At 37.9% G+C, this 138620-nt stretch overlaps 22 protein-coding genes and 1 pseudogene across 36 annotated transcripts; 12 read left to right on the top strand and 11 right to left on the bottom strand.

The window, feature by feature from the left end:
- Nucleotides 1-1969: 1969 nt before the first annotated feature.
- LOC116212617 (galactinol synthase 1-like) lies at nt 1970-3931 on the top strand. The gene is made up of 2 exons (XM_031547237.1): nt 1970-2410; nt 2898-3931. Exons 1-2 carry the CDS (start codon nt 2087-2089, stop codon nt 3582-3584), a joined length of 1011 nt encoding a protein of 336 aa, XP_031403097.1. The 5' UTR covers nt 1970-2086; the 3' UTR covers nt 3585-3931.
- Nucleotides 3932-5163: 1232 nt separating this feature from the next.
- LOC116215575 (ADP-ribosylation factor-like) lies at nt 5164-7845 on the bottom strand. The gene is made up of 7 exons (XM_031551333.1): nt 7685-7845; nt 7044-7199; nt 6785-6855; nt 6075-6194; nt 5818-5936; nt 5607-5688; nt 5164-5517 (listed from the first exon to the last, which is right to left on the bottom strand). Exons 2-7 carry the CDS (start codon nt 7189-7191, stop codon nt 5512-5514), a joined length of 546 nt encoding a protein of 181 aa, XP_031407193.1. The 5' UTR covers nt 7192-7199; nt 7685-7845; the 3' UTR covers nt 5164-5511.
- Nucleotides 7846-12969: 5124 nt separating this feature from the next.
- LOC116212732 (nitrogen regulatory protein P-II homolog) lies at nt 12970-15658 on the bottom strand. 2 transcript variants are annotated; one of them, XM_031547395.1, is made up of 8 exons: nt 15314-15658; nt 15179-15224; nt 15046-15073; nt 14513-14642; nt 14274-14341; nt 13740-13809; nt 13298-13333; nt 12970-13213 (listed from the first exon to the last, which is right to left on the bottom strand). In XM_031547395.1, exons 1-8 carry the CDS (start codon nt 15513-15515, stop codon nt 13149-13151), a joined length of 645 nt encoding a protein of 214 aa, XP_031403255.1. In that variant the 5' UTR covers nt 15516-15658; the 3' UTR covers nt 12970-13148. The 2 variants fall into 2 exon arrangements, with proteins under 2 accessions (XP_031403255.1, XP_031403256.1); XM_031547396.1 differs by having other exon boundaries at nt 14513-14600; nt 15314-15655.
- A 1230-nt stretch (nt 15659-16888) lies between these two features.
- Nucleotides 16889-18450, top strand: LOC116212689. Of its 2 annotated transcripts, XR_004157896.1 has the most exons (3): nt 16910-17200; nt 17364-17737; nt 17996-18450. XR_004157896.1 is itself a non-coding variant. In XM_031547333.1 (2 exons), the coding sequence occupies exons 1-2, from the start codon at nt 16919-16921 to the stop codon at nt 18155-18157; spliced, it is 444 nt and encodes a 147-aa protein (XP_031403193.1). In that variant the 5' UTR covers nt 16889-16918; the 3' UTR covers nt 18158-18418. The 2 variants fall into 2 exon arrangements, 1 of the variants encoding a protein (XP_031403193.1); XM_031547333.1 differs by lacking the exon at nt 17364-17737 and having other exon boundaries at nt 16889-17200; nt 17996-18418.
- Nucleotides 18451-32783: 14333 nt separating this feature from the next.
- LOC116215456 (boron transporter 1-like) lies at nt 32784-37034 on the top strand. Of its 2 annotated transcripts, none has more exons than XM_031551167.1 (12): nt 32784-33264; nt 33407-33489; nt 33604-33796; nt 34020-34158; nt 34279-34444; nt 34554-34720; nt 34803-34976; nt 35067-35162; nt 35262-35399; nt 35689-36011; nt 36168-36435; nt 36536-37034. In XM_031551167.1, exons 1-12 carry the CDS (start codon nt 33161-33163, stop codon nt 36830-36832), a joined length of 2148 nt encoding a protein of 715 aa, XP_031407027.1. In that variant the 5' UTR covers nt 32784-33160; the 3' UTR covers nt 36833-37034. The 2 variants fall into 2 exon arrangements, with proteins under 2 accessions (XP_031407027.1, XP_031407028.1); XM_031551168.1 differs by having other exon boundaries at nt 32785-33264; nt 35692-36011.
- A 5928-nt stretch (nt 37035-42962) lies between these two features.
- LOC116215476 lies at nt 42963-46582 on the bottom strand. Of its 4 annotated transcripts, XR_004158468.1 has the most exons (9): nt 46208-46582; nt 45871-45970; nt 45509-45604; nt 45329-45381; nt 45130-45178; nt 44897-44944; nt 44549-44623; nt 43461-43643; nt 42963-43229 (listed from the first exon to the last, which is right to left on the bottom strand). XR_004158468.1 is itself a non-coding variant. In XM_031551196.1 (8 exons), the coding sequence occupies exons 1-8, from the start codon at nt 46462-46464 to the stop codon at nt 43602-43604; spliced, it is 720 nt and encodes a 239-aa protein (XP_031407056.1). In that variant the 5' UTR covers nt 46465-46582; the 3' UTR covers nt 42963-43601. The 4 variants fall into 4 exon arrangements, 3 of the variants coding, with proteins under 3 accessions (XP_031407056.1, XP_031407057.1, XP_031407058.1); XM_031551196.1 differs by having other exon boundaries at nt 42963-43643; XM_031551197.1 differs by lacking the exons at nt 42963-43229; nt 43461-43643 and adding an exon at nt 44313-44455 and having other exon boundaries at nt 46208-46581.
- Nucleotides 46583-48637: 2055 nt separating this feature from the next.
- LOC116213717 lies at nt 48638-49051 on the top strand. The gene has a single exon (XM_031548755.1). It carries the CDS (start codon nt 48638-48640, stop codon nt 49049-49051), a length of 414 nt encoding a protein of 137 aa, XP_031404615.1.
- Nucleotides 49052-50184: 1133 nt separating this feature from the next.
- On the bottom strand, nt 50185-52986 carry LOC116215083. Of its 2 annotated transcripts, none has more exons than XM_031550652.1 (7): nt 52627-52980; nt 52280-52379; nt 51932-52027; nt 51752-51804; nt 51569-51617; nt 51340-51387; nt 50185-51066 (listed from the first exon to the last, which is right to left on the bottom strand). In XM_031550652.1, the coding sequence occupies exons 1-7, from the start codon at nt 52881-52883 to the stop codon at nt 50983-50985; spliced, it is 687 nt and encodes a 228-aa protein (XP_031406512.1). In that variant the 5' UTR covers nt 52884-52980; the 3' UTR covers nt 50185-50982. The 2 variants fall into 2 exon arrangements, with proteins under 2 accessions (XP_031406512.1, XP_031406513.1); XM_031550653.1 differs by having other exon boundaries at nt 50925-51066; nt 51299-51387; nt 52627-52986.
- LOC116215084 (short-chain dehydrogenase reductase 3b-like) lies at nt 50329-50961 on the top strand. Its single transcript, XM_031550654.1, has one exon. It carries the CDS (start codon nt 50557-50559, stop codon nt 50959-50961), a length of 405 nt encoding a protein of 134 aa, XP_031406514.1. The 5' UTR covers nt 50329-50556.
- Nucleotides 52987-57343: 4357 nt separating the features above from the next.
- On the top strand, nt 57344-57814 carry LOC116213716. Its single transcript, XM_031548752.1, has one exon. The coding sequence runs from the start codon at nt 57344-57346 to the stop codon at nt 57812-57814; it is 471 nt and encodes a 156-aa protein (XP_031404612.1).
- A 1010-nt stretch (nt 57815-58824) lies between these two features.
- Nucleotides 58825-59865, top strand: LOC116213715 (annotated as a pseudogene).
- A 7680-nt stretch (nt 59866-67545) lies between these two features.
- LOC116214062 lies at nt 67546-70518 on the top strand. The gene is made up of 8 exons (XM_031549305.1): nt 67546-67974; nt 69022-69055; nt 69172-69408; nt 69519-69608; nt 69721-69786; nt 69906-69997; nt 70098-70145; nt 70230-70518. Exons 1-8 carry the CDS (start codon nt 67634-67636, stop codon nt 70345-70347), a joined length of 1026 nt encoding a protein of 341 aa, XP_031405165.1. The 5' UTR covers nt 67546-67633; the 3' UTR covers nt 70348-70518.
- Nucleotides 70519-71285: 767 nt separating this feature from the next.
- Nucleotides 71286-72119, bottom strand: LOC116214063 (ubiquitin-40S ribosomal protein S27a). The gene has a single exon (XM_031549306.1). It carries the CDS (start codon nt 71986-71988, stop codon nt 71518-71520), a length of 471 nt encoding a protein of 156 aa, XP_031405166.1. The 5' UTR covers nt 71989-72119; the 3' UTR covers nt 71286-71517.
- A 2024-nt stretch (nt 72120-74143) lies between these two features.
- On the bottom strand, nt 74144-75481 carry LOC116215349 (peroxidase 5-like). Its single transcript, XM_031551030.1, has 2 exons — nt 75232-75481; nt 74144-75126 (listed from the first exon to the last, which is right to left on the bottom strand). Exons 1-2 carry the CDS (start codon nt 75458-75460, stop codon nt 74372-74374), a joined length of 984 nt encoding a protein of 327 aa, XP_031406890.1. The 5' UTR covers nt 75461-75481; the 3' UTR covers nt 74144-74371.
- A 3912-nt stretch (nt 75482-79393) lies between these two features.
- LOC116214834 (peroxidase 5-like) lies at nt 79394-80910 on the bottom strand. Its single transcript, XM_031550313.1, has 2 exons — nt 80587-80910; nt 79394-80460 (listed from the first exon to the last, which is right to left on the bottom strand). Exons 1-2 carry the CDS (start codon nt 80809-80811, stop codon nt 79702-79704), a joined length of 984 nt encoding a protein of 327 aa, XP_031406173.1. The 5' UTR covers nt 80812-80910; the 3' UTR covers nt 79394-79701.
- Nucleotides 80911-87201: 6291 nt separating this feature from the next.
- LOC116213816 (tRNA:m(4)X modification enzyme TRM13 homolog) lies at nt 87202-90494 on the top strand. Its single transcript, XM_031548895.1, has 9 exons — nt 87202-87364; nt 87492-87557; nt 87709-88068; nt 88159-88378; nt 88502-88559; nt 89112-89198; nt 89331-89453; nt 89557-89695; nt 89782-90494. Exons 1-9 carry the CDS (start codon nt 87282-87284, stop codon nt 89996-89998), a joined length of 1353 nt encoding a protein of 450 aa, XP_031404755.1. The 5' UTR covers nt 87202-87281; the 3' UTR covers nt 89999-90494.
- A 569-nt stretch (nt 90495-91063) lies between these two features.
- On the top strand, nt 91064-93252 carry LOC116213815. The gene has a single exon (XM_031548894.1). The coding sequence runs from the start codon at nt 91131-91133 to the stop codon at nt 93078-93080; it is 1950 nt and encodes a 649-aa protein (XP_031404754.1). The 5' UTR covers nt 91064-91130; the 3' UTR covers nt 93081-93252.
- A 2991-nt stretch (nt 93253-96243) lies between these two features.
- LOC116212852 lies at nt 96244-97296 on the top strand. The gene has a single exon (XM_031547569.1). It carries the CDS (start codon nt 96285-96287, stop codon nt 96942-96944), a length of 660 nt encoding a protein of 219 aa, XP_031403429.1. The 5' UTR covers nt 96244-96284; the 3' UTR covers nt 96945-97296.
- Nucleotides 97297-102810: 5514 nt separating this feature from the next.
- LOC116215041 (putative protein FAR1-RELATED SEQUENCE 10) lies at nt 102811-107187 on the bottom strand. 4 transcript variants are annotated; one of them, XM_031550600.1, is made up of 7 exons: nt 106922-107183; nt 105304-106229; nt 105131-105210; nt 104394-104837; nt 103445-104067; nt 103202-103352; nt 102820-103092 (listed from the first exon to the last, which is right to left on the bottom strand). In XM_031550600.1, exons 2-6 carry the CDS (start codon nt 106211-106213, stop codon nt 103253-103255), a joined length of 2157 nt encoding a protein of 718 aa, XP_031406460.1. In that variant the 5' UTR covers nt 106214-106229; nt 106922-107183; the 3' UTR covers nt 102820-103092; nt 103202-103252. The 4 variants fall into 4 exon arrangements, with proteins under 4 accessions (XP_031406461.1, XP_031406460.1, XP_031406458.1 ...); XM_031550601.1 differs by having other exon boundaries at nt 102811-103092; nt 103445-103938; nt 105131-106229; nt 106922-107187; XM_031550598.1 differs by having other exon boundaries at nt 102821-103092; nt 105131-106229; nt 106922-107182.
- A 2988-nt stretch (nt 107188-110175) lies between these two features.
- Nucleotides 110176-113710, bottom strand: LOC116213688 (putative pentatricopeptide repeat-containing protein At5g09950). The gene has a single exon (XM_031548718.1). The coding sequence runs from the start codon at nt 113555-113557 to the stop codon at nt 110285-110287; it is 3273 nt and encodes a 1090-aa protein (XP_031404578.1). The 5' UTR covers nt 113558-113710; the 3' UTR covers nt 110176-110284.
- Nucleotides 113711-114991: 1281 nt separating this feature from the next.
- LOC116213689 (alpha-1,6-mannosyl-glycoprotein 2-beta-N-acetylglucosaminyltransferase) lies at nt 114992-117070 on the bottom strand. Its single transcript, XM_031548720.1, has one exon. The coding sequence runs from the start codon at nt 116536-116538 to the stop codon at nt 115255-115257; it is 1284 nt and encodes a 427-aa protein (XP_031404580.1). The 5' UTR covers nt 116539-117070; the 3' UTR covers nt 114992-115254.
- Nucleotides 117071-120141: 3071 nt separating this feature from the next.
- On the top strand, nt 120142-121077 carry LOC116215413. Its single transcript, XM_031551119.1, has 3 exons — nt 120142-120404; nt 120519-120591; nt 120733-121077. The coding sequence occupies exons 1-3, from the start codon at nt 120245-120247 to the stop codon at nt 120875-120877; spliced, it is 378 nt and encodes a 125-aa protein (XP_031406979.1). The 5' UTR covers nt 120142-120244; the 3' UTR covers nt 120878-121077.
- Nucleotides 121078-121227: 150 nt separating this feature from the next.
- On the bottom strand, nt 121228-123570 carry LOC116215412 (SNF1-related protein kinase regulatory subunit beta-2-like). 5 transcript variants are annotated; one of them, XM_031551115.1, is made up of 6 exons: nt 123417-123570; nt 123258-123322; nt 122704-122891; nt 122355-122467; nt 122078-122240; nt 121228-121711 (listed from the first exon to the last, which is right to left on the bottom strand). In XM_031551115.1, the coding sequence occupies exons 2-6, from the start codon at nt 123259-123261 to the stop codon at nt 121382-121384; spliced, it is 798 nt and encodes a 265-aa protein (XP_031406975.1). In that variant the 5' UTR covers nt 123262-123322; nt 123417-123570; the 3' UTR covers nt 121228-121381. The 5 variants fall into 5 exon arrangements, with proteins under 5 accessions (XP_031406975.1, XP_031406977.1, XP_031406974.1 ...); XM_031551117.1 differs by having other exon boundaries at nt 122704-122968; nt 123417-123566; XM_031551114.1 differs by having other exon boundaries at nt 123258-123570.
- Nucleotides 123571-138620: the final 15050 nt, after the last annotated feature.

Raw genomic sequence — 138620 nt, 5'->3', positions numbered from 1 at the left:
AGCAATTATCCAAGCGGGGGTAAGGATGAGATGACTTTGGGAAGAGCCAAATTATGGAGCGAGAAGGCCCGATGAAGGCAGCATTGCTGGTTCTGAGGCGAGATAGAGGCAATGCAGAGGAATTGAGAGTAATGGAGATGGAGGAGGTGGCGGAAACATTGGCACTGGGACAAGTAGATGGATGATGGCGGCAACGCCGATGTTGGGGCGAGGAGGTGGAATCAGTCGGAACCAAAATTAAGATTTGTCTGAGAACGATCTTTTTTTTTAATTAGTTTCTGGGAATAAAACCTAAATACAAAAATGAAAGGCCAACTATTTAGATGCTCCGAAAACTTTGAAAGTGTTGATATGGTATATTCTGATACAACAAATCGAGGCACCCTATTGCATGAAATCGAGAAGCCTAACTTAAATACCTATAAATATAATAGATATCATTCAGTTGTCATGAGACTCATGACCATATATACGGTTTAGCATAGAAGACCAAGATCTATCTTTCTCGTGTATAATTAAGAAAGTTCATGCACCTATTCCTGAATATAGAAATAAGGTGAGAGAATGCTAATTATTATAATATATAAAACCACATAGCACGACGGAGACGTTCGATCTAAACTCAATTTTGGAACCCATAGCTCCACAATGGGGGTCCTTAGAGTTCCATTCGACATATTTTGCCACATTTTTTAAATTGTATCGAGTTCAATGAATTAATTAGCCTATATCATTATTTCTTAAACAATGAAAAATTAATCCGAAAATTGAAAGGGGTACTTCGATATACGAAAAGTTTTTTAGAATCATTTATTTCTCTATAATTAAATTATGTTGAGTAACAATGCGTATTTTAAATAGATATATTACTTTTAACTTAAATTTGTCATTTTCAATTAAAAAGTAAAATAATATATTATCTTTATAATTTTTAATCTTATTAATATTAATATTTTATAATTTATGAAAATAAACTTAGCTCAGTATTCCATCAATTTTTTCGTGGAACACGCGGATTTGCATCTATTGACAATCATATACAGACCTTACTGATTTCAGGTAAAAAATGAATGCATATAAAAATAAGGACCTCTTCTCATAATCTTGTATTGTACTATATGTTAATAAGAGCCTCTTCTCATTGATGAGAAGCGAAGCTCGTGCATGAAAGAAAAATGAACAGGACACGATAATTTATGTGAGAATCTATAAAAGAAAAATGAAGACAGAGAAGCATGTATAACTTATATATATATATATATATATATATACATATCCACGAACATTGAAATGAAGGAACCGATTGAGGAATTAGCCCCGCCATCATGTCGGACACAATAAAATGAAAGACGCCTTTAGCAGCCCGTGAAAGCAACTCATAAGATTAAATCTATATATATAGTAAAATTAACTCCACTTTGTGAATTTTCTCTAATTACAAGACGCACCCCTAAAGATTTATCCAATGATAACAAACACCGACTAACCTAAAACTAATCCACGTTAGCAAAAAACTAATTTCAATTTATCGTCAGATTAGTTTGGGTAGTCTCTTTTAATTTGTCAGCTAAGAAATATTCCAATTTTATATAATAAAAAAAAATTATAGCCGCTTACGCCAACAAGAAATTTTCTGCACCGAGTCACAGCCATTCGGACCCCACAAGCCATCCTGGCCAAATAAAATGCCCAAATTAACCCTCTCGCTCGCCATTGATGAGGTGCTCTTCCATCTTCTAGTGCATTCCATGCCCCAGATTTACGGGACACCCCGTTCAAGAACCTTCCCATCACTCAAATCCCACCGTCTGATCTCCCCCACCTCCACGTGTACAGCTCACATTCCCCCATTGCTCGAACCAGAGAAACAAAGTAACTATCCCAAATTTACAGAATTACCATTTTAAGGATGTTCAGACCATTTCGGTCTGTCCCTCCTCTCGCTTATATAAACACCCCACTCGCCCATCCATCCCTCTTCACAAACAAAAGAATCCAATTAATTAGAGAAGAAGTTCATTAACAAACACGCCCCTTGTAAATCCCTTTCCTCGATAGTGATATTCGATAGCGCCTACAGTGATCGATGGCACCCGAGCTCATCCCGACTGCTGTGAAGCCAGCCATGCTGCCCACTAGGCCCGTGGGACGAGCATACGTGACATTCTTGGCGGGGAACGGTGACTACGTGAAGGGTGTGGTGGGGCTCAGTAAGGGGCTGAGGAAGGTCGGGTCAGTGTACCCGCTCGTGGTGGCGGTGCTCCCCGACGTGCCCGAGGAGCACCGGAGGGAGCTCGAGGGGCAGGGGTGCATCGTCCGGGAGATCGAGCCGGTGTACCCGCCCGAGAACCAGACCCAGTTTGCCATGGCTTACTACGTCATCAACTACTCGAAGCTTCGTATTTGGGAGGTGAGATTTATTTTGAAAATTTTCACATTATAATCGTGGATCGGTGCTTTCATTTGCATGAAATCCACGTAGGACTTTACGATCTCTGAGCACCTTCCACGTGGCGCATTTTGCCGATTGCGGGTGCCGACGAATTGGCACTAATTTTGAGGCAAGTTTTCTGTGATTCCTAAAATGCCGTTGGTTGTCTTATAGTAACGCTTTGGAGTGTTGGCGTAAGGGTGGGCATTTTGGTCATATTTGGCGGCTCATGGTTTTTGTCTTATTTGTGTTTTGACCTCTCGGGGGTTATTATTTCTCAGGCGCTATATGATAACGATTAATATTTTTTTTAAATAGACATATTTGGTTTATTGTCAGTAAATTATGAAAACGATCGACTGTTGTTGAGGTGAATGCGTCTTCAGTCCTCACAATCTAACCCGACTATGAGTTCAAGTGATTCGAGTATTAATAATTATGGTTATGTTCTGAATTCTTGTCGCAGTTTGTGGAGTATAGCAAGATGATATACCTCGATGGAGACATCCAAGTGTACGACAACATCGACCACCTATTCGACCTGCCGGACGGTCACTTCTATGCCACGATGGACTGCTTCTGCGAGAAGACGTGGTCCCACACCCCTCAGTACAAGATCGGGTATTGCCAGCAGTGCCCCGACAAGGTCCGGTGGCCCGAGGTGCTGGGAACCCAGCCAGCTCTGTACTTCAATGCTGGGATGTTCGTGTTCGAACCAAGCCTTGAGACCTATGAGGACCTGCTCAGGACCCTCAAGGTCACTCCGCCAACCCCATTTGCCGAGCAGGAATTCCTCAACATGTACTTCAGGGACATATACAAGCCCATCCAGCTGGTGTATAACCTTGTCCTAGCGATGCTGTGGCGCCACCCTGAGAATGTCGAGCTCGACAAGGTTAAGGTTGTTCACTACTGTGCGGCAGGCTCGAAGCCGTGGAGGTACACAGGTAAGGAGGAGAATATGCAGAGGGAGGACATCAAGATGCTGGTGAAGAAGTGGTGGGATATCTACAACGATGAGTCGTTGGACTACAAGAACAAGACACTCATGGCTACCGAGGCCGAGGCGGAGCCGGTGAACACACAGCCCTTGGTAGTGGCGCTCTCTGAAGCCGGAAAGGTCCAGTACGTGATGGCCCCTTCAGCAGCCTAATCCTTGGAGGGTTGATCGATCACTTGCAGCTTGTGCCGCTAAGATGATTAGGAGATATGAGATATGAATAGCGAAACGTAGAAAAGGAAAGTGTATATCCTTGATCGATTAGATCGACGTCATCTATGGGCTCGGGTCCTCCAAGAGAGGGAGCCTTCTTTTTATTTTGTATTTGCTCTTCTTTGGAAGCTTGATGTAATTTTGGTAATCTTATTTTGAGCAATTTCCTCTATGCTAATTAATGTGTCATTGATAAAGGGGTAGTGTAGTGACTAACATTCTCACCTGGTAACCTAGAGGTTCCAGATTCGATTCTCATCAATGGAACTACTTGTGCCTCTTTATTTAGATTTCCTTTTCATTTCCTCGAACTAGGCCATGAGCCTCCTATTGTAATCGAAAAAAATTAATGTGTCATTGAGAGAGGGGTGCAGTGCATTGGCTAAAACACTCATCTGGTAATCTAGAGATTCCAGGTTCGATTTTTATCAGTGGGACTACTTGTGTCCCTTTATATAGATTTTTTTTTTATTTTTTTATATTAGGCTATGAGCCTCCTATTGTAACCGGAAAAAAATTAATGTGTCATTGCATTCATGGATGTTGTTCATGAAAATTCTCAAGAGAGTCCTCATCAATTCAGTCTCACTAGAGATAATGAAAGTTTCTTCACGCACATCTGAAAGCCGGGAAGTTTCTAACAGATCTGTAAATTCGATTCGTATGGGGTGCGATCAAAGATCAAAACCAAATTTGAATTACTTTGCCTTGATTTGAGTGGTGAAAGTGTGATTGAGCGGGTTAGTGCAAGGGTGTTGATTAATTATCGTAATTATTATTAAATTATAGATAATATTTCAATTAGCTTTTTCACAGTGGGTCCATTCTGAGGGAGGAATATTATAAATTTCTCTTCTTTGCGAAAGTCATCCGCATAATGATAGAAATGAGAGAGGATTCTGCCACATTCATTGGCAGGCCGTGTTGTATATCAGAAAATTATCCGTCGGCGAAAGGTCCAAATGCATCGAAGGAAAGGAGCATGACGGGTGAAATTCTTTTGGATTCTAAAAACATATTCGAGTAGACGTACGAGTAGCTCTAGATCCAAATATTTATCTCCTTCGAGAAGATAATTGAGACGGTAATCAAAAAGATCATCTGTCTTTCACATATTCTAATCTCCACTTCTTGTTGGGCTTCGAGAACTTAGATAAACCGCAGTTGCAGGTTTATGCAGTTGAACAGTCAGTAAATTCTATTATATTCAAGTTTGATCTAGATTTCCAGTTGATTGATGTGATCTACACGTTGAGTACGCTGTGATCCCGTAACGAGTTATTTCACACTTAAAAGCACAAGTATCACGAATCATTTGATCATCGACAATACTGACTCCAATATGGAATGAATGCCATTGAGCCTTGTGATAGTGTAAGTTCCATTAGCTTTCTTTAAAGAACGAACATGAGACTCGAATAGTTTTGATAACGACCAATATAACAGATTTCTGGAACTGTGAAGCACGCGCCATTCATAGATAGCAATCGGAATTCATTTGCAAAGTGACTCAACCAGATTTCCGTGGGATTTGAATTGTAGAGTTACAAATTCAGCCAAGAATGCAAGCAATCCATGAGACGACTAATTCTAAGTTGCTGCATACAATTGAACAAAGCAGGTGAAATCTGAAGCCTACAATACATGATATGACCAGATCTCATATTCATGACACATCTGTTTTTTGGATAGAATGTATTAATATTCATAACATAAATGAGTTCTGCAAAACAAGTAACAAATTTTACAGTCGCAAAACAGACAAAGTAAACCGGTAAACCTAAAACAAGGCCAAGCGTAACCAAAACAATGTCCATAAATCTTTGCCCAGAACAGCCCCCCGACTAGAAGAATTCCACAGAGTCCTCTATGCCTGCAATTAATAGCAGGTGCGACTTTTTAGATTTATATCTTTCTCATGAGTGCCTATATAATCAAAGTAGGTACCTTTTCGGGACTCACCTTGCTTGCAATGTTGTTTGAGAGCCAGTCCAGCCCCTCGTACAGACCCTCACCAGAAGTGGCACATGTGCTCTGAATATACCTGTGAGAATGAAATTCAGTTTTGGTTAATTGAACGTCACAGAAAATAGTCCTCTTCGGGGAAGAAGTTGGATTACTGTTTCTTGACAAATAAAAAAGAGAAAATGTTACAAGGAAAGAAGAGTCATACCAGTGGCGCTGCCTGAGGGAGTGAAGACCGAGCTTATCAGTTATTTCCGCAGCATTCATTGCATTCGGCAGATCTTGCTTGTTGGCGAATACCAGCAGCACAGCCTCGCGCAACTCATCCTGCCAAAATCAGAGATTACATTTCACTCATTAACTGGGCCTCATATAATTCCAGAATTATTTGGTATTAATGCCTCTATAGTAGATCTCGTCAAACTGGTTAAATGTATCATTAAGTTTGGGTAAATCCAGCATTACCTCATTCAGCATCCTGTGTAGCTCATCCCTCGCTTCAACAACACGGTCCCGATCATTGCTATCAACCACAAAGATCAGACCTTGGGTGTTTTGGAAGTAATGCCTCCACAGAGGGCGGATCTGAAGAACAGATAAGTTTCCAGTCACTCTCAAAGCATGTAACTTAGCCCAAGCCAAGTCAGGATGTCTACTCTTTGTTTGAGGATTGTTGGGGACTTAAATTTTTAACCCTGACTTACGAATCCCTTACAAATGGTGTCAACAACAAAATCACAATATAATTAGTAATATCATATAACCATCTATTTTGGTATTATGCACTGTCGGACCATATTCAAATAGAATTATATTCATTAAGCATCTACAGCATATGTACAAGGGCAAGTGATAGTCTATTTGATTGGCTTTGGTCCAGATAGTTCTTATAAAGAAAAATGTAGCATACGGACACTAAAACCGCATATGCCCCAACAAATTACAAGACACAGAAAAAATACAATGCGTGCCAGCTTATCATATTTCAAGTGTGACATGATTTCCTATCCGAATATTACCCACGAAACTATTCACAGAATCAAGAAATACTGTTGATTAAACTGTCATTTCCATCAGTTGAAAGATCATTTGATCTATAATATTTATGAATGAATAGAGAAATGAAGTCACCCTGAGGGCCAATCATGGTAATCATCAAAGAGAGTAAAATGTACCTTGTCCTGGCCACCAACATCCCAGACAGTGAAGCTGATGTTCTTGTACTCAACAGTTTCCACATTGAATCCTGTCAAAAAATAGAAATATATCAGAAGAAAAGTTAACAATGATCTGTACTCAGAAATTTCACGTATAGTGATAAAAGGATCGCCTTTTCACAAGGAAAATAGTAGCATAAGGAAACAGGAAATAAATCAGATAATGGACCGATAAAAGCAATTCTAGATTTGCTAGACATCAAGAAGTCAAACTTACCGATAGTGGGAATGGTGGTAACGATCTCTCCCAGCTTGAGCTTGTAGAGGATGGTGGTCTTACCAGCAGCATCGAGACCCACCATAAGAATGCGCATCTCTTTCTTGGCGAAGAGCCGGCTGAAAAGCTTCGTGAACGAAAGCCCCATTTTCGAATCTGCCCCCACCAAGTAATCCAAAATCATTCAATAATCCCATTACCCCGACACAAGTTTCAATCAATCCTCAAAATGACACAATTCAATCCACAGAAAGCCAAATCAAACATCACCCTTCCAATTACAAAGCAATACGAATTGATGACATCTGTATATCAGAAGACGAGTTATGATCACGGGAGGCCGCAACAATGAACAAAGATTCATCAGAAACAATCGATCCAAGAACCCCAAGATCGAAATGGATCGATCCAAGAACCAAGCTTTAACCCGGCAATGAACATTTCGCCCAGAAAATGGGACCAGGGACTGTCGGATCGAACAGTTACAGAACTGGATTTCGCTCAGAATGTTCAGATCGACCGTAATCATTCCGGTCACAGATGAATTGAGGCATCGACAGATTCAAGAAGGTTCAGAGAATTCAGCGATTAGATGGAGAGAGAGAGAGAGAGAGAGAGAGAGAGAGAGAGAGATGGCGTACCTCGAGAGAACCTCCGATCTCGAATACGATCAGAGAGGGAGAGAGAGATGGTGTAGGAGGAGGAGGAGGAAATGGGAGCGGGTAAGGTGGGGAAGAGATCTTAAAAAGAGAGAGAAGGAGAGGGAGAGGAAGAAGCGGAGGACGAAGATCGAGCTGTCTGTCACGATTCAACGACGATGTTTCTATTCCTATTTATTTATTTATTATTTTTAAATTTTACCCGGATTGAGGATTTTCTTAAATTTTTTTTATATTTTTCTTTTATTGAGTATTTTTAATTTGCAATATTTGACAAAAAAAAATCTAATTCTATTTTATTGTTCCATTATTCCAGAGCTCCAAGTTTTATTTTGAGCTATATATAATTTGCAGAATTTCAATGTTTCAATTATTTTGGTAAAATCGAGATTTGAACTCATAGTCATAGATCTATGTTTTTTTTGAATAAATTGTACTGTTAGTCCAAAAAGTTATACAAATATTTCCTATAGTATAAAAAGTTTTTTTTTACTATTTAATGGTACAAAATGTTTCAAAGTTGTTCTAGTATGGTACAAACTGTCATCTTGCCATTGACACTATCAAGCCGAAGCTGATGGTGCAAAATCGATTTTTATGAGACGTTACATGATTGTGCAAAATATTTTGAAGTTGTAACTTAATAATACAAAATGTTTTACGTAAGTTACATGATGGTGCAAAATTTACATATCTTGTAAATGACGGCTTAACGGCATCAATAACAAAATGACGGTTTGTACTATACTGAAACAACTTTGAAACATTTTGTACCATCAAGTAGCAAAAATAAATATTTTGTACTATATTGAAATATTTATAAAAATTTTTGGACTACCGGTGCAATTTACCTTCTTTTTTTTTTCCTTTTATAAAACAACTTCATGTTAGAGGTCATATTTTTATATGTATGGGCAAAATCAAAATGGGAGCTTCCATATCCTACCTTATATATATGTGTATATATATATATATATATATATTGAGTTAAACTAATTGTTTTGAGGGAATAACTAATTGTTTTGAGCGAATGCTACTGTTGGGGAAAAAGAAGTTCTTAATTTTCTTTTTTCTACCATGAGAAATGCGTAATCAATTATTACTAGTATTTGATTAGGTTAAAAAAGGGAAAAGGGTTCATGCTTTTATTGGCAAATATATTTTGCAGTTACAAATGATTCAAATTTGTTACCTTCTTTACGTGTATCAAGAGAACAAAGAAGGAAAATATGTCAATTGGTTTCTATGACCAAATATCTAATGATGAGGTATCTCAAGTTATAAATAGGACTTTTGCCGAAGAAGAAAAAAAAAATATTAGTAGGAAGATTAGGAAAAGTAAATAGTTCAGTCCATTTATATTTTATACTCTCAAATTAGAATTAAGAGATTTTCGATATATTTATTTTTCTGGTTCTTTTATTTCTCAATTCTTTTGCTATGAGTCTCTTTTGAATTAAAAGAATAATAGAAATTCTCCGTTCGATTTGAGATTAGTACTATCATTTCGCTCATCATTTTTCAAAGTTTTTTTCCATTTTATAAATACTGGATGATGACCCTTGCAATGCACAGGATTTGTAAAAAAAATTATAATATTCTAGTATATATCTATAAAAATTGTATTTTTGAATTAGGTAGAGAAAATAATACTCAAACACAAATAAGAATAATAATAATTAATATCGAGTAGATATTCTCTTTATAGTTAAAATTAAAAAACATAATATACATATTAATCATCACCTAACAAAAGTACAATCAACAGAAGAGTTACAATGAAAAAATAAATATACTAATAAGACAATCATATAGCTTATCTCCGATTTTGATTTTTCGAACACTGAATTGTTCCTCAAATAATATAATTTAACTACGCAAATTTAAATTCTATTCAACTATTTTTATATATAAACATGCTATTACACATCAAAATTAAAGGAAAAATAGCGTGTAAACAAAAACTTGGCAATATTAGAGTATTAAGGGAGAGAAGAACTTAAAGAGAGAGCTTGGAGGCATAACAAAAAAAACATGTAGTTTGTAATTATATCTCACACAATTAATAGGATTTTATACTATGAGAGCATTTGTTTGGATGTAGTGTTCGAACTTTACACAGTATTTTATAGCATTTGTTTGTAGAGGTTGTAAAAGTTATCCATTATAATCATTTGCTCAAGTTGGAACTTTACATCCGTGGTCGGTAAAAACTTTGCATTCAAAATATGTGCAATTATTAGATTATAACGAAAATTACGGCCGCAGGACCCACAATCATCTTAATAAAAATAAATCAAATATTATATTATCACTCACATTCTTTGCAATCCAATATAGTTTACCAAACACAACAATATCATATTACAACTTTTAATCCAAGAAAAAAATTTACATAGTTAAATTTTCCCTCTAATCTTCACATTCCATGTAATCTAACAATACTCGAACCAAACGCGCCTATGAATAAAGAAAACATAGGAAATACCATATATGAATTATTTCATTCTTAACCTCAAAATAATAAATAATATTTTCAAGATGAGAGATATATATATATATATGTAAATTATTTCATTAATAATTAATAAAAATATTTCTTTTCTTTTTATTAAAATACTATAATATAATAATTATATATACACACAATAAAATGACATCTATTTTTCGGTTATAAAAATGCACCAATTTAATTAGAATATTATATTATATATTTCACTATGCGTTCACTTTTCCTTATGAATAGTAAATACGAAAACATTATTAATATAAAGGAAAATCTATATGAGAATTTTCTTCAAAAAATAAATAAATAAAGCTACTGAATTCGAAGTTCATGGTGGATTCTTTTGGGTGAACTCCCACATACCACAATTAAATGGCATAATACTTGCAAGAAAAATTATATTAAAGATTAGTACATACACGAAAGCAAAAGGCTAGATTTCCCAATTTTTGAGTTCAAATTAAAGCACATAAAATCAGCTGACAGTAATTGGACAACCATTGTTGCAATTGGAATAATCAAATGAGGCATTCATCTGTTGAAGTATATACTAGTAAATGAAAATTTGGATGTAGTGTAAAGTTATTTAATATGCTTTGAATCTATGAAAGTTTAAGGAATACAAAAGAGTTTGTTAAAGTAGTAATTGCTTACCACTTTTTTTTTATTTATCTCCAAGCAAAGTTAATTGGAAGAAAATTTCATACTTATCTATGCTCACGTTACACTTCAGATTATTGTTCTTCTCTAAAAATCAACACACTATAACTTAGATTACTCACCCATGCCATTCGTGCTATATATATACACCCACGTTGAATTATCATTGACACTATTATTGGGGATATATTGATTGTTATTAAATATGGAAACAGTATATATGCACGCATTGATATAAGTGTACATGTTATATTAATTTTGGACAAATTGTATTGGTGGTCCAAAAAGTTTTACAAATATTTTAATATAGTACAAAATGTTTTTTTTTGCTACTTGATAATACAAAATGTTTCAAAATTGTTTCAGTATAGTGTAAATCATCGTCTCGCCATTGACGCCTTCAAGTTGTCATTTACAAGATCTGTAAATTTTATACCATCATGTAACTTACATAAAACATTTTGTACTATTAAATTACAACTTCAAAATATTTTGCACCATCATATAACTTCCCACAAAAATCGGTTTTGCACCATCAACGTCGACTTAACAGCATCAATGGCGAGATGACGATTTGTACTATACTCAAACAATTTTGAAATATTTTGTACCATCAAGTAGCAAAAAAAACCTTTTGTACCATATTGAAATATTTGTAAAACTTCTTGGACCACCAGTGCAATTTACCCATTAATTTTATATTTAAGTTTAATAACCTATATATTGCACATTGTATATATAATGCAGTGCACTGTATATTTTGTTCCCTTATATATATTTTGTTGGGTTATATGCATATAATCTAATATATTTTACTGCATAATTATTGGTAAAAGAATATAAATTTTTTTTCTTAATACATAAGTAATGACGTGGCAAAGCAAGAGTTTCATTTTTTATTTTTGATTATGTGACAGCATGAGAATTCAACTTCCGCTTGGTTTATATATATATATATATATATATATATTAGTCGATATTTATCTCCTTTATCTTTCTTAATATTGAAAGAATTTGCATTACAGTTAAGAAAAATAATCAAATTTAAAAGAAGGAATTTGTCAGATAAATTAGATATTTATTGAAGTATGTCAAACTAATTACCGAATGAGAAAACTAACAAAATGCTCATTGAAATATTTTAAAACTAACAAATTACAAATCAAAAGATTTTTTAGAACAATTTAATCCTCCAAAGATCATTATCCATAACATTTTGATCCCACCATCAAATTTCCGCAAGTGCTGTTACAAAAAAATGACATGAATGCTTATGTAGCTTATAGTAGGCTAACGACCCCCATTAATGTTGAGGTTGCAGAAGAAAGTTGAACGAGCTATCTCCTTCAAGATAAGTTCGCATTCCCATCGCTCACACTCCCATTGCTGCAAATGCCACGGTGAGTATGATAATTTCCCTACGAATCCTGATCAAGCCTCAACAACCTCCAATTACAGCTGTTCGAGCATGAACAGAGGCCTATCAGACCTTCTACAACCTGCAATACTGAAGAACAGGGGCTGGAAATCCCTTTCAACGGGGGGAAGATGATGGTGACGATGTTGTTTGATAGGAGGGGAAGATGATGGTTACGACGTCGTTCGGTAGGGGGAGGGGAGAGGAGTGATGACGTCGTTCAATTGGGAAGGGGAGAGGAGCGACGACGACGTCGTTTTTGTCCAGAAAACTTTTTTTTTTTTGTGAAAGCTATGACATCGTTTTCGGGAGGACAAAAATAACGTCGTTCGCGAAGAAGCTCAACGTTAATGGGAGCCGCTAGTCTACTGATGCTCCATAAGCGTCCATTTCATTTTTTCGTAACAACACTTACGGAAATTTGACGGTAGGACCAAAATGTTATGGATAATGATCTTTGGAGGATTAAGTTATTTGAAAAAATCTTTCGAGTTGTAATTTATTGATTTTAAAATTTTCCAATGAGCATTTTGTTAGTTTTCTCTACCTTTAAACACTTGAGATTTATCGAATCATGGCAAACTAGTCGTTATTGTCTGATTAACTACTGGAAGGAATTGCTTCAGATTCTTGGTATTTTATTCTTCGAGCAGTCAAATTTATTGAGTGAGTGAAGCAGAAATATCTCTGAAGAGCCTCTAAACATTATTAAGAAACCATAAATATTGACATTAGTTTCAATCTAAAGTTCTTACAGCAAGACTCTATAAGGTCTTCTCGATGGTCTCGTTTTATTTCTCAACGGCACAGACATCAGAATGGAAGAAGGGAGATGCTACATCCTATGCTGCCATGCACAAACGTCACGAAGCCGAACTCATGTCAGATCGACCTCCGCTCATCCTCTCGGCATTCTCTCCGCGTTCACCTGAAAGATTCATTCAGAGAATCAGTGACGTGCATCTGAGCTGGGATAGATAACAAATGGTGGAATCACCAGTTAGTCAATTACCTGTCCGAACTCTGATGACGTCTGCAACGGGCACCACTGCAAAACCGGAACAGATCTCACTAAATTTGACTAACAAAAGGCACTACAAATGGAGTTTTGAATTCAATAATTTTCGTGATGAAATAAGTAGAAGTTATATCCCTGAACTATCATTAATCAAGTCGTTTGATTTGTCCAGCTTCACAGTGACAGTAAGTGCAGTTATATCCCCGAACAATCATTAAACAAGTCTTTGAATTACAGAAACGAGCCAACCAAAAGAAAGGTCACTTGGCGGACTGCAATTTCCAGAGCCTCAGATATCATGCGAAAAGCAACTGTCCTAAAAGCTTTAAGCTTACAGAAAAAGGTGGATTAAGAATGCATACGGAGCCAAGTTTAACAGTGCCATCACCCATTTAAGAGAATAACAAGATAAAGGGATCTCAGGGACCAGTCGTACCGAAGATTTTGCCATCACCTATTTCTCCTGTTCTCGCCTCCTCAATAATCTTGCCAATTACTGCTTCAACCTAAGGAAAATATGAATCGGCAGCTCTCAAGGTTTAATCCGCAGTCACGTATATAGACATAGTATGTTATGTTCTATACTATTACATAGCTTTATTTATTTATGGGGAATTTACCTAAAATGATCCATGATTTACCCGTTTTGTCAAATCTAACCTACGCTTTTTTTTTGTCAAATCTTTCTCATGGTTTACTTTTTGCATCAAATATATCCCGCGTTATCTTTTCCGTCGACATCTAACGGCCGTGCTGACGTGACGCCCACGTGGCAAGTGTGACCCACTATCTCTCCACGTGCCACGTCAGTAGGCCGTTAGATGTTGACGGAAAAGATAACGCCGTGTTATATTTGATGCAAAAAGTAAACCGTGAGATAGATTTGATAAAAAAAAGCATAAGATAAATTTGACAAAACGGATAAACCATAGACCATTTTAGGTAAAAACCTCAATTTATTGATAGAAACCTGGTCTTTGTTCACGACAATCTCCATCTTAACTTTAGCAAGAAACTTGTCCTCCGAGAATTCAGAACCTGCAAAGTGCGGGGAATAGAGTTAATGATCAATGAAGATTCTCAATGTTACAAGCCATGAAGAAGTGCATGAAAACAACACCAAATGATCAGTTACATTAGTTTGAAAGCATAAATCGAGTCGAGTTACTCTATTGGAGCCAAATCAGCTCTAAGGTCTGACTTCCTCACCTCCCTGTCTTTCTGTTGAACCACCCTGAGCACCGAAGCCCCGAACATCAGAAACTGTCACTCCACGAATCCCCATCTCAAGCAGAGCCTTGAAAACCCAGATAAGAAGACAGAAAATGAGAACTTTGGGCTGGGGAGTCGCCAAGCGAAGAGCAGACACATGCAATGTAAGTATAAGCCTCGTATAAATCCTCACATCTTCTTCAGGAGTCAATCTCTACTACTTTAAACTCTAAATTCCTCAAAGTTAGCACCCGAAGTGCCCATGATTGATCAAAAGTTTGTAATGAGAATCAGCAACAATCAGCTAGCTACCTTCTGATTTAGCTAAGCAAGATCAAATCACTCAATGCATCAATCACCTAAACCTGATAGCTCGACTCGGAAGCTAGAAGCTTTTTTCTCGAGTAAAATCAGTACCAGCAGGAGCCAATATGTTGAGACAACACTTAAAAACAGCAATGAGGTACGAATGAGTGAATGCTTTCCGGAATGTCCATCATTACTGCAACCGAATATTCTTTAGAACTTACAGATGAAACCTGAGACACCCGCCATGGCCTGTTCATCAAGAATCCACCAATTAGCATTAACAAACACAAACAAAAATCTCCTCCGAGATGGAAATTTGACAATCATAAGCATCAAATCAAGAGCTGCAATAACCTCAGTATCGCTTCAACTTTGTAGAATCTTGCGTCCGGGAGATAATCTAGGATCAAAAACACGACAAAGGAACCCATTAATCCTCGGACGAAATTGATGGGTTTTGCAAAACACAATTTGGCACGTGTACCATACCGGGGGACCTCTGGGCTCTGATTACGGGGAGAACGGGGGAATGTCTCCGGTTCCGGCATCTTAGGATTGCCCCGGACCGGCGAGAGAGCTGGGGATTGAAGAGGACTGAGGCGGCGGAGTCCACGAGGGGGAGCTCCCGGGAGGGCAAGTGGAAAGGGCGGAGAGTGCCGGGGCTCGCTGCCATTGCGCTCGAAGCGGCCATGGAGCTTGAAAGTCCGAGTTTTGATTGAGGAGGCTTTCTGCTCTTCTGGCCGGTTTCGAATCTCGACGACGGCGACAAGCTCTGTCCGTATGTCGGAGGTTGGGTTGAGTTGAGACAAGTAAGTGTGAGTGAGCCTCGTGGTGAACGCCGCGGTTAACTAATTAGGAAGATTACATAATAATAATAATAATAATTAGGATGGCAAGAACTGTAAAATTTAAAGTGCGTTTGAATTCAGAGTTAAAATAATTTTGATTTTGATTGTGAAAAATGACAAATAAGTTGGGATTATAAATTTGACTTGGGAAACGTGTGTTTTTGTTGCGTAGTGCATTGAGTTAAAGTTAAAGTTAAAATTTTTGACTTGAGAAATGTGTATTTTTCTTGTATAGTGTGTTAAGTTAAAATTAAAGTTAAAATCAAAGTGATTTTAACTCTCAAAACAAACAGGCCCGATCTTTTTTACCTTTTTTGGCTGATTAATTAATATTATTTTTTGAAAAAGTTCAATGCCGTAGCCAAAACGTAAATTTTTAGTAGCCTTAAAAGCGTAAAAACGATTGACAAAAAAGAAAGAAAAAAATAGAAAATGTAAAAATTAATTTTACTTTTTAGATTATATATTTTTTATGGAACTTATTGATCACCATGCAAAAACGTACATCATTGTCCCACTATCGTCTTTCTCTTCGATTGAATTAAATTAAACCATAGAAAATAAGGAAAATATCAACATTCAAAAAGTTACGTATTTTGGTATACCTTTTCATTCGTCACTCAGAGAAAATTCTCCTTAGCTTAAATCATTTTCTTTAGATAATTTAACTTATGTGAAGTATATGATATTTTTTATTGTTCGCCAAAAAGAAATGATATCTTCTACATGTTTTGCTAATATGTGTCTTTTTCTTCTTCTTCTTCTTTTTCCATTTTCAAAAAGAGAAAAATGAAATGAATTGAACAATGATACATGGAATATCTTTACATGTGAATTAGTAATAAAGCAAAATTCCCTAAAAAGCTAGATATTTCATTTCTTCTAACATAACTGTGACATTTATAGCACAAGTAAAAGTGCTTGTATCTCAAGTAAACAAAAATCGCATATATCATCGGATCACATTTTGTTTACGTTACGTCTGATTGTAATGTATGTTTAAGTCGAAATAGCTTTTTGAGTATTTTCTGAGAGCGAGATAAACTAAAGATTGAACCATATGAAATTCCCGCAATTTATATTTCATCTAGAAAAAAAATGTCATTTTATCGAGAATTGTTTTTTTTTTCTTTTTTTACCTGAAGAAATTACAAAGTCCAGAAAGTCAAAATTGACAGATTCTCTCGACAATCGGCAAAACGACATTACAATTTCCACTATATGGCTGTCGTTTTAAGCCGCAGCCATGTGTACGTATGGGATGCCGTTGTGGCGGAGAGGTGAAGCCTGGTGGGAGGACCGAGGAACGATGGCGGCGGAGGAGGGACAAGAGGAGTACGTGTATAGAATCGGCACAGCGGAAGAGTGGGAGCAGATGCAGAAGGAAGGCTTCGCTTACGGCGGCGACCTCGACAAGTCCACCGGTTGTTTCCACCTGAGCAAGCTCTCTCAGGTTCAATCCACTCTTCAGAACTTCTTCCTCAACTTCAAGGGCGACCTCTACCTTCTCCAGGTCGACGCCAAGAAGGTAAACCATCTCCTCCTTTCTTTTGCAGAATTGATATCCGAACGAGGTCATAAATTGCTGTAAAATCCTGTTCCGGTCGGCATTACCTGATTCGATTCCATTCTGTTCGATCGGATCCAGCTGAGCTGAGGTTAGTGATAGATTTGATTTGGTAATTGGTTAGGTCATAGAGATGCAAGCGTTCGTTTATTCCGTCGAAGATGTTCTAGGCCTCGATAAGATTTTCGAGCGGCGTTCTTTCATAGCAACTAGCGAGTGTTTTCCAGAATCTTGTGTAATATGGATTAGAAAAGTGAGGAAGAAACTAGTTGTTTCGCGCTGATTCCCGGGACTTAACTCGAAGCTGCAAAATGATGTTTGGGCTAACAAGAAGTCGGCATTGTTATCGAGCAATCAAGTCGAACATTTGCAGCAGTTCTCGAAATTCAGTTTGAAGGATGTTGCTGTTCTGTTGGAACAAGATAGCATATGGACTTTCTTACGTTTGATTCGGGGAAGCACGCAGGCAGTGCCTACAAAATTTTGATGCACCTCAACGTAAGTGGATCTTAGATATCTTCAATCGGTGAACAGCATTCTTCTGCAAAAATCATCGCAAGCTTAGGCATTAGACCTTTAACTGTGGACTGCATTCTGTTATTGCGTGCCTGATTATGTGCTTTCTGATACTATTATTGCATATCGCCCTTTACATTCTCTTCAGATTCAGTATGAGCTCTATGGATGTACAGGGAATGTAATTCTAGTTCATCCTATGGCTCTGGCAGTTCCTTGACATTAGTGTTTCCTATGCAGCTCGGAGACGGATTGGTGTATGAAGTTGTCGATGGCGTCAATAGCTTCCCTCACTATTATGGGCCATCCCGAAGCTTCAGTCCGCTCCCCTTGGAAGCTGTCACGAAGGCGGAGAAGCTGACTCTGTCAGACGGTCGATTCTCCTGCAGTTTTCTCAGTTAATACCAATACACAAGCTGCTGTTATTCCAGTACAGAAACTCGAGAAACTGAAACATGTAGTTAATAAATCCATATGAGTATGGTTGGAGTGACATTTTAGTACTCGTGAAATGGGATGCGGGTCCTGTGGTGTCATGTTTTGGTCGGCAGCCCTCCCTGGTCGGGCTGACGTGTTTGTGATTGATCAGCAGTAGAAATGCCGTAAATATGTTATTGCAAACGGATTTTTCCCATTGACAAGTACAGCTTTCCTTTAGCTTAACTACTATACGCATTATAAGCTTTGATCGGCGATTTGTATATGCCCATAATGTGGTCGATAGTCAAGTTGCTAGTGAACTGCTTGAGCTTTGATTGCTTAACTAGTTATATTCGGATCGAATTTTTCCAATTCAAGTTGAGCTCAAGCTAAGCTTAAGAACCGAGTTACTCGAGCTTAAGCTCAACATTCGCGTGAGTCGGAGTTGAGCTCAGCCATCCTCAGCTCATGGAGCACAATGTGCCTGTGGGGTCAACGTTGATTGTAGTGTAAAAGGCCTGGGATTAAAGCCCAGTCTTTGCCACACTAGCTTGGGTTTGACCAGTCGAGCTGAGTTCTTTTTAGCAAGTTCAAGCAGATTTCGTCTAACTTGAACCATTCTTAATGCAAGGTCGTTTGAGCATATCGATGGAGCTTTTCAAGCCTTCTCTGAAGCCAAACGGGAGCCTAAACTCTAGGCTTGATTAAGTCGATGAGCGGAAGCAGAGCCAGATAAGATAGTACTGATACTTCGATGGAACATATGCTACACAGTCTCGAGCTTCTCCCCGCCGAGAATTTATATGCAAAATTGGTTGGGATGCAATGCGGTGCTATAGTTCATACGTTCGGACATGTTTTCTCGAATATAAGGAAACACAACTTCATTAAACAAAATTGGAGATGAGATTTCCCCCTTCATTCTGGAAAGATAGCTTCTGATGGACTTTAAAATAATTTACCAAAGATCATTTTAGATCACATATTGAAATGGGGAATGATTTTCTTATATGTGAAGCAAAGTGATGAAAATCGAATAAACAAATCACGTATCAATTCCCGATCTCTCCTAGCACACTGTGTCAAAAGATAAAAATAAGATACATTTACAAATACAGAATCACATTACATCAATTGAATAGAAAAAAAAAATTATTTATTAATTTTTCTTTAAATATCCTTTGAATCTTGGATATCAATCAATCGACGGTGGGCTCTTTTCAAATAAATACAGCTGTCCTAAGCTTTGAGGGACATTGATGGGGTTGTGGATGTTAATTATATACATTTTATATTTTGAAAGGCCTCTGAACAGAAATTCACACATATTTTTAATCTTGGCCCGACAAGGTAATGGTGTAACGTAATTAACCAACTGAGTTAAATGATTCCATCATTATGGTTGACCAAATATCCCATCATTTTACTTTATTATCTCTGTCTATTTCGCCTTTTTTTTTCTAAAGAGTTATACGTATATCCTATGTTTAATTTTTCTTTTTTTATAAATATTCATTCATCCATACATAATTTCTTATGGTATCTTTCTTCAGAAATTATGCTAAGTAAATATATACGTTTTGAATTACAAGTAGTACTTTTTCTTCATTTATCCATATAAGAAGACCTGAGGATGAAAATTAATTTCACTGTTAATGTATTTTCATATATTAATAAATTACGAGCAAATTCATATTCTTAAAGTTCATCATGTCTTCCTTTACTTAATATTATTTTCAAATTTTATCAATACCTATTTCTTTTAAGAGCAAAGCTATAAGTACATCCAGAATCAACGCATTCAAGCATTCAAAATACACTCCATAAAATAAAAAGAAAAATTATATCATATATGATAAAATTATATCGTCTTTTGAAAAAAAAATAGATTATTTACCATTAATAAGGAGTTCATACTTTTTATAAATAAGTAGTTTCATTATTAATTTTAATTATACTCTATATTGCTTATCATACAGACTGTTACGATGAATTAAAAATTGAAAAAAACTTTTCAACCCGCGGCATCACGCGGGTTCGCCCCCAGTGGCAAATGACAGCGTGATTTCTTTATATTTCTTAATGTACATTTTAGATATCCGTCCATCCTCAAGCCTAATCTTACTTGCTGATTGGGTCGAATTAGATAGCAATGACTCAAAAAGAATATACCTCATCCCCATGAATTTTACTATATTGTGTTCTTGGCATGTAGGACCTACCACTGATTAGTCGAAAGGGCATATTTATTTTTTCTTTCTCTTCTTTCTTTCTATTAGTATAGTGAGCAGCATGATCGACCTTGAAATTGATACCCATCTCTCTGTCTCTCTTTATATAAAGACGGCTCTGTCTTCACCTCACATTTTATTTTAATCATTTTGGGTTTTCCTATTTATTTTCAGTAATAAAGTCGAAGTGCCAGACAAAATCATTTGAATGCAACTTCCCCTGATCAGACGGTGGAGTTTCTTTCTTCACAAAATGGACAAAAGAAGGGCAATTTTAAGCAAAATATGTTTATCTCATTTGCACTTTCGTAAAAGTATTGCACCCAAGTTTTATACATTCTTAATATGGTTGCATTTTAGATTTCTAAAGCATTAGCATTTTGATCTATTGGTGCGATGCCTTATCGAGAGAGGAAATTTTTGTTATTATTTGGTCCGTTCTTTTACAAAAGAGAAATAAGTGATTGATTGGACGGAACCCTCGAGTTCTTAGATATCCTAGTCATCACTAATGGAATAAACAAAAAATGAAATCGAATGAAATATCTGTATATAAAATATTTTATGTCATTTCGTATAATTATTAATTTCATTCATTCGACTATTATCCGCTGTTGTACATGCACATGTAATTGAATTTACTTGGACACGGAAAATATCCTCGTAAGGTAGTTAAATAAAAGTGATTTCGTATCTCATGTTATTAGTGGCTGCGTTTCTATGGACTTCCATTGGTTCTTCTGCTGGGAAACCTTTCTTATCACGATCATCAAAAAGAGATCATGTCACTTACCCAATGTAAGCTAGCTGATACTATTTTTGCTTTAGTGATAAAAGAAAGCTTATTCAATTCTATGAGCAAAAAGGAAGAGGAAAAAGAGAAAAGGAATGTTCACTAATAAAAGGGTTTTTATAGGATGCCAATGTGTGAAGGCCTGAAGGGAGAAAACTATGGTAATTAATTAAACCGCACTTTATATTGTATATATATAGAGGAGACCTACTTCCTAGAACATTATTGAATATACTATTTGCTTTGCACAGAAAAAAAATCAATTATTTTAAATTTTAGAGCGCTCTTATATTCTCCCAATAACCAATTTAAAACTCTTTTCAATTAAAAAATCTAAAAATGTTATAAGGATGTACGTAACATCCAATAACTATTTACTTTCAAGATACGTGAGTGTTAAGAGGACTATGAGGCACACCTTTTAGGAGGATTTGGCATTTCTGATTATTTAATATGTTCATAATTCAATCTCACCTACTAGCAATAATCAAATTAAAGGTCCAGTTTGGTCCACATATATAAACTTGTATGACGCATTCGAGCTAGCCATAAAATACAAATTTACAAATAAATATACATACAACTTTAATTTTTAAAAATCCTCATATTAATTATCCTTGCCTTCTCTCCGTCCTTCTATGCGCATGGCATGGATGTAATCATTGATATATCTCACGTCAGAGATACAAGAAGGCCTCGTCCTAGCTTGTAGTTAAGAGCAAAAGACCGCTCTCATGTGGGTCACGTCCAAAACAGACAATACTTCTTCTACTTAATTTTGTTTTAGCTTAAGAGAATAATCACCATAAAAGAATGGCAGATTTTGGAGGGATTATTTTTTGGAGATTTCCGAGTGAGGAGACCCTTGGAAATCCTTTGACAAATTTCTGAATCCACCTACCAACACCCCAATTTGTCGAGAAATCTATACTTAAGTTTATCCCTTTCTCATGAAAATGCAAGAAAATGCATGTAAACTCATACAGTCATCGACAAAGTGACATAATGCATGACTCTTATCATTTATACACTCATTAAAAATTGTAATATGTTTTTAATCATATGATAATGCGATATTTTCTATGTTGAATTGAATACTTTACTCTTAACCGTCCTGTTCTAAGGTTTAGATTGTAACTTACTCCTTCAAATTACACCGTGATTTGAAGAGAATATATTGAGGTCCTATATATACGCTAAATTTGTCCATTGATTTCTATCGTGATGAATGTCTCTCCACTAAATCAACCTGTTATTGTTGGCTTGTCTTAATTAGTACCAACGATATGGTGGCAAAGGAATGCTTTGTAAAGTCCAAAGACTCGCACAAGCTCACCCAATTATTAATTCTTCCCATTCGAATTTTGTACCCCTTGGCCCTAATTAATATTCATACTTTTGAAGGAAATTAAAATTTCTACCCAAACGAAAGGCTTAATCTAAATTCCATATTTGTTGCATTAATGTCTTCATGGATTAAATGAGGGTAACCCAGGAGGAGTTCGTACCTGCAGGAGGATGGATGCATGCCGAGTGAAAGTCTAATATATTGTGCGGTCAATGTTAGGACCGATTTGCATAAATGTTTATATTTTTAAAATAGGTGTGGATGGGCATGCATGATGAGCGTTTAATTTCACTTTTTTGGAAAAGCATACTCGTTTAATGAGGAATCATCTTTTACGATCGACAATTGAGCCCCGAAGGTTCATGCTGTTGGAATTTATATTTCACTATGAAGTAGGCTACCACTAATTGTGTATTTGCAATTTATAAAAACATGCAGATCAGATTCAGTTGGTCAAGAGACCTGCGGATAACACAATTTTGTAAATAATATTTTAGTGAACATCACTCCTTAATTGGTGCACCTGGTGAATAGGTAGCAGTGTGTGCTTATTACTTCAATAAGCCTGCAGCGAGAAAGTCCATTCAAGTTATAATAAATTGTGAGCTAAGTATCCTCTCCTACTCTAATCAGTTTTTACAGTCCCATTGATGCCATCTAATTTGGAGGGTTAAGAGAAGAGAAAGCATCTAGTGAGATTGATCAATCGGTCAGGATACATGTAAGCCTCAATCTACAGTTTAGCATCAAGTTTGATTACCGACATGATGGTTAGGTATGTTATCAGTAATTATATAATTTTGGTCTATTTATGGTATTCCCTTGGAGTTAAAATCTTATTAGGATTTCTATCATGTAATATCAAAGACATCATTTGACAGATATGGTTCTCTTAATTTCGTTAATCCCGAATTAGGGTTCTGTCAAATTCAAAGAATTACCACCAGGTGCCTGCCTTAATATTTTACATCGATTCCAATTGACTGATTTCATTGCCAACGATATTGCCTTACCAATTTTATTTGTTGCTTCGATATTCTTGGTGAATTGAAATTATCCCTGATTGGAAGACTTCTAACGTTATTTGATCGCATGGTCACTGTGACGGCAGAATGGTGTTGACCTACATTTGATTTGACAAGAAATAGCCAAATTCTTGTCCTTTTTTCTTAACAAGAATGGTATATTGCATTTAAATTTTAAAGTTTGTTGGACGTACTAGCTCACGGAGTTGATTATTCCCATAGTGTTTCTGGTCACAGTATAACGATAATTCTCGGGACAAAAAATGTCACAGACATGTATTGCAATGAGTTATTTTGCGTGTTTAGCTCCCTCCTTTTGCATTCAGTGTTCATTACTGTGATAAATGAGGAGAGCTAATTTGATCTTTTTGAGTGAATCGGTATACAATATTATTGCCACCTAATTGGATGAGAATATTTCTCGATTTTCCTTCGCCAACTAAAACCAATATACAATGTCCAAATTTTATACAATCTTGAAATTTAAGGATGACTTTAGGATGCATTAGGAATTGCACTCGAATAGTTATCTATACATGAAGTGATCTGAGAGACATTGAAACCTCAAGTCTCTTCAAGTCAGATAACATATATGCAGAAACATATTAGCGCATTTATTTTTGTGTGAGAGACCGTTTCATGAGTTGATGTGAGTTGTAGCCGCCAAAGTGGCCGTTCACTACCAATAAAATTGTTGGCTGAGTGGTGAGCAACTCACCCCCATAAAGAAGAGAACACAAGTTCAAACTCCGGGAAGCGCATTTGTTCGTAGTCAGACCCCATAGAGCTTCTGGATACCAGCGTACACACCGAAAAAGTGTCCGTTCGCTAAATTCATAAATTTCGATCTCACATACCATTATTTAGAATGTCTTTGATCATTGTACATGATCATCTGCCCAAAGGTGATCGGTTTTCAAAGTTGAGAAATTTCTTGGGACCGCCTCATGTAAAGTGTTCTAATTACATGTCATGTCTTCTACCCAAAGGTTATCATATGATGATGTACATGAACACTCAATTTTAAATACTCATTTATAATTTTGGAGTATAAAATAATTTGTCCATCGAGCGCTAATGTTGCATAATTTCATTTGGACAATCTCCATACTAACAATGTTGATTCCACATCATACTTTTAAGATCTGACATGTTCAAATTTCAATATTTTTGTGAAGTTCGAGACATTTGATTTTGGCCTGGTTTTGACTCATAAAAAGATTATTGTGCTACTGCTATTGTAGTGGAAAGTGTGGTATAATTGGTGGGAGGCATCTATTCATATAAAATCCACTAACCAAAAAGATATTGTTGTTTGAGTTTACAATAAAGTTCATATGCATGAAAGAATTTTCTCTTTTGGGATTTATGCATAAGCTATTGCATAATATAGAATTAAATTCCAATGTACGGCATTTATCTAAAAATTGAAAGTATGACTATGTGAAAGTGTTAGGGAAGTATTCCTTTTTGAAGAAAGTCCACATCTAGTTGAAGCTAAAATTTTGTGTTTACATTCTTTTATTGTATTTTGAGTGTAGTCAAAGCGGTTTTGTTTGGTTATACTAATTAATTATGCTTTTCTAACCCAAAAAAAGAAAAGAAAAGGAAAGAGATATCAGAAAAACCCTATTAGGATCTCAGTTGAAACCTTATGTTCAAAAAGTTAGAAAATATTTTCTTTTATGCCACTGAAGGATTTAAGAAATAAGTCAGATTGATTTCGTTAGAATTGTATTGAGAAACTTGATTGCAAATTCAATATGCTTGTATTTTCGTTAAATTACGCTGGGATTTTATTTGGTCTAATTTAAATGGTCTTTTTTTACTTGTGACTTTAGAAATATCCTAATTTTATTTATTGCCCACCTTATTCATCACTCAAACTTTGACGTGGCCATGACTACTTAATGAATTTCAAACTCCTACACTGCAAGTTAAATTCATCAACTTGAAATTAGTAGAACCATTAATTAATTAATTTTAATATTTTTTTAGTAATTTCTTTATTTACGTATAAATAACCTATTTCAATTAGTCATCAATTAAAATAGTTTCTTTTTGTTTGTGACACTAAAAATGTCGTAACTTTTTTCAGTGATACGCAAGGGTACACTTCACTATTGATTAAGACTAATTCATGCTTGGGTTTTGACTTGCCCATGATCACGAGATACTCGTAATGAACATCGAACCTCGACACTGCAAGTATAGTTCGTCCACTTAAAACCACTGTTATCAGAACCGGACCGGACCGGTCGGGGCTTTGACCGGTCCGGTTCTACCAGTGGACCCAAAGTGTATGAAATTATGAATGAACCCATGAACCCAAAAAATCGAGCAATTCTTCAAGGAAACTCATGTGAACCAACTTGTTCTATGGGTTTTCTTTATTTTTAAAAATTGTCAAAATAGTTATGATTGGAGAAGAAATTGAACTTTAGACCTCCAAGCTATTACTTCACCCACTTATCCCTGAGCATATCAACTTTTTGTTGTGTCCCTTTTTACCATTCCTTTATAATTTACCTCGGTGACCTTTCTAAATGTCTATTCATAACCGTATTTTAATTGTTGTTCTTAGTAATATTGTAATTATTGCATATTTATCAAATTATAATTATTTTCATTGGTAATATTATTATTTATTTAGTTTACAATCAAACGTGCAGTCCAATCCATCAAACCCCCGGACCGGTCGGGGCTTTGACCGGTCCGGTTCTACCAGTGGACCCAAAGTGTATGAAATTATGAATGAACCCATGAACCCAAAAAATCGAGCAATTCTTTAAGGAAACTCATGTGAACCAACTTGTTCTATGGGTTTTCTTTATTTTTAAAAATGGTCAAAATAGTTATGATTGGAGAAGAAATTGAACTTTAGACCTCCAAGCTATTACTTCACCCACTTATCCCTGAGCATATCAACTTTTTGTTGTGCCCCTTTTTACCATTCCTTTATAATTTACCTCGGTGACCTTTCTAAATGTCTATTCATAACCGTATTTTAATTGTTGTTCTTAGTAATATTGTAATTATTGCATATTTATCAAATTATAATTATTTTCATTGGTAATATTATTATTTATTTAGTTTACAATCAAACGTGCAGTCCAATCCATCAAACCCCCGGTTGATCTTATAAACCCATGAACCCACACCTCGATTGGTTTGATATCCGGTCCGGTTCTGATAACACTGCTTAAAACTACTACTTATTATTGCAATCATGGCTTTCTAATTATAAATATTAATATTATTCTTGGACCCGCAGCTAAGCGCGGGTAGAAATAGCTATTTTATATTAAAAATATATTCGGTCCTATACTTTTCCATATCCCTTTTCAAAATTAACCTCTTTTCTCATTTTTGGCATATCAATCTTACATTTTCCTTTGCGAAAGTTACCCACTAAAGTTTTAATTTTGGCAACCGTCACATGCCCGTGCAATGCATGGGAACCTTTTCTTTTGAACCATTTCCCTGATTTTGCTTTCAATAGTGTTGAAGCCTTTAACATTATGGCATCACCCAACTATCATAAAGTATAAAAGATTTAAGTGTGTCTAATTTGTAAATATATGGATGAATTATTGCATATTATTAAGGTTTTTAAATTCACATTTTCTTGAATAAGATTGGAAATTAACATACGTTATATAAGACTGAATCCTATATGATCCTGAAAAATCCAATAATTAATTATTATTCCTTAGCTCAACCTGTTTTACTAGCAGCCAATTCGAATATATAATGATAATACTTTTTTTGGAGACTTTCCTTTGGAATAGCGATTGAAAAGTAGCAAATTTTAGGGCTATCAAAGTACAAAATGTAAATTTTTGTCTTCGTCAAGCTCACCGGGGAAGAGCTAAAGATAAGTTATTACATACACTTTTCTACTGGAATACCTTATCACGTGAAGTCAATGCGTCCAATAATTTGAGCTTGTGTAAACTCGTTAATTTTTAATTTTATTTTTCCGAATTTCTTTGTAGCTAGTTCTGCTGTATCATTATTTATTAATCTAATTATTACTTTTTTTCGGTATGAATTTTATTATTAGAGGTGGTTTTAATATATACTTTTTGCTTAAATTTTTTTTTACAAAGGTCGAGATAATTAAGATTACAGAAGTATAAAGTGAGAGAGGAAGAAGAAATTGTCTCCTATGTGAAGTAATAAGCATTTACATTTTGTGACATTATATATATATATATATATATATATCATCCTTTTAGGTTTGCATGTTAATGGAGAAAATCTACGCAAGTAGACATTTACCTCTTAGTGGACCGACCATACTCGATTGGAATGATTGGGGCCTAATTGAACTTCCGAATATCAAGATATACACCGAAAAAATGGTTGTCTCATTCCGGTCACGTGCTTATCGAGTGGATTAAAAAAGAGCGCTACTAATGCCTTCAATGAAATTTGTTGCATAATAAAAAATTTCTTCAAAAATAAATTTGTTGCATAATATATCATAAATACTATTTACCAATAACAGTAAGAGAAAATTATACCATGTGGCACGGTTTCACCTTATTGTCATGAGACAACACAATTTAATTTAATATCATCTGTTATCATGATTTTTTTTTCGCAAATCTAACTAGCACAATGTCATCTTTATGTAAAAAAATGTGATGGAAATTTGATGTGGCAGCACTATTTGGACACCCTTGCACAGGCGTAAAGAGAAACTTCATGGGAGATTTGGTACAGAGAAAAAGAAAGTTTATGATAGATGATGTCGATTTTACATAAACAAGCAAAAATGTTAAAAATTGTGCTACCTGGTGTGATACAGATAGATATATGGCATCAGCAGTTGCCACTTCCCACACGCATGGGGTGCCATGTCAACTTCTGGTTATATTTTTTTATGGAGAGATGACGTTGTATTGGATTTGAGGAAAAAAATTCATACTAATTGGTAATATTAAACTAAACTATATACAATCTCACGCAAATAACGTAAAAATTGAGCTATATAATATTTTTTTAATAATAGATAAGATAATTAATCAAAATATAAAAGAAATGAATAGTTAAGTGTTTAAGAGACGGTTTTACTTTACCCGCCGTCGCCTTGCAATGTACAAAAGTAAAAGAAAGGTCAAACATTTGACCGATAATATATATACACACACTACGTGCAACAATTGAAAATTAGGGAAAATTAAAATCAAATGAAAGGTGCCTATTAATTTAACTGGTGTCATATTTGAGGGGGCGTGTATTGTGTAAGGAAGGACTATGCTAGACTAGTAGTTGGTCGAGCCAAGCATCCCATAAATAAGAGGAAATCGATGATATATATCCTTTCGATGAGTAGTTAGGAAAGACTAATAAGCATATGTATAATTGAGTAAAGTATATCATGCTGTATCACCGGCTTCTTGTCGAATTATTCTTTATTTGTTATAATTCCTTTTTTTTGGTAAGTTTTTCTGTTAACTTTTTTATATGTTATGATTTTACTAGCACTTCTATCTTAGACTGGGTGACGCGATAGACTAAGTTAAAGATCGTTCGTAAGTTATACATTCCGTGTTAGGTTGCTTTTATTTTTCGGTGAACTCCATGTTAGGTTCCTTTGAAAGCAAAGTGACGAATTTAACTTTGCATTTATTATTGGTGGGAAATTACGGAATCATACTAAGAATCCCTTTTTATAATAATTGACGCTGTCGTAACCAATAAAGAAAAATTATGGGCGAAAATGAGTTGTTAAACATAAAAGTGCCACATACATGAACCTTCGTAGCTAGTGCCTTCCTCCGATCGAGCTGAATTATTCATTGGTCAATGGCAGTAGCACATATACCTACGTAACCAAGAAAATATATATATATATATATATATATATATATTTAATTTGTCTACTAAGTTAATTAATGAGCCCATTAAAAGTTAATTAATTTGAAAATAATAACAAAAAAATCTGTTATTAACTAAATAAGTAATTAATGACCCAAATAAATGTTAATATTACTATTAAACTTTAAATATAAAAGTATGTATATTTAATTTGATAAATATAATTTCTTATTAAAAAGTTCGCTAATTACAAATATAAGACTAATATCAATCCATGACAAGCTTCTAATTTTATGAAAATATGATAATGTAAGAAGATCAAAATTAAGTATCTAAAATGAGGTCACAAAAATATTATCTAAAAAATTATAAATCGAGTTTGAATGAGAAATCTCTAAGCTAGATATATATCATAGATTTGTTCAACAAAAAAAAGATATATATCATAGATTCGTTTGACACATAGACCTTTAAATAAATAACAATGCATCATGATAGAGCCTTTAGTTTCAAAATGATTACTAAACTATTCAAAATTATTCTAATTTTTAATATTATTGTTTAAAATCAGAATTAATTATTTAATTTTTTTCGGTTACAAGGGAGGCCCATACCCGAGTACATTGAAATAGAAATCCTAATACATAGATTATTTAAAATTTCAATATATGACATGTTTGAAAATGAATACATACAACACAACTAATAGAAACACTAAAGGAACAATTAACGGACATGCATATAATTTCCAAATATATCACCACAAAATACTAATTTCTTACTTTACGGCCATATAAAAGAAAAATCTTTTCACTAAGAACTTATGGTCATGGTATATAAAAGAAAAGGCATTTGTAAGTAAGCATGTCATAATTAAAAAAATGTGAAAAAGAAATATAAAAATTGATGTTCCAACTAAATATATGTGATAAATATGCATTAACATTTAAATTAATTATATTATGCATATTAAACAAGACAATCATTTCCAGAAGTATAATTTAATCATTTAAACTAATTCTAAATAGCCAAATATGTTAAATAATTTATTTACATGATGAGGGAATTATTAATCCAATTGCTTCCTTTATTCCAAATGACTCTGTTTTTTTTTATAAATAAATATTCCAAATGACTCTGTTGGTGTGCACTAATGAGATTTTTGGTATGGTGTCCATCTTTGTCAAAGCACAATTTCTTTTAGGCATTATTTGTTTCGTACAATAATTCTGGAGTAGAATATTACAAAGGATTTTTTCTCTCTCTAAAATTACTTGGACCTAAAGGGGAAGGATTTTAATTTAAAATAATAATCATAATAGTAATAATTCATAAAGTCAAACAAATGTTTAATAAAAGACATCGCGTGGCATGGCCGTCCCTCAAATCATCACCCGCGCGACTATTAAAATATTCATCTCTGAAACTAAAAAAAATACTAAAAATGGGAAATTCTCTAAAAATAATTCAACAAGTTCTCCGCATTCAATTGGCAAAAGAGAACCAACGTGAATTAGTTCAAACGATTCGGCAATTATTCTTTTTAAGTAAGATTTCGGGTTTGAATCTTATAAATAGAGAAAATCCATACTCGAAGAGTTTTACCCTTTAGTTGGTCGATTCAACTCGACTGAATTAGTTGGGAGCCCATTGGCCTTCTAAATACCATGATACTTAATAAAAAAATTGCCAAAAGAGAAAATAATGATAATTTCGCATAGCCATCTTGATGCATGTGCACGTTTTTATTATAAAAGAAAATTATCTTTCACCAAATTCTTTAAAAATAAAAGAGATGGTATAACTAATAAGATATATTGTTTTTTTCAGTTGTTGGTAATTAATTATTGGGAAAAGGTTCTAAAATGGCAGAATGATGGGAGAAGATTGGTGATGCCGAGAATAAGTCAAACTAGTCATGTAATTCATGTGTTGTACGGCCATTTGCTGTTTTCATTTTTTGTTGATATTATTTTTTATGGTAAGGTTGATATTGTGTGATAACTAGAATTTTACAATTACAAATAATATGAAATAAAATAATATCTTTGAAAACATCCAATAAATTAGTACATTATGGAAATTTTTTAAAAATTAATTATGAAAATTTGAAAAACAATTAGGCATATATTTATGGAGAGACTCGAAAGGTGATCAAACTACAAATTAAAGGTTTATGCAAAATGGTTATATATGGGATGCTCTCTTCAATGAATGGGAGGATTGGGGGAGAGTAGTTCAAACTAATATATATAAACTTTGCCTCGTTTGATAGCACCTCATTATGTCTTTTACATAAGAGAAAAAAATACATATTGTTAGTAGTAATATCAAAATTTAAGCACATTTTGCGGAAGAGATAAACTTATGTTTGGTACTTCCTTAAAAGGAGAATTTTACTGAGGCCAATCAGAGACTGCCATGTCGCCAGTCATTGAATGATTGCTGGTGATTAAATAATAAGAAATTTTGTTAAATAGCAATACACTTATTATTTAATAAGAAATTTATTGTTTTTGAATATAACAAAATATTTATTAAATAATAAGAAATTTATTATTTTAAATGTAACAAGATTCTTGTTAAATGGCAAGTTACTTTGCTAAATAGCAAGAAATTTACTTTTTTGGAAGCCTCCATTAAAAGTGCACTTTTAATGGAGCTCCATATCTTAGTTGTAAGAAGCTCCCTTTTATAGAAAGCATGAGAGTCCACTAGCAGTGGGCACTCACCCTTAGTTGTAATAAAAAATTCTAGTTTGATTCATTCTTATTAACGAAAATTTCCACACCCATTTATTCCCACTACTTTTATATTTTTTCTAATATCACTTTTTTTTTATCCATTATTTGGCTCATGTTCCTTCTAATTATAATCATATGGTTAGTCTCTAGTAAGATAAATGCGAAACTCGTTGACAATGCATCGATTCTACATCAAAACCATGGACGTCAAACTGACCCCTAAATTGCAGTAGTCTTATACACGATCTGTAACATATAGTTGAACCAGCCACCAAGAGGTGGTTGGGTCATGTCATTTGCATCCTAAATAAGTCTGACCAGACCCATGTCTCGCAAAACAACATCGATCATATATATATATATATATATATAATTTCATTTTAAGTTGTTTTCATATGATGTGTGACTGAATAAGAATGCTCTAAGAGCATCAAATAAGTTCAGTAATGGAAGATCTTTGATTATAGCCATCATTATTCCCTGCACCCAATCCTACCTCCTCCATTGTTTTCATTCTATTTATTTTTATTTTCATATTTATTTTTAAGAATTTATTATTATCTTTCTTTTTTCCTCATGCACAAAATACTTTTTGGAGCTTATAAAATTGGAGCAGCTACTTACCCTCTTCTCTGCACAAGTGGAGTTGAAGTACCAAACAAAAAAGGCTAAGGTCATCACTGTCATGTCGCTCAATGTTTTAAATATTAAACTCCGACTCTTATCGTCTGATTCATCAAAAGAAACACACAAACACCTCTGAATCTGAATATCATGCATTGCATGCTGTTGGGCCTATAAAACAATTACCCCATTCCTTTGCCTTAGTCAACTTGCTCTCTCCATTCTTTGCTTAGGAAGGGAAAAGAAAACCAATGGAGATGGGCATGGCTTGTTCCGTGCCCAGTAGTTTCATTGGATTGTCCTGACAGTCCCGAACTGCTGCCCGAACACCGCCCCTTAGGTCGTTGGCGTCCTCTTATATCGTACTCCATATTGAAGAGAAGAATCAACAATGGAGGAGACTTTTGTTCCCCTTCAGGGGATAAAGAATGACCTTAGGGGAAGGTTGATGTGTTACAAGCAAGATTGGACCGGTGGCTTCCGAGCAGGATTCAGGTATGTTACGAAAGTAACGAAATGTTGTGGAATGAAACCAGTTGTGCTTAAACGGCCATCCATTTTCTCTATGGCCATTATTCCATTCCAAGACTCGATTGAGTTTGCATGACATGAACTTGTTTTGGGTATTTTCCTGCAGGATTCTTGCTCCCACAACGTACATTTTCTTTGCCTCAGCGATCCCCGTGATATCATTTGGAGAGCAGCTGGAGAGAAGCACAGGTACCGTAATCTGACTAGATGGCCTTGCCATGATCTTCCATCAGATCTTCTGGAAAACGAGAATCTCACATTGGTATTTTCTCTTTTTCAATTTCCGGATGGGATTTGGTGCAGAGGGAGTGTTGACGGCAGTTCAAACCTTAGCATCAACAGCGGTGTGCGGGATCATCCACTCGATCATGGGAGGACAACCTCTGCTGATCCTAGGAGTTGCAGAGCCCACTGTGATCATGTACACTTTCATGTTCGACTTTGCTAAGGAAAGACCAGATCTGGGCAGGAACCTCTTCCTCGCATGGACAGCTTGGTAATTGCATTCTTTTTTAACTTTCTTAAATTTATATTAGATGAGAAAGATAACTGAGAAAAAGCCTTAAAATGCACTTTACAAGACCGTGCTGTCAGTATCGGAGATTTATTTTCTTGTTTTTGCAAACCAGACGGATCGAGTTTCTGGACATTTTTTCGTTATCTTATATTTTGTCTGACTTGATTGTCTTTGTACCAATGAATGATTCTATGTATTGTAGGGTATGTGTATGGACTGCAGCCTTGCTGTTCCTAATGGCCATACTTGGAGCTTGCTCGATAATAAACCGGTTCACCCGTGTGGCCGGAGAATTGTTTGGTCTGCTTATAGCAATGCTCTTTATGCAGCAAGCCATCAAAGTAATTAATTTGACCTCTAATCAGTCATTGTTTAGTCTAATTACACTCAGCACGATGATCAGATCAATCTGGAAGGAGTTCGATTAATTTCTCTTGCCTCGTTCTGTTTTGGTCGCTCAGGGACTAGTCGAAGAGTTCCGCATCCCTAAGCAAGAGGACCTGAACCAGACAGAGTACATACCTTCATGGAGGTTTGCCAATGGGATGTTCGCTCTGGTCCTTTCGTTCGGGCTCCTCCTCACAGCTATGAGAAGCCGTAAAGCAAGATCCTGGCGTTATGGAACAGGTAAGCAACCCACGTGATGAGTTAAAAAAACCCGACACCTTGGTTAGGTGCTCTAACTCAAAACGAATATGGACTTATATCCTTGGGCTAACTCCCCTGAATATGACAGGCTGGCTTCGAAGCTTTATTGCGGACTATGGAGTGCCGCTTATGGTTCTCGTGTGGACAGCAGTTTCTTACATTCCATCACACACTGTTCCCGACAGAATCCCGAGACGGCTCTTCAGCCCCAACCCATGGTCCCCTGGTGCCTATGGGAATTGGACTGTCGTCAAGGTATGGAATGACTGATTAGCTCCAGTTTCCAACCCAAAATCTGTAATCATTTTATGGACTGACTCGAGCTCTCAACCGACAGGACATGCTGAATGTCCCGATCTTCTACATCATTGGGGCCTTCATTCCCGCAACCATGATTGCTGTTCTATACTACTTTGACCACAGTGTGGCATCCCAACTTTCTCAGCAGAAAGAGTTCAACCTGAGGAAGCCTCCTTCGTACCACTATGACCTGCTTCTCTTGGGCTTCTTGGTATGTGAATTCTGCCTCGAGATTACGTTTTTCCCCCCTTCTTTTTTAACAATAATCTAATAAATGTTCGACGGTTTTTTGGTCGCCCAGACCTTAATGTGCGGTCTGATCGGAATCCCTCCATCAAATGGGGTCATCCCACAGTCTCCGATGCATACAAAGAGTCTTGCTACGCTCAAACACCAGGTAATTAATCTTCCTAAGCTGACGACACTAGCTAGAAATTATTATCAGTTATGGATTTTGCAACTCATGCTTTAAATTTTTTGCTCGGGAATTATGCAGTTGCTCAGGAACCGGCTAGTGGCAACTGCTCGGAAAAGTATCAAGAAGAACACGACCTTGGGTCAGCTGTATGGGAATATGCAGGAAGCTTATCGACAGATGCAGACTCCTCTCATCTACCAGCAATCCACTGTTCTGGTAGTTGTCCCTTCCTTTACTTTTCCACATTGAAATAGCATACTGATGTAAACCTTTTTCTCTGCTTTCAATTGCACATCGAGATTGCAGTATACTGAACGTTAAAAGCTCGTGAGTATAATCCAAGTAGGAATGGTGAAAATTCCAAACAGTGAACTACAAAAAAGTACAAATATGATCTACTTTTATTCCGATTCCGTTTCTCCACGGTTATGTGCATTTCAAAGACAGGATTGCACGATCTCTGAGAAATGCCGATACAGCACAATCTTACTAAAAACTCGTAAAGCAGGGACTGAAGGAACTGAAGGAGACGACCATACAAACCGCTGCTAGCACTGGGCAACTCGATGCCCCAGTGGATGAGACACTTTTCGATGTGGAGAAGGAGATTGACGATCTTCTACCCGTGGAGGTTAAGGAACAACGGTTAAGTAACCTCCTGCAATCAATGATGGTTGGAGGCTGCGTTGCAGCGATGCCTTTCCTCAAGATGATTCCAACATCAGTCCTCTGGGGATACTTTGCATTCATGGCCATCGAGAGTTTACCGGGAAACCAATTCTGGGAAAGGATTCTGTTACTCTTCACTGCTCCAAGCAGAAGATACAAGTAAATCCTCCGGCCCTTTTAACTCGGTCAAAATCTACCACTATCATCTGACAGTTAATTGCTAGAATTCAGCTTGAATGACCTCAATTAAACTGCAACGAACTGAAATGGATCCCATCTGAGTTTTCAATGACTCAATTTACTATTATTGTGCAGGGTTCTTGAGGAGTATCACACAACATTTGTCGAGACCGTGCCATTCAAGGCGATTGTGACATTCACACTGTTTCAGACGGCTTACCTGCTCGTGTGTTTCGGGCTGACTTGGGTCCCTATCGCGGGAGTAATGTTCCCTCTGATGATCATGCTTCTGGTCCCAGTTAGACAGTACATCCTGCCAAAATTTTTCAAGGGGGCCCACCTCCAGGACCTCGATGCAGCCGAATACGAGGAGGCACCGGCATTGCCCTTCAATATGGCTGCGGTAGGACACATCTTTTCCGACAACATCGGAGAGAACAAAACTTCTCTTGTTTTTAACCGCCAGGAATTTCTCAACTTTCCCGTGTATTATGTGTAACCAGGAATCAGAGCTTGGAACGGGAGCTTCTTGTGCAGGGGATGGGGAGATTCTCGACGAGGTTATCACAAGGAGCCGCGGTGAGTTCAGGCATGTGAGCAGCCCAAAAATCACGAGTTCCACCACAACACCTGCCCGTGATGTCATAACGAATCTGCAGAGCCCAAGGGCAGTGTTCAGCCCTCGGATGAGCGAGCTGAGAGCGGAGAGAAGCCCCGACACCAGACCATACAGCCCCAGTAGCAGAGAAAAGAAGTCCACTCTTGGGAAGAGTCCGAGCAGTAATGCTGACTCAAAGTAGTAGTCGTAATTTTCAGCCACAGAGGCTCATCCTGTGCCTAATTTCTAAAATCAGCGTGTCCTATGAAAGCGTTTGTTGTAAAATCTTAATCTTCGGCATTGATCTTTTTCGCTGGATTGTATGTCGTGTAACAATAGCATAGCAATATGTATCTGTTTGATCAATCAGAATAGAGGAATATTACTGCTCCTTATTTTCCCTGCTTTCAATCTCCAGAAAGAACTCTACAACAGTTTTTTCTAAATTTATCTCTTATGGAATTTCATCCGATGATCTTTTCATATGGACATTCACGTAAAATCAACTTGATATTGACGAACAATATTCTGACACGACTAGTATAGAATAACACGTCGTCAAAATCGAGCCTTCACATCATCTCGACCTTTCACTCAAGCAAATCGTGGTGGGTTTAGTCATCAGTGAGTGCAGCTTCATCTGAACTGAACAAAAAACATGTAGAGATCCGAAAACACAGCCAAAACTTTTCATATTCTTGCAACTGCACCAACTGAAATGGAACAGAATGGATGAGGGATCTTTTCCAAGAACACAAATCTAAATCGTATCGCTGCCCCGAATAAGCAACTCCACAGCAATTGAACAGTTAAATCCATGCATCAGGGTCAACTATCCCATTGACATCATAGATAAAAGTGATGGCCGAGAATCGATGATTAAAACGACATCTGGAAAGGATCTTTTGAAGCGTACGACGAGAAGAAAAGACGCGGCGGAGAATTCTTGTGATTGAGGCGCTCGAGTGGCATGGCAGGCATGGGGGTCCTACAAGCTTGATTGCGATGAGGAAGGAATGAATTCAATGCAATGTGGCGAATCAAATATATTGAAACTTTTGTGTAGGCTTTTGATTGAACTCACCATTGGGAGCTTAAAGGTTCACTGCTCATATACCTCATTAGAAGAAAGAGTTCATGTACTTCTCTAGAGATTTCATAAACTGAAGGGGTTCGGCTCTTTTTTTTTTTTTTGGGTCTATTGTTTTTGGGTGTTCGTTAAATGAAACTAAAAGACTGTCCAACATCATGCTATGATATTGATCCCACCCTCGATGTATCAAACCAAAAGACATGACATGAAAGTTGACCTTAACATTGGGAAAACAAAAAAAAAAAAAAAGGAAACCAACTTAAGGATAATTGACATGAAATCTTCCAAAAGAAGGTCATTGCAATTTGCACATCAGTTGCAAGGCTGCTACTGAAATGATGCATACAGCTGCAAGTATGGGTGTAACTGAGCTGAGCCGAGTCAAGTATTGGGAATCTGAAGCTTGGCTCCTCGTGAAAAAAGGTCAGGCTCGAGTTGCTTAGGAGCTCAATGGAATACGAAATAATATATTTTACATATTCATCTTCGCAATCCCATCACTTATATTGTATAAAAAAGTTAAACTAGAAAATCGAGAATATAGGAGCAGTCAGAATTATCAGATTAAATTAGCTAAAAATCAATAGAAGGAAAATAAAAAGAATATGTGATATTAGTGCTAACTCATGAGCCTGGTTTGCTCAGTTAAGAGTAGTATATTTTTAGTTATTATAAGTAAGCTCATCTAAGCTTGTATGTCAATCGAGCCGAGCAATAATAAGCCCATCACTCATCAAAATAGGATGTAACGCAGTGACGTACACCCTCATCTAAAGAGGCGGAGCCAAGATTTTCATCCAGTGGGAATAAAAATATTACTTGATATAAATAATATATAAATATATATATATATATAGCAGAGAGAAAATACTAATTTTACATGAAAAAACTCATAAAATAAATATACTTTTGGGGGAAAAAAATCAAAGTTCAGGGGGCACTTGCGCCCCCCCCCCCCCCCCCAGGGGCATGTGGCTCCACTCCTGTTCACCTGTTGACCTAGAAGTCGTCGGTTCGATACCTAATGGGACTAACTGTAATTCTTTATTAGTTATTTAAGATTTCTCTTTCATTGTATTAGGCATTGAGCCTTCTTTGTAACCGGAAAAAAAAAAAAAAAACCCATCTCGAGCATTTATTGAGCTGAGTCTTAGTAGCTTGCAAGTATCTTAGCTCCGGTTACACGCCTAGCTATGTAAAGGCCTTAGCTGGGAGATATACCAAGTTACAGTATTAATAACACAGTCGGAAAGCGTCTGATCAACGTGAAATCCTTTAGAAAGGGGTGATCGTTATGAGATAACTATTACTATGTCAGTTTGTTTAGCTCATCTTATATCAATTCAGCGTAATGGTCTATCCAGACATGTACTCCTATTATGATGCACATATTTTGTGTTTCATCTACCTGGGCAAGTTTGCTCTGCATTTTTTCGGCTGAAATACAGTTGGAGCATGAACATACAAAAGCATTAAAAGATTTCCTTAAGGCATAAGACAGTTCCAGAAGGATTATATATATTCTTTTTCCTCTTCGGTTATTTTAAGGAAGGCCCAGAACCCTACTAAAGGAGTAGAAAAGGCAAAACAAATGTACAACGAGAATTCTACTATTAGAGAGTCAAATTTGAGACTTTTTAGTTTCAGAGTTAATGATTTGTGCTATCGCACTAATCTCCCATTATTGAACGCGGTATATATTATTTTCCGGCAAGAGAGGCGAAGGTGGTTAAGAGGTGAACAGAATATATCCTAAATATGAGGAGTATTAGTCTAGCCAATACAGATCATAAAAACAAAAATATAAAGGTAATCAAAAGAGAGTGGAGCGCAATGGCACACGTTCTTGTCTGATGACTAGGAGGTTCCAAGTATGGTACTCAATGGATCCATACCATTTTACTAGTTATTATGATTCCTATTTCATTATATTAGACTTGCGAGCCTCTCTTGTAACAGAAAAAATATATATATATATATATATATATATAAAAAGGTAATCATAAGGATATGAACTAATGTCAAATTAGTTTATTATAAAATAATATTACCTACTTTTTATTACTTTAAAACTCATTAAAAGTATTTCATGATTATAACCAAATGAAGGCCTGAATGATGTTAGTCTCAGGAATCCCATGTTTTTAGCAAGAAAAAAATATAGGTAAATGTATGATTGTAAACTTTCATTAGAAAAATATATAATTATAAACTCGTATGTTAAACGTGTGATTATTTCATTACAAGCATTAGGTTTTCTCACTCTCAATTTTATCCTTCCTCTGAGGCCAAGCACACTCAAATGAAAATGATTCTCAAACACATCGTAGTCATAGTGAAAAGAATAAAAATAAAAATCCAAAATATAGAAAACTCTTCTGTTAAATTTGTAACTTTGTAAGTGTTCCATTAAGAATAGATTTCTCTCACTCTCGGTTCCATCAACCCTCTGCTAGAATTGCCTCATAATTCACCTTTCTTTTTCTCCTTTTTATCATGAAATTACATGTTATTTCTCATTTGGATGATAAAAGTGTTAGAATTGCCTCATAATTCACCTTTCCTTTTCTCCTTTTTATCAAGAAATTACATGTTATTTCTCATTTGGATGATAAAAGCGTTAGAATTGCCTCATAATTTACCTTTCTTTTTCTCATTTTTATCAAGAAATTACATGTTATTTCTCATTTGGATGATAAAATTGTTAATTTTTTCTTTAATTTGCTCGTTTCTTTGATATCAAGCTTATTTATGAATTCAAGCCAATTGGATGCATGCATTCTATTCGAGCACGGATATTTGTCTAGTAAAATTGTGAAACCTGGTTTTTTTTACCCATTTTATACCATTATATAAACAAACATAAAAATGGTTCCTGACGCTTGATTATATATATAAATATATGTATCTGTATAATATAATATAATGTGTATGTCTATATAGTAGAAAATAGAAAAGGATCAGATAAATGGGATGTTTAACTTGTTTACAATAGAGTTGCCCACTCCCTATCACCCTTCCCATTCTTTTTCCACCGCCTCAGCCTGTCATTTATCATTTTTCCATTATATTTCTGTTCTTTCGATTTGGGTTCCGGCTAGATCTATAAGAAAGAAATAGAGATAGGGCTAGAGAGAGAGAGAGAGAGGAAGTTTGCGCATCTTATTTTGAAAAGTTATATTTTTATTTTGACATCAGATTGTAGTATTTCAATATGAACTCACTTGTGTCCCTAGGACATACGATGAATACGTGTATCAATTTGAAAATGAAATGAATAATTGCACTTAATAATTGGTATAGATTTGTGGCGAGAAAAAAAAATACATAAAATATGCAGTCTTGCCAACCTCTTCCAAATCCTACGACTACCAACCCACATAAGCTAAAGGAAATGAAAAATAAGTGCAAGCACTGATCCCATCAATATAGCACAATCAAAGACTTAATATAGTTTACAGAAGTTGGCGGTTCCCAAAGTTCAAGTCAAAACGCACACAATTAGCAAATGTTTTTGACAAATACACTAGAGGGAATTTGAATTTGAGACCTTTGAATTATTAAATTTGAATTTGAGACCTTTGAATTATTAAATTACGTGATAGCAGGATTGTTAACCATTAGATTCCTACCTTTGACGGTCATCCGAACAGATTTTGAATTCTAAAAGAGTACTTGCTAATTTTTGTGATACCAGTAATCGTATCTCAGCGTATAAAATACCTTTTTCCGTAGAAAACGACATATGATTGACTATACTTCATAGTGTAATTGAAAGAAAACATCTTACTTATCCCCATACACGAGTGATTTTACCCCCCTTCTTTTCTTTTTCTTTTTCTTTTGAGGATTCATCATGTACTCCACCGGAAAGAAAAAGTGATTAACCCACACGTAATCCCCTCCGAACGCAAGATTTGTACGTATGACGTCTGACTGTTCGAGGTTATGCACAGTACTCAGCCTATGGTTGCTCCAGAAACTCGCCCTTTTGGTCCCGCTAATGTCTCGGTGGTGGTCGCTTCCGTGAAATAAATTGCACGTAAAGAATGTGACTGTCCATCAATCCAAATCATCATTTTCTTTATTATATATATATAATAAAAAAAAAGGCAATCCCATCTAATAAAGAACAGAATTTCTCGGCGACTAGAAATGGGAAGCTTATCCGGTTGAGGACCGGAACAGGTCGAGGATAATATAATTGACTATAAAATAAACATAATTGATTTGAATAAAGAGCAATTGACTATGTTATATTTTCAGTCGACTATGTTACCCTAAATCGGTTTCGCCTCGGAACCGTATAAATTTCCCGAGAAATATGTAAAAGGCCGTGAAGGTCCAAAGTCTGTTCTTTTCTTGCATAAATCAACTTTGACTTAATGTGGAGATTCATCCGTTCTACCCCTTTTCCTGTTTTTGGCATTATTTTCGACTCTTTATACACATATTGCCGTCAGCGAAAATCAGAATTTAGGAGGGTTGGGGGTCAAAGGATGATATCAATATGGCCCCCTTCTCCTCCCTCGTTCCATCTTTTATCAGTCCAAAAAATCGAGCATGCACATCTATTATGTCCTTGACCCCATTGAAATATATGGGAGCCGGCTCGATATATCTCCATCCTGTATTTTTCATACGTGGTGGACTTCCTTCCTAGAAAAACATCGTTTTAGTCTATGACAACCTCATCTTCTGATGACCTCGTAGTTCATGATGAACATGTTGATCTTCGCCGTACTATATATTCTGTCTCTCCATGATAAAGTACATTCCTATTGATCGATTGAGGGCAACTGCAAAGAACACAAGAGATGCACATGGTGAAGGTAGGACCGGGAGCAAAGCCATGGAATTGCACAAGGATTTAAACGGTCTAATAGATAATTTGTCGCCTAATTCAAAGAGGTCTAGGCTTTTGATCTAACCTAATATCTTCTTAGACTGGTCCGGGCGACTCTTCTGCGTCATGAGGATTTCTTCCCACAACTAGTTCTGAACTTAAATTGAGCTCAAGGTTTATCATCGAGCAAATTGTTAATTTTCAAAGCACAATTTTTAAGAAAAATGAAGCCTTGAGGTTGAGAAAGGGACTGTGATACTTGGCACATGTTTTTACCTAAAAGCAAGAGATTTCATATTCGATTATTATCGGTGAAACTTTTGATATCCCCTTTCTCAGTAGAAGAGGGACCACAACCAAACTAAAATTTAAAAATATATGCAAAGGCGGGGGTAGAAACTTGGGCAAGGTCTCTGTAATAACATATGACTGAAACCTTTAGGTATGGAATTAAAAACATGAACACGTAAAAGGAAAATAGATCACTCATTTCACGAGGCAATTTGCACAGAACTTTCCTACGCGGGAGGTACGTTCTTTTGCACCCTAACCTTCCGATATTCTCTGCTGAAGAGTGTCCTAAATTCTCCTGGGAAGTCCTCGAAGTATCGGAGAACACTGTCCATCTCCAGAAATGAGCTGGTGAGCTATCTCAAGAGCCTAAGCAAGTTCGACCGAGACAAAACGCCTTAGAGTTCAGCAGTAATAGATAAGGCGAACCCGATATTATGCACAAAGGTGCAGACTTAATCACCATTCGCATCCCTATGATCCCCCTCGCACCACCCTTTTCCCTTTATTTGACGTTTCCGTTTCCCTATACTAGACCCATTGACCTCGAGAGAGAAAAAAATAATAATAATGATAATAACAAGAAACCTTCAACTCCACCTTGTTATGTAGGGTGTCTTGGGCCAGGATGTGAGACCTAAAGTGAAAGATTGGCCCAAATGCGAGCCTGTCCATGTTTTGCTCAATCGGCCCTTCACAATTTCCTTGGTAATTAAGAATATTTTTTCTTTTCTTCTGCTGCTAATCGATTTTCCATGATCCTTGGTCCCTTGCAGTGTTTTTCTGCCCATTACACATCGAGGGATTAGCAATTGGAATAACTAAAAAGTATTGAGTGGTCGAGAAGCATCATTCTTATATCTGATTAATAGCAAGTTAGTTCAATTATCTCTTGTAATCTGTGTACCTTTATTTATTGTCATAAGAGACATTTAAATGCATACATCATACGTGAGTGTTCTCCTAATAATTAATTTAAAAATTCTTCTAATTTAAAATCACGTATAATTGAATGTATTCACTTGACCCATTGACTTGACCTCACTTGCATCATCGAGGAGTAATTATTTCTCAATATTCTCTCTAGACAATGGCAAGTGGATCTGGTCGAAATATTATGTTTCATAATGCTAATACTATTTTTATGATAGTTTTGGCTCCTCTTTCACAACTCTCGTCTAGCAGAGATCTTCAATATAAGCATTTTTTTTTCCCTCCATGAATTCAATATAAGAAATCAGAGCTTCAAGTTTATTAGCCACAAGCATTTAGCTTCGCACCGAACATATATTTGAGCTACTCATAGACATACCACTCGCATCAAGCACTATGAGCCACGATGTCGAGTTCTAGATTTCAGGAGAAACTCGGCCTTATTTATGTTGCTAAGATTGTAAAAACCTCGTCAAAGAGAAGTTGAAACCTATGCAGAACATCCCAGAGTGCAACCTATTGAGAAGATATAACTTTCACGTATCTTGATGAATGAGATGTTGAGAAAGATGTACTCAACGAAAAAGGTTCAACAACTTTACAGGTTAAAGATGCATTATTTGAATTGATTCTTACAAACGGTAGAGCTTAGCTGCATCTATCTGGAAAAGATGTAAAAATGAAAAGTATTCAAGCATCAATTGCTAACGAATTCCAAAGACTGACGAATAAGATGGTCAGGTTGTTTAGCTTGCCTTATGGCTTTTAGCAAATCTTGCAAATCGCTCGAGACCACGTTCGAGTAAGCTTGCCAGAAAAGGTTTCAGTGCCTGCAAAATATTCATAAAGCTAAATGTCAGCAGATGAAAAGTTCATTACCCTTCTTCTTGCAAACTTCTGAAGCCTCTAATAATGAAAAAGAATGTCAGATTTAAGATTTTGAGAAGCGGCAATCCCTTCTCAACGTGTTCTGTAACAATGCTCGGCGGGAGAAGAAGATGATCCAACTACTATTAGGCTTTGATTAATTAAATGGGAAATGCTGTTTCAAAAGTTTCAAACCTGAGTGCAAAATGGATATAAACTGGGGCAAGAATGCTTACAGATGCCACAGGGAATAGAAGTTGAGGAACTTCATACGAAACAGTTAGCTGAAACAGAAAAATGTCCTCTGTAACTAAATCTTTGCATAAACTTGAGGTATTGAATTGAGAAAATCAAAGACCACATGTTAGTTTCTCTCTATGCCATTTCCTTGTGTCTGATCAATATTGGCATTCTGTAGCACGAATTGACAAAACAAGGCATAAGAACAATTCAAAGAGTGCAGGCTCACTTCTACTAAACATGAAGAGGGACCTTTGGGATAAAACCGAACAGCTCCTCTGTGACACGAGAAATAAATCTGTCAAGGTTCTGAAACCAGCCACGGCGATAAAAACCCATTCTATTTGTTTGTCTATCACGATGGAGCTCTCAAATGCATTAGCAACAACATGGATTGCAAATTTGGTGGTCCCAGGCATGAATATTACCTGTTAGGAAGACCTTCTAGCGACCGCCAATGGATCTTCTGATTTGGGATTGGCTGCACAAATTATGGAAGAAGGATATAACTCCACTTGCAGATCTATCAGAAGATATTGCAAACGTGACTGCAAGAAGGGAGAAAGAAAACTAGCAGTTCAGTTGGAGTCTCGTGCCATGATGTTTACCTGCATATTCCGAGCAAGCCAAGAGTACTCGAGGTCTTGACCAAAGGCTTTATACTTTAGGGACCATCTTGATAAATCGGGTTGGTCTTCCAATATCTGCCATTTTCATCAACCCATAAGATTCTCCAGTACGAAGCCAACTTCAGAATGTTTCTACCTGCTTCCCTAATAATTCCACATCTAATGCTACTAAGTTTTTCCAATAACAAAAAGCCAAGAAGGATTCATGGTGTAATCAAACACATGGGAGGCAATATTTATCCACATCTTTGGCCATAGAATTCACAAAGCACAGTATGCGAATCTTATTCGAGAAACAATCATCACTGCCTATAACAAAAAGGAAGTGCCCAATGCCCGACCTTTACAGTCGAAATAAAAGGCATCCATTGGGGAATTGCTTCACGATCGGAGTAGCACTTATAGGCAACCGAAGTCGGCACATCAATCTCCATCTTAACCCTGCAATCGCCATGCGATATCAGAACATTCGATCTAAGCACAAAGCAGAATGTCAAAAAAATTGCACTGACGTAGCATAATCAGCGCCAGCCAAGCATAGAGAATGACTCAATCGGGAACAATGCGATCACGGAATCGAAGATTATCAACAAAACCAGAATATTGAATAACAAATTTCAATCTTCACACGATGCAATCAGTTCAGGAACAGAGATATGAAGCTGGGGAAGAGATTACGTGCATTCCTGCCACTCCATGACAGGGGAGAAGGGCCGGAAGAAGGAGCGGCCGCCATGAGGGGGCTGCTTCCTTACAGAAGCGATCTGCTTCTGGCCAAAAATGGAGGAGCTGGAAGAAGGTGGAGAAGGGGAGGAGTGAGTTCTAGAGATGGGAATGGAGCTGAAGGAGAGGATGGAGGATCTTAAGCCTTGTCGATGTAGTCTACGGAGCAAGTGGGAGGAACAGGGGAGTGAAGCCGTCGTGGTCGCAGACATGACTGCCCGGTGGCCCGACGGAGGCGGAGAAGGCGACCAGATAGTCTACCGTTCTCTCTCTCTCTCTCTCTCTCTCTCTCTCCCTGAATAGCACACTGTCGTTCACCACACCAAATCATGTTTGACACCTGGCAGCATTTCATAATTTCTCAACTTTTTTTTATTTTCCTTAACCAGATTATCTAAATAGAAACCCAACATGTTATCCTGCCGAGTAGGATACTTCATATAACCGACTTTTCAATTTTACATCAAACGTTCACCAAGAAAAAAACATGCCACCATATAGATGGATGATGTTTGATGTCACATGGGTGTAATCCATCTTATATATGTTAAGTTCATATCAATCGAAGTACTTTAGTTCTCGCATGATTAGTTAATTAGGAAAGAAATATAGTTTTTGACTGAAAAAGAAAAATAGCTGAGTTAACTTTTCTTCTCGGGTTAATAACAAAAAAAATTAAAATTTTCACATTTTAACGATTTTAAAACGAATTTTTTCTTTCAGCTAATTAAATCACAAACTACGATTTGATAACAATGTTAACACACTGTCAATATCTCCATTAATTTTAATCGAAATTGCTTACATGCAAATGACGGTGTCACATAGCACACGGTGATTGGCCGAGTGGATCCTATATTTTTTTAAAAAAATAAAAAATATTCTGAAATTTAAAAAAATAACAAAAAAGGAAAAAAAAACCGCAAAGTGAGGAGGATGGGAGGTAGCCAACGATAGAGGTCTCGACGTCGATCCCTACCCCCTTCCCTTCTCCTAATTGGGTCCGCTAGAGACAGCAAAGGTCGTCGATGACCCTAACTGGGGGGGGGGGGGGGGGGGGGGGGGGGGGGGGGGCTGACGTCGAGGCTCCTACCGATCGGAATCGAAAGATGCCAAGACAACAAAGGTCGTTGACGACCCCAATTTGGGGGGTGGGGGTCGGCATTGAGGCTCCCACCACTAGCCACCTTTCTTCTTCTTCACATTCTTTATTTATTTATCTATATATTAAGCTACATGAGAGCTCTAACGAGAATTTTTTCCATAGAAATTTTATAGTAAAATATTCAAAAATATTTTAAAACTCATCTCTCTTTCTTTGTTCACAACTAAAAAGAAAACACTTTTTTTCAAATGGTTAGATAGTATGGTACATAAGTGTGTATATATATATATTTAACTAAAAATATATTATTTTTATTTATGTTTATACAAGGCCAAATATTATTTATATGAAAAGATATTAATCTTTCTAATTTTATTTTCATTTGATTCTTTATTTTCAATTTTCTAAACGTCACCATCCTCTATAAAAATTTCTTTTATATGGAATATCTTTTACTCTATCATATATAAAATTTTAATTCGATATATTAATTTGTCTTTATATCCTCATTGATCAATCGAAATTCAGCTAGAAATAACTATATCATTGAATTTATACACGTAGTTTATGATTATGATTATAAGTCAGTGTAATTTTTGACAGCGTAACATTAATAATAATAAATAAAATCTACAAATTATTGATTAAAAACTTTAATCCTATGATTACAAGTCTGAGTCCCATACCATTTCATGTCATAATCCTACTTCTCCAAAGATAACCATCTTCTCCTCAGTGATATTTTACCCCCAAGAAAGAACGGCTATTTAGGACGCGGCCCAGCACAGTGACAAACTACAAAATCCCCAATGCTATATCCGACTTCACCGAAGAGAGGCATTGCCCCGAAGTGGAAATAAAAATCACCTGCAGCTATTTAGGCCACCAGAAACCTCGGACGGTCGCCGGCGACGGCCCAAGCCCCCCACTTCCTCTTCCTGTCACCGGAAGCACCGGCTATAGAAGGGTATTGCACAAACAGACAAGATTGAAGATACCCGTGATCATATCGAATCAACCTTTAGGTCCCTAAAGTGCAAATAAATAGTTCATAGCCGAAGTTATTGACCCAAGAAATGGTTGACTCGACTTTTCATCCCATCGCAATGCCTTGCTCCTCAAGAACTATAACCAGTCAACAAACTCCTTGACTCTTAAAGAATTTTCCTCCATCCCAGCTTCCGAGTTTCTAACAATTGTACCTCCCTGTCTATATAAGGAGTTTTTTTCTTCAGTTCATCATATAACCTTCCATTTCAGCCCACAATTGTCCAAGAAGGATGAAGGGACAGGGGCGGCAACAGGGGACGGTCCGAACCTGCTTGGTCCTGCCCGTGCCGTCTAGCCCTCTGGAGGGATCCCAACCTGCCCACAGATTGGATTCGCTCCCAGCTGTCGGCTCATATGCCAAAGTGCGGTCGAAGCCCGTCAACCACTCCAAATTCACGGGCAAGTGTGGCAAGGCCCAGTGCACCGAGTGCCAAATGGGTCCTGTCCAGAAATCCAAGGACAAGACCAAGGGGTCACGGAAATTGGAGCTGAACAACGCCGTCTCCAGTCATCGGTTGATCACTTGGCAGGTTGTCCATGGCAGAACCGGTTCGAATTTTGTCGGCCTTTCTGCCTCGGGGCTGCTAGATCACTTAGCTCATGAGTCCGATGACAGTGATGAGAGCTATGATTCACGAATATGATGCTTCAGATGATGATGATGTGCCTGATGGAGATCCATGGGCTGGAAGTTCATGGTGACGGGTCAACGTTTTCATATCGGTGGAGATGACCATTGGTGAAGAATTGAGAGCCTCGCGGTGGCTCCTGTGGTGGCTTCGCCATCTAAGTGGGGGCGGTGATGGTTTCCGATGAGGATGATAACCAGGTTCGAGCGAAAATGATTGAGGCTAGAAATTGGAAACCTGGAGCGGAAAAGATCCCGTTGAATAGAAAAGCCCGAGTATTTATAGCTCCATGGAAGACGGGGTCGATGGACCATGTGACATACTATAACTCGACATTCGTAAGCCCAAGCTAGCTAGGCCAGAAACCGACTTGCATAAGGTTTGATCCCTCAGTCAAGTTGGGTCCCGGTGAACTTTCATCACCATGCTGCTAGTAATTGTGTATTTTCAATTATGAGGGCCACGAGATATCTCCTTCAATTTCGGGCTGAGATTCAATTAATCATACTTAAATTTTTTCGTAAGGGATCGGTTGTCTTTTCTATGGAGTCCATCACGGGCTGCTACGTACCCATTTAATTTGTCTATACGAAACATTACCAGACTCATTAAGTCCAAGTGCCCTCGATAATTAAATAGAACTGAAAGGCAGACGAAACAATTGCGATGGATGAAATTGACTGGCCATATATAATAAGATTGTCTTTCTTACTCTATGTAATATTAAGAGTATTAATTTGTACTAAGATCATCGCATATGTTTGGTTCATCTCCTATGGTACTGTCAATAGTAATGGTTATGCTCTCTCAATCAGGACGACTTGCATGTATTTGTCCTACATATATGCCTTGTTCATAACGTTTCAGAATTATTTTAAAAAATAATAAAGTAAATAGAAATATTAAAAATTGAACCTCGCCCAGGTAGATTTTTAACTATATATAAGCAGATGCCCCCGGGTCCTATATGAACACATTGGAAGTTCGACAAGATTCAACTCTCAGTAGCATTCCCAGAAACAATTTCTGTTCACGAATAGATCCCCAACCTCTCCGCCGACTGGACAAGATGTCAAAACAAAGGTGAACAAAGTTGGTCTGTGTTTCAAAATTGATCGTCAAGACTTGGATTGATCTCGTTTCATGGATGATATGTACGTATAATCATTACGATTGATGATTAGGATATACATACGGTCATAACTTTGTACATTCATATTGTTGATCTACGCGCATACCATTATATTACAATATCATGGTGTTAGGCACTCGTGGGTTCTTGGGAAAAGTTGGCGATAATAACCGGTGCAGCCAGCGGGACCGGCGAGGCCACTGCACGGCTGTTTGCAGAGCATGGTGCATATGTCATCATTGCTGACATCCAAGATGAAGTCGGTCACCAAGTTGCAAGTTCAGTTGGCTTTGACCGGGCTAGTTACAGGCAATGTGATGTCTGAGATGAGAAGCAGGTCAAGGAGACGGTGGCATATGCAGTGGAGAAGTACGGAGCCTTGCACGTCATGTACAGCACCGCCGGAATCATGGGACCACTGGCCAGCATCACGGACATGGACATAGACGTGTACAACTGCACCCTAGCTGTAAACCTGCGGGGGTCGGCTCTGGCAATCAAGCATGCAGCGAGGGCCATGGTGGCTAGTAAAACCCGCAGCTCGATTGTTTGCACAGGCAGTGTCTTGTCTATTCCAGCCGGCATGAGGCACAACCCCTACACTGTGTCGAAGCATGGGCTGCTTGGCCTAGTCCGGTCAGCAGCAAGTGAGCTCGGTGCCTTTGGGATCAGGGCCAACTGCATCTCTCCATACAGGCTAGCCGCTCCCATGGCATGCGGGCTGATGAATCTGGAGCCAGCTGTCGTGGAGGCCATGAGCGACTTGAAGGGCATAACATTGAAGGTTGACTGACGAATGAGATGGTCAGGTTGTTTAGCTTGCCTCGTGGCTTTTAGCAAATCTTGCAAATCGCTCGAGACCACGTTCGAGTAAGCTTGCCATAAAAGGTTTCAGTGCCTACAAAATATTCATAAAGCTAAAAGTCAGCAGATGAAAAGTTCATTACCCTTCTTCTTGCAAACTTCTGAAGACTCCAATAATGAAAAAGAATATCAGATTTAAGATTTTGAGAAGCGGCAATCCCTTCTCGACATGTTTAGTAACAATGCTCGGCAGGAGAAGAAGATGATCCAACTACTATTAGGCTTTAATTTATTAAATGGGAAATGCTGTTTAAAAAGTTTCAAACCTGAGTGCAAAATGGAAATAGACTGGGGCAAGAATGCTTACAGATGCCACAGGAACTAGAAGTTGAGGCACTTCGTACGAAACAGTTAGCTGAAACAGAAAAAATCTCCTCTGTAACTAAATCTTTGCATAAACTTGGGTATTGAATTGAGAAAATCAAAGACCACATGTTAGTTTCTCCCTATGCCATTTCCTTGTGTCTGATCAATATTGGCATTCTGTAGCACAAACTGAACTAGGCATAAGAACAATTCAGAGAGTGCAGGCTCACTTCTACTAAACATGAAGAGGGACCTTTGGGATAAAACCGAACAGCTCCTCTGTGACACGAGAAATAAATCCGTCAAGGCCACAGTGATAAAACCCATTCTATTTGTTTGTCTATCACAATGGAGCTCTCAAATGCATTAGCAACATGGAATGCAAATTTGGTGGTTCCAGGCATGAATATTACCTGTTAGGAACACCTTCTAGCGACCGCCAATGCATCTTCTGATTTGGGATTGGCTGCACAAATTATGGAAGAAGGATATAACTCCACTTGCAGATCTATCAGAAGATATTGCAAACGTGACTGCAAGAGGGGAGAAAGGTAACTAGCAGTTCAGTTGGAGTCTCGTTCCATGATGTTTACCTGCATAAACCGAGCAAGCCAAGAGTACTCGAAGTCTTGACCAAAGGCTTTATACTTTAGGGACCATCTTGATAAATCGGGTTGGTCTTCCAATATCTGCCATTTTCATCAACCCATAAGATTCTCCAGTACGAAGCCGACTTAAGAATGTTTCTACCTGCTTCCCTAATAATTCCATATCTAATGCTACAAAGTTTTTCCAATAACAAAAAACCAAGAAGGATTCATGGTGTAATCAAACACATGGGAGGCAATATCTATCCACATCATTGGCCATAGAATTCACTAAGCATAGTATGCGAATCTTATTCACTGCCTCTAACAAAAAGGAAATGCCCAATGCCCGACCTTTACAGTCGAAATAATAGGCATCCATTGGGGAATTGCTTCAAGATCGGAGTAGCACTTATAGGCAACTGAAGTCGGCACATCAATCTCCACCTTAACCCTGGAATCGGCCCGCATTATCAGAACATCCGATCGAAGCACAAAGCAGGATCCACCACAATGTCAAAAAAATTGCACTGACGTAGCATAATCAGCACCGGCCAAGCATAGAGAATGACTCAATCGCAAACAATGCGATCACGGAATCGAAGATTATCAACAAAACCAAAATATTGGATAACAAATTTCAATCTTCACACAATGCAATCAGTTCAGGAACAGAGATATGAAGCTGGGGAAGAGATTACGTGCATTCCTGCCACTCCATGACAGGGGAGAAGGGCCGGAAGAAGGAGCGGCCGCCATGAGGGGGCTGCTTCCTTACAGAAGCGATCTGCTTCTGGCCAAAAATGGAGGAGCTGGAAGAAGGGGGAGAAGGGGAGGAGTGAGTTCTAGAGATGGGAGTGGAGCTGAAGGAGAGGATGGAGGATCTTAAGCCTTGTCGACGTAGTCTACGGAGCAAGTGGGAGGAACAGGGGAGTGAAGCCGTCGTGGTCGCAGGCATGACTGCCCGGTGGCCTGACGGAGGCGGAGAAGGCGACCCGATAGTCTACCGGTTCACTCTCTCTCTCTCTGTGAATCGCACTCTGTCGTTCACCTCACCAAATCATGTTTTGACACCTGGCAGCATTTTTCATAGTTTCTCAATTTTTTCGTTTTATTTTCCTTAACCAAATTATCTAAATAGAAACCCAACGGGTTATCCGGCCGAGTAGGATACTTATTCATATTTTTCAATTTTACATCAAATATTCACCAAGAAAAAAAACATGCCACCATATAGATGTCAAATGGTTGTAATCCATCTTATATATATTAAGTTCACATTAATCGAAGTACTGTAGTTCTCGCATGAATAGTTAATTAGGAAAGAAAGATAGTTTTGATAGAAAAAGAAAAATAATTGAGTTAACTTTTGTTCTCGAGTTAATGACTAAAAGGAAAAAAAAATCGGCAAGAGAGGAGAAGGGGAGGTGGCCAGTAGTGTGGGCCTCGACGCCGGCCACCACCCCCTATATAGGGGTCGCTGGAGACAACAAAGGTCGCTAGCGATCCCAATTGGGGGGTGGAGGTCGGCGTGAAGGACTCCACCGATCAAAATCGAAAAACCCCCAAGACAGCAAAGGTCATTGACGGTCCAAATTGGGGGATGGGGGCTGGAGTCGAGGCTCCCATCGCCGACCGCCTCTCCTCTTCACAATCGGCCCTACGACCTTTTTTTTCTTTTCTTTAATTATATGAATAATTTTATTTTTAAAAAAGTGGGCCCCACTCGGCAAATTACATATGCCACGTGGCATCATCAAGTATATGTCAGCAATTTCGGTTCAAATTAACGGAGAAATTGACGGTATGCTAATATTGTTATTAAATCGACAGTTTGTGATTTAATTGGCTAAAGAAAAAGTTCGTGCCAAAATCGTAAAAATGTGAAAACTTTAAATTTTTATTATTATTAACCCTTACTTCTCCCAAAAATATTAATAAAAAATAATCTATAATTTATCTATCTATACATTAAGCTAATGAGAGTTTTGAGAAGAAACTATAATTGAGTCATGTTTGATCCATAGAATTTTACAGGAAAATATTTTAAAACTCATTTCTCTTTCTTTCTTCACAATTAAAAAAAAACAATTTTTCAAATGATTAAGCAGTATGGTACAAAAGTATATATATATATTCAACTAACAAAATATTATTTTTATTTACGTTTATACAAGGCCAAATATTACTTATATAAAATGATATTAATCTTTCTAATTTTATTTTCATTTGATTCTTTATTTTCAATTTTCCAAACTTCACCACCCTCTATAAAAATTTCTTTTATATAGAATTATCTTTTACTTTATCATATATAAAATTTTAATTTCATATATTAATTTATCTTTATATTCACATTGATTTATTGAAATTCAGCTAAGAATAGCTCTATCATTGAATTTATACATGTAGTTTATGATTATGATTATAAGTCAGTGTAATTGTTGACAATGTAACATTAATAGTAACAAATAAAATCTACAAATTATTGATTAAAAACGTTATACTTTTACGATAATGTAGTCTACTTATTATTATTATTATTATTATTACTACTACTACTACTACTATTATTACTATCAATTGTTATTATTATAATTATTGTTATTTTTTATTTTATTTTATTTTATTTTACTAAAGGAGATCGCAAAAAACTCTCTTTAACTTGCCACATGTCAACATGTGAAATTAAAGAAAACAATATTTTTATTTTCATCTGTACTAGGGCACAATATCCCACGTGTTGTCATCGGTCAGAATATTATATCCACGCTGAGAGAGCTTCATTTTTTAGTGAGTCGATCCGACTCGATTGGATTAGTCGAAACATAATTAGGCTTCTAGATACCAAGGTTTACATCGAGAATATTATATCAAAGAATTCACTATAAAATTATGAAAAAAATAAATCGATAAAAATAATATTATTACCATTCTTCTGACTATATAAATTAAAATAGTCAATTAATCATGTTTATAGAAGATGCAGGAGACCAATTTGGTAACTAATAACCTCACATGGAGTTGTGACTATCATCCATGAGGCACCCATCTCCGTGACAAATTTTAGAAGTGCTTGTTTGGAATATCGATGTTAAGGGTAGGTGCCTCACCACCAACTATATCCATGCTCTAGATTACCAAAGGCCTCAATAATCTCTGTCGACATTGAACAAAGCAAGTTCAATTGAGGTGAAATTGAAAAGCAACTAAAGATTGAGAATCAAAATAGTTTTTTCTTAGATTAACATGATTTGCGGAGTGGAGTAACTATTTTTGTTAAGCATGAGATTTTGGTTGGCATGGAAAGCTCTTAATTAGTTTTTCTATAAGATTAACACGATCAGTTGGTGATTATTTTTTGTCAGAAATGAGTGTACTCCTATTTAATATCCTAAGGGAGGAATACAATTTACTTTATAAGAAAATATAATTGCAAATAATGCAAAGAATTACAAGGACATAAATGTTAAAATAGAAGAAGTTTATGGGGAAATTTGAAATTAAAAAAATATAATAATAAAATGAAAAGGTTGGGACTGTGGCATGCTCACATGCCCAGTGAGGGTGCAGAAGAGAACGCTCTACCACTGGAGCTAACACAAATTTTTTTTGGCAAAATTAGTGATACATGCATGAGAGTAGGAAAACCGAGCGTGCTCGCCCTATGCAACAGACAAACGAGTTTTTACTTTTTTACTAGTGTGTAAACCCGCACTTCGTTGCGGGAAAATGTGGAGCATTGACAGAAAACACGGGAATATAGAGTACAAAATGACGTTAAGTGGAAACAAAGACCATACATGTTAATATTATGTGTGAACTTTACGTATTTGTAGGCTATGGCAAGAAAGAAAATATGAATTGTATATATTCCTAATTAGAGCATGAACCATAGAGGAGAAATCATAACACTAATTTTTTATAATCTCAAAAATCATGAAAAGTATGAATACAAATACAGAAACTTGTTAATGTATATCTATTTTCACCATTTTAGAGTTTCTTTTAAGCCTCTTTTATTTTAATTTCTCATTACTTTTTTATTTTTTTTCAATTAAATAATAAATTCTCTCACATACTTTTTCTTAATTATTATTACAATTAAATTTTTATGCTGATTGATATAGAAATTGTCCACGACCACAGTCCCTCCATCCAAGGTTGCCGTTGACGACCCCCATCCACTGAAATTAGTCGACATCTCAAATATGAGATATCCACTGATCTTGGAGAGATTCTTCCCAATGAAACAAGTAAGTTTGACAGCAAGACGTGGTTCCCTGAGTCGTTTGGCTCAAGCTCAAGGAGTTTCCTCGCAGCTATCTACCTGAGATGGGGCATCCGCGGCGGTCACTGGTCACCACCCCTGATGAGGCCATCGGAAACCTAGAACGGTTGCCGGCGGCTGCCTTAGCCCCTCACTTCCTCTTCCTCTTCCTCTTCCTCTTGGTGGGGTTCGGCCACATGTGGGGGATTGTAGTGACGTTTGGATGGGCCCCCACAAAACAAATATTAATTTAAACTCAGCAACCGAGCACCGGCTAGAAGGGTAATGCACAAACAGACAACATTGTGATGTCATATTAAACTCTCCATGGATTGAAGATACCGGTTATTAGGGGTGTGCATGGATATTGGGTATATCGGAAAACCTACCCATTAGGATACGGTCCGGGTAACTCGTATTGAAAATTGGATGGAGTCCGGGTATTAAAATAAGGAACCGGTAAAAATCGATTTCGATTTCGACTCTTGCTGAGTTTAAATTCAGAATCGAAACCGAAACCGAAATCGTTATCCGGATTATAATTTTACCCATGATATATATATAGTTATATTCAAATATTCCTATATTTAAGAAATATAATCACTAATTTAAAATAAATCTAAATCCACGTTGACATTATATTTTACGTTATTACTGATTATAGATGAGATATTTTTTATTTTATTTAGTGAGATAAAAAAATTTACATGTTTCAACACGATATTCGGACCTAGTGATATAATATAAGTTATGAGTAAGTTCTTATTTAAGGACTTAACATAGTAAAGTCTGATTCTAAAATCTTGAAACATATCATTATAAAATAGGATCTGAAATATCATGAAAAAAAAAATCCAGACTCGTAAGCCCCTACCCGTGATCATATCGAATCAACCCCCTTTTGGTCCGTAAAGTGCAAAATAGTTCTTAGCTGGAGTTATTGACCCAAGAAATGGTTGACTCGACTTCTCATCCTATCGCAATACCTTGCTCCTCAAGAACTATAACCAGTCAAAACAAACTCCTTGACTCTTAAAGAATTTTCCTCCATCCCAGCTTCCGAGTTTCTACCTCTCTGTCTATATAAGGAGTTCTCACTTCAATTCATCATATAACTTTCCATTTCAGCCCACAATTGTACAAGAAGGATGAAGGGACAGGGGCTGCAAGAGGGGACGGTCCGAACCTACTGGGTCCTGCCCGTGCCGTCTAGCCCCTTGGAGGGATCCCAACCTGCTCACAGATTGGATTCGCCCCCAACTGCCCGCTTATATGCCAAAGTGCGGTTGAAGCCCATCAACCACTCCAAGTTCACCGGCAAGTGTGGCAAGGCCCAGTGCATCGAGTGCCAAATGGGTCCTGTCCAGAAATCCAAGGACAAGACCAAGGGGTCACGGAAATTGGAGCCGAACAATGCTGTCTCTAGTCATCGGTTGATCACTTGGCAGGTTGTCCATGGCAGAACCGGTTCGAATTTTGTTGCCCTTTCTGCCTCGGGGCTGCTAGATCACTTAGCTCATGAGTCCAATGACAGTGATGAGAGCTATGATCACGAATATGATGCTTCAGATGATGATGATGTGTCTGATGGAGATCCATGGACTGGAAATTCATGGTGACGGATCAAGGTTATCGTATCGGTGGAGATGATCATTGGTGAAGAATTGAGAGCCTCATGGTGGTTCTTGTGGCGGCTTCGCCATCTAAGTGGGGGTGGTGATGGTTTCGGATGAGGATGATAACCAGGTTCGAGTGACAATGATTGAGGCTAGAAATTGGAAACCTGGAGCGGAAAAGATCCCGTTGAATAGAAAAGCCCGAGTATTTATAGCTCCATGGAAGGCGGGGTCGATGGACCATGTGACATATTATAACTCGACATTGGTAAGACATTTGTAAGCCCAAGCTAGCTAGGCCAGAAACCGACTTGCATGAGGTTTGATCCCTTGGTCAAGTCGGATCTCGGTGAACTTTCATCACCATGCTTCTAATAATTGTGTATTTTCAATTATGAGGGCCACGGGATATCTCCTTCAATTTCGGGCTGAGATTCAATTAATCATACTTAAATTTTTTCGTAAGGGATCGGTTGTCTTTTCCACGGAGTTCATCACAGGCTGCTACGTACCCATTTAATTTGTCTATACGAAACATTACCAGACTCATTGAGGCCAAGTGCCCTCGATAATTAAATAGAACCGAAAGGCAGACAAAACAATTGCGATGGATGAAATCAACCGGCCATATGTAATAAGATTGTCTTTCTTACTCTATGTAATATTAAGTGTATTAATTTGTACTAAGATTATGGAATATGTTTTGCTCATCTCCTATGGTACTGTCAATAATAATGGCTATGCTCTCTCAATCAGGGCGACTTACATGTGTTTGTCCTACATATATGCCTTGTTCATAACGTTCATTCAGAATTATTTTTAAAAAAATAAAGTAAATGAAAATATTAAAAATTGAGACTCGCCCAGGTAGATTTTGAACTATATATAAGCAGAAGCCTCCGGGTCCTATGTGAACGCATTGGATGTTTGACGAAATTCAACTCTCAGTAGCATTCCCAGAAACAATTTCTGTTCACGAAAAGATCCCCAACCTCTCCGCCGACTGCTCAACGATGTCGAAACAAAGGTGAGTAAAGTTGGTCTGTATTTGAAAATTAATGGCTAAGACTTGGATTGATCGCGTTGCATGGATGATATGTACGTATAATCATTACGATTGATGATTAGGATATACATACGGTCACAACTTTGTACATTCATATTGCTGATCTACGTGCATACCATTATATTACAATATCATGGTGTTGGGCACTGGTAGGTTAGAGGGAAAAGTCACGATAATAACCGGTGCAGCCAGTGTGATCTGTGAGGCCACCACATGGCTGTTTGCGGAGCATGGTGCATATGTCATCATTGCTGACATCCAAGATGAACTCGGTCACCAAGTTGCAAGTTCAACTGGCTTCGACCAGGCTAGTTACTGGCATTGTGATGTCTGGGATGAGACGCAGGTCAAGGAGACGGTGGCATATGCAGTGGAGAAGTACGGAGCCTTGCACGTCATGTACAGCAACGCTGGAATCATGGGACCACTGCCAGCATCATGGAAATGGACACAGACGTGTACGATTTCACCCCTAGCTGTAAACGTGCTGGGGGTCGGCTCTGGCAATCAAGGATGCAGCGAGGGCCATGGTGGCTGGTAAAACCCACGGCTCGATTATTTGAATAGGCAGTGTCTCGTCTACTCTAGCTGGCATGAAGCACCACCCCTACCCTGTGTCGAAGCATGGGCTGCTGGGCCTAGTCTGATCAGCAGCAAGTGAGCTCTGTGCCTTTGGGATCAGCGCCAACTGCGTCTCTCCATAAGGCTAGCCGCTCCCATGGCATGCGGGCTGATGAATCTTGAGCCGGCTGTCGTGCAGGCCATGAGCAATGCAATGGCGAACTTGAAGGAAGGCTAGGCACATCGCCAACGCGGCCCTATTCCTTGCCTCGGACGAGTTGGCCTATGTGAGTGGACACAATCTGGCTGTCGATGGGGGTGTGAATGTGGTTAGTGTGGTGGCATCAAGAAACCAGGCATCTAAAATTCTTCCCATGAGGTCAACAGGCGCACAATTCTCGTATCAAACATAATCGCTGTGATTTTTCTACAACCATCGGTGTCTATTTTTCTCTTTCGGTTATAAGGGAGGACTTATGCACCTAGTAAGGAAAAGAAAAATAAAAAAGTTAAATAACATAGTACAAATAATTTTACTAATGAAATTAAATCTAACCAATCTTGATTTCTAAGCAAAAGCACGTACTACTACATCAAAACTATCAATCTATATTATGCATAATGTCTTATTTTGTCTCTGTGGAGATCTCACGAAACTGGAATGTCTTATTTTCTTTTGACGAAATTGGCTGGCATTCATGGAATTGAAAACTCAAATTAATATCGTTGATTTTGGCGGCTCGACTGGATTAGGCAGGAATTATTGGGCTTTTCTGATACTATGATACGCATTGAAAACTCAAATGGATTCATGAAAGAGAATTTGGCGTAGAGGTTCCATCAATTTAGAATTTAGAAATCGGATTCGATTCTTAGTGATGGCTAAGGCGAAAAAAAAAAAAAAAACCTACCAATAGTACTCTCTGTGCCCGATATATCAATCTCCTCCTAAATCCGCAAGTCTTATTAATAACTAAAATCTAATTGGACTTGATATCTGGGACGGTTTCCAATTTGAAATGTTACTTCTACCTTAAAAAGCAATCAGTGATTAATGTAACTTAACTGCAAATTAAGTTATCAAGGAATGGATTTTTATATGTAGTAAAGTGGATCTTTATCTCACTAGAAGTATTTCATGACCACAATCATGCTGATGTCAAAATGTGATTAGTTTTAACTAATAGGCTGAGAATAATTAATACTCGTGATTTAATCTAAAAAGAAATAAGTAATAGACAAATACCATAAAACTAAGAGGGGTGAATATGGCGGCACACGGCTTCATTTGAAACCAAAAAGTTACCGTTTCGAATTTTTATTATGAGACTTTTGTATTCTTAATTGCCATTAATCTATCTGTTTATTAGGCTAATAAATTTCTCTTATAGCTGAAACATACGATAGGACCATTACTTAGGAAATACTTCAACTACTCAACTTGAGCTTACGAACCAAAAAGGGAATTCCTGGCTAGGGCTAATACAATGCGTAAAAATGCCCAAAAAAGATTAGCACAATAATTTGTAATATTCGGGCCAAAACCTATGTGATGACCAGGATGAATAGGACCCTATCTGACGATTAGCTTGATGAAGTTGTCATTTTTAGGCACGAATGGGACCCTTGCTTTAGAATATTCGTAGAATAATATATAGTCCCAAGGTCCAGAATTTATTAATTTTGGTGAGAAGGAAAGTCATGTTTATCTACCCCTAGTAGATTGGGTTTACCCATCCGTTGTTCCCTAGATGTTGATATATAGTGAGTACTAGTTGACTTAGATGCCGCATCGGCCTCCTCTTAGTCATTAGTCACAATGTCAAGCGCATCGTGCTAGAGCTAACCCGATCAGAGAAGGAAATAAAACACGTAATTTCGAAGAACTCTTAGTTCCTGTTTGAGTGGCGATCAATTGATCAAATCCTAGCAAACTTCTGACTTATTAAGTTTGCGAAAATTCTAACATGACAAAGACAAGTAGAGGATTTACGAAAAATCATTAGGTGGTTTCGAGTAATCCATTGGTCGTGGGTGGACGAGTTAGTTTTTAAGATTCAAAGCATAATTCGAGTCTTCAATGGTTTATATTTTTTAATTGCGAAATAGAATCTTATCAAGTGACACTCGTGAGGAATCTGTTGGAAATTATGGCTAATGGGTGAATGAGAAAATTGCTCACGAGCTAATGACTCTTGATTTTCTTGGTGGTTACAAGAAATGAATGAATTGCATTCATGAATAATCAAATACCATTAACACATATATTGAATATATGTGAGTTATTCCCCATAAAAGGAGAATAGGAAGAGTCATATAACGGATGGAACCCGTAGTCTATAAAAGGAGCACACGGCAAAAAGGAAAAAAAAATAAGAGTCTCATGCCATTTGCTTCCTGTAGCCGTTCTCAAAAGTGTTCACGCTTCTCTTCGAGTTCGCTGAAGCGTTGCTGTTTGTGCTGCTGCTTCGCTTGTTGCCGTTTTACCCTGGGAAACGATTGTCCACGTGACCTCAAGCATCCAGGAGGGGACAATTCTGTTTCAAGGGGTTTGTGTCTAACACAGAACTCGGCTCTCTCGTATCTTTCGGTTTCGCCTTGTTTCGGTTTGAATTTCCAAGTTCTTACACTAGTGAAATTCAGTTAATTTGTTAGTATTCTATTTGTCCGAATTGCTATTTGAATTATCGTTCAATTTTGTGACTTATTAAGGCTAATTAAATTTACGTTTTACAATCTTGAAACAGATTTTTGTTATTTGAACGATTCGAATGGCGTCGGGGAACGATGGAGATACGACCAACGGAAGCCAGACTACTGGCTCCGGCCCTGCTCCTATCTTGCCTAACCATTTGGTTAGCCAAAACGTGGCTGCTCCCTCGATGGTCCCTGTGAACCATGTCGAGAAGCCCGAGAAGTTCAATGGGTTGAACTTCAAGAGGTGGCAACAAAAGATGCTATTCTACCTCACAACTCTGAACCTTGCAAGATTTTTGACTGAAAATGCTCCAACCCTATCTGTGGGGGAGTCAGATGTGCAGGCTCTCAGTGCGGTTGAAACTTGGAAGCACTCCGACTATCTCTGCAGGAATTATATCATGAATAGTCTTCATGATTCCCTGTATAATGTCTATCAGGGGTTTAAGACGGCAAAGGAACTATGGGAATCCTTGGATCGTAAATATAAATCAGAGGATGCCGGTGCGAAGAAATTTCTCGTCGGACGATTCCTCGATTTTAAAATGGTGGATTCAAGGACCGTAATGAGTCAAGTGCAGGAATTGCAAGTGCTCTTACATGAGATTCAAGCTGAGGGAATGGCTCTAAGTGAATCCTTCCAAGTGGCTGTTGTCATTGAGAAGCTGCCTTCTGGTTGGAAGGATTTCAAGAATTATCTGAAGCATAAGCGAAAGGAGATGACAATGGAAGATCTTGTTGTCAAGCTTCGAATTGAAGAAGACAATAAAAACTCCGGAAAGGATCTCATCCTCCCTGCTGCTAAGGTAAATGTCATGGAGCAAGGGCAAAGCTCTAAGAACAAAAAAGGCAAGAAGAAGCTGGGTACGAATGGAGGAGTCTTCAAGCCCAAGTTTCAGGGGAAATGCTTCAACTGTGATAAGAAAGGTCACAGATCTGCTGACTGCAGGCTCCCAAAAAGGAAAAAGGACCATGAAGCAAACGTGGTTAATGAAATGGCTCGAGATGTGGCAGATATCAACCTATCTGCTGTGGTTTCAGAGGTGAACCTCATTGGGCCCAACCCAAAGGAATGGTGGCTTGATACCGGTGCCACCAGACATGTGTGCTCAAACAGAAACCTATTCACAATGCTCGAACCAGTCACTGGGGAGAGGATCTATATGGGAAACTCTGCCCATTCTGCTGTTGAAGGTCAAGGGAAGGTAGTCTTAAAGATGACTTCAGGAAAGGAGTTGACTCTGAACAATGTATTGTACGTACCTGAGATTCGGAAGAATTTAGTCTCCGGGTCATTGCTGAACAAACATGGGTTCAGGATGGTTTTTGAGTCGGACAAAGTTATTTTGTCCAAGTCTGGAATGTACGTAGCAAAGGGATATGTGTGTGACGGGCTTTTTAAGCTCAATGTAATGACCATAATCAATAAGAATTCTGGTTCTTCTGCGTATTTGATTGAGTCTCCTGATTTGTGGCATGGAAGACTAGGTCATGTTAATTATAATACTTTGCGTAGATTAATTAACTTGAATCACATACCTACATTCCAAATTGATTCACAGCACAAATGTGAAATTTGTGTTGAGGCAAAATTGACAAAGTCACCCTTTCAAACGATTGAAAGGAACACCGAGCCACTTGATCTAATTCATAGTGATGTATGCGATTTAAAGTTCGCAACAACAAGAGGAGGTAATAATTATTTTATTAGCTTTATCGATGATAGTACAAAATACTGTTATGTATATTTGTTGAAAAGCAAAGATGAGGCCATAGAGAAATTTGTTCTCTATAAAAATGAAGTTGAGAATCAACTCAACAAGAAAATCAAGAGATTGAGGAGTGACAGAGGAGGCGAATACGTAACGCCTTTCGGGGAATTCTGTGCACAATACGGAATTATACACGAAGTGACTGCACCCTATTCACCTCAATCGAATGGTGTTGCTGAACGCAAAAATCGCACATTGAAAGACATGATGAATGCGATGATATTAAGTTCAGGATTACCTCAAAATATGTGGGGTGAAGCAATATTGTCAAGCAATTACCTATTAAATAAGGTGCCTCGAAAGAAAAGGGAAAATACACCTTATGAATTATTCAGAGGTAGGAGATCATCCTACGATCACTTGCGAGTGTGAGGGTGTTTGGCAAAAGTAGTCGTTCCGGCACCAAAGAAAGTAAAGATCGGTCCTAAGACGGTGGACTGCATCTTTATTGGCTATGCACATAACAGTAATGCTTATCGATTTCTTGTGCATGAATCTAAGATTCCCGATATACACAAGAACATGATAATGGAATCAAGGAATGCATCGTTCTTTGAAGATGTATTTCCATGTAAATTGAATGAGGCATCGAGTTCATCGAAACGAACCTCGTGCACTATGAATGATGGACTTCATGACGTAGATCATGAAAGGCAGGGTTCGGATGAAGAGATTGAACCTAGACGCAGCAAAAGAGCTAGAATTGAAAAATCATTCGGGAATGATTTTCTGACATATTTGTTAGAAAATGAACCACAAAGCTATGCTGAAGCAGTGAATTCCTCTGAGGGACCTCTCTGGAAGGAGGCAATCAAAAGTGAAATTGATTCGATTCTGCGAAATCACACTTGGGAATTAGTGGATCTCCCCACTAGTTGTAAACCCTTAGGATCCAAATGGATCTTTAAAAGGAAAATGAAAGCAGATGGATCCATTGATAAGTACAAGGCCAGGCTTGTAATTAAGGGATACAAGCAAAAGGAAGGCTTGGACTATTTTGATACTTATTCTCCTGTGACAAGAATAAATTCCATTAGGATGATACTTGCAGTTGCGGCATTGCGTAATTTGGAAGTTCATCAAATGGATGTGAAAACAGCTTTCCTAAATGGAGATTTAGATGAAGAAATCTATATGGAACAACCCGAGGGGTTCGTGGCTCCAGGAAAAGAAAGGAAAGTCTATAAATTGGTCAAATCATTGTATGGGTTAAAACAAGCGCCAAAACAGTGGCAAGAAAAATTCGATAATGCAATGATTTCCAAAGGTTTTAAGATCAATGAGTGTGATAAATGTGTATACATTAAAGAAACAGAAAATGGTTACGTCATTTTATGTCTCTACGTGGATGACATACTCATTGTTGATAGTGATGACAGAATGATCAAATCTACGAAGAATATGTTGAATTCAAGATTTATATGAAAGATATGGGACTCGCTGATGTGATTTTAGGAATTAAAATCATGAGAACATCAGATGGACTAATTTTGAGTCAGTCACACTACATAGATAAAATTCTGGAAAAATTTACCAAAAATGATTCTGGAATTTCAAAGACTCCAATAGACAATAATCTTCATCTATCAAAGAATAGAAAAGAGAGTATTTCTCAGTTAGAATACTCGCGGGTCATTGGAAGTCTGATGTATCTGATGAGTTGTACTAGGCCTGATATTGCATACTCGGTTAGTAGACTCAGTAGATATACGAGTAATCCGAGTGGAGACCATTGGAAGGCAATTGTCAGGGTACTCAAATACCTTAGATACACTCGAGATTACGGGCTGCACTATACTAGATATCCAACTGTCCTAGAGGGATACAGTGATGCGAATTGAATATCTGATATAACGGATTCAAAATCCACTAGTGGATATGTGTTTACACTAGCAGGTGCAGCAGTTTCATGGAAGTCCTGGAAACAAACTGTTATCGCTAGGTCCACAATGGAATCTGAGTTTATTGCTCTGGATAAATGTGGAGAAGAAGCTGAATGGCTACGCCATTTTCTAGAGGACATTCCTCAATGGGAAAAACCTGTGCCACCAATTTGTATCCACTGTGACAGTCAAACGGCAATTGGAAGGGCACAAAGTAATATGTATAATGGTAAGTCTAGACATATACGTCGTAGACACAACACCATTAGACAACTGATCTCAACTGGAATTATCTCTATTGACTACGTGAGGTCAAAGGATAATATAGCGGATCCGCTAACCAAAGGGTTAAGTAAAGAGCAGTTTGAGAAGTTGTCAAAGAGAATGGGTCTAAAGTCCATTAGAGAAAAGGTTTTATAGCGGACACCCAACCTAGCTGACTGGAGATCCCAAGATCTAGGTTCAATGGGACAACCAAGTTATAAAACCGAATCAAATCACTGTAGGGGAGAAAATCCCTGGACCATTCCTTGATGAACAGTGATAAACGGATAAGGCTAGCAATCTAAATTGCTTTAATGATATGTGAAATCACCTATGTGAGAGAGAAGTGGGGCCGCTTTAGAGGAGAATTTTTATGGACTTAATTCTTCAGAAACTCTCACAGAACCAGAACGGTGTTCCATGGCAAAAATGGACACAACTATGAGAACCGAAGGAAGTCAGTTGAATCTTGTGTGAGGTGTGTAATATTTTTACACAAAACAGCGGAACAATTCAAGGACATCGTGTCTATTGGACTACTAGTAAAGTACATGCATTTTCACAAGGGAAGGTTCAAGGGTGGTGACACCTACCTATCCTATACAGGTTCAACTGGTGAACACTATTTACGAGTCGAAACAAAACAATTTCCATTCATGTGGGGGATTGTTGGAAATTATGGCTAATGGGTGAATGAGAAAATTGCTCACGAGCTAATGACTCTTGATTTTCTTGGTGGTTACAAGAAATGAATGAATTGCATTCATGAATAATCAAATACCATTAACACATATATTGAATATATGTGAGTTATTCCCCATAAAAGGAGAATAGGAAGAGTCATATAACGGATGGAACCCGTAGTCTATAAAAGGAGCACACGGCAAAAAGGAAAAAAAAATAAGAGTCTCATGCCATTTGCTTCCTGTAGCCGTTCTCAAAAGTGTTCACGCTTCTCTTCGAGTTCACTGAAGCGTTGCTGTTTGTGCTGCTGCTTCGCTTGTTGCCGTTTTACCCTGGGAAACGATTGTCCACGTGACCTCAAGCATCCAGGAGGGGACAATTCTGTTTCAAGGGGTTTGTGTCTAACATAGAACTCGGCTCTCTCGTATCTTTCGGTTTCGCCTTGTTTCGGTTTGAATTTCCAAGTTCTTACACTAGTGAAATTCAATTAATTTGTTAGTATTCTATTTGTCCGAATTGCTATTTGAATTATCGTTCAATTTTGTGACTTATTAAGGCTAATTAAATTTACGTTTTACAGAATCAAGGCTTGATTTTCTTGATTATAAATAGTCTCAGCTGATTATAAAGCGAGAATATCTTGTAATTTCACTGAAAAAGTAAATTTACATGTTTTTAGTCTCTAAACTAAATAAATTCTTAAATCGTGCACCTCAAATTTATATTCTTATCAAACCATAGACCTCAACAAACATTCAGAACTGCCATTCCATCTCAGGTAAAAGCAGAGAAGACAAAACCTTCTAGAGCTCATTACAACCATGGCGATTTTATAGTTTACGTTTTCACTTTGTCTCACTCTCTTTAGCAGCCCAAACCCAAACTGCTCCCAGCAATGGCACTCGTGATCGAGTGGTACGATTTTGTGTGCTTCGGCATTGTGGGCGCGGCCTTTCTCGGCGCGCTGTGGGTCCTGTACAGGAAAGAGGGTGGTGGCACCGGTTTGGGACTGGCTGAGGACGATGAACAGGCTGCACTCGAGAGCGTTCTGTTGGGCAAACCCAAGAACCGGCCAAAGAGCCACGTCGGGACGGATCGTCTGTGGACCAGCTGCTGGAAAGGGATACACCCAGGGTGGCTCCTAGGGACGCGGTTCATTTCGTTCCTCGTCATGGCCGGGGTTCTATCCTGGGACATAGTCGTTAATACCGACAACGTCTTTATTTACTACACCGAGTAAGTTTACTCGATTTCCCTCCTACTCTCTACACCATTGAAGTTCGTTATGATTGAGACTAGACCAAGATCATCTAATAATTTGCTCGTCTTTCGCATCTCAATGATCAATTTTTCGGCTAGTCTATGATCATCCTAGCAAGCTACTTTCCTTGTTAGTAGATCGTGAGTGAGTCCGATGATAGAACCAGAGTAGATCTTTTCTGTTTCGTACTCTCACGAGCTCGGATCCTCTGCTGAAACAAAAGTTCTCTCCTTCCTAACCTAATTCGATCAAGTTGTTGATTCGATCAGATGCCCCAGTGGTTTAGAACTTCATCTTATCTTATGACACCTTGATCCTTATGAATGAAATTTTTTCATAATTGTTAAATTGTTTAGTTATGACTGGATAATTTATCTTTTATAAATTGGTTTTTTTGTCAGTTCAGTGTAGTGGCAGCACCAAACTTCAACCAATTGCGAATGTTTGACAAAAACCAGAACACAACATAACATAATAAAATAAAATAATATAAATTAATATAAGAAAAAAGTCAAATAGAACTGAAAGGAAGTTTGCGAAAGGGGAAAGAAATATTTATTAAAGCCTTTTTTACTGTTTATTACCTGAAATAATTAAGTATGAGTTGAAAAAAACAAGTTGATTTTCTCGTTGGCGTTTCCTTCCTATGTTGGTCTGAGAAAACAATTACTTGGATTTTTCCATAAAATACTTCGATATATCATACATACATGTTAGTCTTGATGAGTCGATGAACCATCAAGATTCTTCCCTAAGATGGAGCTTTCGCATTCTATTTTTATACTCAGTACTAATACGACCTTAAGTCTTGACTCTTGAATTCTCGTTGCCATTAGAAATGATTTATATGTCGAGACTTTGTCATTAACCAACGCACCTGTTCATTCCCAAATGTCAGATTAGCACGTTTGTTATGCTTATTATGAAAGTTTTCAAGATAACTCGTATTTTCGAAGTGGTCAACATGATATGTATATGTTTTCAGTTGATGTTTGCGTATTGATATTATGTATGTTCTGCAGGTGGACGTTTGCCGTGATTATGGTGTATTTCGGGGTATATTCGTCCACCTCTCTTTTCACATCGAGTGTACCCGAAAGAATGCTGATTTCATAGCTAAATCGGGAACTTCCTTTTTGATATTGTCCGATTTGTTCTCAATGCGAATGCAGTTGGGGACGATTGTTTCTGCGCACGGATGTTGGCTCCATTCTACTCGGAAATCTTCATCCGAGAACAGGGTGGGGAATGGTTTCCCGAGAAGAGATTTGGAGGAGAGCGTACCTATAACATCTAACAACATTCAAGAACCCGAAACGAATGGCACCAAGTCGAGGAATGGCTACAGCGAAGAAGAGTTCCTCCACAGAGCAGGATTCTGGGGTTACCTTATGCAAGTTGCGTACCAGGTCAGACCATCGAAACGTGCCGTTGCGCACGACCAACTTACCTATGCTATTGGACTATCCTGTTGTACGATCCGTGCTACAGAAGTTTGCTGATAGTTCTTTTGTTGCAGGCCTCTGCTGGTGCTGTTGTTATCACTGATACGGTGTTCTGGTGCATAATCGTCCCATTTTTATCCATTGCGCGTCTCAGGTTAAATTGGGTCAGTTCGTGATCATCCCATGACAGTAAATTAATCGTCCATTTGTTCCATTTATTGTATCCATCCTATTTCTCCTGATATTGGTTCCCGAACTTGACCTCTTCTCGACCAGTTGATGGGCTGCATGCACACGTTGAATGTGTTCTTCCTCCTGCTCGATACTGGACTCAATAACCTCGTAAGTGCCTCATAAAGGAGAACCTTAACATCCACGAACATACTCATCCAATTCAAAAATATTCAGAGCAATTCCTTGTTATTCGTGTTAACGATACAATTTTGGATCTCGTGTTCCAGCCATTTCCGTGGTTCCGGATTGCATATTTCATGCTCTTTAGCTGTGCGTATGTTCTTTTTGAGTGGGTGATCCATGCTTCCGGATTCTCATGGTAACTGATAGCTCGTGCTTAATTTCCACCGCCTCTTATTTTGATTGAAAATTCAGATTGTTTCGAGGGATTCCGACATTAATAACCGTCTCGTATGCAGGTGGCCGTATCCATTCATTGAGCTGAACACGCCATGGGCTCCTCTATGGTATGCATCAGCATCCTGAAACTGTCCCCTATCGACCTTTCTACGCATCATTATTATCTGAGCTACTATAACTCAATGCTGCAGGTACTTTGCACTGGCTGTGCTGCACATACCTTGTTACGGCATTTACGCTCTGATTGAGAAAGCCAAATACGCCATCCTTCCCAGATTGTTCCCCCATGCTTTCGTGAGGTTGAATTAGCCCTTTGATGTCGCAGGAAGTGTCGTTCCATGTTCATTTAAACTTACAGTAAAAAATAATAGAATGCTGGATCTTTTTCCTGTCATATCTTAGCAAACATATAGTGAGACAGCTTTCTGCTTCGTGATATGAAGGACTTTAGAACAAATAATACCCTATTTCCGTGGTCAATAACAACAATTCGAATTCGAGTGAAATCAACAGAATCCAGCTACAAAGAGCTACTTCAACTAAAGTTAAAGAATAGACATCGACGTCATCCAAACAGATCAGTCACTTCACTCGAGGTTTAAGATCGACAATGATTTCAGGCTCCTAGGCTCCAAAGACACTGACCCTTCAACACACAATGAGATCAAGAAAACTGATGCAGATAACATTTGAATACCCAGGACAAAACCAATATCTCCAACCAGTGAGATTCGAATCTCTCTTGCCCCGGAAGAACACTCAACAGAATACGGGTGAGAGGCATAATTAGGAACGGATGCCAAAAGAGCTTTATCCCCTTGGAACAGCAGACTTAAAAACAAACTACAAGTGTACGAAAGTACCAGCATTCGATATATCAAAGCAGGCAGGCACATTGCAGATATCGATCACTATATGCGCCGAACAACTTCACAGATTCGACACCTCATCTAAGAAACCAGAGACTCTCGCGGAGCAAGGCAAGAACTCTATGTGAACTTTGGGGATTGCATCTATCTTATCATATCTTACTACATTTTCCACCAACTCACTGACCAAGATATAGCGGGACATATTCACAATGCAACAGAATTCGGTACTCAGGAGATGTTGTCCTGAAATGTTTTTAGCAAAACTGCCTATCAAACTATGGCAATAACAAGACTCAGCACGTCTCATCCATCCACCAATCCCCATTTCACACAATTCACAAAAATTCGAATCCTTTCTGATCAAGATCAATCCGATACAGAAAAGATGGCAACGAGATTTCCATTAGACCAATTTTGATCAAAAGCTAATACGATTCAAGAGCTTATGCTGTTGTTATCAAAGTAAAACATATAATTCCATCTCCACAGCAGAGTGTCATCGCTTCAACTCAACAGTAACTCCAACATTCAGTCCAAGATAAACCCTAACAAGATCTCATTATTGAGACGACAAAAAAAGCTGCTAACTTTGACGGAATCGAGGGCTTCAATCGCCGCCGGCCTTCTGGTAAACGTAAGTGAGGCCACACTTACCGCAGTAGTGGCGATCGAAGTGGTTCGCCATGAAAGTCCCGGCCCCGCACTCGCCATTGGGGCACTCCTTCCTCAGCCGCTGGACCTTCCCGGAGTCGTCCACCTTGTAGAACTGCAGCACCGCTAGCTTCACCTTCTTCTTCTTGTGCTTGATCTTCTTGGGCTTCGTGTACGTCTTCTTCTTCCTCTTCTTGGCGCCGCCCCGGAGTCGGAGGACCAGGTGGAGCGTCGACTCCTTCTGGATGTTGTAGTCGGCGAGGGTCCGGCCGTCCTCAAGCTGCTTCCCGGCGAAGATGAGCCGCTGCTGGTCCGGCGGGATGCCCTCCTTATCCTGGATCTTGGCCTTCACATTGTCGATCGTGTCGCTGGACTCGACCTCGAGGGTTATCGTCTTCCCCGTTAGGGTCTTCACGAAGATCTGCATCTCTCTTGGAACCTCCGATGCAGACCGAAGGGAGGGGTTTCGGGAGAGCTCAGCTCTGTGGGGTCGGCTATGGGGGTGAGGAGGCTCTGTCGTTGAGAAGGATTAATTTTTAGGGTTTAGCAGGCTGGGGGGGCGCGGATGAATGTACAGAACTGCCCATCACATTTCCACAATATTCCTTCTTGAGCTATTTATCCGTGCGTTTAGTTTCAGAATTAAAGTAATTGTGATTTTGATTGTGAAAAAAGACAAATGATATGAGATTATAAATTTGACTAGGGAAATGCGTGTTTTTATTGTGTAGTGTGTTGAGTTAAAGTTAAAGTTAAAATTTTTGATTTGAGAAATATGTATTTTTGTTATATAATATGTTGAGTTAAAATTAATGTTAAAATTTTAAAATTTTAATTTTGAATTCAAATGGGCTTATATCTTTCTTTCTTTTTTCTTATTATTTTGGGTTACAATCAAAATTTATGAGTTTAATACATGAATTAGAAAAACGAAATAATAAGGGGAAAAAAAAGTTTTATTGGCTAAAATTAAATTCGAATCGGCTTTTCTTTTGGGTAAGTCGAGTCGGCTTAATTTTACTGCACTAATTTCCCTTTTTCATTTTCTTTTTACTTTTTTAGCTCTTTTTTCTTTTCATTGAGATAACACTCCTTTCAAAAATAAAAGAAATACCAAATAGGACCAACACGTCGCTTCGTATCTCAAATCCACAACACGATGTTTATTTTTGTGCGAATAGGTGTGTCACATATCTCAAAATATCTGAGTTGAAGCCTTTATGAAAACTTTTTTAAATATTGGGATTAGAAAAAGTGAAAATAATTGTGAAATCTTTAAATAAAACTTGAAGAAAAATCTTTGTTGTTGCCCTCTTTCTCGGGGGGCCTCGCCAACGGTCATAGCTTTTTGCCAAGTTCTAGCCATCTCTCCCATTCTTCTCTTTTTATTGAAGGATAAGATCACATCGGTAGATATTAACATCTTCCACGAGGTCGTCGGAAACTGCAAAGGAACCTACAACCTCACCGAGGGGTTTGGTGGTCCCGAGTAAGGGCCCTTATATCGTTCGTTTCTTTTTTATCAAGGTATGTAGAGGGCCTCCTCAATAGCCACTTTAGCGAGGTTTTTGGAGACTACAGACATTACCCCCGACGTCAAGCTGATAGTACTAACCAAAGGCCATCAGTGAATCCCCATTAGGCAACACAAATCTTTCTCTCATCCCTCTATCCCGGTCGGGGGCTTGGGGCCTTGCTATTGACCTAGCAAGGTTGAATGGAGACTTGTAGCAACCTCACTGATGAGTGTGGTGTCTACCAACGAGACCTCTAACTTCTAACGGAGAGAGAGGCACGGGAGTGAAATGAGGGAATGAAAGAGATAGAGAATTAGTCCATCTTTTTTGTTTTCATAATTCTTTTTACATTTTTGCAATTTGAAAATATTAAACAATTAACAATTTCCTCATTTAAATAACTTGAGAAATACTATGGCCATGATAAAACACAAACAAGCATAGTCTTCAACAGAAAATCAATCCAAATTGGCCTGATGGACACTTCTCCCTTGAAAAATCAATTATTGAGCTTCCATGCTCACCTATTGCTTCCCATGTGATCGAACTTGTACGGGCCTTCATGTTCTTCTGGTTACACTAAGGTAAGTCATAAATAATAAATCTTTTAATAACTTTTTTTTTTTGGTGAATAACTTTTTAAATTTTTTACTTTGAAGAAAAGTTACGGATTTAGTTTAGAATAGAGTCTCGTGTAAGCAGTGTGAAAAATTCCATAATAAGAATGAATAATGTATTGGTTCTTAATCGTGAGTACTTCTCAGTTGTCACTTCAATTAGTTACTTTCTTCTTCCCATCTAAAATCAATTTCTTTTGGCAATCATATGGTATGTTTCCAACCTTTAACTCTCCTCTCTAGAAATTTTCATATATGCATGCTCCTAAATAATTATCAGCAACGTTTTTGTTACTAATATAACCTTAGGTTTAGCTCACCTTGTCTATCAATTTTACAATAACACAGTAATTTTCGAAATTCTTAAACAAATCAGCATATAAAATGGAGAATAAAAATACAGAATGAAACTATATATACCGGTAGAATTCACCAGTAAAAACTTCCATGATCCCAAAGAATGATAGAGTTACATTTGATATCACTCCCGTCCATATTACAATTTGCAAACATCAAATTATTGTGATGAACAACTTGAACAATCTCAAGCCTGAATACAAAATGCAAATCGAAATGCGATTTGCGCTTGAAAAATTATTAATAAGTTAAATAAAATGAACCAAACTTTTGTCAAAACAATTCTGGAAATTAATTGAAGCAGAGGTTTCGGCCATTATTAATTCGCCCTACTGCACATCTTTCTGGTCTCACCTTGAGTGCCGGTCAGGACCTCGATCGCGCCCATGCGTATCATCGCCTTTGCAAACTTGTTGGTCCACACTTTGCCATTCTTTGCATTGATTAAGACCATCCTCGAAGTTGAGCGGCTCGTGTAAAGCGTCTGGTCCGAGGTAAGAAGGCCTCGGAACCGTGTCAGCTCCTGATAGTACTTGTTGTCTAGATGGTTTGGGGTCCGGGTTTCCAGAAAAACTGTCGGGTCCTGGTTGGTTGTGTTGCTTGGCGGTGGGCACTTGGTCTTCAGGAAAACCGCATAACGTCCATCCAGTGTCGGGTCTCGGGTGGGGTAGAGGCGCGACGAGAAGGAGGAACAATGGGAGACACCGAAGGAGTGGGCACCAGAGAGGGTTACCATCTCGTCAGCTGAGAGCCCTTTCCTCGCGAAGTTTGCAATGAGTTCTTGAGCGCTGAAGTTCGGTGGTGGCAGGTTGTCCGTTACTTCCGGCAGGTTGGAGACGCGTCCGTCCCGACGACCAGCTGGCACATCGTAGTATATCCCTCCCGTCTTGTGAGCACTGTCCCGAGCAGCGAAAGCAAGAATGTCAGCGCATGAAACTGTTTTTGGGCACACAGCCTCAAGCTGTGCTTTTGCCTCGTCAATCACCTCAAACCCTCGTAGGCTCGGGTTGTTAGCCGGGTGGTCCCTCTCCGCTGGCTTTCCTGGGGTCGACTTGAGAAGCACGGAAGCATACCCTAAAAAAAAAAATAAAAGAATTGTAATTATATTTCAAGAATAACCATTTGTCTTTCATATCCATCTAAAAAACTTCAATGTGAATCATGATAGACCCGAGTAACGGGTTACTCTAACGAAACAATCATGGAAATGCATCCGAACAAGGCCGGGGGCAATTCCCAGGTTCCTGGAAACTGCCTTGTTCACCGCCTTCCTCACAATAGCCTCTGCTTGCGGGCAGCTCGAGTGGTAAAATCCGACTCTCAGGCGAGATGTGTGTTTGGCATAACCAATGGAAGATACCGATAAAAGTAATATCATGGAAACGAGAAATCTGAGCTCCGAACTCATTTTGTTTAAGGGAAAAAAAGATGTTCCAAGACTAAATTCAGGCAAAGGGTAGCTAACTTGCGGTGGAGGGGAATGTTGATAATGTGGAAGTATTTATAGTCGTAATTGTCATGTAATATACATATATATATATATGTTCATTACATGCATTAGGTTTAGTTTCCATTCAAAAAGAAAAAGACGTGCATAGATGTAAGCGCATAGCTGCATTTTCTTTTTCCGGTAAGTAAGCGTATAGCTGCATTGCATGGTTGAAATCATCTAACCAATTGAATCCAAAAAAGGAAATTCAACAATTCTGTGCCGGATATTCTTCCATATATGGATCTTAATTTCCTTACTCGGTAAAATGCTTTTTTCAACTAAGTCTGAAACATCAAGAAAGGAAATTCAGTGGACTCGGCAGTTGATTTACAATCAAAAGTTGTATACTAAGGAATTCACTCAAAAAAGTTGTATACTAGAATGTAGGGTCATGAACCTCTCTTATAGTCGAAAAGTTGTTTAATTTTCATTTTCATTGATAAGATTCGTATCTCTTTATTTTTCATAATTATATATATCCTCTATTAGCTCATGCGCGGTCCTTCCACTTTATGACCACAAATAACAAAAATCTGTTGATATACAAAATTTTTAAAAAATAAAAAATAATAATAAGACACACATGTGCACGTCACACGCACGATAAGATTATAAAAACTTTATGATATAAGGCTATATTCAATCAACAATATGTATGTATATTCTCCCCATTTCGATTTTCGTTTTTAAATAATATCTTCGAAAGTTAGCCTTCACGAAGTCAGATAACGTGATATATAAACAATATGTAACTGGCTAGTTTATAAAACAAAAGTTATTCTATGGCGAAGATTTGCTTTTGAAAAATTCTTTATATGGTTTTCTATGTCCACTTGAAATTGATTACATGTGTCGTACATAGCAACATTCAGTAACGTGGACTGCATGTTCCAGTTGAACTCGGCATTTCCTTAAAGAAAAAATGACAGAATGATGAAAGTAAAAGAAGTATTAAAAATTGCAGTGGTAAAATAATATCTTAAATAATTAGGAAGAAAAGGTAATATAGTAAATAATTAGGAAGAAAACTAAAATGTTAATCAAAAGTGGAGGATGAGAATTAAGAATATTTTTTACTCTATATATATATATATATAGATAGATGTACACAAATGAATGTACAGAAAATCATGATCAGTATATATGTTAATACTATCAGAAAGTAATTCTTGAGGAAAGACAAATCATAGTCTCTAAACATGTAACCGATGTACTTGACTAGTTTTGCATATGTGCAATTCATAATTCTTGAAACTTTCTTGACATATATAATGTTGAATATGTCTTGCATTAAGTCTAAAATCTTAAAAACTCGGTAAACAAGAAATATTATTTCATATATTTCAAGATTTCTTGTAACCTTTGAATCTATTTAAAATTATCATTGGAGAGATATTATGGTATTTTTAGGATATATCTTTTGGATGTTATATAAATAGGATCTAGTACCATTTGTAAAAGTAGCCTCAATTGCTGTGAAGTCTCAACCCCTTGGGGTCCGATTGAGAGAGTCTATAATCACAGGAATGGAGATGGTGATTGTGGATCTTTCGAGAATTCTTTTGGGAAAATTTTTCTGGAACTCTAAGATATCTATAGGGTATTGGGGTGAGAACGATGGAGAGAATGAGAGATCAGTTAGACTCTTTTAGGTGTGAACTTTGTAACGAGGCTGTGATTGAAAGACTTTTTCGAAGGCTGTAATCTCTTGTTTATCATCTAGTCAGTCCTTTTACTCTGCGGCGTGGACTTTTGCCTATTCTTCGAAGGGTTTACTATGTATATTTGATGTTCAATTTAATTTTCGTTGTTATCTCATATCGTGTAATATACATTTGTCACAACAAATAATAAAAGAAATTTCCAACCAAATATTCCATAATCTCAACATGATTTACTGCTGAAATATGTAGATGATTCTTGATGTCTTTATATAATTAACAACTTGTTGAAGAGAAAATATCATATTAAAAAAAAATCTCAATAGTTGAAAGAGAACTCTTTTCGAACAAGATGATAATCATTCTTTATCTTTTTCTTCTCTTAGTGGACTACCTCTTCTTCCCCTTCCTTTCAATTTCTATATTATTAAACTTGATAATGTTGAAGAGAAAATTAATTAATGATTCTCTCTTGAAATCATCAAAACTAACTTATTTAACCCCCATCTTAGAAATTTAGGTAACTCCTATTTTCATATAATCTGTATTATTCTATTACCATGATAAAAGTATAGAGCTCACAAATATATATATTTTTTCAATCTTTCATTTTTACTCTTTTATCTATTTTGATAAGTTTTAATTTCTCACTCCGTCCCATAATATATCTAGATCATTTTTCCTCTTTCAACGTACTTAAACAAAATTTTTCCTCCATCTATCTTGACCATATATCCCTAAAAATAATAAAGAGTTCAGACTTAGTTTTTTTTATATATATTTTTACAGAAAATTAAAATGCTTTTTAAGTGATAACAATTTATTAAATATATTGAATGACCATATTATAAATAATATTTTTACTTGGAGTTGGTTTTTCTTTTACTACTGAAGTTTTATATACTTTGTAGTACCCATATTTATGTTTCCTCTAAAGTCAAGCAACGCAACCCTCGGAAACTTCCATTGACCTGCAGGTAAAGTCCTTCTGTGCTGTATCTAAAAGACATCTCTATTGACAAATCAACTATGCACATTTACGGCCTCTTAACTCAGAGAGATTATTGTAAGGAGTTCGCTCACCAGCATGACATGTTGACATGGACTGACCCCGAAATTCGATTGGCACACATGAATACTGAGATTGACTCCTCAGATTCCGACTTGCCTACTTACTAAATTTGTCCCTCTATTTTGAATTTCTGGTAACTTTTTCTTCCCCGAATTTTCAACCAAACAAACTTAAAAAATTCCTATGTCAAATGGGTGATTGTCACATAAAACAACCGTGGTAGTTGATAATTTTTTATTTTAGTGGAGAGATCTCATCTACACACGTGAAGTTATTTGTGAAAATGAATAATCCAATCCTCCAGTTTTATGTTTTATATGTGTACTTTCCCCGCAGACCATATTCTCGATGATGTTGCTTCCGAGATTGAGCAAATGGGATGGAACAATTAGAAAAGCCACCAATAGCGTTGGATATCGATCCTGATTGACTCAGAAGAACAAATCTGTCGATTTCCTGGACCAAACAATACTTTTAATTGAAAAATCTGAAAATATAAAATTCGGAAAAAAAGAAAATTTTATTATGTTGAAGTAGTTTTCAAATGTGCAATATTGGCGTTAATTAAGCTTCCATTTCATTATGATATATGTGAAGCTTATTATAAGTTAATTGTTTTGCACCTATAAACCACCCCCCTCTACCCCCCCCCCCCCCCCCCCCCCCCCCCCCCCCCCCCCCCCCCCCCCCCCCCCCCCACAAAAAAAAAACTTTTGCTCCATGAGTTGTAATTTAATTGCAGAAAACATATTCTTCCCTCGTGAAATGGTGAGAGCAATTTCTTCTCCCTACTATATACGTCATTTTTAATGCAATCACGAGACGTGATAATATTATCAATGGATAGAGTTTTCCTTCGGTATAGGAGTTTAAAATCCAATGAGAACACTTCATGCATTCATGGCTCAAGCACGCCAGTATTCAAACTCCAAAGGGGAATTAGTTTGACCAAATGCCTGAGAATCGAAATAAATTAAAAAACAATAAAGTAAATGATTTTTGGTATAGCCATTGCAAAGACATTGAAGGGAAATTATCTATTTTCTTCGGTTATATGGATCATTGACCAGTAAAGACATAGAATAATGGAAAACAAAGAGCGAGAAGTCGTGCCTATGCCAGGAATCGAGCCTGAAACTTTTATACATAGAATGAACTAAAGATAGAGGTTCTTATGGAAAAAGGTAGAGCATCGAGAGCCGATTGCATTTCATATGTAAAGGACACAGTTACACTTGATCACTCGGGGAGGAAGAATACAAACAAACTTCAACTTGATGAACAATCTCACTCTCACAATCACACAGTTGAATGTAAAAGGTAACTCAATATGTCTTCTACACATAAAAGTTACCAAAATAAACAGAATGAACCAAATTTTTGTCAAAATAATCCTTGAAAAGCAAAGGTTGGTCGTACTAATTCTAATTCACCTTGCTGCAAACTTTTCGGATCTCACCTTGAGTGCCGGTCAGAACCTCGATCGAGCCCATGCGCACCATTGCCTTCGCAAACTTGTTGGCCCACATTTTGCCATACTTTGCATTGTTCAAGACCATCCATGACGTCGAGGGGCTTGCATAAAGTGTCTGGTCTGAGGTGAGAAGCCCACGGGACCGTGTCAGTTCCTGGTAGTACTTGTTGTCCAGGCCAGTTGGTGTCAAGGATTCCAGCGGAACGATTGGGTCTTGGTTGGATGTATTGCTTGGTGGAGGGCACTTGGTCTTCAGGAAAGCCGCGTAACGTCCATCAATTGTAGGGTCTTGGCTCGGGTAGAGGCGCGACGAGAAGGACGAGCAGTGGGAGATGCCGATGGAATGGGCCCCGGAGAGGGTCACCATCTCGTCTGCTGACAGTCCTTTACTCGCAAAGTTGGCAATGAGTTGTTGAGCATTGAATCTCGCTGGTGGCAGGTTGTTCGTCACTTCCGGCAGGCTGGAGATGCGTCCATCCCGACGACCAGCTGGGACATCATAGTATATCTCTCCTGTCTTGTAGGTGCTGTCCCGAGCGGCAAAAGCGAGGATGTCAGCACAGGAAACCGTTTTAGGACAAACAGCCTCAATCTGGGCTTTCGCCTCATCAATCACCTCAAACCCTCGCAAGCTCGGGTTGTTAGCTGGGTGGTCTCTTTCTGCTGGGTTTCCTGGGGTTGACTTGATAAGCACGGAACCATCGCAACCCTGAAAATCGGAGAGAATGTTAAACTTATGAATAACCATTTTTATCTTATTCTAAGAAACTTGATCAAATAATTAAGTTCAATGGAAATCGATTACCAGTATAAAGCGACAATAATAATTACATACCCTCACGAAACAGTCATGGAAGTGCATCCGAACAAGGCTGGCAGCGATTCCACGGTTCTTGGAAACTGCCTTGTTCACTGCCTTCCTCACGATAGCCTCCGCCGATGGGCAGCTTGAGTAGTAGTATCCAACTCTCAGACCAGGTGGGTACTTGGGATATCCCATCGTCGAAGATACAGATAAAAGAAAAATCATGGAAGCTAGCAATCCGATCTTCGAACCCATTTTGATTAAGAAAAAGTCGTTCTCTAAGACTAAAAATTAATTCAGCTCAAGTGTTTGCTAGCTGCGAATTAATGGTTGAAGAGGTATGTATTTGCTGGTGGAGAGGAATGTTTCATCCTGTAAAAGTATTTATAGATGTACGTACATATAATATTTACTTTAATTTATTTTTGGGTGAAATAAAATATATATCGAAACCATTTCTTATATTATAATTTTATTTCTACATAAGTTTTAAATAGAGAAACGTGTGTCGCTGTAAGTGTATGTATATGTATAGCTGTATTTTTGCTGTATGTATAGCTGCATTGCATGGTTGAAACCGTCTAGTCAATTGAACAATTCCATGCTATTGAGACTCTTCCATATGGATGTTAACTGATATGCTTAATCGTTCTATTGGCCATAATTTGCTAAATTGTCGAGATGCCCTTTTCCAACGTAAATCTCAACCATTGAAATAAACGATAATCTCCAATGTTTGGTTGGACAGTTCTCTGATGTCCGGTCCATTTGGTGTGTGTATCTCAACTAATACACATCCGCCCACTTAATTACATGCGGTTACTTATTTTTATATTCTTGAGAGGTTAACTGTGTTGAATTCAAACTTTATGATACGAAACCTTACTCATCAATTAATAAATATGTGTTATGTATAAATATATATGTCGATATATATTCTCCTCATTTCCATTATGTTTCCATTTGTAAACAATATCTTCGAAAGTCATAGCCTTCACCAAGTCAGATAATGTGATAGACAATAACTAGTTGCATATAACTATTCTCTTAAAGATTGACAATTAGGGAATTTAATCCATTGTCTATTAAGGAAAAATGAGTTTTAATATCATGAATAGTTGAGGACATAGACTCCATTATTGTACTTTGACAAGGTCATCTGTCTGATTTAATTAATGTTTCCTTTGCCTTCTATGAAACTCCATATACCATTGTCTGCGTCGTACGCCTGGTGTACCACACTTACACTAGTTAATTCGAAAGATGAAGGGAAGCCACTAACGTCATAATAATTTTTTTGGGTGACATTGATGAATTTGGTTGAAAAATGAACAAATAAAATAGATAGATTCCTACCCATAAAAAGCTATATATGTTCCCATATTGAAGACTTGTCAAAAGACAGCCCGTTTGATTGATTTATTAAACGAAAAGCTTCGTCTATTCAGCATGCGGTGTCGTCCTACACACCTGACCGTACTAGTCTAAGACGGTGAAGACATATTGTAGTCAGAGTTTATGGCCATATGGCAAAGTGTGGAAGTGCCTCTAACATATTTGTTTAATTTTAACACTTACTTTCAGTCTATTATTTATAGTGGTATATAAATATATCACCTTAATTCTCATCAATTATTTTTTTCGGTGAACATTCTCATTAACTATTGGAAGTAAATTAATTCACATTGATATAAACTGATAAGGAAGTTCTATTTTTGCAATATCTTACGTTTCATATATAAGCCTTTTTTTCCCTTTTTCGTGGACAAAATGTTAAACTTTTCAATGATGATCTAACTGATATATCTAAAAACCTTTGCTTCGAAACCAAGAAACCTGTTTGACTTCACATAAGAAGGGGGAAAAAACGGAGAAAACTGTGGAAGTGGTCATGATTTTATCTAACAAAAGACTTGATAATAGGTTGTGCACCGCCGTGATACATTACACATGTATATCATTATCCAATATATATTTTCCGCTTCTCGATCTCATATTTATCTAATCTCTCCTTATTGATCGGCAAGTTTTAGTTTACATCCAATATATACACTACTTTAGCAAGACGACGTGGTCATGATCAATATTATTGATATAAAGATATAATCATAACTAGTTGACGATCAGATTAGACACATTGATTAAGACTTATCTGTAAAGGAAAAAAAAATACTCATAACTTAAACCATGACAAGATGACATCAAGAGGAACCGTATAGCTCACCGTGTGCTTCCCCACCTTTTTTTTTTTTTTTTGATAAGGAGAGCACTTCATTTTTAACCCAAAAAAGAAAAAAGAAAAAAGGAAGAGCACTTCATTGATAAACTGAAAAGAGTACAACAATAACGTCAGATAAACAGCAAAAAACCACCCACCACCAACTATAAATCACCTCAACGTACACATGCCCTCACTAAGTCTAACAAATCCCTCACAAAGATTCAGCACAAATCAACAGGACATTACTAGTCCAAAAAATCTCACAAAAACATACTGAAGACCAAAACCAGTTAAATAACCCCTTAAAACAACTATCATAACCCTGGGAAAGGACTGCTTTGTTAATAGGTAGTAGGTTCCTGGTTTGACTAGATTTGTTCGATTATGTGAAGGGCTCATGCACCGGATACCAGTCCAAAATCCCTTTTGGCTCTGCTTCTTTGTTCTACAAAGTAACACTCTTTGTATGGTTTGCGCCTGGCTTTACTTCCCCATTATGGGATCCATATAAAGTGTTGTCGCAAGAGGTTAAGGGCATGTCTATGTCCATGGTAAAAATTTCTGCAATTGTATATGCGCTTATTTGATGTGTATTTATCACATTGTATTTTCCCTTGCAATATCATGGTAAATCTACTGTAATTTCTTATGTACTTGTAATCTTTCTCTAAAACATTTTACCTTGTATCTGTTTTTGTCATTAATGGGCATTCATTAATTTGCTGAGACAAAGAAAAAAAAGTGGGGAAGGACTGCTTTGTTAAGAATTTACGGGATACCACTTCATGCTTGGAATCAGAATCCGTTTCACATCTAGCAAGTCTATTTGGGTCTCTCGTTTGCGTGGACGCCCCCCACGGCGTCTAAATTGAGCATCGGCGATGCAAGAATTATTGTATCCACCACAAACAGAAGTAAAATAATGTGTGAAGTTTTGCTGGAGGTTGATGGGAACTCTTTTTAATTGAAAGTGCTTTCCCACGGTTCCAATTAAAATCTCAATTGAACATCTTCAAAAAGGAAAGGAAGAAAGTAAGAAAAGGAAGCACGATTTCATCAAACTAGCATTCAAGGAATCTTTTCTTTTTCTCGATTATAAGGGAAGCCCAAAACTTAGTACAACAAAAGAGAAATCATAAATAACTTATAAAGCAGTAGGATTAGTTTCACTAGGTATCAAATCTGCGACCTTAAAGTCAACATATGAAGACGTGCGTCACTGTGCTACACTCTCTTTTATAAGAAATTCTTTTTATATAATGTGCCTGTCGCTAATTTTTATAAGAAGAAGCCAAGCTTATTATAGAAACAAGAAAAGAAATGCAACTTGTCAAATTTTTTTAGCGAATTGGACTAATTGGGTTTCCATTATAAAAGTTAAAAGGCTTATTATCCATATGTCTATAACCTGATTATTTCTTAGTTAGTAATTCTATTTGTATTTTCTCATTTCAACTGGAGAGATATGATCACCAAAAAATTTCTCATACCTGTTATGGAAGCTGAACCATTTGGATGACATCTGCCATGTGGACATACATGCGGTCTTCATTTTCAATTGTAATTTACTATATTATCATATTTAGGAACTATAAATTGATAATAATATGTTAATTATGATTAGGGGTTATATATATATATATATAACACATATATATAGCACAAATATAGTAGTTGATGACGCTATCTAATAATTTTTATAAAATTTTATTACTTTTTCAGTCTATTATATTGAATTGTATCGACTTAATTCTCATTATTTATTTGAAGAAAATTAATTCACTGTCATACAAAATTGTATAGAAAAGTTCAAATATTTTATAAAGAAGAATTGAAATAGCAAAGAAAAAAGAAGAAAGCATTGATAGTTTGTCACCCCTATAACACATTTACAACATCCCCCTCGAAATAGGGGAGTTGGAAAGGAAATGGAGTCGAAGTGTAGGAGAGGGGAGAATGTATGAAATTTTTGGAAAATCTTATATAAATTTCACCTCTCCTCCTCTTTCCTCCACTTATACTAACTATTTGAGGTTAACAAAAAGAGAAGACAGGGAAAGTGGCCATGATTTTATCTAACTTATCAAAACCTGCAGATGTAATAGCTTGTGCACCGCTGTATATACGTGGAGACCATCATCGCATATTCTTTGCATGTACATCTCATATTATCCAGTCTTTTTCTAAATTGATCGAGCACTGTTTAGTTAATATTTAATACTGTCATTATATTATAATAATAATAATATCCACGCGGCTATGATATCAAGGAATCTTTTTGGATAACTTAATTAGTTAGACCATTATAGAATGACATCACAAGAGGAATTTGCACTGCTCCTCGTGTGCTTCCCACGGTTCAAATTAAAAATCTCAATTGAACATCTTAAAATAAAAATAAAAAATAAAAAAAGGAAAATAAGGCACGATTTAATCGAATTAGCAAAGAAGAAATCCTTTAACATATATATATATATATATATATATATATATATTTTGGGGTGAATTTTAACATGAATTTTCCCTCCTCCTTTCTTGAGTTTTAAATTTCTCTTTCTGTAAACTGTGCAAACTAAGGATATATGAAGATAAGATTGAATTTACTGAAAAAAAAATGCAATTTAGTCGTTTATCAAGAAGGAAAAGAAATGCAGTCCACACCGAAAGGAAAAAAAAAGAAGGAAAAAGTCAACTTGTCCAGATTAAATTAAATATTTTCCTTAATTTTTGTACTGCGACTGATTTTTTCTTTTTCTTTTTCTTTTTACAAAAAAAAAAGGTTAAAGATTTTACTCACTTCTTCTCTGAGCCCCTTCATATTTGGTTGGCTGCAAATCTGAAACCGAGTTCTCTATCGGTGCTTGGGCACGACAGGTCCATTATATTTGGCAATGCTGGCGCTTGTTCGTTCCTTTGGTCATGGGAAAACAAAGATGTTTTTCGGGATAACTCTGAGCGACCTCTTGATGCATCTCAAGAGATTCATAAATCGTCCCATGACTTCTATTGCAAGCCAAAGCTGCGGCTGCAAGGGCTGCTTCAACTCCGTGTCGGGCATAAAAACTTGTGTTTTGATCCAAACTAGACACTGGTGGAGCCTCCAAAGGCAACCCTAGGCTGGCCAGTGCGAGAGATATTATCAAAGATGACGGAGGGAATCGGATTAGCCAATTTGTGCACAACATTGGGTTTGCCTCTTCAGTTGTGGCTGAGCTGTGGGGTACATTGATCTCTCAGCTTTGGCAATGTAGTGCTCGAGATTGATTCAAGTTTATGCGTGATTTGATTATGGGGAGAGGCTGTTTTGCAGCTACACTCCGAGGCCTAGTTTCTAACATACGAGTTTGTCTTGATCGAGATTGGAAGGTGGAGGAGAAGCATGTAATCAGGAAGGCAACTTTTGCACGAACTAGCTGGCTAGACGATCTCTTTGGTTTCCTTTGCGTATTCATATTCTTGATGTTTATCCTATCTGTTTATCCATCCCATTGTTCACCGAAAAAATTAATTATTTTATCTCTGGTATATATATATATATATATATATATATGTTCGGCCACTGCAAAGTTTTTTACATAATTCTTGATTACATTAATTCGGTTATTAACTCATCCTTTTTCCATCGATCGATTCTTGATTCCTTGAAAATGCATCAATTGGGTTATTCTGTCATACAGGTGAACGGAAAGACAACAGAAGCATTTGTTAATGTCATGCTTTTTTTTCCATTAAAAAAAAGTCATGCTTTTTTTACTACGTTTCTTTCATTTTCTTAAAAAATAGAATTATTTTTATTAATATAGAAGATGCAGAGAGACTGAAATTCTAAACCCCCGAGATGAAGAAATTATTCACGAAAGAAGTCGCTTCAAACCACGACTTGATCGACGATGACACTGGAAATATTTGGATGCAATAACTATAGTTATTTTATAAGTTATAGGTAGTGGTACCCGACTAACATTATTATATTCTCATATCGCTCTTTATAGATGTTCGATATGGGATTCTTAGTAGTATGAATGTATTGGAAATTGCATCGACATTCAAATTCACTGAACTCACCTCGCTCACAATCAATAAATAGGGAAGCCCATCTTAGTTTCCAACCTGAAAAGAATTATCGACGAGAGATATATAGCAATTAATATATAGCAGCATTCAATCTAATATTTTATAAAATTATAGGAATTGCTATCCACCTAAAAATTTATAGGAATCACTTTCACCAACCTTGGAATTAATCCGACCTCAGGAAACACAACCTGTTTACTATCCAATTCTTGATCGTTGATAACATTAATACATGACAAACAATGTTTTAAATTGCAAATGAATAGAATGTCTAAGTGGATCATGCGGAGGTAAGTTTGGGGATCCAATTGTAATTTACCTAAACTTAGTTCCATCATCGCCTCATAAACCCAGCGTAAACCCAGCCGGCCAAAATAGGAAGGGCTCAACCTATCGGCATCGCCGGGTGACGGTGGACACTGCGGCGGAGATGGCGGAGGCTGCCCGGCGTTGCCAGTTCTGGCTCCCCAGAAAGAAGAGATCTTGCGCCAACCTGCCTCTTCCCAACTCCTCGTACGCTCTCTCTCTCTCTCTCTCTCTCTCTCCCTCTCTCTCCCCCTCTCCCTTTCCCTTTCCCAGTGTCTCTTTCCCCGTGATGTATTCAAATTCAGCTCAGAAGTTGATCCTACTCACTTTCCAGGTTCTGCGGCAATCACAGTCAGAGGTCCGATGTCCAGTGGATCCCATGTCCGATTGACTCCTCCCAGTAATTCCCTCCTCTCCTTTCACCCAAATTTAGCTTCGCTTCACTTGTGTTCATTTTCTTGTGATGCCTTTTCTTTCAATGTTACACTTTTAGGAATCGATTCCGAGGTTCCTTAACTGTCTCTCACGGTTTTCCATTTTCGGGTCGGCAGTTCTGTGCTGCAAGAGAACCTGGAGGGTCATATTAAGAGATGCCCATTGCTTAAACAAGCTCAGTTCTTGTCCCTTCAACCTTTTTACCAGAAGGGTATTAATGCCGGGTACGATGATGATGAAGGAGTTCCACCCGGTTCGGCGGACGCCACAATTACCTTGAGTAACCTGTCGGGTCCTTGTTCGGAGAATGTTAGTTCTGAGATGAAAAGGAATGCTGTGTATAGCCTGAGTTTGCCTCAGTTTTATGGTCTGATTGGTAAGATCAAGTCCCTGCACGAGTCTATATGTAAGGACATTGGGGAATCCTACAAGATACCCGAGGCCTGTGATAAGTGGATCAAGAGGGAAGTGGACAGGTACAGAGCTGTATTCTCCTAGTTCTGTGTTTGCAGGTCTGGCTTTCTGTTAGTATAGTTTGAAGCAAGAATGCCATTTCTTTTCTGCAGGAAGTTGCCATTTCAAGAGAAACATGTTGTGCAGCAGGCGTCGATACTGGGGAACTTGGAAGAGCTTGGGCTCTTGAAGAGATCTTCGGACAAGGATGAGAATGAGGTTCCTGCTGTGGTTGAGTTTGGGGCAGGGAGAGGGTATTTGACACAATTGTTGGCCGATTGTTACGGGATTAAAAGAGTCTTCTTGGTTGAGAGGAAGTCGTACAAGCTCAAGGTCAGTCAAGGGCACTGATTTTTATCCGTTTATTTACTTGAATGAGGATGTACTTGTGATTCCTTTGTGTCTGTATCCGACTGTGTTCATCAGTTGTTTATGTAATTTAAATTCTATTTATAGGCCGATCGGTCGTTGCGACAGACAGATAGCCTGGTTTTGGAGCGATTGAGGATCGACAGTAAGGATCCAAAATTCTTGAGTGAACATGACATCTTTAGTGGAGTGCTTTAAGTATTTATCATATATTAGTCTACTGAACACCACATCTTGGTCCTTCCACCTAAATTCTCAAGGACGGCTTGCTATATGCTTTGAAGCTTTTTGTTCGAGCCTCATAAGCAGGTGATTTTATTGATACAATGAAGTAGATGCAGAACTTAAAAAGGGTAGAGCATCGACAATCAGAAATTTCGGCTGCTAATATAACTTCGTTAGATCTTCCACAAGAACTTATCTTCTGTTGGGCTCCTGATTTGGCCCATTTCTGTTTGCGTATCAGAACATGTCATTCTTATCACATTCTGAATTCTTCCTGTGGTTAAGAGATGCTCCTAGTTGACTAAACAAGTGTCCAAATATTAAGATGTCCAATTAGCTGCCCAGTCTTGCTTTAGACATTGCCTTTGATGGTGCTATAATTTTCTAAGTGGGACAGAAATGCTATTTCTTTTATTTATATTTGTCGGTTTCGACTGCTGACAGCTTCTTACGTAAAATTCCCCTTTTGCAGTTGAAGATTTAAACTTGAAGGCTGTCGAGTCTCTGCAAGGCTTACCTTTCATGGCTATTGGGAAACATCTCTGTGGGCCCGCAACAGGTGCTTGAATAACAGTTGTTAAAGCTAGCAAGGCCCTCGTCAGGGTATCCCGGGGAGAACAAGTTACCTTTGCTTTACATATTATGAGGAAGACTTGCCGATAAGTAACTTTTTCCGTTACATAATTTGCAGATCTGACCTTGCGGTGTTGCCTAGGAGAAGACATTGTTCATAATGATGCTCGAAACTGCAGTATCCGAGGCCTAGCTATTGCAACTTGTTGCCACCATCTTTGCCAATGGAAACATTACATAAGTAAGCTTTATTTATTCTTGCAGCATTCATTCAGATAATGTGTGCACTTGAATATGTGTTCTCTTCCCTGCAGCAGCTACTAATAGATCTCTGAATCGTGCAGACAAGAAGTACCTAAGAAAGCTGGGAATCGCGAGAGAGGAATTCCATGCGATAACCTGGTTCACGAGCTGGGCAGTCGATGCCGATCACAGTTCTGATCTTCCTGAGATCAACAATTCAAGAGCACCATTGCCTTCAATGTAATAATTACCATCTGGCATACTAATTATAATTTGGCGAATTCTGATTTTATGCTAAAAGATGTCTTTCCTCCTCTTTCATTCAGAGAGAAGGAAGAATGTGGAAAGGAAGTAACTCAAGTCGAAGATGCGGTGAGGTGCATGAAAGCAGCGGAGAGAGCTGTTTTGGGGTTCATGTGCAAGCAGATAATTGATGTTGGGAGGCTCATGTGGCTCAAGGAACTCGGGCTTGATGGCCGCCTCATCAAGTACGTGCCGCCTAATATATCCCCTGAAAATAATCTATTAATTGCCCAAAAGTGAAATCACTTGTGCTTTCCTTTTTTTTTTTTTCCCGGTTAATCTAATTTTGCATCCATTTGTAGCGTAGTTATGTTTCTTCAGTGATAACATTCAAATATTGGTAGTTCGGATACAATAGGATCTCTTGATAAAGGATACCTTGTGATGATACTGCACAAGAGTTCGCGATTGAAATGAGTTAAGCTGAGCCATTGCCACAGTAAGACCGGGTCGATTAGGTATAAACAGAATCTATCAGTCTGAATAGGAGTCATATTTAAGTTGCTTCTCGAATTCAATATCAGCCATATGTTCATCATGCCAAGTTTTCAACCAATTTACCAGTGCTACTGATGTATTCATGCGTAGGATCAAAGTATTCGGATACCACATCCTATGACAAAGAAACTTCATTATTTTTCAGTTCCCTTTTCTTTGCTATACCATCGGCTGAGATCGGATTCTTGACAATTGCTCTTAATACTATTGAAAAATCCGAGAAAAACTTCGCAGTGGATGAAAGGAATTTGCTATGAGCATGTTAGACTGTTCGGCTGTCTTGCTGGTTTTTACATTACAATTTGCAACTTAGATAAGTGGATGCCATTGGAAGCCGATGTTCGACCTCCCAACGTCATTGGTCTCCTAGTCAAATTTCTCTTGCTTATTATATAGTATGTTAAGCAAATCTCTTGTGATCTTGTATCCTACCCGATCTTGTCGACCAAGCAAAGGAAATTTCAACATATTCTTTTCACATTGCGAAAACATCACTAACAGTACGATAAAACCCTAAAACCCTAAAACATCGAGGCAGACATCACTAACAGTACGATACGAGGCCAACTCGTCCATAATCTCCACATACGGGGCTACATCCCGAACATTGATCAGTACTGCTCTCTTGTAACCGCAACACATTGTGTCGCCGGGTTTATTCTATCATAATCCGATCCGATAACCCGATATGTATTTTTTCTAGTAATGAATTTTAACGTGAATGTGAATGGAATATTTCCGTGTCATATGACACCATTGGCCCCACGGTCTCCGTCATCTTCATCCTCATCCATAAATAGAGACCTGCTCGTGTCGTGTCACTTCACTTCACTAACCAACACACTCCGACTAGGCCAGCAAAATCGTTGAGGCAATGGACCAGCCCACCGGCACCGTCGTCTTCACCACCGTCGGCCGCCCCTACTACGGCTTCGACGTCTTCTCCTTCCACCTCGACACCGCCGAAGAGCACCGCCTCACCGATGGCACATCCGTCAACTTCAACGCTCAGTTCGTGGACGACGAATTGACTGTCGTCTTCGTCTCTGAGCGCTCCGGCTGCGCCAAAATTTACCTCGCCCGCCCCGGTGCCGCCGCTCCTGAAGCCATGCCCGCCGCCCCCGGCAGCCTCTTCCATGACCGCCCCGTCATAAGGAACAGTAGCCTTTACTTCATCTCTGCCCACGAGAAGCCCGACCGCCACTTCCGGGGCTGGTCCGCTCTCTACTCGGCCGACCTCGATGGAAAAGGCGGGATTGCCCGATTGACACCGATCAGTTGTGTGGATTACAGCCCTTCCATTTCGCAATCAGGCGATCTTGTGGCGGTGGCGTCCAATGGGTCCAGACAGTGGGATGGGGAGTTCCACGAGCTCCACACGGACATAGTCGTGTTCCGAGGATCCGAGCCCGATAAGCGGGTGACCGTGTGCGAGCATGGGGGATGGCCGACCTGGTCGGGCGATTCGGTCATCTTCTTCCACCGCCAGGCCGATGACGGGTGGTGGAGCATTTACCGGGTCGATGTCCCCGGAAATCTTGACCTGCCCGCCACATTCCCCGTCGCCCCAACCCGGGTCACCCCGCGCGGAGTTCACTGCTTCACCCCTGCGGCTTTTCACGATGGAAGGAGGATTGCTGTAGCCACCCGGCGGCGGGGAAAGAGCCACCGCCACATCGAGATTTTCGACCTCGAATCCAGGAAGTTCCACCCGGTGACAGAGAGCTTGAACCCGAATATCCACCACTACAATCCGTTCGTGTCCTCTCGATCCGATTACATTGGATATCATCGGTTTCGGGGTGAATTGGCTCAGGGCGAGTCGATTATCCCACACCTCGACCCCGTGACTTCGCCTGTCGAGACTATCCGGATGCTGAGGCTCAACGGGTCATTTCCTTCCTTCTCCCCCTCTGGGGATTTCATTGCCTTAAACCACGACTTCGAATCGGATGGCAATGGAGGCGTAAAGGTCGTCCGATCAGATGGCTCAAAGCGGTGGACCCTCGTCAAGGGCCGCACTGCCTTCTACAACTCATGGAGCCCCACCGAGAAGAAAGTGATCTACACCTCGATCGGCCCTATATTCGAGTCGGTGAGGGCGACAGTGCAGATTGCTCGGATCACCTTTGACGTGTCTGATCTGGACGATCAAAAGGAGGAGGTTACTTGTGACATAAAGGTCCTCACGAGGGAGGAATCCGGGAACAATGCTTTTCCGTCATGCTCCCCAGATGGGAAGTGGATTGTGTTCCGGTCAGGTCGGACCGGCCACAAGAACCTCTACGTGATTGATGCCGTTAATGGCGAGTTCGATGGAGGCAGCATAAGGCAGCTGACTGATGGGCCCTGGATTGACACAATGCCTAGCTGGTCCCCGAGAGGTGACCTCATAGCATTCTCCTCAAACCAGCATAACCCGAACAACACCGAGGCGTTCAGCATATATCTGATCAAGCCGGATGGCACAGGCCTGAGGAGGGTAACTGTGGCGGGGCCGGATGCTGACAGGGAGAGGATCAACCACGTGTGCTTCAGCGAGGACGGGGAGTGGCTGCTCTTTACAGCGAACGTCGGGGGAGTTATAGCAGAGCCGGTGTCACTCCCGAACCAGTTCCAGCCATATGGGGAGCTCTACGTGATGACGGTGGATGGGATGGGGCTCAGGAGGCTGACATGGAACGGTTACGAGAATGGGACCCCGGCGTGGTATTCCGGGAGCGGGGAGGGGCTCGGGATGGTGGGCTTGGAGAGGGGAATAGGGGACAAGCTCAGAGGACAGTTCGATGAGCCGCTTTGGATATCATGCGACATCGACATATGATTGGGAGGGAGCAAACTATGTTTCGTTTGTCAGGTCACAAGTTCTGTTGTTGTTTGTTATAATTCTGGGTTTGATTGAATAATAAGTTCAATAAATGAACAAATAAAAGGTCCCTGTCTTTGCAGGAGGCCCTTCTGAAGTTACGAGCCACCTAATTTGTCTTTCTATTTCACGAGCGCATTGTGTAATATTCATCGGATAAATCCCGATTTGGTCGACCCTTGGCGATTATAGTGATTTCGTATCGCAACCTTTTATAATACGGCAGTTTACTAGAAAAGACTCGAGGAGCCGATCCGTTGTGATGTAAGCATGTAGATTCCTACATCTTTGATTGCGGTAAGATGAAAGGCCATAAGTGAATGAATCCTCGCCCGCCGAGCTAAAGAATAATAGAATTAATGTTCAGGAGAGTTTGGGCCGGGTAATCCCTTTGATATCCATACCCATTAAGAAAAATTAATCTTAATAATTTTAAATTTAGTGTTTCAAAGAAAATTTCACGAACCCTCCTACTATTTTAACAGATATCCACTTAACATACATCTTTGGCCCAACAATAAAAGAAAATGTTCCTGCGGACTTATCATAACATAGTTTGTAGAAAATAATTTAAAGTAACAATTTTGTTAGTGTTCAAAGGAAAATTTTCGGATGTTTCCTACTATTTTTTCGGGTATCCACTAGGAAACCGTCTTTCGCTCGTCAACAAAATCTGCAGAAAGAAATGCTTCTACGGGCTTATCATAGTATATTATTTATACAAAATAATCCAAGATAACAAATGAATTAATAAGAGTTGAGCACATAATATATATATATATATATATATATATATAAGAAATGAGATCTTCTAGAAATAGGAGAACGTCAATAATAAGCAAAGCAGTAACTAAAAGGTCGCGACCTGAAATGTAAAAATCACAAACATCCTCCAAAAAAATCGAAATTCTAGGCCATAATTTAGTCAATATGATAAGTATAAAAGATAATTTAGGGGCGTTTGGTTTGGAATGTAGAGATGGCATGAAAAGTTTAACTATAAAACTTTCTTTTCCTGGATTGTAAGTTAAAATATAAGATTATTATGTTTAGTAAATTATATTGAATTACTGGAAACGTGAGTAATTATATAATATATAATATATTTTTATAGGGATGATCGCGTGTTCCACGATCGTAATCTCCATTACAATGTTCATTGTAATTTAATAATTTTACCTATTTCGGACGCAACGTCTTTGCCGACCACGACCGTAAAGTTTTAATTCAAGAAAATAATTATAATGGTTAATTTTTACAATCTTTACAATCCAATATTGTAAAATACGATGTAAAATAATTACAATAGTTAGTAATTTTATTCTTTAACGGATATCGATTAGGTTTTGAAACAAGATCCTGAATTCTTTTCAAACTCTACAGGATTTTGAACTTTAATTCCCAGTTCTGTCTCATGACCCAATGAAAAAGCCGTTTAATTACCTGTCAAGATTTGAAACGGGGTAAAAAATCTATTTGCAAAAATCCATTATCATCCTTACTAATTGTCTGTTTTTCTTCTTCGACATCTATACTAACATTCTGGATCTACTTTGGCCAAAAAGCACAAAGCGCTATCGAGAAGGAATTAGTGAATTTTAAGATTTTATCGCACAAATAATGTGACTAGAAAGAATTTGTAATAAAATTCATTATCGACATGATCAAGAAAGAACATATATATTCAGCAAAAAAAAAGGAAAGAACATATATAGAAGAAAAGAAATTTCCATCCAATTATTCCATAATCTCAAGATAATAATCATTCTCTTTTACACATTTTCCCGCCAGTTACAGTTTTATTGGTATTTTTTCACGCTATGTAGCGAAATAGGATGGCCGAAAAATTTCTCGTCCACTGTATTGGGGGGCATCTTGGATATTTTGCGACCCGGTCTCCATCACCAGTAGTTACAAGAAATGAGATCTTCTAGAAATAGGAGATCTTAATAATAAGCAAAGCAGTCACTATAACTTCTTTTCCTCAATTCTAAGTTGAAAGTAAGATTATTGTATTTGGTAAATTATCTTGAATTATTGGAAACGTAGGCGATAATATAATATATTATTTATTTTTATAGAGATGATCGCGGGTTCTACGATTATAGTTTTCATTACATTCTCCATTTTAATCTAATAATTTCATTTATTTTGAACGCAACGTCTTTGCCGATCACAACTGTAAAGTTTTAACTCCAAAAAATAATTATAATGGTTAATTTTTACAACCTTTACAACTCAATATTGTAAAATACGATGTAAAATAATTACAATGGTTAGTAATTTTACTCTTTAACGGATTTAGAATGAGTTTTGAGACAAGATCCTGAATTCTTTTCAAATTCTACAAGATTTTGACCTCTAATTCCTAATTCTGTTTCATGACCCAATGAAAAAACTGTTTAATTACCTATCAAGATTTGAAACGGGTTAAAAAATCTATTTGCAAAAATCCATTATCACCCTTACTAATTGTCTGTTTTTCTTCTTCAACATTCTAGATCTACTTTGGCCAAAAAGCACAAGTCGCTGTCAAGAAAGAATTAGTGAATTTTAAGATTTTATTGCACAAATAATGCGACTAGAAAGAATTAGTAATAAAATTCATTATACGCATGATCAAGAAAAAACATATATATTCACCAAAAAAAAGGAAAGAACATATATAAAAGAAAAGAAATTTCCATCCAATTATTTCATAATCTCAAGGTGATAATCATTCTTTTTTACACATTTTCCCGCTAGTTGCAGGTTTATTGAAATTTTTTTACGCTACGTAGCGAAATAAGTTGACCGAAAAATTTCTTCTCCCCTGTACACAGGGCCATCTTGGATATTTCGCACAAATCGTGCGCCCCCGTCTCCATCCCCAGTAGTTAATGATCGTCTGTTCTCTCCGTTAGAGACAAAGAAATCCAAATCACTCCATACTCCCCGAGACACGTCAGTTGACTTGGGTCAATCGACCCAATCCTTCCCGCTGAAAAGTAAAACCAATTTCGCTTTTACAATTTTACCATCGTCTCCGCAGTGATCCAGCCCCAGGAAACGCAATTATCGAAGGCTATTTCAGTAAAATTACGCACCGCCGGCTGAGTATAAAGCCTTCACTCGGCCAATGGCATTCCATAAAGCATTCTCATTTCATTTACACAGAGAGCGATGGAGAGAATGGACTACATTGGCGAGGTTGATCACCCGAAGAAGAAGCCACAGCCGCTTGACCATCACCATCACCGGTTTGCAGTGACGGCGGCACAAATCCTGTTCTCGGTCTCGATCTTCTGGGCGGTGTTCTTCCTCTACTCCCCCGAGTTCTATATCCGGCTCAAGCTCTGCTTCGCGGCCTACACTGTCGAGTCCCTGAGCTACAACAGCAACAAGAACTACATGTTCCTGCTCTGCAACGGCATCCTCGTCGTCCTCGTCAAGAACTCCGGCCTCATCAATAGCTCCTACTCCTCCTCCTCCTCTCTTCCCCAGTCCCATGCCCATCCGTCGGCGAAGCCGGTCGGTGAGGAGAATGCTGCCGGGTCATTGCCAGAGATGGATACAAGGAATGTTGCCGCTGTAGCAGGGTTGGGAATCCAAGAACAAGGCGATGCAGAGGCTTCGGTCGAGATCGAGATTCGAGAGGGCGATGAAGTGGAACGAGATGGAAATTCAGGCGAAACCGAGGCCGAGATATTTGTGACTAATAATGACGAGGAGGATATTGAGGAAGAAGAGGAGGAGGACGAGATGAGCAGGGAGGAGCTGAACAGGAAGTGTGAGGATTTCATCAAGAAAATGAGAGGGGAAATTTATTTTGAATTTAATTAGATAATAAAACCAAAAAAATAATAATAATAATAATAATAATAATAAGTATTCCCTCCTTTCTTTGTCGTCGTTAATTTTTCCTAATTCTTCTTAACACGAGGAGTTCTCAACCCATTGGCTGAGAACTCGGCCTAGCTACGAGTTGCTTCCACGATATTCGACCCTATGGAGGATAACTTTCAAGTCTTACTGATGTCTGTTTAATATTCTCTGGAGATGTTCAGTAGAGACTCCTCTGTTTTTTGTCTTCCCCCGCATAGGCAGTTTGTATTTGTTACTGCAATGTAACTTCTAGGATATTTTTCCCGAATTAAAATCAATAAATAATATTGTTCTGACTTACTTTCGTGAATCCGTGATTATTGTTAAAATAAGATTCGATACGATCGTGCAGAAATGGAACGATACGGAGTTATTGTGTGAAATATTCACATATTATCGATAAGAAAACGATAGTTTCAATTTATACGGTGATTGCATCTCCACTTCTGGATATATATTCATCATCTTGAGACATTTTGTCTGTCGATTCTTATGTTCAAACTTTGCACCTATGTAGAGCTCAGCAGCAGAAGAGTCGATGGTCGAGCTTTCAATTATGACTCTGGTCTATACACATAAACTGCCAGAATCGCCAGATTTCTCTATGCCTTGAGAAATGTTTTTGAGATTATCTGTTTGAATTTCAGTGAGTGCACGCAGATCTTCTTAAAGCCACTCCTACATGTGTCCGGGACTGACTGAATTGAATTCGTTAGCGTGTCGAAGGGGGGGAGAAGTGTCAATTCTTTCTTGGGGCATAACGTATGCTGGGGAGTAAGAGGGTGGGGCTGACAGCTGCCTTCGGCTATTCATATGAACTGGAATCACTGTCGTGTACTCGGACATATGATCCTTCAGGCATGTAACATGCGGATCGCGACGACCAGCCTCGAGTTATTCTCTCGATATCATAATCGACTTTCCGGTCCGCTGAGAATGATTTCCACTGACTTCGGTATTTTTGACGGATCGGATGGTGAAAACCGAGGAAAAGGACCGGAAAGCGGAGTCACTTTCCTTTGTGTGAATGCAGTCTTTCGGTCACCCATTTCTCCTGTTTTGTTAAGAGAAGCTGCATTGCAACTTCACCATTGACTCTTTTCTTCTAAGTCTTCCCGACAAAGGACAAATCAGGTGAATACGACTTGGTCCAATGATATAACCACATGCAGTTGCGCAGATTAAATGCAGAATAGGAACATGTGAGGAACGGTTCCTTAAAAGGATCCGAGAAGTTTTCGGGATAATTTTGCGAAAAATATACGATAGTAGAAGACAATATGAACGAAAAAACAAAAGGGACACGAAATTGATTATCCAGTTCGTCAGAAATTCTGACTACGTCTGAGGACGCTGCCAAGTCAGGTATTCCACTATTTTGAGTTAGGGTTACAAGAGATATAAACTGCTGTTTATAAAGGGAACAAACTTTAATTACATCACCAATGGGCCGATCTCGATCCGGATTCACAGTACTTCAGGCTCCATAACTCAACAGATAATTGATCCGACAATATACGGATATGTGAGGAACGGTTCCTTAAAAAGATTGGAGAAGCTCCCGGTACAATAGGGAGGAAAAGGGCCGGGATGCTTTTGAAAGCTGTGGCTCCCACCTTAAAGGAGCAATCACAACTCAAAATATATCAGAAAACATATATGATGGCATTCCCACTCAAATTTTTTGACTTCGACAGACAGAATCTTACGGATAATGTCCTACAGCATGATTGTTTTATCTAACATGTGTGCAGACAAGGCTTTTCAGACATGGAGGAAACATTCTCATTCGAAAACGGGAAGGTGATCTCACGGGGTAATTAGTCCGTAAGATATTTCGACTCCTTATTTTGTTTTCGAAGGAAGCAGAAAACTTTTCCGGGTAAAATATATTGCGGCATTCATTAATTACACTATAGTTTTAGAACCTACAGAGAGCCGCTTTCTTGGAATATTTAAAAAGGTAAATCTACGTCTGTTCTTCATTTACGTTTGTAACGATGGTTGTCGCCGAATCTTAAAATTTGGAAAGAAAGAACGTTTACATGACCCGTGTTGCCATGATGAGACCGAGAGCTAGGCTTTACTGTTACTTTCTGCTGGTCGACTTCTTTCAGGATTTTAACTCGATGTACAGAAACTTTTGGACAAAGCATGGAACCGGACATGATTCTCAAATGAAGAAAGCATGATAAGCAGCATGATGAGCTGTGGGGGCACTCTTCTTCCTCCTGTTATTGACAATAGAAGACCATGGAACGAAAAGCTCATCGACGCACAATCTACAAAAGCAAAAGCCGGGACCAGCTAAGGAACTGTTTGAAAAAGCAAATCCGTGCCCTTTGGTTGCCAATGATTATAGCGTTGTTTTGGTTCCCAAGTTTGAGCATAGTGCATACAACACCAAACATCATTCTCTGAAGCAGCAACAAAACTGGTCGAGCTTTCATTTGGAGCAGACAGTAGTTTTTCACTCATTGCTAATGCTATTCACATAGGTGAAATGAAGGTCTTTTTGTCTGCACAAGATTGCAGACAAAAGAAATGAATTCATCTATCAGTCCTCGCGAACTAATTACCTACTGAAATGTCACGAGACCGACACGGTAAGAAAGTAAATGAATTAATCTACTTTAGACTCTCAGTTAATTGGAGACGAATTTAGTCTCTGCGTGAAGAAAATTATAAGCTCGTTATAGCATGACATTTTTTGTCTGGCTTTTTCGTTGATGATATATGAGCAACCGTCAGCACCATAAAAAGCATGTTTATCCAAAGCATCATCTCTTTTAGATAGATTTGCTCAGCCAAAAGTGGGGAAAGAAAGTCTCTTCCACGAAATATATATAAAATGCCAATCACAAAAGAAAACAAATAGTCGAACAGACGTGGATAAGGCAGCCCCAACGATATCGCTAAATGCATGCCAAGACCCTCTACAGCTGGTTCGCGATAAAACGCTAAATGCCAAGACGTAGGTGGTGGCAGTTGAAAATGAGAACCCCAACATGGTTTGCAAGTGAAACTGGACAATAGCTGCTTCTCTATATAAACTTCGCCCTCCTCCGATCGAGCTTTGTTTTGATTCGGATTGCGAAATCGAAGATATCGTGAGCTCACTCGCGATTTAACCCGGGTCTCGTGAGTTCACTCGCATGTGTCGAAGCAAGTCTTTGTGTTATGGAAGTCGATTTATACCATAAAATCTATGAAAATAAGTAGAGATTGCATGTTTTTGTTGTTAAATTTCAATTACTTCATAACTGCAAATATTTAAGGTCATGTATATATATTTAAAATCGTCAATAATATACTAATTAATGAAGATTAATTTTCGTGTTTAATAATTAATTTAATTTCACTATTATAATTTATTAAAAATATTTATATATATATATATATATATTATGTCATATATGCGTGTACATATCAAAAGCTAATTGTAATTTTACTATAAGTTTCATTAAAATCTTCAGATACTTTCAAATTTCTGGAAATCTATATATATATATATATATATATAAAATGATAAATTGCACTGGCGGTCCAAAATATTTTACAAATGTTTCATTATGGTTCAAAAAGTTTTTTTCGCTATATGATGATACAAAATGTTTCAAAATTGTTTCATGATGGTACAAACCGTCAACTCGAGCTTGACGCCGTCAAGCCGACGCTAACGTGGCTACTACGTGTCACCTCCTTGCTGACGTGGCCGAAAAATTTAAAATAATTCTAAAAATTTTAAAATCTTAAAACTTTTAAAAATAATTTTAAATTTTAAAAACTTTTAAAAATAATTTTAAAATTTTAATTTAAATTTTTAAATAATTTTTATTATTTTAAATTAAAAATAATTTTAATATTAAATTTAAAATAATTTTAATATTAAATTTTAAATTTTTTTATAAAATTATTTAAAATTATTTTTAAAAATAAAAAAAATTAGTTAAAAAAATTTTTAAATTTAAATTTTTAAAATTTTCAAAATTTTAAAATAATTTTTTATTTTTTCTAGATTTTTACTCTTTTTTTGTATTTTTTTTATATTTTTTTGTTTTTTTAGAAAAATTAAAAATTTTAATTTTTTAAAAATAATTTTAAAATTTTCAAAATTTTTACTCTTTTTTTTGTATTTTTAATTATTTTTTGTATTTTTTTGGACTTTTTAAAATTTTATTTTCTCTTAAATGACGTGACGCACTATGATTGGTTCCACGTAACAAAAGTGACACATAGGACGTGCCACGTCAGCAAAATGTTAACGGCGTTAGGGTCAATTGATTGTTTGTACCATCATGAAACAACTTTGAAACATTTTGTACCATCATGTAGCGAAAAAAACTTTTTGAACCATAATGAAACATTTGTAAAACATTTTGGACCACCAATGTAATTTACCCATATATGAAAGCATGATAGAGGTGGACCCAACCATATGGTTTCAGAACACTTCCTTTCCAAATAGAATTTTTTTTTTGGTTTTTTGAGCTTTTCCTAAAAAATAAATTTTCAAATATTTAAAATATATATATATATAGATTTGTGGGACTGTTCTTTATTTTCTTGATTTTTTGAGTTATCTTTATTTTTTTTAATTTTAAAATTTTAAAACAAATAAATATAGATTCTATGGGGCCATACTTTATTTTCTTTTTTATTTTATTAGAAAAACGAATTCTTTTTTTATTTTTAAAACATATATATATATATATATATTTCTGGGACCGATTATTATTTTCTCTGGGTTTTGAGCTTTTTCTATAAACGAATTTTTAAATTTTTTTAAAAAATTTATAGACATTTTTTATTGATATGACTTGTTATATATCTGTCCTTCCAAAAGGAAATAAGATCATATTTTTTTATAGATAAATATATAATGTACTATCTATATTATATTCTATGTGATGCTATAAATAATGGATGTACCACATATAATGTGACCAATATGATCTGAAAAATATTGATACCACTATACTTCTTCAATTTTTTGCACGCACGCAAGTTTATTTTAGATAAGGGCAAAGTTAGACTTTTCGATATGAGTTCTTCAACTTTTTATTTTTTTCTCACACATAAACTTTTGTAGAATTTTATGGTTCTTTAATTTTGTGTTTGTTTTAAGTGTTGAATTTTGATAATATTGAAGATAAAAATTTATCTTGCTTTTCTTTTCAATTTTTTATGGATAATCTTGACAATGTTGGATTTTTTCAAGACTTATATTAAGTTCTCTTCTTTTATGTAATTTTTGCCTTAGCTTATTTGTAAAATTAAATTACCATTAGTCTTATATATATGTCTAATAATATACTTTTATTGATCGTAAATTACTACTTTTAAAAATTTATAGCATATATTATATATAATAAAATTAGCGAAAAAATCATGTTTAATCCCATACATATCAGGGCTCCATAACTAGTTATATATATATAAGAATTATACGACGGAAATACTGATTCATTGAATTCATAATTTTTTTTATCTTTTTGTTTAGCATGGAAATACATTTTTTATGATATTCATCTAACAATTGAAAAGCAGATTGATTGCATGATAGTTTAATAATGCAAACATTTTTGGCTTTTATTGGAAAATGCAACGAATTCGTAATAATACTCACCTGCTAAAAGAACTATTCATATTTAATTGTCTCATAATTGTATTTTCATTTGTTAATCTTTTTATATTAATATATATATTGCAAAATGTCTTCATTTAGCTATTAAATTTACCGGAATATGACCACATCTTTACTTTTAAAAATATTTTAAATATAATAATTACATACATAAAAAACCCATGCATTGCATGATACAGGCTAGTTCCCCATGAAAGGAAAGAATACAAAGAATTCATCATAATTTGGTTTTGGATACAAAATCCTTCTCATCATGAAAGTTTAGAAGTATTGCAGCAAATCGCAAAAGGAATATAAGTTGAAATATTATGGTGACATTTAGTATGCCTTTGCTCTCTACCAATGTTTGCCGATCATAGGAGCGTAAAGAGATGAGACATTCCTTCCACTGCGATAAAGGAATGATCCAATGACCACCTCTATTATGTTGGCTGACATCTTGAATAGCAAAAACTGCCCCTGCCAGAGCGTACTTAGTGGTTATTGTATGAAAGCATGGCAGTGTTTCAAGATGAACTTTTGGCTAAAACCGACAACTACAATAGTCGAACTTGCATTGTTAGCTTACATGCTGGAAATTGTTTCGGGTCTCGGACATGTTCGCGTATATATGGGTGAGCTAAATGCTGATTAGTGAAAAGCTTCCAACTGAAGTATCATGCCACAGTGACTGCTGTTCTGAATTTCTGTATAATTTGAACATGTATCTGATACACCAACTGTATACAAGGGTTATGTATTTACAGCAAGCAATGGCATATAATATTCGGACCGATCATCTCAAAGTCCGATAAAGGATATCCAAAATTACCTAAGTGATGTCCCAACGACTTCACAATCGGCGAGATTATTTGCTGTGTCAAACACAGCTTCATCAGCTGTTGGAATATTCCTGACATTATCGATCATCCCCACAAGTTCTTTATGGACAAAATCAAACCTTTCCTTAGATGCCAATGATTCTGTCAAAAGAGTTGCAGCTAAAGAATGGAAGGCTTGAACACACTCGTTAGTATTTTCTGTAATGTTCTGAGCATCCAAAGAAACCAGTGAACTCTCCAGACGCCATCGTAGAGGAAAGTACTTATCGGGGATCTGGAAGAAGTTCTTTGCCACGAGGACCCTTATGGAGTGCCTGCATAATAATCCTGAGTGCTCAAATTCCTTGCATGAGCAGTGGATCTGCTCATCTTCTGGGATCCAGATAACGAAACACTCTCCGTCCATTTTCTTGTAATGTCTAACGAGATATGATCCATTGGCCATTTCATCCATCGCATATTGAAGGGAAAGCACAATCTCATGCTGTAAGACATTAAACGCATATGGAGTGAGGATTATGCGAGCATGTTCTTCCATGGGCATGCATGTTTTCAGAGGCATGTATTGGAAATTCTCAATGGGGCTGTTTCCAAATCTAGAAGCGATAACAACCTGCAGTGGTTAAATAAGAGTTCAGAAATCAAAAGTAAATTGCAATAGACAATGTTTAACATATGATTTCTCATGGGTGAAAATTATCTTCAATCTCCAAACAATACATGATGAACACAAGATTCAGGTAAGTGATCTTCGGTGAAAAGAACAAAGAAGTACTTGTGTCCTGAAAATGTCAAATTGTACTTCAGAAGTATTTTCCAATGAGAGCATGAAATATCATATATTTTACTTTTCTGAAAAAATCGACGGGGAAAGGATATAAATTGCACTTTTACATTTTAAAACATTAAAAAAGGAAATTATATTCCTGAACAACCCACCTGTTCAAAGAAAACCTGCAAACATGTCTGTGAACTAATTATTCTCTTCAAGAATGCATCCACTGATTTTGAGTATTCAGCAGTCATTGCTCGGGCCAGAAAACAACCTCTTACGAATGAGATCGGCCATGAAGTTCGGTAAGAGAAGAGCAAAGCAGCATGTTTATCGGCAGCAAGTCCAAAACGACCCAACATGAGATTCCACTGATGTTCAAAATCCTCCATACTTTCCAGCTGACACAACATATCAATCTCCATTTTGAAGTCTCCATAGTGAGAACCCAGTTTAGCAGAGAACCAACTAGAGAGTTTGGAGAGAACGTGCCATATAGATATCGTGTGCTTTGTGTTTGGCAACTCCCTTGCAACAGCATCCCTGAGCCCAGAATCAATGTCACTTACAATTGTCTGCGGATGTCTTCCCCTCATAAACCGGACAAACGTCTGTTTCAAAAGAAGAGCACCATGTAAAGAGTACGAGGAGAAGGACACCTGACGACAGAGAGCTTCTTGCTTAAATCGTGTGTAAAAATTACTCCACTATGCTGTTCAACAACCAAATAGAATGATGACTTCGAGTTGTACCAAGTCTGATTTACACAAATTGATTGTGACAGGTCCCCTGGTCAGAATCAACGTGATATGTACAACATTATAACACTTTATGAGCAACTGGATGTAAATGAGTCTTTTAACACGCGAGAATGATCACAAGGGGTTTGTTTGCATCTACAAACCTGTAAGGCCCATGCAAACGAATCAGCACTATCATCTTTAAGCAATGCACACCCAAAGACGATGGCTTTTCCGTAATTATCTGTACCAAACCAAATCCCAAGTGACAGCCCATACGTAATGGAACGGTAAGTCGTATCAAAAGTGATGACATCCCCAAATACTGAAAAGGCACCTGCTGAGTCAGCATACGACCAGGCAATATTTCCGACCTTCTCATTCTCATCCGAAGTGTAGTTGTAGGAAAAATCTGCCTCTTTATCAGCCATTGCCCTGCAGGCCTCGAGAAGTTCCAATATATCATTTTCCCTCTTTTCACTGAGCAAGGCATCATTTTCTTGGACTGTCTTCTTGCAAGTCCGAATGAAATTCCTGACGTCCTTCTCTATAAAGGGCAACTGCCCCGGCTGGATACCCTTCTCCAATTCCAGCAGCTTCACAATTCGATTCACAGGAAACCCAGCCTTCGAGAGGAGAAGAATCCGTTCCTGGTCAGCCATTTGAATTTTACGGTATGCTGGAAGTAGACGAACTTGGTCATCCTCCAAAAGTTCGTGATTGTGAACATTACTGAACTGTGAAACATACCATTGAACAACACCAGCAACAATTTCTTTGGTCAAGTACAACTTTGCATCACAACCACATCGGACGGATTTTCTGTCCCTAGGATGCTCCACATTGGCCTTCTTTCTTGGCTGGTTGAATCCTGATCTATAACAAACAAAATCCCGCCTGTATATCCCTAAATTCTGACTCTCGGTGGAACGTGCTTTTCGAATTGAGAACCCATTTTTACGAGCAAAGTTGCTATAATATTCGAAAGCTTCTTCATCACTTCTAAAGACCTGGCCCACATATGGAGTAAAGATGGGCTCCGTCCCTGAAGACAATGATGAGGATGAGGATGCTGTTTCATTCGTTGCCAAGTGAAGGCCCACAGATGCCTGATCATCTCCTTCGAACCTGATGTAACACTTCCAATCTCCACATGGACATTGCTGGCGCCGGATCCAGATGTTGTTAGATGGCTTCAGTGCCATTCCACTGGGAGGTGATAACAACCTCCCAACTTGTAAATCCATGTATTTCACTTCCCCTCTGATCAATGTCGAAAATCAATTATGTCAGAAAACTACTGCAAGAATTAATATTCACAGAATAAAAAAGAATGGTACACTCTCCGGTGACGCTGAGTGCAATATCATTCGATGAACTTCACCTTATTAATCCTAATTGTTGTCATGATGAAGTTCCCATTTCAAATCCGGGAATATTAATAGCTTCTTCCAGTGCACCAGTGGCATATCAAAATAATTGGGCCGATGTGGAAGAGCAATGCATGCATCAGCAGCTTTTGCCGCGAAATATCTCTAATTACTACAAGAAATTTAAACGTAAACATGAACAAATCCATCTTCTATTCTGTTATCAAAATTGCCTAACCATTTCATTCGCAATTCTTTTCCAATTAGCCACCAAATGAAACTGAAGAAAGACAACAAGCGAGGAAAATTTTCAAATAAGCAAACCCACATCAAATTCCAAAGAAAGAACTCAGCACATGGATACAAGTTGAAGACTGACAATGTCCAGAAAGCAAATGCAGCAACTTTCATGACAATGATGAACAATATCCAATAGCATTGTACAGATGATCCAAAAATCAATGAACTCATTCATAGCACAAAACTCTCTTTGCCCAGTGGAGAATGAGGAAGAAAAATCAGAAATTTGCAGTAGAAATCTGACTTTAGTTTCAGGTGATTGCATCAAGAAGAAAAACCACTCACCAGAAGCAAGAACTGCCCAGCAGCGCCCGAACAGCTTCTGATTGCCGCAAGCAGTGGCGGGCATGCGATTTCAACGGTCCGGGTGAAATGAGTAGGACCGGCATTCGTCAAACCGAGAAGGCTGAAGGGATCATATCGCTGCTCGCCAACGAAGATTGGATGACGTCTTCCAATTCATCGGTCAACAAAGTCGGGGCAGCATGAAAAGAACAAAAGAGAGGATTTTTCGGTCTTCTGCGTGTTGTATTTGGTGTGTGTTTTCGTTTTGTATGTCAGCTTCGGGGCTGCGACATGAACATGTGCTCCAAACAAAGCTAAAATGTCAAGGGACAAGGCCCAGCTTAGGCTGTTGGATTGGATTGGATCCCATGGTCGAGGTCCAGCTATGTCGGCCCATTTGGTTATTGTGTCGAGGGGCGAAGTCGATGCGCGACCGTAGGTCGTAGTCGAGGCAAAGAAATTGTCGTGTGGACTGGGTCTTACTAGGCAGGTGGAACCCACACTCGTCTCCGCATAGGAATTCATCATGGGATCGGCTCGCATGTTATAAGGTGAACCGCAATACTGTACTCTGGGAATAGGGTTCGGGTTGTACGATAATCGTGCGAGCCACCAGTAATTCACGGTCTACCTAACGTGTTTCGTATAGAATATCACAATTCTTCTTCCTCCTCACAAGCAAGATATTTCATATATTTGCGCCAATTGATCTTTTCGCGATATCTTATGGTCCCTAGTATATGTTCGGTTCAAACTGTTGTTGATCAATACATGATAAACTCTTTCTTTGAAAACATTTGTTCCACCTAATACTGGTATTTTCTCAAACTAATATGTTGAGCAGATAAATAGTATGCCGATTATATGTTAGTTCGAGCCAACAGTAAATTTGCTCCAACTAATGTGCTATGTGTAAATTTATCTTTCTTCTTCCTCCTCGCAAGCAAGACATTTCTTTTATTTTATTATTTAATTGATTTCCTTGATTAAATAAATCGCAATTTGAAATAAATATCTAAACTAAAATTGAAAGGACATAGTTGTAAACTATGAAATAAAGTTATTTTATACTATAACAGAATATATTTAATTAAATAGGATCAAAACTAAAGTTTTTATAAAATAAATAAATATCTAAAATAAAACATACAATGGATTACTTTAAAATAATTGTAAGAAAAATAATTTAAATGGATTACTTTAAAATAATTGCAAGAAAAAGATGGGGTTCTATATTTTGGATCAAGTTTCTATAAAATAAAAATTATCTATTAAAATATCCTTAGTCGAGTAGAAAAAGAAATAATGAGCCAACAACTTGAATAATACAATTAATATCAAGAAAAAATGTAATTGAAGTTTCAGAAAAGTAAAAATAAAAAAATAAAAAAAATAGACGCCATTCTCCAAATGAAGTAGAAGAGAGGGAGGGGCGACGGTGGATGCTCCCACGCCGGCCACCACGCTTCCATACTTGGTCGCCAGCGACTTCAAAGGTCGCCATTTAATGGAGTCAATGGATGATGATTATGACGATATGATTTGAAGTGATCGAGAAAAGACCAAAACGACTGATTTGAAGGTCTGATGGAAATTAAGGAGGACGGAGATGAATGAATTTAGGGCCGTTTGTTTTCTCAGTTAAAATTATAAAAATTTTAATTTTAACTTTTAACTCAACACACTACACAATAAAAATATACATTTCCCAAGTCAAAAATTTTAACTTTAACTCAACAAACTACACAACAAAAATACACGTTTTCCAAATCAAATTTATAATCTCATCTCATTTGTCATTTTCCACAATCAAAATCAAAGTTACTTTAACTCTTAAACCAAACGCACCGTTAATTTCTGAGGGCAGGACCAAGGAAGGGGCATCCACCACCGCCCCTCCGTCCACTCTTTTATGTTCCCACTCTGCCGCAGGTTTTTTTTTTTAATTCCTAATTTTTTTTGATAGTTGGTTTCTATTTAAATTTTCTCAAATTTAATTTGTAAACCGAATAAATGAACCGAGTCACACGGTTTGGCTAACTAAACCGGTTTACTGAGTCTGTTCAATTCATGGTGATGTGCGATAAGGTGACTGGTACACGTGACAGGATGATAGTGGACGTGGCGGTCGTCAGCGACGTGGCAATGATTGGTAATGTAGCGAAATGCAATTGGTACATGTGGCAGCATATTCGAAAATAGTAGTATAATATCATAGACAAAAATTGTGAAACAAAAAAATGAAGCTAGAAATACAACGGTCAAAATATGTAAATAACGAACGATGAAATTAAAAGTTGACGGGATCTAATAATTGAAATTAATGATCCATTTTTTTTTTATAAATAAAAGGTTAGGTCAGATTATTAGCCCGCTGTAGCTACCCCAACTAAGGGAACCTAATCGCCACGGAATGTTCCTTTCGTTATAGCTCGTTGTTTCGTCATAGCTCGCTGAGACTTTAGCCCAACTTGGTCACCGCAGCCCCACTGTATCAAGCATTATGGGCCGGCCACCGCCATCCCATAATACACTCACATAGTGGCGAGCTCTACGTCCTCAGTGAGGTTCGAATTCGTGATGTTCAAGTGGAGCGCTTGATGCTTAACCACTAGACCACCGTGCTGGTGGTGAAATTAATGATCCATTATGTAATACAAGTTAGCGTTCCATCTAGAATTACCCCTTTCGAATTTACTAATAATTCTATTTTTTATCACTGTGGTGAGCTACTCTAAAGATCTTTTGAACATTTAGATTTTTGAATTCAATAAAAATGAGAGAGATTTTGCAAGTCTTCACAGATGAGAAAAGATCCTAAAATCATTTTTGTTTCGATCACCAAGGACATAGACAAGCAAGAAATATGGTATGATGCCTCATAATGATACAGAGAACAATTGCCAACCTAAAAATTTCAGGATCAAACTGCAAGAATGCTTCAATTTATAGGGGGCTATTTGTAAATATTAGAACTTCATGGGCATATTTCAGTACAGTTATTTACTTGAAAGCGGAATTGGAATGTTTCCAGTTGAGAGTACAAAGATGTGAACCATAGAACCACCAATACGGTGGTCTAGTGGTTAAGTATCAAGCGCTCCACTTGAATATCACGAGTTCGAATCTCACTGAGAACGTAGCTCGCTACTATATGGGTGTATTATGGGATGACTGTAGCCGGCCCATAATGTTTGATCCAGTGGACCTTGAATTTAATTTACTAGTGTGTTGGTGGGACAATCACAACGGACTAATAAGCCGATCTAACCATAGCTTACCATTTTTTAAGCGAACTGAGATGCGACTGATAACTTCTCATTGAACAGTCAAATTTATCCAAAACCTCCTTATCGAATCAATTCACCAATAATCTCGACACGAACACTCCCCATCTTCGAAATGATGAAACCTGTTCAAATCTCTCAGCACTATCTTTCTACGAACTATCTTCGATATATACTTGAAGGCAACGTGACAGTCCCCACATACCCGAAGATTCTTCATGATCCTGATCGGCATTTCTGATTTCCTGGTGAGCACAAATGCTACAGCTATCTTCTCGCTGTGATAGCTTAGCAGCTCTTCCTTGTTTTCCAAGTCGAGGTCATAGAGAGCGAACCTCGTCTCGGGAACATAACCCATATCCCGCATTTTCGCATTTAGTTCTTTTAATTTCTCATAGATTACGTCTCTCTCCGGGTGTGATTTGTCCCCAGCCACAAAAACATGAACTCCATCCTTCATCGTGACCCAACTGCAGCCTGCTTCTTTCTTAACCTGGGCCTGCCTCATCGCCTTTCGGGCCCTCGCCATGTCCTCCCACTTCTCCCCCGAAGCATACATATTCGAGAGGAGAACATAATTCACTGCGTTCTGTGGCTCCAACTGCAGGAGCATCTGAGCAGCCCTTTGCCCCAACTCAGATTTATGATTCCGACCATTTGCTCGGCCAAAGGCTCCTAACACTGTCCGCCAAATAAGCACATTGGGCTTCATTGGCATGCTATTGATGAAATCCTCGATCTTGTTGAGCTTGCCTGCCCGACCTAGTAGATCCACCATACATGAGTAGTGCTCCATCCTTGGGACCAACCCAAATTCCTCAGTCATGGACTTAAAATGCCGGAAGCCTTCGTCCACGAAGCCAACATGGCTACAAGCTGATAGAACTCCAATGAAGGTGACATGATCTGGTGCTTGCCCACTTAGCTTCATTGTCATAAAGAGTTCTAGAGCTTTCACCCCCAGCCCGTGACGGGCATAGCCCGATATCATGGAATTCCAGGAGTAAACATTTCTCACAGGCATCAGTTCAAAGAACCGGGATGCGTAGTCTATTCTCCCGCACTTCGCGTACATGTCAACCAAAGCGCTGCCAACTACGACATCTGATTCCAAGCAAGACCGTGTCCCACAAGCATGAACCTCCATACCACGTTCCAGTGTTGCGACTGAGGCACAAGCACTAAGGACTGTTGCAAAAGTGAAAGAGTCCAATCTCTGGCCCCTTTGCAGCATGAACCAGACCAAGTCCATCGCCTTAGTCAAGAACTCATTGTGTATGTATCCTGACACCATAGAATTCCAACTCACATCATCCCTCCTCTCGTGCATTCTCGAGAAGATCTTCTCACATGGGTCCAGCTCTCCACACTTCCCATAACAGGCCAAGAGAGCATTCTCAATTGCGGTGTCTTTCCCAATATCGTGTTTTAGCACTAAAGCGTGGATTTGGTGTCCAAGCTCACGGAATGATAAGGAAGAAATTGCTGAGAGAATGTTCATGAAGGTTATTCGGTTAGGATTCCATCCTGCTTGCATCATGTTCGAGAAGTACTCTACTGCTTTGGAAACTTCTAGCTCGGAATCAGCCAATGCTCCAATCATGGAATTCCATGAAACTTGATCATGCTCAGCCATCAATGTGAAGAGTCTCTGACACTCTGCAATGTGCCCGGTTTCAGCATATAGAGCAAGAAGAGCATTTGAAACTGATACATCTAAATCAAGTCCCAACTTGAGGCCTTCTGCTTGGATCTGCTGACCCAGTCGAATCCACCCTAAACTAGCACACGAACTCAGAGTACTAATCAGGGTGAAGTTCCCAGGGAACAGACCAGTTCTCCTCATTTCATGGTAGCTCATGCCTGAACTTTCAAAACACTCATTCTGGTCAAACCCAGAGATCAGGGAATTCCACGAGACCAAATCCTTATTGATCATTAAGGTGAAAACTGATCTAGCTTCATCGATAGAACCACATTTTGCATACATATTTATTAACCCATTTCCAAGAGCAACCTTAGCATCAATTAAGCCAGCTCTGATAAAGTAGGCATGTACTTCTCTTCCTTTTTTCTTCCCTTCATCTGGAGCAGAAAACTCAGCACACGCGCTGAGAAGAACAACAAATGACTCGATATTCATATCAACAGAATCTCTTGTCTCCATGAAAACTTCAGTCGCTTCTTCTCCTCGCTTCTGCCTTGTCAATCCGACCATCAATCCATTCATCGTGATCGCATTCCTCATGCTCATTTGCTGAAAGAGATCTTTGGCATAATCCGTCAACCCAAACCTCGCAAGGCCGCTCACTAGAGCACTGCCAACATAAAGATCGCTTAGAAAACCAGACTTCTCAACCCGTCCAAGTATCTGTTCAAGCAAATGCAATCCCGAACGACCAGAAGAATAGGTTGCCGTGATTAAGGTGCCAAATGTGTACTCACTGGGCTTCAAACCATACCCACAACCACAATCTCTCTGCATGCACGAGAACAGTTCGAATGCAGTTTCTACATCACCTCTTTGAGAAAAAATTGATATCATTGAGTTCCACGATATAGAGTTCCTCAACTTTATCTCATAAAACGCAGAAAGAGCATCATCTGTGGAGCCCGAACAACCCCCATACATCGATATCAGCACATTCGAAACCACAACGTCCCCTGCATAACAGGACTTCGAGATGCGTCCGTGCACCTGCATCCCGAATTTGAGCCCATCAGAGCCAAACTCCTGGCATGCCCTGAGGACACTGCCGAAAACGTAATGGTTTGGCGAGAAACCTTCAAAGATCATGTCTTTAAAAAGTGTGCACGCCTTATAGGGGCTGCGATTTTGCACGGACCCTGAAACCAAGCAAGCCCATGTGACGGAGTTTCTGTTGGGCATTTCATCAAACACCTTGAGTGCAGAGCCGAGATCTCCACTTTTGACGTAAATATTGATGAGGGTATTTCCCAAGAAAAGATTCCCATTAAACCCAGTCTTGAACATCTGCAAGTGCAGCTCTTTAGCATCTTTAGAGCACGAAGAACCCTGGTACTTGGCGACCAAGTGATCATGAACTTGGGAGTTAAAAGTCGAACTGCCAGGCCAAGAGATTGGGGCACTACCGACATGGGTTTGAGGCGTTCTGCAGTCATCGACCAATCTCTTCAATGGGATTGAAAGAGGGCGAGATGGGTTCAGAAGTTCTTCAGTTGGATTCTGAGAGTTGAAGATGAAAGGAGACCCCTTTGGCGAGGAAACGGGGGAGGGAGAGAGAGAAGCGCATGTGGTGAGAGAAGGGTCCGGTCTGCGGCGGAGTGTCGTACGAGTGGGAGTTGATGTCGGGAAGCGGCGAAACATGGCACGGTGCGTGAGACCAGTGTCCTGTTCATGTTTTAAGCCTTTTGTGGTCTCTCAAGTTTGATGACTGGACATATCGTTTATGTAAGGGATGCCCAATGGACTCGAATTAACATGAGATTCGGTAGATTAAAATGACGGAATAAAAAAGGTCGAGTATGCCGTGATGCAACGGAAATGCAGAATCGCTTTCTTACTTTCTTATTGATTTTCCGCTTAATTTGCATCAATCGAGTCGAACAACTATAGGATGATCAGGAATATGCTCCATTCACATTCTATTTCAATCACTACAGCCATCTGCAGAATGTTCTGGTTTTTCACCAGAAAGAGGTTTCGAGTATATATCAAAAGCGGCAACCCACAAACGAAACGGACAATGAACTTTAGGATGACTGTTAGTAACAGTGGTCAATTCATAATTGCCTGTTCCGCATGCTAAATCTGAATCGAAACATCAGCAGAACCATGAGCGAAAAGAAACTCCAATCACATCTGTGAATGGATTCAGCTCCTATCCTATGTTCGCTGTGTGAGGTTTAAATACTGCTTGGAAGTCCATGTCTAAATAGTCATGCAGGTCCGAACCTGAAAAACACAAGCTAGTCACTTGGGCCTTAGTAGCTCGAAGAGCATCGCAGCCTTCATTCCCGTAGGAAGAGGAAGAGAGAAGAACAGGACTGCAAGAGCAGAAATGGTGATCCTTTCCAGAACTTTTTGTTGATGCAAGTATTCGATGACATCTGCAGTCAAAAGGAAATATTTCTACAGCCAATAAGTGGATACCGGACCACCGGTATGCCACCATAAACCGGGTATAGATGAGTATGGGCTTGTGTAGAGGATGGTAGCCAGTGGCGGCGGAAGGACAAGAGATGTGCTTCCTAAACATTCATTTCTAAAATGAGTTACCGAAGACAATTTCCAAAAGCAATTCTGAGAAGACCTTACCAAATACACTACACACTGCTCTCTGTTTTGAAGAAACAAAAGCAGGTTTCGTACTACCTCCCGAACAGACACGCATGTTCTCAATATACATGTAAAACCATATTTCGTCTAATCAAGGAATTAACCATTTTCAGCCAAAAGTATCCAGGAAAGGGCGGCAAAGGAAACACATTTCCTCGGAGGCACTTGATCCCGGTCTCCATATCCCAAATATTACTGCTACTATAAGCCATGAAAAATTATACTGCACCGAAAGTGCAGGACTGCATTTGTGTTGCCACCATTACAGGCAGACTCAAAGATCTCCGATCAGAACTGCATTTTTCAGTGATTGTCCCTTGCTAACATACCTCAAGAAACCTGCTAACATGTCCAGGTCACATCTTATACTGCAGATAAGCAAGAATTAAAGATAAAAGGACCGGTATACAGACCATAAAACATGCTCCCCTGAAAAAATGTGCAGAAATCCACCACTCGGAGAATCCATAAAAAGTATCTATCGGATAAATAAACAATTCTCTGGGAGTATTTCTAGTTCACAGGAGGAACCTTTTTTTTGCGTAAATCATCCTCTAAAGGGACTGATTGATTCCATTAACTAAATATTGAGCAGAAACAATTCATATTCGTGTGATATACTAACAACAGCTACTGTTGTCGTTCTTTGTTAATAACCCAGCTACAACAGTAATGCAAAACTTGAAGTTACAACAATTGGCCAAAATTCAAAAAATCTCGCTTTTTCAAGATGACGCTGACTCTGCAGTGTGATACAAGTGGGCGAACGCTAAGCAAAGCTGGAGGTCCCTCTGATCGGCCCACCCTCCCCAACCCTTGAACCCGGCTTTATACCCAGGCTGGTTCTCATAGACATGAACATTCCACTGAGGTTTTATGTTCCTGACCTTATCAATATCATCAACATCAATGTTGAACTCCCCATTATCGATGCAAGCGCTCCTCTCTCCCCGTCCCTGGTGCAACCCACACTTCCCAAAGTGGACAGCACTGGTGCGCGGCCCCCGGAGGGTGTAGACAGGACCCCCGAATGAAGGGTAAACTGTAGCCCACATTGTTATGTCCCAGTTGTAGTCATCGAAGAAACAGAACTCCCTTGCCTTCTTGTGGATTTTCCTCCAAACTGTTCTGTTAAAGGAATACCCCACGTTGCCCATCCTCTCTGCTATTAGACTTTCCCATCCTTCCCCTCTTGATTTCACATCAGAGGGCGCCAAGTTTGCGGCATAGCAGTCAGGGCACTTCTGGGGCTTCAGCCTTGCGAGGGCCTGCAAGTTCCGGTACGCATTCGGGAAGATGAAGTGGTCCTCTTCGATGAAGAGGATATGACCTGAATTGTCCCGAGTCTCCTTCAACCCATCCCAAACGGTGTTCATCATCCACCACCAGTGATGCTTCAAGGAAACAATCTTTGGCGATCGGTGGTTCCCGTACTGATCAGGATTCCCCTGGCATTTGATCTTTCCGGCATCATCCTTGTCCTTGCAATCCCTTGGAGATACACCTGGGAAGCTGTCCGGGAAAAGGTGGGGCGAATAAGGGGCATAAATCTGCTTCACTTGGCAAAACTTTATTCCCTCAACTATCGCATTCATTTCTTTGAAGTACCCATCGTGGCTAACAATAAGAAGAGTCTCGCTAATCCCGACCACCTGGGATAAGCTCTTGACGACTACTCTGAGGTATTGGGGCCGATTGTGGACATACAGGACGATGGTTATATGATCTTTTGCTAAATGAGGGAACATATCTCTGTTTCTTGGGGGCAACTGATTCTGCTTATCTAACCTAGCAGAAAGCTCACTCTGTTTGGGAAGATTAGGATTCTGCGGCCAACTGCTTCCGCCATCATGCCCCGATTCATCAGCAGGCTCCTTCGCAATACTCGAAACCGAATTTGTCCGAAGCACGAATACAGACAGCCCAACCCCGAACAATGTAAATACAAAGAGGAAGAGGAATCGGCGACAAGCCGCACTTTGGGACCGCAGTTTCTTGTAACCAGCCATCAAAATTAGCAAGTATTAAAAGCCCCAAATCTCCCGGAACAGAAACAAAATCTTAAGACATCATGCTTGAATCAGTAACCGCAGCAACCCAACAAGAAAGATTGAATTTTTCAGAGGAGGGCAAGCGTCAAGAACCTCCCGGACGACCCCCGAATCGAGAATGGAGCATTCCGCAGCTTTAAACCTCCCGCCCCTGATCCCCTGGACAATCTCCGAGGTGGGTGCTTGAGCCCTTGGGAATCGGATCAGAAAGCTGCCGGCTTTCAGGGGAAGGGACCTCGTACATCATCAACAGTTGACTGTCACTGACTTGAAGACACAAGACATGAAGATACAGAGAGAGAGATAGTGGGGGAGAGGGAGGGAGTAGAAGGGAAGTTTCCCCTTTTCTTCCGGAAACGGCGACTGGGTCTATGGCGTCCAGTGCGGGGAAGTTGTTCGGACTATTCAACGACCAAATTTTCAAGAGAAGCTCCCTCTCATCGGCTGGAAGAAACAGAAGTGTCAGTTTCGGAAATTATGAGATCATGTCGTGTCCTTCAATGGCAATTCACTACTGTATTCTACTGTGGAAACTCGGCAGTCAACTCTTTGAGGTTTAAGAGAGCTGAGAACAGATATTTCCATTTTCCATTTTTTTTGTATTTTAGCTCCCAGCTACGGAAAGTCCAACTCTGGATGTATAAAATCATGGTAAATTTTTATGATCCATAAACTGGACGGGTTCATGACTAATGAAACTTCGGTGACCGTGGGATCATATGGAGTGACCTCCAGCATGTTGATCCAACTGTTATGAATGCTTCATGAACCGTACAGTGGTGGAACGTGTTGTTGGCAACTGAACTTCCTGTTGACGACAAACTCAGATGTGTTTGGAGGGTTGCAGCCAAAAACGTATCTGCGGAGCTTCTAACTGAAACTATTCTTAATAATCGTCATTAAGTAATATCTAAGATCTTTATTTTACTGCCGATAAATTCTATAGTAAACCAACTTGAGTTTTTTCTCTCTGTAGATTGAAATACTGTTATCTGCAATACTTATCTATAAGGGTCCATTTAATGTGACAAGAAGTCATTACAGTACATTTCGTACTCTCAGTTCAAGTGTTTAGTGCTTCAATTCAATTATATAACTGAAACTATTCTTAATAATCATCATTAAGTAATATCTAAGATCTTTATTTTACTGCTGATAAATTCCATAGTAAACCAACTTGAATTTTTTCTCTCTGTAGATTGAAATATTGTTATCTGCAATACTTATCTATAAGGGTCTATTTAATATGACAAGAAGTCATTACAGTACATTTCGTACTCTCAGTTCAAGTGTTTAGTGTTTCAATTCAATTATATAGCGTTTTTAGTATTCTTAATCATCGGTATAAGTATTTATTACTTTTATTTTCGGTTCACGAATTCAAGTGTTTAGCATTTTAATTCAAGTATTAGTATTTTGAACGTCCATCATGACTAGTGAAAATACTAAGCGCTTGAACTGAAATACCAATTGTGTTGTCCTTTTTTTTTCCCTACTATTAAGCACAACAGAAATTCTAGCAGAACACAGTTCAAGTGTTTAGTATTTCTATTATAAATGATGGACAATATGGACTAACATAATTGAAGTACTAAATACTTAAATTGAAAATACTAAATGTATCACCGTGATCTCTTGTCATGTTAGGCAGAAGAACCGTTTGGAACCGCAAAATCCTACCATTTTACTCTCATTTCCAGCCAAATAAAATCCCATCTAGAATTTGTCCACCATATCTTCAATGCACTAACACTTTCAATGCAAATCCGACTCTTTCGAAGATAGGAAGACATTCCTGGGAAAGAAGCCAGATTATTGACGCAGCGTACAACGCGGGTAACCGTCACAGACCCGTTGATTCGCCACGAATACCGGAACTACAACCTTCTATACCTGTTGATTCTACGAATACCAGGAAATAGGCATCAAACTCAAATTCGAGATTGGACAAAGCACGAAATCTCTGAATTTTATTGATAATCCGAAAAGACGACTCTCTACCGTTCAACCCTAGGGTTTACATCACTTAAATAGAATTAAAAATGCCTAAATTGCATAAAAGACATAAACTTTTTCCTAAAATTATAAAAACGCCTAAATAACATAAAAATGCCCGTTTGAGGCCCTGAATGACCGAATTCGGCCAAAATCTCGTCTTTTCATAGCCAAAGGCTGTGAGTTTTGCTCTGTAGGCCGTTTCCTTTGAGATAGGGTCGTCAGAACATATTTTTCTCCAAGTACCGACTTGCCAAGTCGTCTGCCGCATCATTCTCTCATGGGTGGAGAGAATTCGCCCTAGGAGTCTAGAGATAAAATCAGCAGCATGATTTTCCTCATGCCCATCGAAGTCAAAATCAAGAATATATTCCATTATCTCAAACTGATAAACGACATTGCTATCAAAAGCTGAACGTGGTCTAGAGCGGGTGCAGTCAAGGTTCCTACTGTCAAGATTCGGCAAACATTCACCGAGATCCCACAATTCCTTGATAGATTTAGTTATCGTCACCGCTGCCCCAATCCCAATTCCTGTCACAGTCTCCTCCTCCTCGTCGAACTTGGGCTCTCCATTTCCTCCCGCTACAAAAAATGCTTCATCGGATGGATCCTCTTCAGAAAACCAAGTCGCGTCCCCTTCAGAATTGGAATCATACTCGATTTCCTCTCGATCAGGGTCAGAATTCGGATTAGGGTTTCTCCGATTCTGATTCTCCAAAAGTGCAGCCATCTGCTGTGTGAACTGCTCCATCATACGATCCATCCTCTGCTCCATCCTCTGATCCAGCTGATCTAGCTGATCTAGCCTCTGCTCCAGATATCGTAGATTTTTACGGTCATAAACATCTTCCACACGATCCCTCCTCCTGGGCGGCATCGTTGATCCAAGAACGAACGCAGCTTTGATACCAACTGACGCAGCGTACAACGCGGGTAACCGTCACAGACCCGTTGATTCGCGCACGAATACCGGAACTACAACTTTCTATATCTGTTGATTCTACGAATACCAGGAAATAGGCATCAAACTCGAATCCGAGATTGGACAAAGCACGAAATCTCTGAATTTTATTGATAATCCGAAAAGACGACTCTCTATCGTTCAACCCTAGGGTTTACATCACTTAAATAGAATTAAAAATGCCTAAATTGCATAAAAGACATAAACTTTTCCTAAAATTATAAAAACACCTAAATAACATAAAAATGCCCGTTTGAGGCCCTAAATGACCGAATTCGGCCAAAATCTCGTCTTTTCACAGCCAAAGGCTGTGAGTTTTGCTCTGGAGGCCGTTTCCTTTGAGATAGGGTTGTCAGAACCTATTTTTCTCCAAGTACCGACTTGTCAGGTCGTCTGTCGCATCAATTATTTTCTACGTATACAAGTCAAGGTTGGCTTTTACATTCTTAAAAAATGAATGCCAGCATGGTCCACTCAATTATGGACAAGTGGCAAATAGAGGGTGCCACATGAACACTCTTCTTCTTGGCTCCAACTTGGACACATTTCTCAGATAAGGCTCATAGAAAAATAAATATCAACAGTGGCAAGATATTGCTGAACCCATCAAAACCTCCATAACCATATCCAAAACCAGTGACATATAACACATCTGGTGCAACAAATGAAGAGCACTCATCACAACAGCGATCACCTGAAGGAACAATGGCAGCCCAAGTGAGTCTCTCCGCTTCTTCCTCCTCCTCCTTCTTGAGCAAAAGAGTTCCATTCCCTTGCAACCTGAAGCTCCATCGCTCTCTTCGCCATTCTCTCTCTGCTCCACCTTCAACTGGGCCACGGAGTTTCAAGATTCATGCCAAATTGGGTAAAGAAAATCAGACCAAGCTGTCTCCTCTATTTCTCCGCGATTTTTGCTACTTGGGTCAGAGATTTTGTTTGTTGTAAACATGCGGTCGGGTTGTTTCTTGGTGACTTGTAGGGGGAGAAGATGGTGAGCTCAAGAAAGGTGGGGGGAAGAAGAAGTTCATCACCAGAGAAGAAGAGCCAGAGCAGTAAGTAGTCCTATCCATCTGCACGTCGATTAAGCTTCTTTCTCTGATTCAATACCGCAATTTAGCGTAAACGCAATATGGACGTGATTATATTGAAGATCGAGATGCAAGGAAGGCATTCATTCTCTTCCGGAAATGCAGGTACTGGCAAACTGCAGGAGAAAGGAAAGGGGAGAACCCGATGAAGACACCCATCCCGTACATAATTATTTTCGGGATGTCGACTCCTTTTGTGATCTTAGCCATTGCTTTCGCCAATGGATGGATCAAGGTTCCTGTTCGATGAGCGTCTCGCTTTGTAGCGGTATTGCTTGAATATTCTGACCCACAGTTTTTCTCCGGCTTCTAAGAGAGACACCTCGTTGTATTAAACTGCTTGATCTTCGGGTTCTTTTTCTTGTCACCAACATTTTACTTGATACAATTTTGTTTTCGTAATCAATGGAATGCATCGTATCTAATAGCTTTGTTTGCCGGTTTTTGAAAGAATTGATTTGGTGGAGTTACCTCGCCTGGACATCAGTTTCAGAAAATAGATGAAATTTCAAGCATTCATTTTCCGAGTTCGAGCATTCATAACAGCTACCAGGTGAACATGCGACTCATCACATGCAGATATACTGGTGAACGATAAAATAGAGAGTAATGAATGAAAAGCTCTGTACCATAATCTCAAGAAAAATTGTCTGTGGAGTTCGAAGTTCAGCAAAAAGAATTTCCGGCTTTCCATATGTACAGCAAAACATCTGCCGACACACCGGCAGCAGCTGTAGACCTAAAATTTGCTTTTTCACCTGTGTCTCCATGAAGGCTTGTAAAGAATGACAGTCACGTGCTTCTCGAGAAACCAGTTAGTAGAACCGAGTGCTATGGGCTCACCAAGGTCCCACTTCTTTACATACAGATGGTTCAGCACGGGCAGTTGAGTTCGGGACAGCGACTGATGGTAGCTTTCTCCGAAGGCTGTCTCATTCAATGGCGTTCTTTGCAGCTGTGGGGGTAGATCGGGCGGGGGCCTGCTAAAATCGGTGTCTGTGAGCAAATTGTTGCTGTAGGTTGCATCAGGGGAAGGAGGGAGTTCAAAGTCGGCGATGCTCTCTTGGGTTTCTGCAGCATACTCCTGCAGAAAAATATTGTATTCATCAATCTAGTAACTTAAGGGAGTCGCAAGAAAGCAAATAGAAAACCAAGTTGAATCTGGAGTTAAGAGCTTTTCCCAGCCAAAACAACGGAAAATTCAAAACGACTTTCCCGGAAGATTATCTCCGAGCCTAAGCAAAATATTGCATCTGTTATGAGTCAAATATTGCACCAGTGCTCGTGACATATCTTTCAATCAACAGTTTATCACGCTTATGGAGAGGACAATTTCAAAAATTTACTCGAGTAAATAACGTCAAGAGTATATATAATGAAGCCGTAGCATGAAACTGCATATAATTGTCATATAAAAGATGCATAAAAGTGAGTCAGAACAGAGATCTACCTTTACATCCATGATGTTATAAACACCGCCGGGGTCATCAAAATCACAGGGCAAGTCCGGATCATATCTCAGATGTCCATCCACAATGAAGCGGAAGTGGTAAATACCCGAAGGGAGCACCTTCATGATGACGAAATCTTTGCCGGACCTCTCCATCAGTTCTCTAATAGGAAAGAAACTCACTTATGAGCAAAGCTCCATCAGTGCAACCAAAGTAAGCCAGTAACCGAAGAGATTCAAGTCATTGGAGTGAAGACAGAAACAAAAATCAAGTTACATTAATTCCCAGTTGTTCCATGATCCCGAGATGGCTACTTTCTCGCCACCGTGACTCCATGTTATCATCACTGGCACTCTCTTCTCGGAATGCACAAACTCAGCGTCTGTCCTCTGCAGCAAACGCAGAACTCATCAAGCTTCTGTTGCATCATCAGACGAGAGAAATTCAAATACATCGGAATACGCAGTTCAAAGAACATATTGGCTAATCCTGATCCGTATACTGGGAAAAGTTAATTGACATAACTGGCACCAGATATGCGTCTATAAAGAGCATATTCAATTATCCCACGAAGTAACCATATGAAAACTCATTGGAAACTCTACGAATTAGAACGAGTACCGACCATCGGGGCATGAAAGAGATTCGACCGGAACTCCCAAGGGCCAAGAGGAGAAGACTGGACCAAAGGCTCATGACGATGGCTGCTTCCACTTTGTGCAAACTCCATAGCTCTCTGCTCAGATCTCTCTTCAGCCCCGTACTCTCCAGAGGTTCCTTCTTCATCTCTTCTCCCACTGACATTGCCCATAACTGAAACCTCAAAGAAATCCCTCACTTCATCCAATCCAGAAGAACAAAAGGCAGCTCTTTTACAGCCTCAGTCACCCCTAACAAGAAAAGCCCACAATATATAGCAGAGGAAGAAATTGAAATCACAGAGGCCATGATGAAAACCCAGTTGCAGTTTTTAACTGCAACATGAAAAGATCATCCCTTTACCAAAAAGAAACACAAACGGGCCTCACCAAATTGAACCCCAGAAGAGAAAAAGCATGCAAAAAACCGAAGCTTTAGTTTTGCTGAACACATCACAACTCAAGAGCTGTCACCTGACACCGACATGAGCCAAAAAAACATGACAGCAAAAATTGCACATCCAGTGATTCTGAGAATTACCCATTACTCCGATTATTAGTCTGCAGATGCAGGGAAAGTGAGATTGGGGCCGTTCCCCAATATATCTGCCAGAGCAAATGTCACTGATCTTGGAGTACAATCCACTGTTAAGTAACCCGAGTGGGAAAAAAGGTTGTCCCTCTGCGGGACAAAATCTACCTGAGAAAAAGTGAGGTTCTTTCCCTGCTTTTGCTCTTGCTTTATTTCGTGAGTTTGCTCCAATGAGTTTGGAAGATGCTGTAGTGGTGGGATTAATGATGTCGGTTGATCATTAGATTAGGGAAATCAAATCATAATTGCTGTCTCCTACCAAAAATATATATTTATATATATATATATATATATAATTGCTGTCATTTTTTCAACTCAGCTAAGGGAATTCACTTTAAAAATGATTCCTTCCTGACTGGCTGAGTTGATATATGCATTATGCACTCACCAAACACCTCCTTTCAACATTCCCACCCCCCCCCCCCCCCCCCCCCCCCCCCTCACCACTTGCTGTGTCCCTTTCATTTCCATCTCCCCACCCCAATAATTGCAAAGCTGCCATCCCCCATTGTCCAAAACATTGTTACTTTTCCTAAATTTCGCCTCCGGAAACGACGTTGGTTCATTGTCGCTGACACGTCATTCGCGTCCGATTAATATAGTCTGTTTAACTTTCTTCGTATACATGGACAACGAAAGGATTGAGGGATTCTTGATTCACGCGTCCTGGAATAATTTTTTTTTACGTTCGGGAAAATGATGGCTTGAGAATGATAAAATATTTCACAAAAAGAGAAAGTATGTGTTGGAAGACATCTCTGGTGCAAGTTTGATTGAAGAATCTTTGTAGTCCGCTAGCTGCAAGTCGCTGGATCAACTTTGTGTCGTAAAACCGATATTAACGAAAAGTTATTCCAACACTATACGTGAACAAGACGGAACCGGCCGGGCAATTTTCGAGGCATATAACAATTATAAAGTGGGTTGCTTTCGATAGTGTGACGAGATGTGTGTACGCTGATTGAGAAGTCAAGATCCGGTGTTGGTTTGTAAATCCTTCGAATTATGCCTCCTCTGCGTGCAAGAATGCATATGGAGGATTAGTCCATTCTTATTTTTATCTTTTCATATATATTTTTAATATCCATTCGTATGGATATTGCTTAATGTAATTGGATGCAAGTTTGACTCGTATGTTTGTGTGAATAAGTCTTTAATGAGTTCGTCGAGCCGCGGATTGTGCGGGCGCATTCAATTCCGTGCTTTTCGATGAATGTAACTATATTTAAACAACAGAACATAGAGACTTTTTTTCCATAAAATATTATGTGAATATCTGTTTTACTCGTAAATTAGAAACAAATTGCTGAATGATATGAGCAAGATCAACCTTAAGAGTAGATGCTACTCATGAATTGAAATGTTATATATAATTGTGGTTGCATTAGCAATTCCTTCAACAAATAAAAGAATATAGTTTGATAAAATTTGTAAATAATGTTGTGATGATATCGATGGTTAGCTTTTCAGAAAATTTTCTCGAGTTTTAAGGAAGTATCTCAAAAAACTAAACAAGAATTTTGATATACGATTATATTTACGAGTGACAGCGTCTTTAAGAAGTTATGATGTATATTGTAGTTCGAAAAACCACATATAAGAGGATTTTTAGCTGAGGCTAATTTTTTGAAATATATAATAAGAATCTTTCAGATATTCATGAAATTTGTAGGAGTGTACGGTGATAGTCGATGAGATACATAGTTAACGGTCATGTTGGGGGCGGAGCCACAGGGGCTTCAAGGTATGCTGAAATTTGAGTTCTTTTAGTTTTTGTCCCAAAAAATATAATTATTTACCACTTTTTTCATGTAAAATTAGTATTTTGCTGGATAAAAATCTTGGTTCCGTTCCTGGGTCACGTAGAAAAAAAGCTGAAGCAAAGCAACTATGTTAGGTATGACTTACTCGAAAGGAAATGAAGGATTTGGAGAAAAAGAGATGAAAGTATGAATAGACAAAACATTATCGCCTAATATCCATCCATTTCCACATCATAATTTTTCTTTCTAGCTCAATCGATTCAAGCAGAAAACTCCAGTTTAAACAGAGAAATTCGAATAAATAATTCTCTTCCTCTCAATCATTTCCCTCATTTTTCTTCCAAATGTCTCCTTTCCTTGCCAAACAAGCCATTAGAAAATATAGAGTAATACAAGGCAGACAATGCATGCTATTTTCTTTCCATTGGTTTCCGGCCAAATAAATTTATAAAGTACTGTTAGAAAATGCAAAAAGAAAAAAGAAAAAAAGAAAAGAAGGATACAAGACTGCCAAAATAATATATAATTTTTTTTGTGAGAAAATAATATATAGATTTAAAGCGGGGAAAGATAAGTTTTCAAAAAATAAGCATCACTTTCTAAAAATATAAGTGAAAATAAAGTCGGAACTTTCTTCAACCCGATTACGCCACCGTTGAATATCGTAATGCATTATTGAGAATCAGACAATAGTAATTCATGCCAAGATTTAAGTTGTCCAAATCAAATCAGCCGTAAATTTCTCTCCGATCATGAAAGTACATTTAAATTCGTATTGACAAAGGAATCACTGCGATTAGAACAATTGTGGGCGCATCACTGTCTTTAATCCTTCCAATCACCGATACCAACTCAAAGTTAGTCACATGAAGAACAGAACAACCTTAAAAGTAGGGAAAATTCTTCTCTATGTTGTCAATAATATGCTCAAAGGAATAGAAAAAATATAAAAGAAAAAAAAAAGAGAGGAGAAGAATCTATTGAGAGCGATTTGAAGAATATTTAGCACATGAGCTAAGATTTGAAGGGATAATTACAGCCCCCTTAATTGGACAGTTTCTTAGTACCTTACAATCGTTGGATTAAAAAAGGAGGCCATTTTATCGATCCGATAACTCCGAGATGCTAACGGTGCGTTTGGTTTCGGAGTTAAAGTAACTTTGATTTTGATTGTGGAAAATGACAAATGAGATGAGATTATAAATTTGACTTGAGAAACGTGTATTTTTATTGTGTAATGTGTTGAGTTAAAATTAAAGTTAAAATTTTTGATTTGAAAAATGTGTATTTTTGTTGTGTAGTGCATTGAATTAAAGTTAAAATTTTTGTGATTTTAACTTTGAAACCAAACAGAGTAAGAAACCGTTCTTATAGGAGATCGGATGAATTTCCAATGTAAAATTTTAATATTTTAATAATTGTAAAGATTAATTTAATCAATAGATTGATAAATATTCTATAAACTAATCTCGCTGAAAAGGTCTAATATCTTGAGAAAGAATGTAATCAAGACAAAAGTGAAAGTCTTATCAATTTAATTAATTAAATTTTTCGTCGTTTCTTTTATAAGTTTTTTGCTATATTTTTACTTTTTTATTTTAATTAGTTTAATTTCATTCAATTCATTATTTATTTAATTAATTAATTTTTTTAAAATTTTTTTACGGTTGGTAGTTATGTGTAGGGCTATCATATTAGGGCGGGGATGCGACAGGCAATTTAATAGAGAGAATCTTCACGGGTCAGTCTCATTGGGGTCTTTTCTTCCAACTGCCACTTTGTGGTCCAAAAAAAAGAAAAAGAAAAGTGCACAGGACACTGGGAATTAAGCCATCAATAACACAACGGTCGGGTCTCTCACCAATTCGCATAGTTATAGCCTTTCTTGCAAGCACGCTGCACACAAATCTTGCTACCTCTTAGAAGCATGGATGGTTCTGACAGATTATCTTTCTGACACCACACACATGGATCAGTTTGGACAATTCCGTGTTTTAACATTAACAATCGAAGATTCGTAGTACATTAAGTATCATAAGACAAACACTTCTCCTGGAATCGATAGTTGATATGAATTAGCTTAGTATTGTAAAACTATTACGGATATGCTTTATCAGTGCAAAATGTGTATTTTGGATCTGGATTATATATAATCTCACAATGCTAATTGTTGCGATAACTATACCGTTCCAGGTACACAATATATATAAATAAACCTATATGTCGATATTTGTTCCGAACAATTATAAGCACAAGTATACTCTCATTTGTGCAACTTCGCCTTTTCAAAGATTGTTCATACCACGTTTATTTTCTATTGTCTATTATTATGTATATATACCTTGGACGTATTGGAAGAGCTCCGATGAAAAGTTTGATCATTTTCTATATACTCTCAAGAAAAGTTTTTATTTTTATTTGTTCTTTATTTTAATATCAATTAGTTTTATTTTACAATTCAATTTTGAAATAATGAAAAGAAAAAGATAGACTTTTGTATAATTTTATTTTATTAGGTAATTTTAAAATTTTAAAATAATTCATCATTCATAAAGATAAAAAAGAAATTCATCCATTTTTCCTTTTATCAAATAATTTAAATTTACTACTGAAAAAATTTCCTTTATTTTAACAATTACATTTTTCTTATTCTTTCAGTTATAAGAGAAGCTCGTGAGTTTAGTATAACAAAATAGAAATCCTAATAACTAATAAAGGAATACAAATAGTCCCATAATAAGTATCGAATCTGGAATATCTTAATTACCAAACAAAAATGTGCGTCATTGTGCTTAGGGGTGTATAGGGATACCGAGGTATACTTGAAACCGGTTGGAACCTACCCATTAGGGTAGGGTCTAGGTACTTCCAGTTGAAAATAAGGTAGAATTCGGGTAATAATTTAAAGAACCGGCGAAAATGGGTTTCGGTTTCGATTCCAACATATAGGGTACCCTCGAAACTGGTACCCATGGCCTATATATTTTTTTTGAAAAAAGTTATTTTATATTCACATAATCATTTATATGTGTTGTAGTAGCTACGAAATTCTAAAGAGAGCTTATTTGTTTTGTCTACTAAAAAGAACTACAACATCCTTTTTTTACTAAATAGCTACATAATCTCTTTAGTTGCTTATTTGCTTTTACTCTATAATCCTAAAGAGAGCTACATAATCCTTTAATTTTATGGATGAACGGATGTGACCCGATTAACCTATGTCAATATTTATCTGTCTTGCATGATTATGAATGAGATCTTTTCGATTTTAATTATTTATTTCATTTATTGTGTTTGACGAGAAAAAAAAAAGCTACAGGTTTTAATAGAGTACCTGAAACTTGTAGTATAATTCAGGTTCTATGTAAGTTCCGATATCAGGTCTCAACATGGTAGGGTCCGACTTCAAAATCTTAGAACATGTCCCCTACATGGTAGGGTTCTGGTACCGTGAAAAAAACATGGTATCCAGACCCGCACACCCCTAACTATGCTACATACTCTTTGACTTTTTATTCTTTTATTAGATAATAGATAATTTTAAATTTATAAGTATATATATCCTTTTGTTCGTTCTATTTCAAATACCTCAATTTATTTTTAAATTTTAGTGAATATTTTAGTGTAATTAGTTTATACTATATAGTAAAACTAACTATATTTAACATTAAATAAGGGCATATTAAATAGGGTTCGACTAGTTGTGGTAAAAAAAAGGGTTAACACAGTCAAATTGTGCATAAATAAAAATATAAATAATTGGGAAAAAATATAAATAAAGTATTGCAATTAACCATATGACAAATAACAAAATTAAAGAATTTGAAAGACTATAAATGAAAAATTATTGTTTGAAACTTTAAATTAGTAACATTTAAAAATATTATTGATCTTACAAAAAAGTAGATCTTCCAAAATAAAAAGAATTACAATATAAAAAAAAGGACCTAAAAAGTATACTAAAAGGAACTTGTGCAATGCACGGGGTATAGAGCTATTATAAAAGAAAAGGAAAGAAACTGAGCATTTAATTTTCTTTTGTTTTATAGCAATTTAAATTGAAAATGAACTAGTTAATTCATAAAAGAAAAAAAAAACAATTACTTCCTTCTGTTCTTTTATTACACAATTTTAAATTAGAAAAATTTAAACAAATCAATAAATAGGAAAAAAAATGGCAGGGCGGAGAAAGTAGGAACGGAGCCAGTTGAGCGTGCAAACGCCGGCATCATAGTCAATTACTCTAAAGGTTCATTTTTCATTCTTTTTCTTTTTTTTTTCCCTTGAGTTCTTCTTAAAGGGCTTTCTACCCATATTGGTTAACATAGTCACAACTCATTACATGTGTATCATTTTCCCACTCTAAGGGAAATTTCTTTTGATTTGAAAATTATCATTAATTTGATTGTTACTATCTTTTACAATCGGTTCTGCATTTCATTTATTAATACTTGTTCTTCTGTCATATTCTATAGAAAAAAAAACGAGGGGTAAGTGAAAATACATTCTTATATAGTAGTTGCAAACAAATATCTTTCTTTTAAATTCTTAGAATTACAATAGAAGAATTTTATTTCATAAATTAGGGATATAAAAAATCCCTTAACTTGCAGAGCAGGGTTACCGCGCTAGTTATTCAGAAATATGAACCCTACAATGGAAAAATGAGGGAAAGATATATATATATATATATATAATTTTTTCCCTTTTCGAATAAAAAAAATTCATTTCTTTCCATTTTATCAATTTTTATTTAGCGAATTTATTTACTTTATGTGCATACTTTTCTCTTAAAAAGGGCACTATGGTTAAAACGGGAGGTAGGTTTTCATTTTCTTTCTTCCGGTAGGAAACAGGGTGGACACTCAAAGTTCCTATAAGACATATAAACGGGCGGATCTACTTCCCCTCTAGGTCGAACAATCGCCGACCAATTATTTAATTCTAAACTTTCGTGAACACCCGGAAGATACGAGTCTAGCTATGAATACCAATTGATCGCCTCATGCTTTAGTTGCGCGAGTTAATCAGCACATCTATTCCCCTCATGATACATGTCGAACAATCACCAACCGGTCCTTTAATTCCCAAACTTTCATGAACCCAATGCCAATATCCCATATGTTTCCAGTTCCGATTTAATTGTACATTTGAATTTTGATTGGTGAAATTTTGAAATATTGCAGAAGGCTCAATTGAGATTACCAGAAATTAATTAGGAATTCTCGGTCCTCATAGTTGATTATTTAATTGGGTTTTATATATCTAAAACTAAAACAGGGAAATCCTACTTTTTCTAAAAGGGAATTAGTTTGGGCCATTTTAGTGGAATTTGTGATAGATAGCCATGGCCCATTCATACAATGCAACTCTCACCCTTCCCTTCACTTCTTCTTGTCATATATAGATTGCCATTGTAAGCTTCCTTTACTTCATGATTTCATCTTTTACATGTCTTCTTCTTCTTCTTCTTCTAGTGAATATGCCTTCTTCAATACATGGTATGGACCCCTCCCATAACCCTAAGTTTCGTATGATTGGCGATACATTGGGTAGATAACCAGTAGATGTAGTCAATCCATATATCAATTGAGATGGAAAAAGAAAAAAAAAGTAAAGCAAATTAGTCTATTTTAATCTCAAGAAGTGCCTTGAATAATATGTAGAATCTCGACTATAATAAGCTTTTGTTTACCCTAGGATAAATCTTGTCCATGATGCTTTCCCGGATGTAGCAATATCTAATCATAATTCTGAGTGAATTCTAATCGTCGAAAGTAGGTCTTTACTATAGGCCCGAGACTAAAGAACATGTATAATACCATGAAATTAAAATGATCAACAGTTAAACGTGAAGCTCTGAGATTGGAAGCAAAAGGATGGCCAATCTTATCCATCAAGCAAGTCATGTTTAAAGACTATAAAAGACGACCTAGATAGGTCCCCCCACATGCACATCGGAATTTACAGCTAAAACATTCCTCATGCATTAGCTCCAAACCCCAACAATGGTCGGGGTTTCTTGAGATGTCTCTTTCCCCACTTTCAAATATTTCAATTAAACTAAGCTTGTTTTTAGTTAATGGTGTCTTAGGGTTCTTCCCACTGAGTTGTAGTCCAAAGACAGAGCAATTAGGGTTATGTTCCCTTCAGTTGTGCAACTAGATGCTCCAATTGGCCGACAAGTGCCATCGCCTTCGTTGCTTTTTAATTATTTTTGTTTTCTTATGACGAACGGCTTAATTGACCCTGTTCTTCTTTTCACATATCTATGAAAAAAAATGTCTTTTAAAAAAAATCTCATAAAAATAAACAGGAGCATGAATATATATTTATATGGTTTAATTTGCATCATCTTCAGCATTATATAAGGCCAAAAGGATGTGCTGTTTTATTTCTCTAGCCTTTTACTTACACAAATGCCTTAAATAATTTATACGAAAAATTTTTTTAAAAAAAGAAAGAAATTTAGAGGATATTAATTGTCTAAGATTATAATTTAAATGATGTTTTGTCTAAATAGCAACATGACAATATTGTCATGACTCTCGTCCTGATATGTTAACATACGTATATATTGATTCTTTTTTTGGGAGAAAACGTATGTACTGATTTTATTTATGAAAATTGTGTACATACATACATTATGTGGAATTGTTGAGGTTCATATTTTCTTATTTATTTTATTTATATCAACTTAAGTGCACGTTTGCAAAGTTGGCCACCCACGAGTGAAGTTCTAACCTTTAGGGGAATATTAATGTTTTCAAACCAGAATTAGGTTTAAGATAAAAAGGAAAGAACTCTTCCTTTAGATCCACTATTATATGCTTTCAATAATATTTTCACTTTGAGAAAAAAAATATTTTCTTGTTATTGATCTTTTAAAAGTAAAATCTTCAGATTCAAGATTATTGATGACCGTAATTTTTTTTGATACGCAACACCTAATAATGACGATTACTTTAACATCGTTAATTGAAACTACAAACTCATAGGTTCTCGATCAATATTTCAACTACTCGCAGGTTATGCTGAATATATCAATCGAAGGCAAAGGTTTCAAGTTTTATACATCCTCAAGCCAATCAGTTTACGCTGAACTAAACATACTAACTAATTAAAAAACGAAAAAACTTAACAATGCATTAGACCACCTCCATCGCAGAGCGAGGAGACCGTGTCCCTTGGCCACATGGCTAAGGGAGATGCGCTCGTCCCTGTACTGAGGCAGAATGCAGCATGGCTGCCGTAGGGCCCATACAACAGCGGCTTTTTTATTTTATTTTTATTTATTTATTTATTTATTATTATAGTTGTTCCGCCAATGGCCAAAAATGAGGCCGTTTGCGGCAACTGCCGGAAATTTGACGATTGGTCTCTGACCAACGGCCAAATTCTATTTTTTAAAAAATTTCCTATAAATATCCGCATTAAACCTCACTTCAATTTCACTCCAAATTACTCTCTACCTTCATCTTCTTCTACGAGCCAAAAAAATGGCGGTCCAAACTAATTTCCACATAATCTAAATGCTCTCGGGTTTTAACTATATAATATAATTAATATATATTAACTATATATAATATTACTTATATTCATTTAATTAATATAATTTGCATATGGGCCCTCATCAAAGACTTAAGAAGAGAGACTTGCACTGGAGTGGGGTGTCTATCTTTTTCTTGAATATGTCTCTGTTTGACGTTATGCTTATATGGTAGCCGTAGGGCTCACTGAGAATTTCTTCATTGAGTGGAGGAGTATATGATGCCTTCTTTGTTAAAAAAAGCATCCTAAAATAGCAAAACCCATAATTTGAGGCGCAATATTTTTTAAATCATGTTGAAAAAAGAAAAGCAACTATGAGTCACGCAAATATAATTCACCAGACGAATTAAAAGTACCATCAATTCCTACATGTCAAACATTGTGTCATCATGAGAATTTGAAGATATATCGTGCATTCATATTAAGTGAATTCGTATATCTTCTTTAGTGGATTTGACATTAAGACACTCAAACGAATTCTAAAGAAAAGAACTGGGAATCATTAACGGGGTAGTACACTTTTGAGCTGCTCTGACTACTAAGAAATGGATGAATAGTAGTATAATTAATCTATTCCATGAATATTCTTGTCCTTGCCACTTTTCTAAAAGAAAAAAGAAAGAAAAGTATTTTTGTTTTAATAATACACAAAGAAAAGTGGCATTAGCCATGGAAAATTTATTCAGTCCCGAGCGGAACCGATCCAGAGTATCATAATCGATTGAAAATATAACATAGTCGATTGCACTTTGCTCAAATCGACTATGTTTATTTTATAGTCGATTATGTTATCCTGAACATGTTCCGCCTTTGGACCGGATAAGCTTCCATCTATATTGAGGTTGATACGTAAGTGACATTATATTAGTAATAGGTAATTTTATGTTGATTTATCACTAGAGAGAAATGACATATATTGAACTCTTTTTATCATAATTTTTGTTAGAGAGTATATATTTATTGATTATAACTAAAATAAAATATGTAATAATGTAAAGTCATGCCTTTGTTAATATATCGAGTATATATTCGAAACTCAACCCTTACTTATTACGTGGAGTTTTTTTTGATAATTATTAGGTCGGAAATTTATTTATATAGATTTTCTACATATATTAATTATTATTTTTTGAAAAATATATAAGAAATAATGTTTGTAGGAATAACTTTTATAAAAAATTACAATAGTATCCTTTTTTTAATATAGAAGTTAAGTTGATTCTATATATATATATTATAAGTAAGCAAGAAAAAGGAACCGGCTTTGGAGCCCAGTTCCAATTCCAATTCTGGATAACACTTTGTGTTGGAATCGGAACTGAATTAAACTGGCTCCTCATTATTTTGCCAGGACCTTACCTAATTCTTAACAAAATTTGCCCAAAACCTACCCTAATCGGTTAGGGGTACCGGTCACCCCCCTTTGGTTATGGAATAAAGACACAGTGAGAATCATGAGCAGATGCAGGCTGCCTCAACGACATTGAGTCGAGGAATGATGCATATGTCAGTCTTATTCCATATGCTGTTTTCGTTCCGACAGGACATTCTCAACAACATAGTAACGAATAGGAAAAGGAGGAAAGCTTGAGAAAGAAGAAAAAATATTTGAAAAGAATTTATGGCATTCCTAGAAATTTCACAGAAGTAAGCAGACGAAGGTGTAGATTACTTACTTATGGAAGGAGTTACAATAAAACGAAACGAGCTCTGATACTTTTCTTTCAAAGTCCTGCCCATTATAAGTTTATATAATGAAATAACTCTATTGAGCAATGAAGGGATCTTAGTGTAGTGTCACAAGACGTCGCCCGGAATCAAGAGGTTATGGGTACGATCTTCACTAGTGAGACTTATGTGCCCATTCATTTAGCTTTATTTCTTTTCATTGTACTAGGCATGTGTGTCTCGCTTATTACCAAAAAAATAACTTTATTAAGCAACGTGACTTGGTTCAAGCAGTTTGGCTCTTGTTCCGCTTAATTAAGGTCTCGAATTCCGGCTCGACTAGATTAGTCGTGAGTTTCCGGATACCGGGGTTCACATTGAAATTTTTTTTATTAATTCTTTCATAACATGTCATTTGAAAAAGAACCATTTAAGATTGCCATTGTTAGGTGTCCTTTTCTTGCTTTCCTCCATATTTCATGTTTCGTCAATGTAATTATATGCATATACGACTGTAATTTTGAGCGAATTCTAACCGTCGACTATAAATCCCTTAGTGTAGACTTGTTAATACTACGAAGACGATCAAAAGTTACATGCGAAGCTCTCTCGAGATTCAAAGCAAAAGGATATACATGGTCAGTCTTATCCAATAAGCAAGCAATTAAAATCATCTAAAAGGGTCACATTGTTAATAATAACATTTTATGCCTGCCCGTGCCCGAGACCACTATCTCCATATCCATGGTCCCCCCACACGAACATCGAAATTCACAGCTAAAACATTCCTCATGCATAGCTCCAAACCCCAACAATGGTCGGAGTTTCTTGAGAGATCTCTTAAAAATTTCAATTAAAGCTTTCGTTTAATTATTGGGGTCTTAGGGTTCTTCCCAATGAGATTTGTAGTCCAAAGGCAGAGCAATTAGGGTTAGGTTTCATGGGCAGTTCCCTTCAATTGTGCAAGTAGATGCCGCAATTGGCCGACAAGTGGCATCACCTTCCTCGCATTTTAATTATTTTTGTTTTCTTTTCAGGAATGGCTTGACCCTGTTTTCCTTCTTTTCATATGCCTGTATAAGTATATAAAATTGAATTTTAAAAAATAGTTCTTTAAAAGTAAACAAGAGCCTGAAAATCATATGGTTTTATATCATCTTTGACATTGTATAAGGCCAACAGCAGTTTTTTTTTCCTAACCTTTTCCTTACACGAGTACCTTAAATAATTTACTTTACAAAATTTAAGGGAAAAAGAAACGATGGAAATATTTGAGAGTAAATTAATTTTTTTAAGATTATAATTTAAATCGTGGTTCATCTAAATGGCAATATCATCATGTACAATATATATTGTCATGACTCTCGTCTAGCTATGCCAGTCATGTACATTATACTGATTTTATTTCTGAAGTTGTGTACATATGTATATATATAAATTATGTGGATATTCATATTCTTTATCATCATCATCATAAGTGCATGAGTGCATAGTTCACAACGAGTGAACTCTTAACTTTTTAGGGGAATATGATGAATACATTTTCAGATGACACCAGAATAAGGTAAAGATGAAAAAGAACTCTTCCTTTAGATCCATTATTATGTGCTTCAATATTGTTTTTCTTCTTTTTACTTAATAGTGGTTGTTTGGATTGCAAGTTATGCCGGGCAATAGACGGGTGGGTTATGAAGAGTTATGAAGGATTTTTATATAAATTTGTGTACAAACTCTCCATAACCCGTTATATCGTGCAACCCAAACAAGATGTAAGGGTGATCATGCTTCAATTAATATTGTTTTTCTCTTGGAGGATTCTCGTTACTTGTGATTTTTTTCATCGTATACCACCTGATTAAACACTTTTCATCTAACTAAAGCACCTCATCTTAAGAGTTTCAGCCCCATAATTCACCCAAAAAAAAAATCTCATAGTTTATAGACTAGATTAAATCATATATATAACCATAAGTTTTTTTTTCTCCATTTACCTATTATGTGCAATTGTTAAGAGGGTTTTTAAAAGTACAGAAATAATCCGATAGTCAAAACGAGAAATTTATAGATGAATAATTGCTTCATTACTTGTTTAAAATAGTGAATTTGATAATATTTGTTGATAAAGTGTACTGAGAGAATTTGGAATATGGAATTTGCAAAAGCAAGTTAAGATGTTTTAATTATTTTCCATTTCACTAATGCTTTAAAATAGGATTAATTGCCTAAAAAGATCCAATTATCCAGTCAACTTCTGACCTACCATAATATTTGATCTGTTGCAAGATAAGATCTATAGTTTCTGTTTTCGCCAATAAGGGATTATTTCAGTTTTCAGTCAACTTTTACCCTTTCTTTTGCCATTCCGGTGACTCAGGATTGCATTAGTTTAAAGAAAGGTTGTACGCTATTTATCATTTTTTAAATTCTATAAAAAAAAATTCCACATCATATCCAATAAAGAGAGCTGTCTAGTAACTCACCATTATCTAATCGGATCCATGACAAAGTCGTCAAAGCCTTTAAAGTTCAACATCGATCTAGAAAATGATTGAAGGGGTAATGATGCAGCAGAAGACCTGACAAGTCGGTACCTAGAGAAAAATAGGTTCTGACGACCTTATATCGAAGGAAACGGCCTCCGGAACAAAACTCACCGCTTTGCTGTGATTTTTCGATATTTAAGGCAAATTCCATCATTTAGGGCTTCAAACAGACAATTTTTTGTTAATTAGGGTATTTTTGCAATTTTAGAAAAGTTTAGTTCTTTTTATGCAATTTATGTTTTTTTAAACCCTATTTAAGAAACATGTAAGCCCTAGGGTTGAATCAGTCGTCTTTTGGATTATCAATAAAATTCAGAACTTTCGTGCTTTGTCCAATCTCAGATCGATTCGAGTTTGATGCCTATTTCCTGGTATTCGTAGAATCAACAGGTATAGAAGGTCGTAGTTCCGGTATTCATGCGCGAATCAACGGGTCTGTGACGGTTACTCGCGTTGTACGCTGCGTCAATTGGTATCAGAGCCTACGGTTAATCTTGGATTAGCGATGCCGCCCAGGAGGAGGAATCGTGTGGAAGATGTTCATGACCGTAACAATCTGCGACATCTGGAGCAGAGGATGGATCGTATGATGGAGCAGCTAACACAGTAGATGGCTACACTTATGGAAAACCAGAATCGGAGAAACCCTAATCCGAATTCTGACCTTGATCGAGAGGAAACTGAAGAGGGGTCAGAAGGAGAGAATTACTTTGTTGATATTCCACGAAGACTGGCAGCGAAAGGAGACGGGCATTCGGACCGATATTCTCGAATTCTAAGAGGGCTTGCAACCAGAAGAGTTTCTAGATTGGCTAGCGACGGTAGAAGAGGTTTTGGAGTTCAAGGGGGTACCTGAGACTAAGCGGGTACAGCTTGTGGCGACTCGGTTGCGTGGTAGGGCGACGGCTGGGTGGCAGCAGGTGAAGCTTACCCGTAGCAGGATGGGAAAACCTAAGATCACGTCGTGGGAAAAGATGAAAAAAAAGATGAGGGCTACCTTTCTGCCCTATAACTTTCAGAGGATCATGTACAAACGCCTGTAGAACTTAAGGCAGGGCACTAGATTGGTGGATGAATACACCAACGAGTTCTACCAGTTGGTTGCTCGTAACAAGCTTCAGGAAACCGAGGATCAGCTGGTGGCGAGATATATTGGCGAGCTGAGAGTGCAGCTACAGGACACGGTTAATTTGTTCGATCCTGTTAACGTGTCTTCCGCCCATCAGAGGGCCCTGATTGTCGAAAGACAGCAGAAGCGAGCGGGCAACGGGATGTTCAGTGGAGGTGTTGCTATTGCGGGAACCGGTGGGGCTGCCTGAGCTGGCGGTAGTAGTGTTGTTCTTGGACGTCCGACGAGGCCTGCCAACATTGGGCCGAGCAGTAGTGGGCCAAAATGCTTCAAGTGTGGAGAGTTCGGGCATCGGCAATCGAAATGCAGAAAAGGGGAAAAAAGGGCGATGTTTATTGGAGAAGAATTGTCTGATGACGCAGTTTATGTAGCTGGAGGCGATAGAGAGGTCGAGTTTGACGAGGAGGAAGAGATTGTGACAGGAGATGGAGTGCCTAATCTGGTGGTGAGGAGGTCTTGTATGACCCCGAGAGCTGCGGACGAAGAATGGCTGCGTAACAACATCTTCCAGTCCACCTGCACCATCGGGAATAGAATCTGTCGTTTCATGATAGACTCGGGCAGTTGCGAGAACATCGTATCTGCTGAGGCCGTGCAGAAGTTGAGCCTGCGAAGTGAGCCACATCCCAAACCGTATAAGCTAGTATGGCTGAAGAAA

This window comes from Punica granatum, chromosome 7 (assembly GCF_007655135.1).
Source record: "Punica granatum isolate Tunisia-2019 chromosome 7, ASM765513v2, whole genome shotgun sequence".
In the NCBI taxonomy this organism is placed as follows: Eukaryota; Viridiplantae; Streptophyta; class Magnoliopsida; order Myrtales; family Lythraceae; genus Punica; species Punica granatum.
The sequence above is the reverse complement of the archived record's forward strand: the minus strand, read 5'-3'. Positions and strand labels throughout refer to the sequence as shown.

Excerpts from the sequence above, each read along its gene's own strand:
- LOC116215412 (XM_031551114.1), bottom strand. Across the intron at positions 122,468-122,703 it reads ATCTCTTTCATGCCCCGATG|AGGACAGACGCTGAGTTTGT; the intron begins GTCGGTACTCGT and ends CGTTTGCTGCAG. Across the intron at positions 121,712-122,077 it reads ATAACATCATGGATGTAAAG|GAGTATGCTGCAGAAACCCA; the intron begins GTAGATCTCTGT and ends ATTTTTCTGCAG.
- LOC116214063 (XM_031549306.1), bottom strand. The coding sequence starts at position 71,988 with ATGCAGATCTTCGTGAAGACCCTAACGGGGAAGACGATAACCCTCGAG.
- LOC116215349 (XM_031551030.1), bottom strand. The coding sequence starts at position 75,460 with ATGAGTTCGGAGCTCAGATTTCTCGTTTCCATGATATTACTTTTATCG. Across the intron at positions 75,127-75,231 it reads TTGTTTCGTTAGAGTAACCC|GGTATGCTTCCGTGCTTCTC; the intron begins GTTACTCGGGTC and ends TTTTTTTTTTAG.
- LOC116213716 (XM_031548752.1), top strand. The coding sequence starts at position 57,344 with ATGAAGGGACAGGGGCTGCAAGAGGGGACGGTCCGAACCTACTGGGTC.
- LOC116214062 (XM_031549305.1), top strand. The coding sequence starts at position 67,634 with ATGGCACTCGTGATCGAGTGGTACGATTTTGTGTGCTTCGGCATTGTG. Across the intron at positions 69,056-69,171 it reads TGATTATGGTGTATTTCGGG|TTGGGGACGATTGTTTCTGC; the intron begins GTATATTCGTCC and ends ATGCGAATGCAG. Across the intron at positions 69,609-69,720 it reads CGCGTCTCAGGTTAAATTGG|TTGATGGGCTGCATGCACAC; the intron begins GTCAGTTCGTGA and ends CTTCTCGACCAG.
- LOC116215083 (XM_031550652.1), bottom strand. The coding sequence starts at position 52,883 with ATGCCTGCGACCACGACGGCTTCACTCCCCTGTTCCTCCCACTTGCTC. Across the intron at positions 52,028-52,279 it reads CTATTATTTCGACTGTAAAG|ATATTGGAAGACCAACCCGA; the intron begins GTCGGGCATTGG and ends TGAAAATGGCAG. Across the intron at positions 51,618-51,751 it reads CTAGAAGGTGTTCCTAACAG|AGGAGCTGTTCGGTTTTATC; the intron begins GTAATATTCATG and ends CTCGTGTCACAG.
- LOC116215456 (XM_031551167.1), top strand. The coding sequence starts at position 33,161 with ATGGAGGAGACTTTTGTTCCCCTTCAGGGGATAAAGAATGACCTTAGG. Across the intron at positions 34,445-34,553 it reads ATCCTGGCGTTATGGAACAG|GCTGGCTTCGAAGCTTTATT; the intron begins GTAAGCAACCCA and ends TGAATATGACAG. Across the intron at positions 34,721-34,802 it reads GGAATTGGACTGTCGTCAAG|GACATGCTGAATGTCCCGAT; the intron begins GTATGGAATGAC and ends CTCAACCGACAG.
- LOC116212617 (XM_031547237.1), top strand. The coding sequence starts at position 2,087 with ATGGCACCCGAGCTCATCCCGACTGCTGTGAAGCCAGCCATGCTGCCC. Across the intron at positions 2,411-2,897 it reads CGAAGCTTCGTATTTGGGAG|TTTGTGGAGTATAGCAAGAT; the intron begins GTGAGATTTATT and ends TTCTTGTCGCAG.
- LOC116213689 (XM_031548720.1), bottom strand. The coding sequence starts at position 116,538 with ATGGCTGGTTACAAGAAACTGCGGTCCCAAAGTGCGGCTTGTCGCCGA.
- LOC116215575 (XM_031551333.1), bottom strand. The coding sequence starts at position 7,191 with ATGGGGCTTTCGTTCACGAAGCTTTTCAGCCGGCTCTTCGCCAAGAAA. Across the intron at positions 6,195-6,784 it reads ATGTTGGTGGCCAGGACAAG|ATCCGCCCTCTGTGGAGGCA; the intron begins GTACATTTTACT and ends TCTGTTCTTCAG. Across the intron at positions 5,689-5,817 it reads TCCCTCAGGCAGCGCCACTG|GTATATTCAGAGCACATGTG; the intron begins GTATGACTCTTC and ends TCATTCTCACAG.
- LOC116213815 (XM_031548894.1), top strand. The coding sequence starts at position 91,131 with ATGGACCAGCCCACCGGCACCGTCGTCTTCACCACCGTCGGCCGCCCC.
- LOC116214834 (XM_031550313.1), bottom strand. The coding sequence starts at position 80,811 with ATGGGTTCGAAGATCGGATTGCTAGCTTCCATGATTTTTCTTTTATCT. Across the intron at positions 80,461-80,586 it reads TCCATGACTGTTTCGTGAGG|GGTTGCGATGGTTCCGTGCT; the intron begins GTATGTAATTAT and ends TCCGATTTTCAG.
- LOC116212689 (XM_031547333.1), top strand. The coding sequence starts at position 16,919 with ATGTGTACGTATGGGATGCCGTTGTGGCGGAGAGGTGAAGCCTGGTGG. Across the intron at positions 17,201-17,995 it reads TCCAGGTCGACGCCAAGAAG|CTCGGAGACGGATTGGTGTA; the intron begins GTAAACCATCTC and ends TTTCCTATGCAG.
- LOC116215476 (XM_031551196.1), bottom strand. The coding sequence starts at position 46,464 with ATGTCTGCGACCACGACGGCTTCACTCCCCTGTTCCTCCCACTTGCTC. Across the intron at positions 45,179-45,328 it reads CTAGAAGGTCTTCCTAACAG|AGGAGCTGTTCGGTTTTATC; the intron begins GTAATATTCATG and ends CTCGTGTCACAG. Across the intron at positions 43,644-44,548 it reads GATTTGCTAAAAGCCATAAG|AAAAACACTGCAAGGGACCA; the intron begins GCAAGCTAAACA and ends TGTAATGGGCAG.
- LOC116215413 (XM_031551119.1), top strand. The coding sequence starts at position 120,245 with ATGGCAGCCCAAGTGAGTCTCTCCGCTTCTTCCTCCTCCTCCTTCTTG. Across the intron at positions 120,405-120,518 it reads CAAGATTCATGCCAAATTGG|GGGGAGAAGATGGTGAGCTC; the intron begins GTAAAGAAAATC and ends GGTGACTTGTAG. Across the intron at positions 120,592-120,732 it reads AGAGAAGAAGAGCCAGAGCA|GTACTGGCAAACTGCAGGAG; the intron begins GTAAGTAGTCCT and ends CCGGAAATGCAG.
- LOC116213717 (XM_031548755.1), top strand. The coding sequence starts at position 48,638 with ATGAAGGGACAGGGGCGGCAACAGGGGACGGTCCGAACCTGCTTGGTC.
- LOC116215084 (XM_031550654.1), top strand. The coding sequence starts at position 50,557 with ATGTACAGCACCGCCGGAATCATGGGACCACTGGCCAGCATCACGGAC.
- LOC116213816 (XM_031548895.1), top strand. The coding sequence starts at position 87,282 with ATGGCGGAGGCTGCCCGGCGTTGCCAGTTCTGGCTCCCCAGAAAGAAG. Across the intron at positions 88,069-88,158 it reads ATCAAGAGGGAAGTGGACAG|GAAGTTGCCATTTCAAGAGA; the intron begins GTACAGAGCTGT and ends TCTTTTCTGCAG. Across the intron at positions 88,560-89,111 it reads GGAGCGATTGAGGATCGACA|TTGAAGATTTAAACTTGAAG; the intron begins GTAAGGATCCAA and ends CCCCTTTTGCAG.
- LOC116213688 (XM_031548718.1), bottom strand. The coding sequence starts at position 113,557 with ATGTTTCGCCGCTTCCCGACATCAACTCCCACTCGTACGACACTCCGC.
- LOC116212732 (XM_031547395.1), bottom strand. The coding sequence starts at position 15,515 with ATGGCCGCTTCGAGCGCAATGGCAGCGAGCCCCGGCACTCTCCGCCCT. Across the intron at positions 14,643-15,045 it reads GGGTGTCTCAGGTTTCATCT|CCCAAAGTTCTCATTTTCTG; the intron begins GTAAGTTCTAAA and ends GCGACTCCCCAG. Across the intron at positions 13,214-13,297 it reads CGTCATCAGAGTTCGGACAG|GTGAACGCGGAGAGAATGCC; the intron begins GTAATTGACTAA and ends TGAATCTTTCAG.
- LOC116212852 (XM_031547569.1), top strand. The coding sequence starts at position 96,285 with ATGGAGAGAATGGACTACATTGGCGAGGTTGATCACCCGAAGAAGAAG.
- LOC116215041 (XM_031550598.1), bottom strand. The coding sequence starts at position 106,213 with ATGGATTTACAAGTTGGGAGGTTGTTATCACCTCCCAGTGGAATGGCA. Across the intron at positions 104,838-105,130 it reads CGTTTGCATGGGCCTTACAG|ACGTTTGTCCGGTTTATGAG; the intron begins GTTTGTAGATGC and ends CTTTTGAAACAG. Across the intron at positions 104,068-104,393 it reads TGCAGGTTTTCTTTGAACAG|GTTGTTATCGCTTCTAGATT; the intron begins GTGGGTTGTTCA and ends TAACCACTGCAG.